Source organism: Cornus florida, unplaced genomic scaffold (genome assembly GCF_030987335.1).
Source record: "Cornus florida cultivar Cherokee Brave unplaced genomic scaffold, ASM3098733v1 CherokeeBrave_3.0.0_Hap2_Chr10, whole genome shotgun sequence".
NCBI lineage: Eukaryota > Viridiplantae > Streptophyta > Magnoliopsida > Cornales > Cornaceae > Cornus > Cornus florida.
This window is the reverse complement of record NW_026775580.1, coordinates 106437523-106581701: the sequence shown is the minus strand read 5'-3', so window position 1 is coordinate 106581701 and position 144179 is coordinate 106437523. Positions and strand designations below refer to the sequence as shown.

General features: G+C 36.5%; 6 protein-coding genes and 1 pseudogene across 7 annotated transcripts; all 7 read left to right on the top strand.

The window, feature by feature from the left end:
• Window positions 1–29796: 29796 nt before the first annotated feature.
• On the top strand, window positions 29797–52044 carry LOC132278339 (wax ester synthase/diacylglycerol acyltransferase 11-like; annotated as a pseudogene).
• A 29055-nt stretch (window positions 52045–81099) lies between these two features.
• Window positions 81100–85278, top strand: LOC132276782 (wax ester synthase/diacylglycerol acyltransferase 11-like). The gene is made up of 7 exons (XM_059778388.1): window positions 81100–81632; window positions 81795–82334; window positions 82424–82490; window positions 82616–82716; window positions 82820–83029; window positions 83500–83637; window positions 84459–85278. The coding sequence occupies exons 1-7, from the start codon at window positions 81390–81392 to the stop codon at window positions 84618–84620; spliced, it is 1461 nt and encodes a 486-aa protein (XP_059634371.1). The 5' UTR covers window positions 81100–81389; the 3' UTR covers window positions 84621–85278.
• Window positions 85279–99219: 13941 nt separating this feature from the next.
• On the top strand, window positions 99220–103849 carry LOC132276781 (wax ester synthase/diacylglycerol acyltransferase 11-like). The gene is made up of 7 exons (XM_059778387.1): window positions 99220–99500; window positions 99651–100205; window positions 100636–100702; window positions 102229–102329; window positions 102436–102642; window positions 103240–103377; window positions 103555–103849. The coding sequence occupies exons 1-7, from the start codon at window positions 99258–99260 to the stop codon at window positions 103714–103716; spliced, it is 1473 nt and encodes a 490-aa protein (XP_059634370.1). The 5' UTR covers window positions 99220–99257; the 3' UTR covers window positions 103717–103849.
• A 3470-nt stretch (window positions 103850–107319) lies between these two features.
• Window positions 107320–108323, top strand: LOC132279711 (pathogenesis-related protein 1C-like). The gene is made up of 2 exons (XM_059781741.1): window positions 107320–107526; window positions 107634–108323. Exons 1-2 carry the CDS (start codon window positions 107401–107403, stop codon window positions 108024–108026), a joined length of 519 nt encoding a protein of 172 aa, XP_059637724.1. The 5' UTR covers window positions 107320–107400; the 3' UTR covers window positions 108027–108323.
• A 2468-nt stretch (window positions 108324–110791) lies between these two features.
• LOC132276780 (uncharacterized) lies at window positions 110792–113932 on the top strand. The gene is made up of 2 exons (XM_059778386.1): window positions 110792–111043; window positions 112362–113932. The coding sequence occupies exons 1-2, from the start codon at window positions 110984–110986 to the stop codon at window positions 113028–113030; spliced, it is 729 nt and encodes a 242-aa protein (XP_059634369.1). The 5' UTR covers window positions 110792–110983; the 3' UTR covers window positions 113031–113932.
• Window positions 113933–115711: 1779 nt separating this feature from the next.
• LOC132276779 (cytochrome b561 and DOMON domain-containing protein At3g61750) lies at window positions 115712–120522 on the top strand. The gene is made up of 5 exons (XM_059778385.1): window positions 115712–116118; window positions 116615–117014; window positions 118057–118352; window positions 119673–119965; window positions 120081–120522. The coding sequence occupies exons 1-4, from the start codon at window positions 115897–115899 to the stop codon at window positions 119946–119948; spliced, it is 1194 nt and encodes a 397-aa protein (XP_059634368.1). The 5' UTR covers window positions 115712–115896; the 3' UTR covers window positions 119949–119965; window positions 120081–120522.
• Window positions 120523–122771: 2249 nt separating this feature from the next.
• LOC132276778 (histone-lysine N-methyltransferase ATX4-like) lies at window positions 122772–141626 on the top strand. Of its 2 annotated transcripts, none has more exons than XM_059778384.1 (24): window positions 122772–123256; window positions 123335–124306; window positions 124655–124710; window positions 124859–125054; window positions 127225–127350; window positions 127462–127530; window positions 127631–127699; window positions 127803–127879; window positions 128016–128108; window positions 130546–130681; window positions 133870–133942; window positions 134082–134181; window positions 134326–134450; window positions 134540–134685; window positions 135039–135143; window positions 136122–136186; window positions 137962–138181; window positions 138421–138507; window positions 138624–138680; window positions 138763–138852; window positions 139185–139271; window positions 140193–140267; window positions 140986–141083; window positions 141286–141626. In XM_059778384.1, exons 2-24 carry the CDS (start codon window positions 123383–123385, stop codon window positions 141374–141376), a joined length of 3165 nt encoding a protein of 1054 aa, XP_059634367.1. In that variant the 5' UTR covers window positions 122772–123256; window positions 123335–123382; the 3' UTR covers window positions 141377–141626. The 2 variants fall into 2 exon arrangements, with proteins under 2 accessions (XP_059634367.1, XP_059634366.1); XM_059778383.1 differs by having other exon boundaries at window positions 128013–128108.
• Window positions 141627–144179: the final 2553 nt, after the last annotated feature.

Below are 144179 nucleotides of genomic sequence, written 5' to 3'. Positions count from 1 at the left end.
CCTACCAACCACTTTTGTCCTTTTTCCAAAAATATCTTCAAAATATCTCATATTTGTCTTTATCCAAAAAGCGCTACCATTGAAGATCGATGCAGCCTAAGTTCGATAGATCTCAGCCAAGTTCGATCGATCCAAGTCTAAGGTTCGATCGATCGAACTTCCTCTAGTGCGAAAAGTTAAATTTCCATCTCATTGAAAGTTGTCTTTTATCCAATCATTGGGGACTATTGTGTGCACAACCCCAGCTTATTTTGGGTGTCATTTGACCTACCTATATAAGGATAAGGATTATTTTTTACAAGGGAGAGCCAATATCATATTATATCATCTCTTGGAGAGCAAGCTTAGAGGAGGAGAAGGGTAGAGACATTATTGGAGACTCTTCATCATCCAAAGAGCAAATCTCTACCATGAAGTTAGCCCTTGAGGGTTGGAGAAGCACTACCATAAGTGGCTAGACATCCTCTTGGGGCTAGAGTTAGCCCCAAGCATGCTTTCTACATCTTGATTTTGTGTATTATTGAGGGATTAGTGTTGTAATACATGTTTTGGTACTTATATATATATAGATCTTGTTTATTTAATGATTCATGTGGTTTAATGCTTCCAATTGATCATTTCATTCTATTCATATGTCTATGTATGCTAGAATAGATGTTCATGTGTTTGTCTCTATTTCTTGTGTTATTGATGCATGTCTATGTGTATTAATGCTATAGATCTAGAGATTGTTAAAACATTGTTCTTAAAGGAATGCTCTTGCGATTTTCAATATGGTCCATACTCATTTCTTGATGGATTGTGCCTCTCCCTTAGCTTAATTAGTTTAATTTCATGTCATTAGCTTAATTGTAGTGTAGCGGTAGCATAGTTGTTAGATGAGAGGACAATTCATGTTTGTTGTTTGATGTTCCATACTTTTGAATGCAAGTAGCATATGTCTCTAACCTTATGGTGTATTTAGCTTGTGAGCTTAATGAAAGGATTAATGACTTGCTAGATATGTTGTGCTTTTCACATGCTATTTAGACAATATATACTTAATTACTAGATATATTGTGCTTTTCACATGTTGATTAGACAATGTATGCTTAATTGGTCACTCTTGCTAATTGAATCAACCAAACACACACACACATCAATATTGCAACACACATTACCCTCATTAGTCACTTGTTAAGGGTGTAGAAAAGCATTGCTTAGTGGTGACCTCTAAACCCTAAGATCTCTCTCTCTCTTACTTACTCTTTTATCACATTCAATTATTTAGTTTAATTTGCTCTCTAGTTTAATCAACCAACCAACCATTTGTTTGATCACTCGACCTACTAACCATAATAGCGATTACACAACCAAGTACGACTCCAATCCCTTAGGACGATCCCTACTTACCCTAACTATATTCTTAGTGAAGGTAGTAGTGACTTCTATAAATATAAAACTTGGCCCTCGCCTTAATGCACACTCTTTAAGCTAGTGGTGTAGTAGCGACGCACCACTGGGCTAGCCTCGATTCCTTTATGATTAAACATATGTCCTAGGAATTGACTAGAACTTACACCGAATGAGCATTTGGTTGGATTAAGTTTCATTCCATATCTTTTTAATACCTCAAACACATCTTGCAAATGCTTCAAAATGTCAACTTTTCTCTTCCTTTTCTTGTGTTATTGTAACAATAGGTCTCTCGTTCGGTTACAAAAGAAGTTTTTTCCTCATCAGCCAGGTTCATGGGGATTTGATTGTATCCTGAATAAGCATCCAAGAAAGTTAAACGTTCGTATCAAGTAATGGCGTCCACCATATGATCAATCCTTGGCAGCGGGAAACTATCTTTCGGACAAGCTTTGTTTAAATTAGTGAAATCAATGCATACTCACCACTTCCCATTCTTTTTTCGCACAAGTACAACATTCGAAATCCAGTCTGGGTAATATACTTCTCTAATGAATCCCGCATCAAGCAACCTATCAACCTCCTCGGCTATGATCCGATTACGCTCTGGAGCGAATCTTCTCTGCCTCTGCCTTTTAGGCTTCTCATTCGGATTGACGTTGAGGGAGTGGCAGGATGCCGAAGGGTTTATTCCGGGCATGTCCGAGTGGTTCCAAGCGAACACATCAGTATTCTGAGACAAGAAATCAATTAACTCCCGTTTCTCTTCCTCGGCAAGTTTTATTCCCACTCTGGTTATTCGTTCCGGTTTGTTATGATCGATCTGCACATCAACAAGGGGTTCTTCGGTCAAGTTCCCCAACTCCTCCTCCCCACTTTAGCTGGGTGGAGGCTCTTGTAATTGCTATCTGGGGCTTGTAGGACGGATGGGAGCTTTTCCCTTTGCAATAGATTTCAGCATCACAAAATAACATTTTTTAGCTGCAACCTGGTCCCCATGAATGTCAATCACCTTATTTTCGTCAGGCCCCAGGCATCTCGTCACTTGGTGCAGAGTTGAGGGAATACCCTGAACTCTGTGAATCTACCCTCTACCCATCAAAAGGTTGTAAGATGGATGAATCTCAACAACCACAAAGCTTTCTATCAGAACCCTTTCTGCAGCCTGCATTGCGACTTCCACCATACCGACGGGTTCCACCCATTTTCCATCGAACCCTAGCAAGTGATTTGCAGTGGGCTTGAGCCTCTCGGGTTTTATTTCGAGCCGTTCGAATGTGTCCCTCGGCATAACATTCGCGCTACTTCCAGGATCAATCAGGACTTGTCATACCAGGCACTCTGCTACTGTCAGACTGACGACTAACGGATCCTCATGAGGAATTTAAACACGTAGCAGGTCGGTTCTGTCAAACTTTATCTGTGTTGATGCGCTCTGCTGGTGCAGAGTGCTTACACTGCCTATCCTCCTCTTCATTTGTGCCTGGCGGAGGCGTGTTCGAAGCAGTTCATCTGACTCCTCAGTGGTTCTGGCCGACCTTGAATTGCATTGATTATTCGAACTGGTTGTGAGTTGTAGGAGCTCGGCTTTTAATTCCTCTTCACGGGCTCCATCGGTCCGTTCTGTTCTACCGCTGGGCCTTGAATAGAACTTGCGAACTCCCCTCTGGCTATCAGCATATCTGCCTGTCTCCTTAAGTTTCTGTATTCATTAATCTGATGACCAAAGTCAGAATGGAATACACAATGCTTAGACTGGTCCCTCTTTTCGAGGGACTGTCTAATTGGTAAAAGAGATCGAAACTTATCTTTATTTTCTTGGTACAGCCTTGCTAAATTGACTTTTAATGGAGTAACCAGCTCTTCTTCTCTGGGCCTCTTCTCAGATTTCCAGGAGGTCTAACGTTGTGGCTGAACCTGCTTTTACCTGATCATTGCTTTGGTTTTCTCTTCTGTTGATATGATGGATGTCTTCTGAGCGTTAGCTGCCTCTTTTTCTTTTAAGCGCACAAAACCATCAGCTCTTTCATTGAGTTCATCCATAGTCTTTGGCGTATTCACTACCAAGTTTGTTTGGAATGGAGTGCCACGAGTCATGGCTAATTTAAACGCTTGAACTGCCATAGAAGGATGACATTCAATCACCATGCTCTTAGTTAGGTTAAACCTGGTAAGAAAAGCTTGGAGACGCTCGTCCTCATGTTGCTTCATTGTGAATAGGCTCGAAATGTCTTTTGCTGGACGTTTATTCCCACAGTACTGGCTTATGAACCGATCGCATAAGCTTCGAAAACTATCCACTGAGCCCCTCGGCAGGTTCTTGAACCAATTGAGCGCTGGTCCAGCTAGACTTGTAGGAAAGCATTTGCACATCAAGGAATCGTTCTCAGTGTTCAAGGCCATTTTCAACTGAATGTGATACATATGATCAATCGGATCGGTCGTCCCGTCAAACAGAATGAAAATGGGCATGAAAAATTTCCTCGAACTCAGAGCATTCAGAATTTCATCAATAAATGGCGAGGCAACCGTTCGAGCCGCTGAGCAGAGGGCTTCATTCTCCCTCTGGAACCCTACGGTAGCTCTCTGATCTATAGATCTCTTTTCTGAGCTTTGATAATATAACGTTGCCATGGAAGGCCGATAACATGGATCGAATGATCTTTCCTCCGTAAACTCCTTGTGCCACGGCTGTATAGCTTTGTGGCGATCAAACTCCATTGCTTCTTCTCGGCCGAGCATTTCTTGATATGGATCGAAAGTCATGGCTTCGTTTCGCCTGATCTGTTCATGCTGTGGATCCACATGAGTTGATCCTTCACGATCATCAACACGATGAGGATTTGGTGGCAAATCATTTAGCCAGACCTCCTCGTGGTGAAGATCTGTCTGGTTGTTCCCTACCTCCTCACCGTGATGTGCAGCACCGGGACGTTGAACTTCTTCTCCTACTGGGAGCGGTCGCGGAATCACCGGAGCTTCTTGACGCTGCATTTCAGTCCTTAGCTCTGCATTCTCTCTCCAGAGAGCTTCGATCATGCTCATCAACTCATCAAGTTTCATCTGCTGGACATTCTCTACCGGATTGGAGTTCTCACCCCCAATCATCATTCCGGAACGGAATAAAGACATGAATTATGAATTCTAAATTAGATCTGAGTTTCACTAACGCGAATCACGTCAGATCTGGACTCAAATTTTATGAATTACGTTCACCATTTGCTAGATCTGAGCTTTCCTGGCTTTGAACTTGTCAGATCGAGCCATGATAGAATGAATCACCACTTCATAAATCTGAAGCCAATTTCTCAAAATCAATCAGGAATCAAGAACTTCTCAAGAGCAAACCGCAATTTCTCAGATCTGAATTCAACTTCCAGAAATCAAGCTTCGTCTTCACGAATCAGTCTGAATCAACATGATGTTAATCAAACAAGAATCAATCTTCAATGTTCCCATAGATGGCGCCAATTGTGAATGCAAGAAAATATTTCTCCAAATTTCTTTAGAGTTTCATTACATTTTTACTATCCTCCCCTTTCTCTTCTATGCCTATTTATAGGCAATTACAAGTGTTATAACTAATTTCTTATGTTGGGCTCTCAGTCTTCGGGCCTTCTTCCTTTTGGGCTTGACCCAATCTGGTGGATCTCCGGTGTTGGGCCTGTTATATTATTCTTTAAGCTTGGGTTAGAACCTGCTGCCCAACCCGATGCTCTCCTCTCGGGTCAGATCCGGCCCACTCTATCTTCAGTATCCTCAATGCGGTTAGAAGTGGGTGATGGAAAAAAAAAATGATGTAGACAGATGCTGTTGTTTGGTTGTGATATATTTTATTTTATTTTATTTTATAACATATCTCTAAATTTATTGATAGTGAAGAGTATTGAATGATGCAGATAAGCAATTGTGTTGTTTGGCTTTGATTCTGTGTTTGGGGGTGGGTAGTTAAAAAAAAAAAATTTTAATTTTGGTCAACTATATTTGAAACTCAAATCGAAGAGTTCAAATCTTTTTTATTTTTCTGGGGCCGAATGTTTTTAGGGTTTGATGAGATCCTTTAAATGTAAGAATGGACTGTTAAGATTAAGTTATAATTTTTTTTTTAAGGATCAATTATGGTGAATATGTGTAATAGGGGGACGTAAGGTAAGTAATACACTGCCTTTTCAATACTAAAAAAATATCAGCAATATATACATATTTGGCCTTTCCAATGATAAAAGAATTTAAAGTTAAATTCAAATAGGGCAAAAGAGGAAAGTTGGTTTGAAAAAGGAAAAAAAAAAAAAAAAAGTCGACCCGTATAACTTGCCCTACCTGTGAATTTTAGGATTGAGTTTCACGAATTGAAGCCCAGGTTGGGATTACATCGGGTTGGCCCAACTCAACCCAAAGTCGGGTTGATATTGGGTTTGGGTTGGTCCAGGCTGGGCAAGCCCAAGTTGCACTCCTATGAAAGAGGTTAGTAAAACATAGAATGGCAAAATTGTTGATTATTTGTCTTGCATTTTCATTCCTAGATTTTCGAACACGAAATTTGTGTGTACAAATTTCTGGCGCGCTCAGTAAAATAAATTTATACTAATGATGCATTTGATATGAAAGAATGAAATATAATTTTGTAAATAAAAATTGAATGGAATGACAATAATCACATGAAATATAATTTTGCGAATAAAAATTGAATGGAATGATAATAATCACTTTATTGTTTAATTCGATCAATTTAAAACCTAAATGAAGTGAATTTCAAATTGATTTTTTCAAAATATCAATTATCCCCATAGCCATTACCAAAAGGTTAACAGGTTCCATTATGTTTGGGAGCATTGAATTCGTGTTTTGGATTTGAAATTGAAAGAAATTTTACAAAATTTTATTCAATCCTAAATCCAAAGTACCGATTTAATGCCCCCAAACAAAACATTAGTTTTAATTTTTTTGTTTTTGACAATTTTAGTTCATTTATCCATCCATGGTGTCCGAAGGACTCTTAACTCTATACTATATCTATGCACATAATTAAGGGTGGCAATTTGTGTTCGTGGGTTGTGTTCGTGTTGTGTCGATGTAAAGATATTATACTAAGTAGGTAAACCCAAACCCAACCCATTTAATAATCATGTCAAGAATTCTCAACACTAACCCAACCCGTTTATTAAACAGTTAACGTGTTAACCCGTTTAAAGACCTTTGTATCAAAACGAGACATTTAATATTTAATCAAATACTAAATAATAGAAAAAAAATTTGTCATAATTAACCCAAATATTGAAAATAAAAAGAAAAATTATAAGGTATAGACAAGGTTTATGTTGAAATGACTTAATTGTCCATAGTAATTGGGTTTAAACAGGCAACATATTACATAGGTCATATTCACGTGTAACGACCCTAAGCTGATACCATTTATAAAAAAAAATTGGCATGACCTCCGCTAAGAATCGTCCTACAACAATCTGTTTAAATGCATTTTTAACATGTCCTAACACAATAAACATTTAATACATTCCATGGTGGTACAACCACATACTATATCATCCAAGTATCATAATTACAGTCCCAAAATATAAGATTAATATCAAATGTCCATATGTTACAACATTTAGACAGCTTATATAAAAGTTACAGCCCATAGGTATAGTTATAATATTAAAAGTTCATAAGTCGTCGTACAAAATACATTATGTTTAGTCTTACAAAAATAGTAAGACCCAAGTACAAAAACAACAAAATAAGCTCCTAATCCATACTAAGTCTGTGGTAGAATGTCATCCGCCACTTCTTTCCCGTTCCCTGAAAAAAAAATGTTAAATAATAGGGTGAGCAATTTGCTCAGTAGGTAGTGCCTAAGACACACCTCTTATGTCCCCGTAAATCCAAACAAAGAATAAAACAATAGGGGGCGGGGTCATGCCATGTCGGGAAAGCACAACACAATAACCAATCTCAACATAAACAATATGACGCTATGGAATGCAATGCATGCCGATGTCACTCCCCATTTTCAACATTCAAAATCATCACTTTCAAACTGTTAATATAACCTGCCTTTTAGTGACCCAGCAGCAACACAAGAGAAGGATTGGCTACTGTCCCTAACCTTTGGTACCTCCGCAGCGTCATTTGGGGCCAGATAGCTCAACCACACTATGGCAATCTCCCTAGTTCCCTCTAGGCTATATTAACACACCGGCCCTTTGGTGACTCCGCGGCGACCGGGTTTTTCTCAAAAACCGTTTCATTAAATTCTCCCCAAAATCCCCTTTTAATTTCATTTCAAAACACTTTCCCTTTTCTTTCATGCCCAATGCTTATGTGCATATATGGAAATAGAGAGAATTTTTAACACACAATTAACATGCTTTCATAAAAAATTTATAACAAATTCTTAAGCATTATTGGCATGGAAAACTAACACATTAAGCATGTTTTAATTTAATTTAATTATTATTATTATTATATATATATTTTTTCCATACAATTCACTTAACTACACATTATAATTCATTTAAATACACCTTATCACATATTTCATATATACAATCAAGGCACTTTAAGGAAAAATTATCACAATTGTAGCATGCTACAATACTAATAGGATACTAATCAAGAAAAATTAATTCACAAAGGAACAATCATCACAATTTAGCATGCTAGGACACTAATCAAGAACAATTAATTCACAAAGGAACAAGATTGTAGGAATTAGAGACCCCTACCTCTATTTTATGCAAAACCCCCAATTTTCACCTCAAACCCTCAAAATGGGTCACAATTTTCAGACTCCCTAGAGTAGCCAAAAGCTGAAATTGTTGGTATGGATTTGAAGATCTCGTCGTGGACTTCAATTTGCTGCAAACGACATCTAAAATTTCTGACCAATGAGAGAGCAATCAAAGAGTGAAATTCATGAAACAAGAAAAAGAAAAATAAGAGAAGTGAGACCAGAAGGCTTCTGTCTAGGAGAGAAAGACTAATGAGGCTTAATGGCCTCTTGGCCATTAAATTATAAAGCAAGTGGTGGTGGGTCCCACCATTAACTTATATATATATATATAAATATATATATATATGTATGAACAAACTATAACATTACATTCTCCCTAACTTTAAAAAGATTTCGTTCCTGAAATCAAGACATACCTGAGGAAGAAAACAACGCTGGGTACTTGGAGCGAACCTCCTGTTCGAGCTCCTAAGTAACCTCCTCGACTCCGTAGTGTCTCCAAAGAACTTTCACCAATGGTATCGTCTTATTCCTCAACACCTTCTACTGTGTGTTAAGGATCTGAACTGGTCCTTCCTCATAGGAAACATCTTCATCAATGTCCACATCAACCCAACTCAAAATGTGAGATGGATCTAGCTCGTACTTTCGTAACATCGATACATGAAAGACATTGTGGACCTGTCTAACTGTGGTGGCAAAGCAAGTCTATAGGTAACCTCTCCTACTCGGTCTAAAATCTCAAACGGTCCAATGAATCGTGGCGACAACTTGCCACTTTTCCCAAATCTCATCAATCCTTTCCGTGGAGAAATCCGTAGAAAAATATGGTCTCCCACCTCAAAAGATAATGGTCGTCTCCGCTTATCTGCATAGCTCTTCTGTCGGCTTTGAGCTGTAAGTAACCTCTGTCTAATCACCTTAATCTTCTCAGTAGTCTCGAGTACTATGTCGAGTCCTAAGGCGGCGGTCTTACCCACCTCAGTCCAACAAACAGGAGACCTACAAGGTCTACCATACAATGCCTCAAATGGAGCCATCTGGATACTCGCTTGATAACTGTTGTTGTAGGCAAACTCAATAAGCGATAGATGATCTTCCCAATTACCACCCAAGTCAAACACACATGCCCGAAGGATATCCTCCAAGATCTGGATAGTACGCTCCGACTGGCCATCTGTCTGTGGATGTAATGCCATACTAAGATGCAACGCTGAACCAAACGCTGCTTGAAGTCCTTCCCAGAACTTCGAAGTGAACTTGGCATCCTTATCTGAGACAATGGTTACTGGAACTCTATGTAACCTTACAATCTCCTTCACATAAAGTACACCAAGCTTCTCTACATCGTCTGTTGCATTAATAGGCAAAAAGTGAGCCGTCTTGGTCAATCTGTCAATGATGACCCATACGGCTTCATTGCCCTTCTGTGACCTTGGAAGACCTATCATAAAATTCATAGCAATATGTTCCCATTTCCACTACGCTACAGGTAATGGTTGCAACAAACCGGCTGGTATCTGATGCTCGGCCTTCACTTGTTGACAGGTAAGGCACTTAGCCACAAACTGTGCAACATCTTTCTTTATTCCGTTCCACCAATAGTGACGTCTCAAATTGTGATACATTTTAGTACCACCAAGATGAACTGCAAAGCGGGAAGTGTGAAACTCCCGTAAGATGTCCTCACGGCAAACTGTGGGAACCACAAACAAACCCCTGAACTGTAGACCCCCATCTACATGCAAAGCCCAATCTTTCACTGTCTCACCGATCAAAGCTTGAATGACATCTAAATCTAGGTCCTGTCTCTGTGACTCAATCACTTGTACAACAAGAGTAGGTTGAGCCACAAGACTAAACAAGAATACTGGTTCACTGTCAACATCGTCATCAAAATAATACAATCCCATTTCTGCCAGATCTTCAAGCATCTTCCATTTTTGGATGGCCAAACTAGCCAAAGTTCCACGAGATTTCCGGCTTCAGGCATCTGCTACCACATTTGCCTTGCCCGGATGATACTGCACGTCAAAATTATAATCTTCCAAGAACTCAACCCATCGCCTCTGTCTGTTGTTTAAGTCCTTTTGGGAGAAAAGGTACTTGAGACTTTTTTGATCCGATTACACCTCGAATCTCTCACTATACAAGTAATGTCTCTAACACTTCAAGTCAAATACAACTGCTGCTAACTCCAAATCATGAGTAGGGTAGTTAAGCTCGTGAGTCTTCAACTGTTGAGACCCATAAGTCACTACTCTACCATCCTGCATCAACACACATCCCAAACCATCACGTGAAGTGTCACAATAAATCACATAACCCAAGCCACGCTCAGGTATCACCAACACTGGAGCTGTTGTCAATCTTGTCTTCAACTCCTGAAAAGATGTCTCACAGGCTTCATTCTAGACAAACTTGATCCATTTCAAGGTCAAACGGGTCATAGGGGCTGCCAAACGGAAGAAATCCTTCACAAATCTCCGATAGTAACCCGCTAGGCCAAGGAAACTCTGAATCTTAAAAACATTCTTGGGTTACTCCTAATTCAAAACTGCTTCAACCTTTGATGGATCCATTGACACTCTACCTTCTGAAACAACATACCCCAAAAATTTCATCTCCTGTAGCCAAAATTCACATTTCTCATATTTGGTATACAATCGGTGCTCCCGCAAAATCTGTAAAACAATACTTAAATGGACCTCGTGCTCCTCTCGAGATCGTGAATACACAAGAATATTATCCACGAAAACTACCACAAACTAGTCCAAGTAATCGTGAAAGACGTGATTCATCAAGTCCATGAATGCCGCTGGCGCATTAGTCAAGCCAAAAGGCATAACAAGGAACTCATAGTGTCCATACCGTGTACAGAACGCTGTATTTAGGATATCCTCATCCCTAACCCATAACTGATAGCAGCCTGATCTCAAGTTAATATTTGAAAAACAACTGACTCCTCTCAACTGATCAAACAAATCATCTATCCTTGGCAAATGACACTTATTCTTGATGGTGGCATGATCCAACTTCCGGTAATCAATGCACAACCTCAAAGAACCATTTTTCTTCTTAGTAAATAAGACCGGTGCGTCCCACGGTGACACACTTGGTCGGATGAAACTTTTCATCCTCAAATCATCAAGCTGCCTCTTTAATTCTTCTAATTCAACTGGTGCCATACGATACGGTACCATAGAAATCGGTGCGGTACCTAGCATTAACTTAATAGTGAACTCCACTTCTCGGTGTGGAGGTAATTCTGTCAAATCTTCTATAAACACATCCAGAAAATCACGAACAACTACATGATAATCTTCTTTCACAACATCATCTTCTTCGGCTATAAGGCTAGCCAAGAAGTAATCACCACGACTCCGTCCACGAACTCCATAAAATGATGAAATGTGGGAATGACTCCGATCTCCCACAAAAAAAAAAAAACTGTCTCCCTCGGGAGTGTAAACTGTAACCCTTCCTCTGTAACAGTCGATCGTGGCATAAAAGGAAGCTAAGCGATCCATCCCGAGAATGACATCAAAGCTAGTCATCTCCAGGAGGATAAGGTAAAACACAAAGGTCCGCCTGACTATCACAATAGAGCAATCCAGCATAACTCAGCTCAAGGATACTGAAACCTCAACTAGCATATCAACACACAATGCCTGATCTATGAAACGGACCTCTAACCCCGATGCGAGTGCAAATGATGATGAAATGAAAGAATGAGATGCACCAGAGTCAAACAAAACACGAGCCCAAGAACCAAACACTGGAAATATACCTTGGAGAACTGAAGATCTAGGAGATGCATCAGTCAGTGCAAGTGCAAAGACACGTCCCTGCGGTGCCTGAGAACTACCAATCTGAACACCAGACTGCTGTGCAGATACAATAGAAGTATCCCTCCTAGCTTGTCGTGAACCCTGAGAAGACATGGCAGGCTATGGTAGTGGCGGTGGTCTGAAACCTGACTGAACTGTAGCCGACTGTGACGGCCTCTAGCGTGACCCTCTGCCACTAGTAGTGCCTGCTCCCTGACTCGGATAGTCTCGAATCAAATGGCCCTGCTGGCCACACCCATAACAAGCCCTCGGAGCTGAAGAAACTGAAGTCAATCTTATGGGATGTGATACCTCTAGATATTCGAATGCGGGTTAGCCAGGCCCACGCTCGATTACCCAAGGATATCAAACCAATTAGCAATAAATGAACACAGAATACAATTAAGGAAACAGGAATAAATAAAATTGGTGAAAAGAAACTAGAATGATAACCCAAATACTGAAACCTTAGAAAAAAATTAAACTAATAAAGAATTATTCTGATACATCCAAATTCTCCATTTCTAATACAACTCGGGAATCCATCTGGTGGGCCCCTAAAAACACCAACACTGAAATCATCAACTGAAGAACTCTACTGCTAAATCATGAAGAAGCTCCTACGTCGTCGGAAGAATGAGAAGTTGTCTCTGCTCAGCACGAACAAGATCTAAGACCTGGAACTGTCCGTTACCTGAAAAATAATAGTGGGTTAGGCCCACGAACAAGTTATAATCTAACTGCAATCCATACAGAGACCCGATACGCAGATACACCCTAGATACCTCACAATATCTATTTAGTCCATAAGTATATATATATCCACACTAAGGACATTCACTGGACTATAATAAGGGTCTCAACACGAATAGAAGGCATCATGCGAAAACACACCCAAAGGTGGGCATGAGTACCTAGACCTAACAGGGTACACCTACCTACTATATCCAGCTACGCATCCACTGCATATACACACCCTAACCAACGATTTTGAGACTTAAGCTCATCTCGTGGTACCATAATCATATACCTAAAGTCTGTCCAAAAAGCAGAGTATGTCATTTAATTATTCATTGAAGTGACATACAAAACACAATCCAGGTAGTCACTCAACTTTTCAGCGGATATGACTTAACTACAACCAACTAATCCAGGAAGTCACTCAACATAGTCCGTTGATCTTACTTAACCACAATTTAGGATTCAATATTTTACAATCCTTTCTTTTAATCCGATAGGTTAGGTCTTAGCATTTTGAAGACAAGCCGTCCCTAGTATGCCACCGTCCCATACCGGTGCATACAATCCTCCATATCCATGTAAATAACAATATATAAATCATAATTCAGTAATTTACAGTCCAAACCATTATCTAAATAATTGCAGAAAACATTTCATTATTCTAGCAATTACAATCCAACAGTAATCTAAATAATTACAGAAAAAAGTTTAATATTTCGACAATTAGCATCCCAAAGCATGTATAGATCAAAACAAATACATAGATGACCCTATCATGCATTTAAAAATAAGTTTTATAAACATCCTAAATCCCATTAAATTGCTACAATTTAGTTAAGCAATTAATCCTCCTTTCATCCGTTAACAGTATAGAAAATTTACTATTTTAATACTGTTTGTCCCACTGACTCAGAGGCCAACTTTGATCAATTTAAGGTTTTAATAACACCCAAAATAAACCATTAAATCCCTCTGTGAAGTCTTAAAATTTCAGAACAGTTCAATTCCTTCCACCCCTTACCAGTATGTTAAATTGTATAGTTTTATACTGTCCATCCTTTAATGTGGAGACATAAACTATGCAACAAGAGGCTTTAACCACACTTAAAATTAGTATTAAGAACCCCAGTATGCTCACCACAGAGTCCAGACCAACTTAAAAACATCCAAACATCACTTAAAACTTCAGAAAATCAATCCTCATGAGAGACTGCTCTAAAACCAAAAAGAGAAGGTTCCAAAAACAAAAGGAGAAGGCTATAAGAAAATAGAGCAAGCTTTAAAATAGAAGGAGAAGGCTCTAACTAAAAAAAGGAGAAGGCTCCAAAAAAAAGGAGAAGGCTCTAAAAAAGAGAGAAGGCTTTAGAAAATAAAAGAGAAGGCTCCAAGAATTCCTGGAGCCGTCTCCAAGAGGGTAGAGTCGGCTCTACCTCTCCTAGAGCCAGCTCTACAATTGGGGGGAGTCGGCTCCCTCCTTCTGGAGCCGGCTCTCTCCCTCTCTGAGAGCCGTCCGTGATTCTGTGAATTCTACGACCTTCGTCCCCGACTCCGGCTGCTTCTAACCCTCTTTATTTATTCTAAACCCGAACCTAGATGTCCCAAGTATGTCCAGTATCATCCAGATTCATTAGTCATACCAAATAGCATTACTAAAATCCTTTAACACCTACCGATTATAGTATGCTTATAAAAACAAGTACTGTAACAAAACTTTCAAAAAATCATCACAGAACTAATTCAAGGCAAAAATATGATTAATTTGACATATAAAAACATGCACGATTCAGTTATTGATCCATTAAAACCCTAGAACATACTTACGTGCACAGAACACAAGCCAAAGGGAAGGAGGAAGAAAAGAACTTGTCTATGATTTCAGTTGAAATCTCGGCGTTGTGTCCACTGTTCCAGCAACACCGAGTTACTGTCTAGCCTCCTTCTACTTCTGCTCTTCCCTTCTCCTAGGTCTGACTTTGAAGCCTCAGTCAGAAACCTCACAGACTTGCTCTGTTTCTCTCAAACCCTCACTCTGTATCTCTCTGTGTTTTGATACGTAAATAGGGTTTCCCAACCCTTCCTTCAGACTATAACCATATATATATAGGCACAGATAAAACCTAATTCCAATGCTAATCCGCATCAGAGGCCCTAATCTAAATTAAACCCTAGTCGGCCCATAGGATAAAACCCTCGTTAGAAACTTTATTGCTTCCACCTACAGAACTTCTAACAGTTTCAGTTATGAAATCCCTAAAGACTTTATTAACGTAATTAAATAATTAAATCTCTATATTAATAAATCAAGGACAAACAAATAATAAAAACAATTCAGATAATTTAATTAAATCCAGTAATACAAATAAAGCAAATAATGCCACTAAATAATTAATTTCAATTAAATAGAATAATTAATCACGTAAGGCAAATTCAAATACACAATTAACAATTAAATCAAATAGAAATAAAATAATTAAACACATAAGCAAATAGACACATAAATCAATTAAAAATGCACAAAAATAAACGTTAAATTCCAATTTTATCCTTTTGGAAAATAGGGGTATTACATGGGACAATTGGACTTGTAATGTTCAGGCTGCTGACACTGAAAACAAATGACTCCACTCCTATCAGACCCAGCTGGCAATGCAGTGGTAGGAGCACCTGTTCCTTTTCCCTGAAGGTCCCTCTGGAAATGACCCTGCATTCCTCTTTTGTTTCCACTGTTCCTTTCTTGCATCTTTATCTTTGGCTTCCGCCTCTAACATCAATGCTCTTTCCACTACCTCAGAATAAACCTTGATGCCCTGTGCTGTTAACAAAGGCCTCATCTTGTAGTCAAGTCCGAAGATAAACTTCCGAACCTTATCAACTTCATTACTCACCATTTCTGGAGCAAAGCGGGAAAGAGAAGTGAACTTGTTCTCGTACTCTGTCACTGACAAATTGCCTTGGATAAGGTCAATAAACTAATCCTTTAACTCCCACCTCTTGGGAGTAGGAAAATACTTCTCATAGAACAGCTCCTTGAACCTATCCCAACTCATCTCTTCAATCTTATACTGATTTGTGACCGATTTCCACCAAAACTTGGCATCCTTTGTGAACTTGTAAGTGGCTAGAATGATTTTCAAGTGATCCTCCGTCACATCCATAGAAGTCAATTGAGTTTCAACTTGCTCCATATAGTCATCCGCTACCATAGGATCTGCACCACCTTCACACATTACCGGCATCAACTGAGAAAACCTTTTAATAATCTTTAGACGCTTCTGTGCTGGAGTCTTCTCCACTTGCACTACCGGTTGTGGTATCGGCTGCGGCTGAGTAGCAATGGTGGCCCTCAAGACCCTCTGCAACAAGCGATTCAATACTAGTTTCGCCGGACTTTCACCCTCTTCAACGGGTGCTTCCACATTATCTTTCCTTGTAGGAACACTTCTAGGGCAATCAAATCTCTAAGAAGTGTGTCCTTATCAATTGCCTCCGCTGGATTGGAGCTCGAACTCTCGCCAACATCACCCCTTGTTGGCCTAGGGCCAACTTCCCTTGGTTCCTCAAGCTGTGACATCGTTCTATAAAACAAAGAAGACAGTTCAATAACGATAATACTAAGGTCCAACCGTGAACAACTCAACAGAAAAGGATGCTATACTAACACTTAGTATGTAATACTATGCAATGAACACATTAATATAAGTATATAAGCACATAAGCACGTAAACAAGTAAACAGTTAAACATGCCTTTTCACGTAGCAACACTTTTGCAATTAAGGAATTAACAATGCAAATGACTTCCTAGACAACCCTAGGTAGGCCTCTACCCGTCGTCCTATTGGTTTTCGAGCCAAGGCTCTGATACCAAATTTGTAACGACCCTAAACTGATACCATTTATAAAAAATATTTTGGCATGACCTCCGCTAAAAATCGTCCTACACCAATCTATTTAAATGCATTTTTAACATGTCCCAACACAATAAACATCTAATACATTCCATGGCGGTACAACCATATACTATATCATCCAGGTATCATAATTACAGTCCCAAAATACAAGATTAATATCAAATGTCCATACTTTATAGCATTTAGACAGCTTATATAAAAGTTACAGCCCATAGGTATAATTATAATATTAAAAGTCCATAAGTCGTCGTACAAAATACATTATACTTAGTCTTATAAAAATAGTGAGACCCAAGTACAAAAATAACAAAATAAGCTTCAAATCCATACTAAGTCTGTGGTAGAATGTCATCCGCCACTTCTTTTCCGTTCCCTAAAAAAAAAAAGTTAAATAATAGGGTGAGCAATTTGCTCAGTAGGCAGTGCCTAAGATACACCTCTTGTGTCCCCTTGAATCCAAACAAAGAATAGAACAATAGGGGGCGGGGTCATGCCATGTCGGGAAAGCACAACACAATAACCAATTTCAACATAACAATATGACGCTATGGAATGCAGTGCATGCCAATGTCACTCCCCATTTTCAACATTCAAAATCATCACTTTCAAACTGTTAATATAACCCGCCCTTTGGTGACCCCGCAGCGACACGAGAGAAGGATTGGCTACTGTCCCTGACCTTTGATACCTCCGCAGTGTCATTTGGGGCCCAGATAACTCAACCACGCTAGGGCAATCTCCCTAATTCCCTCTAGGCTATATTAACATACCGGCCTTTTGGTGACTTCGCGGCGACCGGGTTTTTCTTAAAAACCATTTCATCAAATTTTCCCCAAAATCCCCTTTTAATTTCATTTCAAAACACTTTCCCTTTTCTTTCATGCCCAATGTTTGTGTGCATATATGGAAATGAAGAGAATTTTTAACACACAATTAACATGCTTTCACATAAAATTTCTAACAAATTCTTAAGCATTATTGGCATGGAAAACTAACACATGAAGCATGTTTTTATTTTATTTTATTTTATTATTATTATTATTATTATTATTATTATTTTCATACAATTCACTTAACTACACATTATAATTCAATTAAATACACCTTCTTACATATTTCATATATACAATTAAGGCACTTTAAGGAACAATAATCACAATTTAGCATGCTAGAATACTAATAGGATACTAATCAAGAAAAAATAATTCACAAAGGAACAATTATCACAATTTAGCATGCTAGGACACTCGAAATGGGTCACAAATTTCGGACTCCCTAGAGTAGCCAAAAGCTTAAATTGTTGGTATGGATTTGAAGATCTCGTCGTGGACTTCAATTTGCCGCAAACGGCATCCAAAATTTCCAACCAATGAGAAAGCAATCAAAGTGTGAAATTCATGAAGCAAGAAAAATAAAAATAAGTAAGTGAGACCAGAAGGCTTCGTCGAGGAAAGAAAGACTAATGAGGCTTAATGGCCTGTTGGCCACTAAATTAAAAAGCAAGTGGTGGTGGGTCCAACCATTAACTTATATATATATTAACAAACTATAACATTACATCACGATTATAACATATTGAGTTTAATGGATCATAAACGGGTTATACGAGTTGAACCCCTCAATCCTAACCCGACACGATTAAGTAAACGGATTAATCATGTCGATCCTTTTATGACTCAAATCGGTTTATACCAAATTCAAATTCTTTTAACTCGTGTCGTGTTGTCATGTGGTGTTGTAATTTGCCACCCCTACACATAATGCACCCATCAATTATATAAATAACTTGGGCCATAAATACTTCTGAAAGAGATTATAGGAAAGTAAGAAAAATACCATAACTTTAATATTCTTGGATCATCGTTTGATCCCACTTGGAGTCAAATCTCTCTCCTTCGTCAACCCACAAAATGTATATTTTTTCTATTTTGTTCCTTAGCCGCATTTATTACCATAAAATACTCTCTTACCTTCTTTAATTATGTGATTGAATTATATTAGTATATTTAATATTAGTTTGATTAACTTGAAAAAATAGTTTTATTAATATTGTAAAAAATAGGTGGTCTAATAATATTATAGACGAAAATTGAGTCACAATTTTAAAAATAAACTTTTAATATGGAACATAGAGATAATAATAATAATAATAATAATAACAACAACTCTATGGTCATCCTTCATTTATTACATACAAATCCTTTACTTTATGGTTATATAATTTAGGAATAATTTCACTCATACTCCCTCAGGTTTGGCCAAATATCAATCTAAAACATCTTTCAAAAATAACTATCACTCACATTACAAACGTTTGCTCTGTTTTTTACTCAGATCCTAAAAGTTAGTTGACATGTGTGTTAGACCACTTTTTACATGTAAAAAGACATTCTTACCCTTTGACTTTGGTTTGACCCATTTAATTATTTCTTTAATGATTGAAATAACATATTTACCCTTATTCGATGACATATTTACCCTTCTTTTCCATTGAAATCAACTAACCTCTTCAGCCAAGTCTTATTTGCCACTTGAATCAAATATAAAGCAGTTAGGGTTTCATGGTTTTAACTTCTTTTTCGTTTAGTTAATTACCGAAAAAAAAAACCCATGATTTAGTGGATGAGATATACAATTGGATTAGAGAAGCAAGCAGCCAGACAGACCAACCCGATTAAAGACAAAAAATCTAGAGAGAGTTGTCAAGAGAGAAATTCAGTCACTCCAAACCAATGATTTTCGTACTTTTTACCAATATTCTCCACGACAAAAGGACCAACATTCTTACTAGAATGCTCATTAATGATAAAATACTAAAAGGTACTACAAGAAGAGTTCACAATTCAGATATTCCTTCACAAAGATCCAATACATAATGGAGCACTTTTATTTGAATTTCTTAGTTTCAGACAACATTTCAATTTCTGTTTCAACAACTATAGTATCATTCACTATGGAGCCATTTGACTTGTCATAGAGATCGTTTTGAGACACGAAGCTTGGAAACCGCAGCCCCTATCCATTGTAGAGAACAAGCCAAAATCTGCAAATATAAATTTTGTTAGAATGTTTTATAATAACAAAAATAAAAATAAAAAATTACAAAAATAAGAAATAAAAAAACCAAAAGAAGAAGAAAATATTGGATGACACAAGAAATAAAAAATAAAAAATAACGCTCCAGCAGTAAGCAAGTTAATCAAAAAGAGCTGATAGTATAAAATACAGTTCTTACCTTCCCCTTCTTCGTTTTCACCATTGACTTGGTCCATTATCCTCGACGTGTATTTTGCATACAGTTTGGATTTAAGAGAGAGTTTTTCAGTATCAGCTGCTTCAAGATACAGAGATAGGCATTCGTCTTTCTCCTCTGGGTCTCCTTTGGGTTTCAAATCAATTAAATCGAATATACAACAACTAGGGTTTCATGGTTTTGTTAATCTGTGGGTCACATCTGTAGAGAAGAGAGAGAGTGGTTTTGAGAAACAGAAGAGAGATAGACAAACATAAGCGCCCTTAAGGAGATAGAACATACAGATAGAGATAGAGAAGAGAGAAATAATGTGTTTGTGTATTGGCGGGAGCGTGGGTATGTGAGAGTTTAATGAGGGGTATAAGAGTCATTATATTATTTGATATTTTGTATTAAATGTGATTAAAAAATAAGGGGCAAACATGTCTTTTCTTACTTTTTTAACGGAGACAATAAAAACGAAATTGAACCTAAGTGATAGTTATTTTCGAAAGATATTTGAGATTGATATTTGACCAAACCTTAGGGGGTATCAATGAAATTAACCCTAAAATTTATCCTTCCAGAGGAAATAACTCCTATGTACAAATCAGTTGATTGAGGGATAGCTTTTGTTGCTGAACATGTTAAATAATGTTATCTAACAACCATTATAAATCCAAAACACATCCCATTAGAACAAGAACATTTGATACCCATACAATATTAGTGGACTTCTATGTGAAATCTCTAAAATAGTTACTGTGGAGGGAAAAAATCCCCTCCAATGAGAATAATCCACGTCATCATAAATATAAACATATCATTGATAAGTTTATAAAGCCCACCTCGCTCAAATCCAAATTGAGTTTGATACTAGTCCAAGATCACTGTTCACAAGCCCAATACTATTGTTATTTGACCTTCAGCCCTGTTGAAGCCCGAATTAAGAGATTATCAGCCCAACATGTTAATATTAAACATTCAGCCCGTTATTCAAGCCCAGCTGGTTCAAGGTATATTCAGCCCAGTTTTCCAAGATTGAACAAGTTCTATCGTTAGAAGGATTTACCATAAAAGGAGAATTCTTTGATAGGAAGTTCTATACAAGGCAAGTTCTGCGTAGGAAATATTATACAATAGAAAAAACTCTATTCGTAAAGAAAGTCATGTATGGGAAGAATTGGAGGACAAGCAATGCGAGTCCTACCTTAATTCTACCAATTTTTGTATATAAATAGAGGCATAAACCTCCAATAAAGGGATCAAGCAATTCTACGCTTCTATATACACTGTTCTTATTTATTCTTATTGTTTCTTGAGTGAGTTATTTTATTTTTCTCAATCATTATTGGTTGAGCGAAATTTTGCACCTACACTTTGGCGCCGTCTGTGGGAAACGTATAGAAATATATCCCCACCAAAGTTAGAACACTTCAAATTAAAATCTCCAAATCCAGCAATATGACTTGAAATTAAAATCTTCAAGTCTAGGATTTGAACCCAAGTCCTCTACAACAACAACTTTCATGGCCGAAGGTCTCCACGTAGCAAGCTGACCAAAGTCCAACATCCGAACCTCCCACAAGGTTCTTTCCATCAACATTCGGCTTTCGGACAATAATTCGTAGCAAGACTGATGAATGGAAAACCCAAGAGGCATCACTCGTGTTTGCCCTGATCGTGCCAGGTCTATATCATTCAGATGGTGTTGAAGAAGTGCAAATAAAGTTTAACACCAAAATCGTAAAATCACAAAGTCGCAAATTAGGGATTACCAAAGGAGTAGTTCCATACAATTTTGCAGCAAATAATCAAAGGACTTAAAAAGGTATTCCAATGGTTTAATCTTTGATCAAGGTACGATCACCTCTTCAATCAATTCTTCCTGATTTCTATTATTGAATCAAAACCAGCGAGCCATGATTAGTTTTATGCAAAACCACTATCCTGTTGATCCACAAGGATATATATCAAAATCTTGGCTTACCTGAATTATTTTATTTGATTTTAATCATGATCTTTAAAGCAGTGGAGTACTCGTCAAATTGTAGCTTGCTGAATTTATTGATTGTACCATTGCCGCTCCAAAATCTGAAAGTTACGAATTGAAAACTTCATTTTTTAAGCAATTATATATATATATATATATATATATATATATATATATAGATATATATAACGAGATAGATATTTTCTTTCCTTAATAATACATTCCGTAATGAGGGCAAGATGAGCAACCCTACCTAAAGAGATATAAGAAAAGAAAACGAGACAGATATTTTCTTTCCTTAATGGAGGCAATACTTTTATCCTATTCGATATGGGGTACAATTTTGCTTCATATATTTCTTTCTTTTCATAAAAAAGGGGGCTATACTTGTACCCTACGATTTTACAATTTTTATGGATTTTTATGCAAAGAAAAACAAAGGCATGTTTCAATAATTGCTTGTGTTTAGAATCTCTTCTTGTATAAGTAACTTATGTGCGGCAACATTTACCGTTACTATTATCCTACATCGATTAGAAATAGAAAGAATATACAATTAATATATGCATGATTTCATACATCAAAACACCACGAAGAGAGTCTCCGTGGAGGAAAGTCTCCCAAGCCAATGAATGGGAGACATCCCAGTCACGGTGACTCTTTTTCGTGGCCTCCTATCATTTTTGAGTCCTCGGCCTTGCCTACTGATACTCTTCAAGTGCATGGAATTCTTCCTAGTCCACGCTTCGGACCCTAAGTGTCCAGCTCAGTACACATCCTCTCAGGCTCAGCGCCGAGGAATAAAATGCTCCGGACCCTAAGTGTCTGGCTCAGCATACTTCCTCTCAGGCTCAGCGCTGAGGAAGAAAATGCTTCGGACCCTAAGTGTCCGGCTCAGCATACTTCCTCTCAGGCTTAGCGCCGAGGAAGAAAATGCTTCGGACCCTAAGTGTCCGGCTCAGCATACTTCCTCTCAGGCTCAGCGCCGAGGAAGAAAACGCTTCGGACCCTAAGTGTCCGGCTCAGCATACTTCCTCTCAGGCTTAGCGCCGAGGAAGAAAATGCTCCCGACCCAAAGTGTCCGGTTCAGCATACTTCCTCTCAGGCTCAGTGCCGAGGAAGAAAATGCTTCGGACCCTAAGTGTCCGGCTCAGCACATTCCCACACAGGCTCAACGCCGGGGACTAATTCACTTCGGACCCTAGGTGTCCAGTTCAAAAAGCTTCGGACCCTAAGTATCAGGTTCAGAGTATCTCCTCTCTTATAATCAACGCTGAGGAAACTACTTCATGGGTATTTCCTCCATATTTCATGGTTTAGTCCAAGGATTTCAAATTTCCTCTAAGGCACAACGAGCTGCCGAGGAAGAAAACTCATTTTCGGACCTCAAGAGTCCGAGGACTTCAAATTTCCTCTAAGGCACAATGTTTTCGGACCTCAAGAGTCCGAGGACTTCAAATTTCCTCTAAGGCACAACGAGTTGCCAAGGAAGAAAATTCATCTTCGGACCTCAAGAGTCCGAGGACTTCAAATTTTCTCTAAGGCACAACGAGTTGCCAAGGAAGAAAATTCATCTTCGGACCTCCAGAGTCCGAGGACTTCAAATTTCCTCTAAAGGCACAACGAGCTGCTGAGGAAGAAAATTCATCTCTTCGGACCTCAAGAGTCCGAAGACTTCAAAATTCCTTTAACGCATAATGAGCTGCAACAGGAATAAAAGTTCATGAAAATTACCTCAAATACATCAAAGGTTAAATTTTCATGAAAAAAGTCTCTAAGGTACAAAACAGTGCCGATGAATAAAATTACATGAAAATCACCTCGAACTCAAATACATCGAAGGTTTAATTTTCATGTAAACTCCTCCAAAGCACAAAGAGTGCCGATGCGTATAATTACATGAAAATTATCTACATCGCCGCCATCAAACGAGACATATTTTTCTTTCCTTCATGGGGGCAATACCTTCCATAACGGGGGCAGTATAAGCAGCCCTAAAGAGATATTAAGAAAAGAAAACATATTCTCTCTTTTTTAAGCCCAGACTATCTGGCCTAAATACAGTTCCTCAGGCTCATAGCCGAGGAACTTACTACCTCGGACCTCAAGAGTCCGATACATTACAGTTCTTCTCAGGCTCATCGCTGAGGAACTACATACCTCGGACCTTAAGAGTTCGATACATTACAGTTTCTTTCAAGTTCATGGCCGAGGAACTTACTACCTCGGACCTCAAGAGTCTAATACATTACAGTTCCTCTCAGGCTCATCGCTGAGGAACTACATACCTCGGACCTCAAGAGTCCGATACATTACAGTTCCTCTCAGGCTCATCGCTGAGGAACTACATAGCTCGGACCTCAAGAGTCTGATACCTTATAGTTCCTCTCAGGCTCATGGCCGAGGAACTTACTACCTCAGACCTCAAGAGTCCGGTACATTACAGTTCCTCTCAGGCTCATAGTCGAGGAACTACATACCTCAGACCTCAAGAGTCCGGTACTTTACAGTTCCTCTCAGGCTCATAGCCGAAGAACTTACTACCTCGGACCTCAAGAGTCTGGTACATTATAGTTCCTCTCAAGCTCATAGCCGAGGAACTACATACCTTAGACTTCAAGAGTCTGGTACATTACAGTTCCTCTCAGGCTCATAGCCGAGGAACTACATACCTCAGACTTCAAGAGTCCGGTACATTACAATTCCTCTCAGGCTCATTGCTGAGGAATTAGATACCTCGGACCTCCAGAGTCCGGTACAATACAGTTTCCCTCAAGCTCATCGTCGAAGAATTACATGCCTCGGCTCTCCAGAGTCCGTTACATTACAGTTCTTCTAAGGCTCAGTGCCGAGGAATAATTCGCTTCGGACCGTAAGTGTCCGGTTTAACACGTTTCCTTTAAGGCTTAGCACCGAAGAATACTTCACTTCAGACCCTAAGTGTCCAGTTCAGCACGTTTCCTCTAAGGCTCAATGCCGAGGACCGATTCACTTCTGATCCTAAGTGTCCGATTCAGCAGATTTCCTCTAAGGCTCAGCGCCGAGGAATACTTTGCTTAGGACTCTAAGTGTCCGGTTCAGTACATTTCCTCTCAGGCTCAGTGCCGAGGAACTGTACACTTCGGACCACAAAAAATATGAGGTCCTCAAACAAGTGTATTTTCTTGAGAAACAGGAGGACATTACTATACAACAAAGCGTATGCAATGTAAGGGCAGTCACAAATTCCCATAACAGAGCAGAGTCAAAAGCGTCCACCACAGTTGGACTTGGAGTTGGAGGAATCGAAGGGTTGAGAGCTGCAGGAACTGATGAAGTTAGAGCTAGATGATCATCCTGATGAGACTTCACCATTTTAGCATAAAACACTTCAGCTTCTTGGGCTTGTGGACCCTCAGGATAAGGGAAGGACACTTCCATGTCAGCATTAAAAGCCTCCGGATCATTCAACTTGTCTCCCGAGCCTTGTACAAAGCCAAATCAAAAGGCCTTAGCCCTGGACAAGCGTACCAAGGTAGAGTAACGACCTTACATCTATTTCCCAGCAGTACCACGGGTGCCAATTGCATTTTTCAAACGCTGGACCTCAGCTTCCAGTGTCTCCACCTTAGCTTCAGACACGGCCAAACACTTCTTATCTTATAAACATCCCTTGTTTCAGATGCAATCTTTGCATTTATGGCTGCATACGAGACCTTCTTTTTAGAATTGCCAAGATCTTTCTCCAACTTCTTGATGGAGAGAAGACAACAAGAAAGGGAGAATGACGAACCTCAATGGCTCGAACAGGGGCAGATGGAGGCAGCTATTCTAACTCCATATTACATTCCCCGAGCAACTGCTAGTGCTACAGAGGGGTTGGTAATCATAGAATCACCAGAGTGAAGAACTGATTTATCAGCTCTAGATATAAATGACTTCCAAGGTGCTCCAGTCTCTGCCATGACAAATGCTCTAACCTAGTGATGTGACAAAGTGAAGAACGTAAGGAATGAAATGAACGCAGTAAAAGCGGAAGTAACTCTTATGGAAACCCTTTGGTCAGAATATCAGTAATCACGCCTCAAATCCACTTCTTACGAAATTGGTAATCGTACAGCTTTAATTCCCTTCTTATTAGGAGTAGTACTCCAATTAAAAAAGGAATTGGGGGCTAAGTGTGGAGGGAAAAAATCCCCTCCAATGAGAATAATCCACGTCATCATAAATATAAACATATCCTTGATAAGTTTATAAAGCCCACCTCGCTCAAACCCAAATTGAGTTTGATACTAGTCCAAGATCACTGTTCACAAGCCCAATACTATTGTTATTTGACCTTCAGCCCTGTTGAAGCCCGAATTAAGAGATTATAAGCCCAACATGTTAATATTAAACATCCAGCCCGTTATTCAAGCCCAGCTGGTTCAAGGTATATTCAGCCCAGTTTTCCAAGATTGAACAAGTCCTATCGTTAGAAGGATTTACCATAAAAGGAGAATTCTTTGATAGGAAGTTCTATACAAGGCAAGTTCTACGTAGGAAATATTATACAATAGAAAAAACTCTATTCGTAAAGAAAGTCATGTATGGGAAGAATTGGAGGACAAGCAACGCGAGTCCTACTTTAATTCTACCAATTTTTGTATATAAATAGAGGCATAGACCTCCAATAAAGGGATCAAGCAATTCTACGCTTCTATATACACTGTTCTTATTTATTCTTATTGTTTTTTGAGTGAGTTGTTTTATTTTTCTCAATCATTATTGGTTGACTGAAATTTTGCACCTACAGTTACCTAAAACAATTTGATGCAACACATGTGCCCTTGGATTATCTTTATTGTTCGTATCGTCAAAATCCAGTCGAAAACTATAAGAATGCATAAATTTTGAAAGGCCATAACTTTTAATCTGAGAGCATTGACATGGCACTGTGGCAGTTATCATTAACAGGATTAGAGATTGATTTGTATATGAAATTAGGCAGTTTTGATGGAGTTTTCATTTTGTAGTCGTCTACCTAGGATTTAATTGGAGTTCTCAAAGCCACCACTGTTCCTAAATCCATTGAGATGAAAAAAATAAAAAAATAATTAATTTCACTAACACCCCCTCAAGTTTAGCCAAATATCACCTTAAAATAACTTTTAAAAATTACTAACACTCATGCTACAAGTTTGTTCCGTTTTTCACTCACACCCTAACTGTTATCTTTAGACATCTGACATCATATAAAATGACTTAAATACCCTTTGACTTTGTCAAAAAAAACTTTAACTTGAAGAAATATACAAAAAGACTAAACTATCCCTAATTGTTTTGCAAATTTACAATTATATATATATATATGAGTATTATATATATATTCAAGGTAATATCGTTACACCACCATCGTCGCAACTGGTATCGCCGCAACACCACCACAGCGATGGCAATACCATCCTCATCCCATAACCGCCACCACTACCTCACCCCAAACTCACTTGCAATAACCGCCACCACCATCACATGTTAATGGAAAACAAAAAATAGTTCATAATTTTGATTTATTACAAATTTTTTTTTTGAACAAATTTTTTTAAAAAATTGAAATTGAAATTAAAAAAAAAAAAGAAGAAAAGAAATACAAGTTTTGCATTTGGTTTTTTGTTTTGAAATTATGTTAAAATTATTAAAACTAAAATAAAAAATTTATTTCTTTTAAGTTTTTTATTCTACATAATGGTGAGTCAATCAATTTCTTCTAAGCTTCTCTCTACATGGGACACAAAAGACTGACAACTCCTTTGGTTTGATAAAAGATTTAACTAGCTTCATTCATATATAGACTTTAATTCTTCTTTTGTTTTGCTTTTGTTCATAATTATATTTATTCTATAATTAAATTTTTGTTCATATGTTGATGTATATTTAGGAATGGCAATGGGGCGGTTTGGGGCGGGTTTTCCATTCCCCATCCCCACCCCCGTTTAATTTTGGTACCCCCAAAACTGTCCCATAACCGTTTAAATTTTTGCTTCTAATCCCCATAACCACCCCCGCCCCATAACCGGTTAAATTTAAAATTTTCAAATTTTTTGATTTTTTGATTCTACACGAGTGATGTAGAACCACATAAATCTGAGAAAAAAAATGGAAATAGATTTATATCATCGTCGTATCAATCTGCAGCACCACATAAATCTGCAGAACCACATCATCGTCGTATCAATCCCACAATAAAATCAGCCATAAAATAAATAAATAAAAGAAACCCCTAAGTTGTCATAGATTGAGAAAGAAAATGGAAATAGATTCATAAAATGGAAACAATATTCAGAAACCCCAACTTATCAGGAAAAAAAGGAATGTTATTTTAGATAGAGATATCAAGAAGAAGAAGCAAACATATTTAAAAAAAAAAAAAAAAAAAAAATAGAACATTAAGCCTATTGGATCTCTGTGTATAGAGAGAGAAAGATATATAGCTAGATGAAGACAATATCTAACCCTAACCCAAGTATCTCTTTAAATTCTCCAGACAAAGGTGGAAAAAACTGAATCAAACCCATCAAATCCATGTAGGTGAGTTCAATCTTTATTACAGAAACAGACCAAAAAAGGAGAGAGACAGAAAATCTATGTATAAAAATTACCAATCTATGAAGTCAAGACCTAAAAAGAGTAGCAAATCTGAGGGGATCTTAGAGGAATACCTTTTGGGATAACCTTCGACCACTAAAGAAACCACAGATACTGGGATTTTGTAAAAATCAATGGTCAGATCTATCAGTGCCGACAGCCACTATCAGAATATAGGGTTTGAAAGTGAAGTCTGAAACTGAAAGTGAAATCTAGGGTTTCAATATATATATATAGTGAAGGTTAATTTTGTAAATATATTAACATGTAAGGGTATACTAGTAATTTAATATATTAATCATGGCCGGTTTCGGGGCGGATGCGGGGCGGGGATCTGAGTCTCCCGCAATTGCCCTAAAACCGGCTGGTTGTTTTTTTTAACTCCCATTCCCACCCCATTTAAGTAAACGGTTCTCCAAACTCGCTTTAAATGGGGCGGTCCCCACCGGGTTGGGAATTTTTGCCACCCCTGTGTATATGGGTAGGTTTGGTGATTGTTTCGGGAGATTAATGTTCTCATAATTGCTTTCTGAATTTTGTTTTGCGAGGGTCCTGTGGTTGTTTTGATGGGTATTGCGATCTAGACCTTTTGACTTTTGAGGTGCATAAATTCTTAAATTTATCAAATCTCTACCATTATTTGTCTTGTTATTGTATTGAATTATTTTATTGATTTGGAGGCTGTAACAGAATATATAAATTAAAATTTGTTTTCTTTAGGCTTTAAAATTCATTGATTAATCGGTACGAGGCCGAGGCTGAGGCCTAGGAGGAGGAGGCGATTTGTTATTATTCAAGGCTTGAACCAAGGACCAAAGAACAATCTCCCTGTTTTTGCAACTGCTTCATTAAACCTTTCAGATTTTGCTTCCACATCTGAAAGAAAGGAACTTGAAATCAGCATTCCCCTAAATTAAATTTTGTTTTCCTTGGGCATTAAAAAATGAGGGTAAAAATGTCATTCCACACCCATTTTACCAGCGTTGGTCATGGAAAAGTGATTTGAAGTGTAAGTGATAATATTTTTCAAAAAATGTTCTACAGTGACATTTGACCAAACTTAATGAAGTGTAAGTAAAATTAATCCTAAAAATAAAAAATCAAATTTCAATTAATTTTCAATACTCTTCCAATTGAATTACAATTTTAGGTACAAAAGTGCACCTTTTTCGAAAAAGTTATAGGTTGGTGAAGCAATAAATTAGTGTGCGAGGAAAACGTGCAATCTAAAGTTAGAGAATTGAGAATTTCTATATAAAGGAACGAGCTTTGCAACTAGAGGCACCAACTTTTTTTTATTTTGATTTAGCTTTTATATATAGAAACTATGGTGGGAGAGTCAAAGTAGTGACTAATTATTATGGATAAAATATCAGGTCTCACAGTTCTTAAGCCAATTCAAAAGGCCAAAGCAGATGGCGAAGAAACTATGGTTATGGGTGAACCATTGAGTCCTATGGGTCGTGTGTTTCATGAACCAGGGTCCAATGTTTACATCATAACCATCATTGGCTGGAAATCACAAGTCCACCCTGACGTCTTGAGAGCTAATTTGATCCATACTCTACTTAAGCACCCTCGTTTCTCTGGTTAGCAGGTATAAGTGATATTATTATTATTATTATTATTATTTTTTTCTCAAAAGTTTAGATGAACACACACACACATTCACAATATTGCTCTAAATACGATTTGAATGTTAAACTTTTACTTAAAAAGAAATATCATACCATTTTTTAGTTACCATATTAGTATTTGGGGGTAAGTGCAAGAATTATCTCCGAAATATACATTTCATAGCATTTTTATCCCCTATCTAAACAGGTATGCAAAAAACACCTTTATTCTTTTCAATTTGTGCGATAACACCTCTCAAATAATATAATTACCCATTTTACTGTTTTACTCTTTCAAAAATGTCCCTACCAAACGGATGTTGATTTTTTTTTTTTGGGATCAAAAAATGCCCTACAAACCGATCTTCTCTGATCAAATCCCGAATCCAAGGATTTTTTTTTCTTTCGATCATCCGCAACCTCCACCTCTCCCTCTGTGACCTCCGGTAGCCTCTTCCCATAGCAGCTCCGGTGACGACGTGCACAAAATAGGATCTATTTTGAATCTCTTAAAAATTAACATATTTTTGTACATAATATGGCCTTTTACCGATTGGGTTGAAAGCGAGAGGCATTTCCAGAATTGCATCAACCAAAGGAAGGGTAAATCATTGATGCATCCGTCCATGGAGAACAAAGCGGACATTAGTATTTCTGTTTTTGATCTCCTCGGGAAAAGCTAGGTCAAACATCAGTCGCTGTTCTTTAATGTTCTTTTTGAAGGCAAAATCCATCCATTAACTGAGGAAGAAGAGCATCTAGCTACCATTTCGCTGAAAAAGAAGTCAATTTGAATGCAGAAAATTCCTTGCCAACTCTCAAACTCATCAGCTTGTAAATGATTGGGTGTAATACTTTTGAATTGGCTTTCCTGTCAATGTATTACACCCAATCATTTACAAGCTACTGAGTTTGATTGGGTGTAATACTTTTGAAGAGCATCAGTTGCTTGTTTCTCTCTCTCGTACATTGACAGAAAAGCCAATTCAAAAGTATTGCCGTTTTCCTTTTTTAAAACCCATGCTTTCAGCCTGCCTCACCAGGTGTGTGTGGAGAAATGTTCGAAGCGTCCGAAAGAAAGTGTTGTACCTTTCGCTTTTAACCTGTTTCTATCCCTGTAAGGGTTGAACCCAAAGAGTAATCAATCTGTTCTTTTTCAATAATCAAAACATCCAACGAATCTCAATCAAGAGATAGAAGTTCAATATATTGTTAACACCTAAAATATAATTCGAGGCAATCATGCCACGTGGTCAGAAATTACAAGGTCCGATCATCAGGGCGAAAGATTAATTTCTAATCATGGTGATCCGATTTAAGGCTGAGAATGAAGAAGAGTGGAATTTTTAGGCCATTAAGATTGATATGAGGTTTTGAGCTCATAACAGGCTATGATTGAGAGTCTCAGTCACTATGGTTATGACTCTCAGTTACTATGGTCATGATCATGAGTCTTAGGCCAAAGCATTCTCAGTCATCTTGGTTATGAGAGTCTCAGTCTCATGGTCATAAGTTTTAGGTCAAAACCCTTCTCAGTCACTATGGTTATGACTCTCAGTTACTATGGTCATGATCATGAGTCTTAGGCCAAACCTTCTCAGTCATTATGGTCATGAGAGTCTCAGTCTCATGATCATGAGTCTTAGGCCAAACCTTCTCAGTCACTATGGTTATGAGAGTCTCAGTCATCTTGATCATGAGAGTCTCAGTCATCATGATCATGAGAGTCTTAGGCCAAAGCCTTCTCAGTCATCTTGGTCATGAGAGTCTCAGTCTCATGGTCATAAGTTTTAGGTCAAAACCCTTCTCGGTCGCTATGGTTATGAGAGTCTCAGTCATCATGATCATGAGTCTTAGGCCAAAATACTCTCAGTCACGACTTTCTCAATCACAATGGTCATGGTTAGGAGACCCTCAGTTATAATGGTCACAATCCAAAGTCTCTCCAAAGACTCATAACCAGCCATGATCAAGAGTCTCGATCGTTATTTCTCTCGGTCACAATGATCATAACACTCTCGGTTATAATGGTCATGATCATGAATCTTAACCAAGATTTCTAGTCACTATGGCCATGATCAAGACTTATGACCAAATATAGTCATGATCAGGGGTCTCGGGTCATTATCACTTGAGGAATCTTTGGGGTAATTCAAATGAAGACCGGTTGTGAATCCCAATGTTTCAAGAACCCAACAAGTCAGGTCTAGAAGTTTGAAGAAAGCTTGAAATAGAAAAAGACAACTTGACAATGTCAGAAGTTCAGAACTACAGATGGAAGGTTCTCACCAACATCTGATGAGGGAAGTCAGGATTGTCAGTAATCAGATGACTCCAGGCTAATGTACAAATCAAGCCAGACATGACAGGTGCAGAGAGCTGAAAATGGCTTGAAGACCAAAATCATCAAGCATGAAAGAATAGGCACCATTTAGTCAAAAATACCATGTCAGACATACTTGTATCTGCCTATAGAGGGATGTGCAAGTTAGTCAACCTTTCTAGCTGGTGGTTAGGAAAAGTCACTTTCAGCTTACAACCAATCAATTTCTAGAGAAACGGTTGAAAGGGACAACACCAGGTGGAAGCCTCTATAAATACCCACTCAAGCATCACAAGGAAGAGGTCCAAGACCATTTCTAAAGTTCAACCTTTAGCATTCATATCACTTAGCACTTAGCTTTTATTTCATCAAGTTCAGTTTAGTATTATCAGTTTAGTACTTAGTTCATCTTTCAGTATTCAATACTTTAGTTTCCATTTCAATCAAGAGTTTGTAATTCATTCATCATTGTAATCAGTCAAGTTCAATGAAGAAAGGTTTGCAGATTCAGGTATATTTATTATCCAGTTAAGTTGCTTCTAATTCATGTTTATCTTGAGTGTTTAAAGTCCTTTCTTAAAGGCAATAGCAACCTTAAGGAGAGGGTCATTCCTACTCTCCAACTTTCGCCTGAATCACCTTAGGTCGGTGACCCGACCCGGTAGGAATAGTTTGGCAAGAAATATTCGAGTCCATCAGGACTCTGGCACGCCCGCGTTCTAGGTCAGCCGTTCATTGGCTAGAGACCTCAGACCACTTTGTGAGCCAAACAACTTTGGCACGCCCGGTGGGACCTGTGTTTTATTTGTGAATGGTCGTCGAGACTAGGTCACAGACTCAGACTTCAGCTGGACAAGCTAACCCTCAAAGGGAAGATCAGGAAGAAGATCAGCCTGCTCCCATCATGCAAGATTCTGGGTCTGAGCATGAAGAGGGACATCAGGCCAGCCACCAAATGGCGGCCGAAAGTGTCAGCAATATGGTGACACGATTTGAAAGTAGAGTGGAGGCTTCCCAACGCCAAGTCGCTTGGGAAATCAACAAAAATATGGAGCCATTTGTGGCTTCATCCTACATGACTAATACTCAGCTCCAACAGCTGAATGAGGTGATTAATGCCTTAGTGACTCGTATTGATAGGCAGGTTATTGCTCAGCCGCCTAGGTTAGAAAACCAGAATGATAGACCCGTGGACCAGTTTCCTCCTCAACAAGTTGGTCAACCAGAAAGAGGTGCCCAGCCACCTCCCATGGTTAATGGTCCTCGACCAGTAGCTCCAATTCCACCACAAGTCCATCAAGTAGAGCCAGGAGTGAATGGTCACCAACAACCAAGATGGAGGAATCATGACCAACCTAATTGTCGACCTCCTCATTTTCAACCTCAAGTCTTGCCACCTCAGGCAGGGAACCTAAGGGGGCAAGAAGGACATAACCCTTGGCCCAATGTTCCATTTCAGAACCAAGCCCCGCCTATGGTCATGACTAGGGAGCAATTGGCTGAGGTCATACAAGAACAGTATGGACCAGCTTTAAAAAGGGCTACTCGACCTACTTTTAGGCACCCATTTCCTGACTGGATAGATCGGATGGATCTTCCCCAAAATTTTCGGGTGCCAAACTTTGCAACTTTCTCAGGAGAAGGCAACCAATCGACTCTTGAGCACATTGGCCGTTTCACATTAAAATGTGGGCCACTCAGCAACAACGATTGGTATAAAATGAAGCTATTCTCTAACACCCTCACTGAGACTGCCTTCAAGTGGTATCTAAACTTGCCACCAAATTCCATCCACACTTGGCAACAGATGCAGGATGTGTTCCATGATCAGTTCTATAGGACAGAACCAGAAGTCTCTATGTCCGACCTATCTAGGATCCATCAATTGCCAACTGAGGATGTTGAGACATTTTTGGCTAGGTTTAAGAAGGCACGAAATAGGTGCCAACTTACTTTGCCTGAAGAAGAGTTTGTCAACTTGGCCCTTAGCGGTTCAGACTTTGAATTACGAAAGAAGTTTGAGGGTACTCATTTTGGAGATCTGTTCCAATTAGCCGATAGGGTTACCAAATATGAAAAAATCTTACGAGAGGAAAACGAGAGGAAAAACTCCTCTCGGGGGACCTATTATAAGGACCCTAATTATGAAATACACATGGTTGATACAGTGTATGATGACCTAGAGGTCGATGCTGTTGAAATTGTTTCAAAAAAACCATATGTATGTAAAGCTTTAGCTAAGCCCTTAGAGACTGTTAGCGGTGTTCAACCCTCATCATCTTCAGCCAAAAGGAATATATTTGAGGCTGGCAAACAATATGCTTTCGATATAAGTCAAGCAGAGCAAATCTTTGACCACCTGTTGTCTGATAAAATTATCAAAGTCACTGGGGTACATAAAATACCTTCAGCTGATGAAATCAAGGGTCGAGAGTATTGCAAATATCATAACTCCTGGAATCATGCAACTAATAATTGTGTTGTCTTTCGTAATGTGATTCAGGCACAGATCGAGAAGGGGGCATGGAAGTTCCAGGAGAAGAAGAAAGAGGTGATGAGCGTTGACAGTGATCCATTCCCAGCCTTGGTCAGCAGTAACATGGTCGAAATCTCAATGGCCAGCAGGCCACGGAGAAGAATTGATTTTGAGGATACTTCAGCTAACAGAGAAAGCAAGGCTGAAGGAAAGAAGCCGATGGTTAAGGAAACTCCAAGGTCTAAGGATGACTTAGAAAAGGAGTTGCGGGAGGCTCAACTGGCGCTGATCAAGCAAGGATTATGCCCTAAATGCAAGACAGACATTGGAAGGGACCGAGAGAGGTTCCACAGTGACACTCGGGGACGTCCTGGAAGTTCACGTCATGAAGACAGACCTAGGTCACCCTCGTCTAGGGTGCCTGTGACAAGTCGATTAACATGGCCTGATAGAAGGTCTAATACCAATGAGCATCACAAGCGAAGGCGAGAAGTGAACTCCAACAGTCGGTCAAGGAATCTTACTCATGCTGTCTGGAAGCCGAGGGAGCATGACTCAAATGTGGCTCGCCAGGCTGAGACATCAGTTAACCACCCAAACCATAGGCAAAGGATGGTCAAGCCACCAGTCACTGACGACGGTCGATGGTCAAGGGTGAGTCACCCAAAGTTCTCTAGGGTCAGGGATATCCCGCCAGCATTCATGACTCGCACTCAAGTAAGACGGTGGCAGCGGATGAAAACTGAGTTAAAGAGAATGGAAGAAAAATATTCAGCTCCACAGCCAGGGAAGATGACTTTGCTTAGGAGAGAACCTATCAAGCAAGATTCAAAAAGTGATCCGAAAGGAAAATCCAAGGAAGATAGTGCAGACGGAAATGGATGCACTGAAGAGAAATGTGCGTCTTCCTCCATGAAAGAAGCTGAAGATGAAGCAGGATTTGGTGATGACGAACTCGACCTGGATAACCAGGATGATGGTTCAAAAGGTATCAAATTTGGTTCATTTGAAGGAATTGTGAATTGCAATATGGTTCTTACCTTGCCTCATATTTTTGAGGCTAAGCCTGATCAACCCTCCGCCATGGAGGGAGACGTCGAGGTGATAGATGATGAAGGCCAGGAAGTTCCGGAGATTATAGAGAACCCATCTGAGTCGATCACCGAAGACAAGAAACAGAAAGTCGTTGTGATAAGAGCTAAACCACGAGATGATGAGTCAGTGCCTATTAGGAGAGATCAGGCGGCTAGGGTGATTTTTGAGAAGCCTTCTGCGGCAATGTCTCAACACTTGAAACCACTCTATATCAGAGTGTTCCTAGAAGGGATGCCAGTGTCTCTGGCACTGATAGATAATGGATCTGCGGTTAATATCCTTCCGATGAACACTATGAGGTTGCTGCAAAAAACGGAAGATGGCTTGATTCCCACTGACTTGACAGTCAGTAATTTCACGGGGGGCAGAGCCAGGACCAGAGGGGTAGTCACCTTGGAAATGACAGTTGGAAGATGTAAGACCATGACTGCTTTCTTCGTGGTCGACGCAGGGGCGGCTTACAACGCTTTGATTGGGCGTGATTGGTTACACCCACATTTCTGCATCCCTTCTACCCTCCACCAGTTTATGATTTTCTGGGATGGGGATGAAATCCAAGTCATATGGGGAGATAATAAGCCTTTTGAAGCTCGAGTCCATGTGGCTGATGCAGTTTTATATGAGGAGGAAATGGGTCCTGTGAGGCTTATTGGTTGTGACAAGTATGGCAAGCCTGAGAAGGCGACGATGAGGAAAAATCTGACAGACGGGGACTTATCCGATTTATTCAAGGAACTATCGAGGCCAAGTGTTATCTGCGAGCCAAGGCCGATAGTTGAAGTTGATGAACAACAGGTTGTTAATGGACCAAGCCCAAAAGGAGAAGGAGAAAATGCTAGCATTTAAAGCTAGCATGGCACGGCTGAGAGCATATCTCGCCGAAAGACGGGCAATGTTGTGGAGTGATATTTCAGCCAATATGGCCGAAATCATAGAAGAATGTGAGTCAGGGGATTGTCGAGATGTTATTCAACTAGAAGAGCTAGATACAGCTCCAGCTAAGCTAGAGGATCTGAAAGCCGATGTTCAGGATCCCTTGTTAGAAATCAATTTGAGAACAGAGGAAGAGCCTCGGCCAACCTACATAAGTGATCTTCTAGAACCTGACTTTAAAGCTGAACTGATCTTGTTGCTTAGAGAATATAAGGATTGTTTTTCTTAGAATTACACTGAGATGCCGGGATTACCAAGGCAGCTAGTCGAGCATCGATTACCTATAAAAGAAGGTTTTAGACCGTTTAAGCAAGCGCCTAGACGTATGTCAACAGAAGTGACTATGAAAGTGAAGGAGGAAATTGAGAGGTTGCTCAAAGCAGGATTCATCCGGACCACAAGGTATTATGATTGGCTATCCAATATCGTTCCCGTGGTTAAGAAGAATGAAAAGATTAGGGTGTGCGTAGATTTCAGGAATTTAAATTTAGCTACTCCAAAAGATGAGTATCCGATGCCCATGGCCGATCAATTGATTGATGCGGCCGCCAAGAATGAGATTCTGTCATTCATGGACGGTCACTCAGGATACAACCAGATATTCATAGCAGAGGATGATGTTAACAAAACGGCATTTAGATGTCCGGGAGCCATAGGCACTTTCGAATGGGTGGTGATGCCCTTTGGTTTGAAGAATGCCAGAGCCACTTATCAACGAGCTATGAATGCAATCTTCCATGACATGATTGGGAAATTTATGGAAGTATACATTGACGACGTCGTGGTGAAATCAGCGACAAAGGCGAAACATCTGGCCGACTTGAGGAGATCATTTGAGAGAATGAGAACCCATGGTTTGAAGATGAACCCACTTAAATGCGCCTTTGGAGTGACAGCAGGGAACTTTCTAGGGTTCTTGGTGCATCAGAGGGGTATCGAGATCGACAAGAATAAGGCTAGGGCGATCATCGACGCTCAACCACCTCGCAACAAGAAGGAGTTACAAAGACAGATTGGTCAAATCACATACTTGGGAAGGTTTATTTCAAACCGTGCTGGAAAGATCCATACCTTTTCTCCGCTCTTAAAGCTCAAATCAGAGGAAGACTTTCAATGGGAAAAGCATCACCAATATGTGTTTGAATCAATCAAGGAATATCTTGCTAACCCTCCTGTCCTTATGCCACCTAGGAAGAAACAGCCGCTGAAGTTATATATTTCAGCCGCGGATGAGTCAATCGGAAGTTTGTTAGCCCAGGATAATGAAGTAGGGAAAGAACAGGCGGTGTATTACCTTAGTCGTATTTTGACACCGGTTGAGCGTCGATATACGCCAATCGAAAAAATGTGTCTTGCTTTGTATTTTGCTGCTCACAAATTGAGAATATATATGCTACCTGTTTTAGTTTATGTGATTTGTGCCACTGACTTAATTAAGTATATGCTTTCTCGTCCAATAATTTCTGGACGAATAGGCAAGTGGTCCTTGGCCCTTATGGAATTCAGTTTCCAATATGTGCATCAAAGGGCCGTGAAGGGCCAAGCACTTGCTGATTTCCTAGCTGACCATCCATGCTTTGATGTTGATCCGGGAGTCTATGATGCAATGGAGTTATGTGCTATTCAACTAACTCCTTGGACTCTAATTTTTGACGGATCCAGCGCAAATGATGTCGGGCGAGCTGGAGTTATAATAATTGCACCAAATGGCAGGAAAACAACATATTCTTTCTTTCTAGATTTTAAATGTTCTAACAATCAAGCAGAATATGAAGCTCTGATTATTGGTCTTGAAATACTCTTAGAGATGGGGGCACAGACCGTTGAAATCATAGGTGATTCAAGTCTGATGATCGGTCAGTTGTCCAGCAATTTCAGGTGCCAAAGTTGGCACCTCAAACCATTCCACTCTATAGCCATGCAATTACTACAAGAATTTGCAGAGGTTAAGGTCAAGCATGTTTATAGATTGCATAATAAAGAGGCCAATGATTTGGCTCAAATAGCATCTGGCGTTAGGGTGCCAGAAGGAATAATGGAGAATTTGATCAGAATAAAGAGAAGGTCATTACCCTCAGTTAAGGCGAGGGAAGAATTGTTGGCGGAGGTCTCTACAATCGAGGTGGAAGACGATATGGAAGAGAATGATTGGAAAACACCGATCGTCGATTTTCTCAAAAATCCAGACCCTAAGGCTGACAAGAAGCTAAAAATCAAAGCTCTTAAGTTTGTGATGATTGATGGAGACCTATTCAGGAAAAGCATCAAAGATGACCTACTCCTAAGGTGTGTCAGTAAGAAAGAAGCCATGAAAGTAATAGGAGAGACCCATGAAGGGATATGTGGTGCTCACCAAGTTGGAATAAAGATGAAGTGGCTGATTAGAAGGTACGCTTATTACTGGCCCGGGATGCTTAAAGATTGTATCACTTACGCCAAAGGATGTCAAGCATGTCAAAGGCATGGGCCAATCCATAGAGCCCCGGCGATTGAATTACAACCAATCATAAAACCATGGCCTTTTAGAGGATGGGCTATGGATTTGATAGGGAAAGTTTATCCACCTTCTTCTAAACAACATTGTTTTATCATTGTGGCAACTGACTACTTTACCAAGTGGGTCGAAGCGGTGCCCATGAAGTCAGTGCACCAAGAAGATGTGATTCGGTTTATCAAACAACATGTTATTCATAGATTTGGGATCCCAGAATCAATCACAACTGATCGAGGTTCAGCCCTTGTTGCCAAAGAAGTGCAGGCATTTGCAGCAGAGTACGGGATCAAGCTCTTAAACTCAACCCCTCACTTTGCACAAGGAAATGGTCAAGCCGAGTCGTCTAATAAGACGCTAAAAGGCATCATTGAAAAAATGGTGGAAGATAACCCTAGGGTGTGGCATGAACTGTTATCAGAAGCACTTTGGGCATATAGGACTTCTCAACGGTCAAGCACAGGTGTGACTCCATTCATGCTCACCTATAGTCATGATGCAGTTTTGCCTATGGAAGTGACTGTGCGGTCAATGAGATTCGCATTGCAAAACAATTTGACCCCTGCTGAATATAATGAGTCTATGTTGGTCGAATTGGAGGACCTAAACGAAGTAAGGTTAAGGGCTCTTGACCACATACAAGTTCAGAAGAGACGAGTAGCAAGGGCTAACAAGCGTGTTAGGGCCAAAATCTTCAGTGAAGGTGACTTGGTTTGGAAGACTGTCCTCCCAATGGGTGTGAATGATCGAAAATATGGAAAATGGTCACCAAATTGGGAAGGTCCATTTGTGGTTTACAAAGTCTTAAAAGGAGGCGCATATCATTTGCAAGATCTTGATGGGGAAATACACCCTCGACCGATTAATGGCCGATACTTAAAAACTTATTATCCTACAATGTGGGAGACAATGGAGAATAAAACCAAAGATGGTTAAATAACTAGAAGCCATAGAGACATGCATTTCATTCGTTGTTTTCATTGAGTACAAAAGTTTATAAGAGTCATTACCTATCATTTTCTTTGCAGATAAACAAAATGACTCATGAGCTCATCCCACTCTTTCTTAGACATGGCCATTTTTTCATCCTCTTTGGCCTTCTCAGCCCTCAGTTGAGGAATTTCTTTTGAGACCGATTCTCTCTGCTGATCAATTTCCACATTCTTTTGATAAATCTCCTTCATCTGAATAGCGAGTCCTTCTCTTGACCGGGCAGTTCCAGTCAACTCCATCTTGAGACGTTCTATCTCTCGTTCGATCTCTGCTGCTCTTTGGCTTTCCCTAACATGAGTTAATTTTAAGGTCCGAAAATGGGAAACATTGTCTTTCTCTTGTTGAATCAAAGATTCTTGCTCCTGCAGCTTTTCATGGATCGTAGACGACAGCTCACTAGCCTTCTGAGAGGAGAGCTGAAAATCAGAGACGAGAGTAAGGAATCGACTCTGGACAGATTGAAGATGGTTTATCTGTTCTTGATTTAAGTCATGATGATCTATCAAGACGGACATGGCATCAGTCACATCAACAGCCAAACTTGGCATCTCAGAGAGGTCTCGGGACACGACGGCGACTAGTAATCTTTTTGCCCCCTCAATATCTGGCGGATGACTGGAAGACGTAGGCACAACAACTGGCTCACTCATCAAGGGATCTAGATCAAACCCAGCCACTATCTCGGAAAAGTAGGCATCAAAGTCATCGATCGTGCTATAAGTTTGAAGGGGCGGTTAGGATTGAGAATTTGAGCCAGCCTGCGAATGAAAGGAATTTGGTAAAACAAGTCAAGGCTTGAATGAGAGAATAAGTCATCAATACTCACACCAACTGGTGAAGGCCGAGTCACGTGGCCAAAGGTGCATCTGGTAGCAAACGCTGGTGCAGAGTAAGGGCTTGGAACTCTTGGTTGTGTGCCCGGGGCAACCTGCAAGAGAAGAATGTTTCTGAATGCCTAACTTTGATAAAGATATATGGGAGATGTACTGAAAGATCATCTTGAAAATCACCTCAGCCCCATCAAACTGATGAAAGACAGTATTTGGTTGAGTAGTGGCTTGTTGACACTCGACTCCACTAGTGCGAGGGTGATCAGCATTCGCAATGTCATCACAAATGTTGATCCTATCTCTTGACAACGACCTAGCTGAGTGTGAGGAGACCTGTCCACAAAGATGCCATTAGAATCGGCAAGGTACATTGATACTGGAAGTAAAAACAAAGCCTAGTTACCTAACGGCTGGTAGAGATATTTGTCTCAACTGAGAAAGTCGATGGCATCAAGGGGTCAGGATTTTCTTCTTCATCTTCATCGATCAGAGGTAAAGGGTTGGTGGTCCTAACTGAGGTAACCTGTTTTTTTCCTTTCCTTGCCCTGGTCACCTAGAATACCATTGAGGTTAAAAAAGAGGTATTAGGTGGTACATATAAGTAAGCTAAAGTTCTAAGAGATTATGCTTTGAAGAATTCATAAGGAAAACCTTAGGCCTCTTGGGGAGCACCACGTTTTCCTCATCAGCCTCAGGCATTTCAGCCTCATGATCAGAAACTCCCAATGGGTCATAGAAGTCAACAGCTGTATAAAGGAAAAGATATTCTTATGATCCAAGGCATAGAACTTGGTATTTATATATATGTAAGTGTGAGTGTGTACCTTCTTTGGATGACTTTGATTTTTTCATCCTGCTGGGAGAACCAGGATTAGCAACACTGATCCCTTTTGATGGCTTGGTCGAGGCTCCTTGGGGTTTAATAAAAATGGAGGCAATCCTATTTGTTATAGTGCGAGAATCCTTCACCATAACCTCCGCAATATGGTTTCCCCACCAGTAGTCAAATGATGGAGAAGTATCAGGATTTTCCAAAAATGGCTGCAAAGAGAACTTGTTACAGAGACGGTTAAACCGGGAGGATACTCTATCCACCGTTTCTTTTGAGGTGAAGACTACTCGTTCCAAGAAAGAAGTATTGAAAGATCGAAAAGGCGGAAGTGGAACGAGTTGGGTGAGGCTAAATTGTCTAGCAAATTGTGGGGGATTGTAATACTCCACCCCACACTTACTATTTGGAGAGCCCATTCTTGAATATCCATAAGAGATGTCCCTAGCAATCAAGAAACTGGCCCAGGTTTGTGTATGTTCGTCTTGGCAACTCGGTGGAGCCTGGGCAGGGGGATAGGAAAGTCACAAAGGTCGCCTCGGTCTTGGAGAGAATGGCAAGAAAAGATGACTGGCCCGGTATGCAGGGAGTTTGTAAAAGAAGGAAAACATGCTTTTGAACGATCTTTTTCCTGGTTGAATATGTGCATAATGATAGCCGGGAACAGGAACAGCGGTCGACAAGTCGAGATCGGGGTAAAGCTCAAGGAAATATGCGTATTCCCAAAGTTGTAATAGCCAGAATGGCCCAAAACAGGTTTTGAAGTTGGAAGCAACATATTCCCCAATGCCACGGTAAAGATAAGAAAGCAAAAAAGGAGCGAGAGCAAGTTTCTCGCCCGAGTGAAGAGCAAGGGCCAATTGAGTAAATTCCTTAGTGACTGTGAGCGAAGAAACGCAAAATAAGAACCTGTTCAGCCAGTACACCAAGAAAGAAATATGCTCGGCGATGGAAACCGAAGTTCCTTTACCTTTGCTGGCTTTAATAAAAGGGCCATGGGTAGTAATGCGCTTAGAAGCGTCAGGTTTCTTTGGATATTCATAAGCTACTTCAGGAACGGTGAGAAGTGAATTTATTTCTGTACCATGAGGCCTAAGCCCGGTAAGAAAACAGATATCTTGCACCGTCGGGCCAATCATACCACACCGAAGATGGAAGGCATTGGTGGAACTTGACCAGAAAAAGAGTAATGAGACGAGAGCCTCCTTATCAATAGAGATTCGATTTTTTGAAAGAATGATGGCATCGTAAATGCCGACCTCCTTCCATAATGCTCCGTAGTGAGGTTCGACCCGATCGACCCAATCAATCCAGTCACTTTGAGGGATCGGGCAATTTTTGAAAAGGTTGGAAGAATCCACAAGATTAGAGAACTCGCGCTGAAATGGGAGTTGCTCCTCAGCTAAGGGACAGTTGGGAAGAAGTGAGGTTGGTGGACTATCTCTGAAGGCTGGAGCAAGGCCGATTCTAGGTGAGGAGTCAGCACCTAGGACATTGGCTAACACTTCACTAGTGCTGAAAATATCTGTAGCAATGATCTCGTTGACGAGTTTTTGAACAATCCCAGCCTGACTGGGAGGTTTGTTACTGGCCGGAATTGACGTGTTTTCAGCAACGGTCGTTACGTTTTTATTACCACCCATTGGCTGAGATCCTGAGGAAAAGAAAATAAAGTTAAGTTAGAGAGGAACCAGTGAGAAGGATAATGGAAGCCAAAATTTTGGTGTTACTGACAGAAAGGAAATTTCACTCCAAAAATACTCACTGGTCGACTGACCAGAGCAGATGTATTTACAGCGGAAACTGTTGAGTTCTTTTAACACCCTTTATCTAAAATTTGGAGAAGGGATAGTGCACGGTGAAAGAAGAGCTGGCAAGAAGAAACAGTCACTTGGATTTATTTAGAATCATGTACAAGTCAAGTTAAGGTCACTTAATTTAGCCATTCAAGAGAAAACATCAAGACTGATTTTTATACTTGAGTTACTGGTGCATATATATATATATAATAAAAAATAAAAATAAAAAAACTCACCGGAAGTACCTTGAGGAGTTCGATTATCGCCGGAGAGGTATGTCACACCAAAACTTGGTGACAGAACAGCCACTGGAATTTGGATTTTTTTGTGGATTACTTGATTGCTACTGCTGAGGATAGTAGGCCACATTTCAAGACTTGCTCCGGCCACTCTTTTCTGTGGACAAATGCATCTACAATTCTCCACCTAAAATTCCAAATTCTTTCTGCAAATTGTACAGCAAAACAATGGATTTTGTGGAAGATGGTGTTGACCAGTCTGGCAAATTCAAATGCTATATATAAAGTTTGAGCGTCTAAGATTACATGGGAAACAGAAGCAAATATTGGAGATCAGCATGTCAGCAACAAAGATTTAACGTCCGTCTTTGGACCATTGGGTAACATGTCTTCATATAACATTCATTGGGCATGTGATTTTTTGTTTGGTGTGTTTCCCTCTTGTCTTGTCAAATTAACTTGCAGTATAGCAGGCATTGAGCTCCTAAACAGCCGTCTAGAATTCGTGCTCTGTACATAGTTAATATATATGTATATTCATATTACATATTGCTGATATATATATTTTCAAAAGAACACAGCTTGCCAAAGACATACCCAGTTTCCATTGAATCCGGCGAAAGCCGAACTACAACCAATAGCCGTCCTCACCTTGCAATCACCTGTATACCTCGGCAATATTCTTTGAACTCTGTAATTCTGGGCTTTGGTGAGTTTCAATCAATGACGACCAACCCACGCCGAACCATGCCATGCAGCTCTTCCGGCGACGGCGTCCCATTTAAATAAACCTATGGAGCTCAGAGCTTTGATCACGGAGTTTTGCCGGCGTCACCACATGGGTCAGTTTTGAACATCACTTAAAACCCAAAACCGTTGGGTATAGGTCATGAACGATGGTGTGAGCACCATGTTCGGCGTCGAGGCAATCGGAGAAGATGACGGCTGTGTTACAATCAAGCTCATCGCCGTTGTTTTGCCCATATATGTAGTGCACAGAGCTCACCGGCGTCACCACATGGGTCAGTTTTGAAGTTCACTCGAAATCAAAAACTGTCAAGTATTGATGATGACCGATGTTGTGGGCACCATCACCGGCGGCGAATCTATCTGCAGCAGTGGGTTCAGCGGCAACGACATCATGAAGAAACCCACTAGTGTGATGCACTTCACGGCCAACACCGGTCTGGGGATGAATGGTCGAAGTCTTTTGGAGCATGAGGACACCGGCAGCCCGTTTGCAATACAGACCCGTCGCCGGAGGAGTCGCTTATGCAGTTCCAGGAGGTTCGCCCACTTTCGGCTGGAATGAACTGCGTTTCTCGCCAGATTTAATGGCGTCAAAACTTACTGTTCTTTACCAACGTGTGGGACGATTAAAGTTCACCCAAAACCCAAAACCATTGGTTATGATGATGGACGACGGCGTAAGTACCATCTCCGGCGGTGACGTCGCCAAAGAGAATGACGGCGTTGTATTTGAAATGGAGCTCACATGTTTTCCAGCACTGAGTCTATCCACGGTGATAGGTTCAGCAGCGATAACTTCACGAAGAAGATAGCCGACGCGACAATCTCTTCTTGGCCGGCGACGGTCCATGGCAAACACGTTGCGATGCTTGGCAGTATGAACCATGAATCATGTTCGTTCCTTGGTTGGTCAGTGCCCATTAAAAAATGGGTTTGCATGTTGATGGTTGGGTGGATGCTACAGCATCATGCATAGATCGGCTCACGCAGTTCCTAGAAGCTCGCCAACTTTTGGTCTTTCTTCACCAACGTTCTCAAAAGGATCAATTTTGAAACTTACCCAAAATGGCAAAGCCCAAAACTGTTAGGTACACGTACGGGTAATGGAAAATGGTAGGAGCATCGTCTCCGGTGACGTCGTCGCCGGTGGGGGTGACAATGTTGATGCTTGCAATGAAAACTTGCATGTTTCTTGGGGCGCTAGTATGATCCACACTTCGTCATTTTTCCTATGGGACTTGCTTTTATTTTGAGACAGACGTAAAACTGCTGCATAGTTCATTTCTCTCTCTCTTTTGGATTAAATGGGTTTCTATATTTCTCTCTCCAAAAAGTGGTCCGTAGCTGTTGCTGTGTTCTGATCTGGTATATTTTTTAAGCTTGAGTGGGTTGGACGCTTCAATATGGCCTAGGTACGAATGGCCATTGTAAATAAGAAATTAAATTGTACACTTCTCTTTTCTTGTTAACATTTGGGTTTAATTATCTATACATTATAAGGCAAAATTAGCTTTGATTGGTCCCGGGCCGAACACAAAAAACTGGCCTAAATAAATACAACTCTACAAAAATTCGGTATGAACCCATTTTCATAGAGTTGGGGGGCAGTTGTTAACACCGAAAATATAATTCGAGGCAATCATGCCACGTGGTCAGAAATTACAAGGTCCGATCATCAGGGCGAAAGATTAATTTCTAATCATAAGAATGAAGAAGAGTGGAATTTTTAGCCCATTAAGACTGATATGAGGTTTTGAGCTCATAACAGGCTATGATTGAGAGTCTCAGTCACTATGGTTATGACTCTCAGTTACTATGGTCATGATCATGAGTCTTAGGCCAAAGCCTTCTCAGTCATCTTGGTCATGAGAGTCTCAGTCTCATGGTCATAAGTTTTAGGTCAAAACCCTTCTCAGTCACTATGGTTATGACTCTCAGTTACTATGGTCATGATCATGAGTCTTAGGCCAAACCTTCTCAGTCATTATGGTCATGAGAGTCTCAGTCTCATGATCATGAGTCTTAGGCCAAACCTTCTCAGTCACTATGGTTATGAGAGTCTCAGTCATCTTGATCATGAGAGTCTCAGTCATCATGATCATGAGAGTCTTAGGCCAAAGCCTTCTCAGTCATCTTGGTCATGAGAGTCTCAGTCTCATGGTCATAAGTTTTAGGTCAAAACCCTTCTCGGTCGCTATGGTTATGAGAGTCTCAGTCATCATGATCATGAGTCTTAGGCCAAAATACTCTCAGTCACGACTTTCTCAATCACAATGGTCATGGTCAGGAGACCCTCAGTTATAATGGTCACAATCCAAAGTCTCTCCAAAGACTCATAACCAGCCATGATGAAGAGTCTCGATCGTTATTTCTCTCGGTCACAATGATCATAAGACTCTCGGTCATAATGGTCATGATCATGAATCTTAACCAAGATTTCTAGTCACTATGGCCATGATCAAGACTTATGACCAAATATGGTCATGATCAGGGGTCTCGGGTCATTATCACTTGAGGAATCTTTGGGGTAATTCAAATGAAGACCGGTTGTGAATCCCAATGTTTCAAGAACCCAACAAGTCAGGTCTAGAAGTTTGAAGAAAGCTTGAAATAGAAAAGGACAACTTGACAATGTCAGAAGTTCAGAACTACAGATGGAAGGTTCTCACCAACATCTGATGAGGGAAGTCAGGATTGTCAGTAATCAGATGACTCCAGGCTAATGTACAAATCAAGCCAGACATAACAAGTGCAGAGAGCTGAAAATGGCTTGAAGACCAAAATCATCAAGCATGAAAGAATAGGCACCATTTAGTCAAAAATACCATGTCAGACATAATTGTATCTGCCTATAGAGGGATGTGCAAGTTAGTCAACCTTTCCAGCTGGTGGTTAGGAAAAGTCACTTTCAGCTTACAACCAATCAATTTCTAGAGAAACGGTTGAAAGGGACAACACCAGGTGGAAGCCTCTATAAATACCCACTCAAGCATCACAAGGAAGAGGTCCAAGACCATTTCTAAAGTTCAACCTTTAGCATTCATATCACTTAGCACTTAGCTTTTATTTCATCAAGTTCAGTTTAGTATTATCAGTTTAGTACTTAGTTCATCTTTCAGTATTCAATACTTTAGTTTCCATTTCAATCAAGAGTTTGTAATTCATTCATCATTGTAATCAGTCAAGTTCAATGAAGAAAGGTTTGCAGATTCAGGTATATTTATTGTCCAGTTAAGTTGCTTCTAATTCATGTTTATCTTGAGTGTTTAAAGTCCTTTCTTAAAGGCAATAGCAACCTTAAGGAGAGGGTCATTCCTACTCTCCAACTTTCGCCTGAATCACCTTAGGTCGGTGACCCGACCCGGTAGGAATAGTTTGGCAAGAAATATTCGAGTCCATCAGGACTCTGGCACGCCCGCGTTCTAGGTCAGCCGTTCATTGGCTAGCGACCTCAGACCACTTTGTGAGCCAAACATATATATATATATATATATATATATATATATATATATATATGTCTGTGTATTTATGTGTATATATATGTACAGTAATGTTCAATTACTCACTGAGAGTACGAAATTCTACTGTAATTACTTAATTGACTTTTATTTTCTTTATTTTAAGAAACTTGCATTTTCTTTCCATATTCTTTCTATATCATTAAATATTGTTAAAGAAAAATGACAAAATTAAACAATTTAATAAAGGAAACAGAAATAAAATAATCCAGTAAAAAAACACTTTCCCATGACTATCAATTGTTTATTCAACAAATTTGCAAACAACAACATAAACCAAAAAAAAGTTAATCAAAAAGATAAATAAAATGTCATTAAATAAAGATTGTTTAAGAAGTATTAATTATAATCAAAACTTAAATTTCAAGATTGATCCATATTTTATACTAAGCTTAATAAAATATTTTGAATTTGTTCAGCAACTAATTTAGAATTAGGAGACTACTATTAGCTTCATAAATTTTTTAGAAAAATCATGCAAATTAAACAACTCTTAATATATTATTATATATCTATCAAAATGTTTTCAGTATTTTTTCATTTTTTATATTTTTTTGGTAAATTAAATGTTCAAAGTATTGATCGGTAAAAGCAGGCCAAAATATGTATAATACCATTGCAAATCCTAAGTTTTTTCATAATTTATCAATAGAATTGATAAAGTATGGAAAAAAATTTAAAATGATGACTTTTAATTTTAGATTAATTTTATTCCGTATTAGTGACTGCTTGCGAATTTGACAAAAAGTAGCCAAATTATTTTATTCTTGTTTATTTTAATAAATTGTCTAATTCTGTCATTTTTTATTTATTTATTTTTTTTATGATATTTAATGGTATGAAAAAAAAAAATGTAAGTTTCTTAAAATAAAGATAATAAAAGTAAATTAACTAACTGTCGTAAGATTAGATCCTAAGGCTACAGTTAAAAGTGAGTATATAATTTCTTGCTCCCAAGGGAGCAATTGAACACTACTGTATATATGTATTTGTATATATATATATAACTTGTAAATTTACAATAAATTGAGGGATATTTGTCATTTCACAAATATATATTTTTATATATATTATAAAATGTGTTGCTAAGGACATTTTAGTCCAATTTCTATAAATAGGACCTATTTCCACAAATATCATAATTTAAGGGTGTTTTTTTGCACAGGTGTAATATGCACTGTAAAGATATTATACGGGTGTTTTTTGTACTTCAAAGTTCAATTTTAATTGTCTGACCAATTTAACTTGCCGTTTGCGGTCCTACTTTTAACCACATGCATCAATTTGTAACTTAAATACAGAACCGGCATGTAAATTCTGTTTGAATATTACACGTTCTTTTTAAGGACATAATATAATTTAGGGAAGTGCATCTATAATAACAAACACAACGTACATCTTGATTTGATTTCCTCAGGCTGATGAATTTGACTGGATTTCTGATTCATTTATTTTTTTTATACTAATTTTAAAAGGCATTACAGGTTGGCAACAAAGAAAATGGCGGAGAAATTAGATGGGTTCATACAGATGTGGATGTGGACAATCATTTCATAGTCCCAGGCCTAGACCAAAACATGAAATCACCAGATAAGTTCGTTGAGGATTACGTTTCTAACTTGAGTACGACCAACATTGACATGTCCAAACCTATGTGGGACTTTCACCACCTCAACGTCAAAACCTCGGATGCTGAGGCCGTTAGCGTCCTCCGAGCTCACCATTCTATTGGTGACGGCACGTCACTCATGTCTCTGTTACTTGCTTGTACTCGTAAAGCCTCTGATCCTAAGGCTTTGCCAGACATTTCAGTAACTAAAAAATCGAACGCCAAACAATTCGCTCTCGTGGATTTTTCTCGATTTTTCAAATGGCCTGGAACAGTGTAACTGATGTTCTCATGTTTATGATGACAGCATTGTTTTTGAAAGACACCGAAACACCTCTGAATGGTTCACCAGGTGTCGAGTTGTGTCCTCGACGTTTCATTCATCGGACAGTTAGCCTTGATGATATCAATGTTGAGCAAATATGTATCATATACTATAGTATAATTTATTTAAATATTATTTGTAAATATAATATTTATTATAATAATCTATATATATTTATATAGTTTAATATCAAGAAAATAAAATTATAAAATAAAAGAACCTGTTAAAGTCGATACTAGAATTTAATTCTATAGCCTTAAGACAGATACGCCCCGCTACGGTGCTAACGGACTCTTCGGCGTCTATCTCTCAGGATACAACGACTTTTCTTCCTTCGGTAGTAGTACTTCAAACCAATGGAATAGGCGAATCGGCTCGGTGAAGTACTCTCAGACTCGGATTCGGACTCGAAGTGAGTGACTAAGGTTCGAACCCAATTAGTTAGGGTTGAACCCAAACAGAATCCCTAAGGTTTGAACCCAATTGGTTAGGGTCGAACCCAAACAGATTATAAAAGAAAAAGAGGGAGAAGTAAATTCAGAAGAGAGAAGATTTTGTTCTGAATTTGGTATATTGAAATGAATCCAAAGAAGGCTATTTATAGGCTTAATGGTGCCTATTCCAAATGGGTGCACCCATATTTCGAATGGATGCAACCATTGTGGACCAATGAGACATTAGAAAGCCAAAACTGATTTAGGTTCAAAAGGTGCAACCCTTGGTTCAAACAAAAACTGTTTTATGGTTTTTAATTTGAATTTAAACCCAAAACAGATTAATCCGATCCAGCCCAGCAAGCATACTTCGGCCATTAATTCAGCCTAGCCCAGCGTGCTCCACCCACAAGCCCAGTAGACAAATAAAATAAATTTCAACCACACAGGCCCAGTCCAACTTTGTGTAACATTTTACAATTAAGCCCCGCCCCGCCCAAGCCCGGACCGGGCGGGCGGCACGCGCGTGTGTGGTAGTTAGTTCAGATCCAGGCTAGCCTAGGTCCTCCCCCTCTTAAAAACTTGGGTGCCCTTGGGCCCAAACCCAAATCCCATACTAGACATATATATACTCAAAGTTGCTTTGCTACTTTTTCGATGTGGGACAAGCATTTTCCACTTTATTCACACCCATTTAGGCTTTATAAATCACTTACTTTGGAGCCAATTTCTCATTCACCCGGAAATGGATTTGAGAAAATAAATATACCACGTTCATCTCCTCGCAGAGAGGAACGCGCTCGTCAATAGATTCGCAAAAAATTCTTAGCGGAATCTTTTAAAAATCCTTCCAAAGTTTGCGTTTTCTAATGCCGTTTCCAACAATCCCCCACATGAATGAAAATTTGCGCAGATTACAAAAGGAGAAGATACAGACACTATAGAGAGTACTATTGGAAAGTTACTGTATCGGGATAGGTAGCTTTTGGCCTTGAACCTTCCCTAGTGTATTACTATCGGATTTACTGGCTAACCAGTGAATATGATGTCTTGAATTATTTAGCCGTTTATGTAAACCAAGACAATAGTAAACACATAGTTCCTTCCCGCACAGAGTCGGTTCTTATGGTTGTGTTCATATGGCCTTAAACAACGCCTGGTATTTCATGAGAGCTTTAGAAAACTTAGCCTTAGAAGTTTTCATAGAAGCGGCCCCACTTCACACTCATATAGGTGACTTCTTATTAAGAGTATCCTACCATACCCCACTTGAATTTTCAAGGTATAAGAGTCATTAAAAGCATAACATATCCTTCTCATCGCTGTAGGTAACACTGTCTCATCATAGAAATGGGTAGAAGATTAAATCTTCCCAGTGTTTCTGGTGAGCCATTTAGAATTTCTGTTGTCCCTTTGAACCTAGATCTTGGGATCTCCAGTCAACTAGGTTGGGTTTCCATTAAGATGACTCGTTAGCTTTCGGCTTTAATCCCATTCCCCTCAATGAACTATACACTTGCTCTCTTGTCAAACCTTTTGTAAATGGATTCGCTAAATTATCTTTTGACCTGATATAATCTATTGAGATTATCCCACTTGAGAGCAATTGTCTAACGGTATTATGTCGTCGACGTATATGTCGAGACTTACCGTTGTACATATTACTTTGTGCCCTTCCAATTGCTGATTGACTATTACAATGTATACATATAGCGGGCACCGGTTTAGGCCAATTTGGAATATCTTCTAAGAAATTACGAAGCCACTCAGCTTCTTCACCAGCTTTATCCAAAGCAATAAATTCAGAGTCCATAGTGGATCTGGCAATACAAGTTTGTTTTGAAGATTTTCAAGATATGGCACCTCCTCCAACAGTAAAGACATAGCCACTTGTGGATTTAGAATCCTTTGTATCTGATATCCAATTAGCATCACTGTATCCTTCAAGTACTGCTGGATATCTAGAATAATGTAATCCATAACTTATAGTATATTTTAAATACCTTAGAACCCTGATTATTGCAGTCCAATGGTTCTTTCCTGGATTACTAGTATATCTACTCAATTTATTAACTGAGTATGCTATGTCTGGTCGTGTGCAATTCGTCAAATACATTAAGCTTCCTATAATGCGAGAATACTCAAGTTGTGATATGCTAGGACCAGTATTTTTCGATAAATGAAGATTTACATCAACAGGAGTCTTTACAAGACTACTATCCTCTTTATTACACTTTTCTAATATTTTCTCAATATAGTGAGATTGAGATAATACTAGACCATCTGATGTTCTAGAAATCTTAATTCCTAGTATGACATCAGCTATGCCTAAATCTTTCATATCAAAATTTTTGGTCAACATCTTTTTAGTAGTTTTGATTATAACATCATTACTACCCATTATTAGCATATCATCCACATATAGGCACACAATGACATATCCATTTTGAGTGTTTTTCACATACACACATTTATCACACTCATTAATTTTAAAACCATTTGACAACATCACTTTGTCAAATTTTTCATGCCATTGTTTAGGTATTTGTTTTAATCCATATAAGGATTTTACAAGTTTGCATACCTTCTTTTCTTTTCCTGGAACTATAAACCCTTCAGGTTGTTCCATATAGATTTCCTCCTCTAATTCACCATTTAAGAAGGCAGTCTTAACATCCATTTGATGTATTTCTAAGTTTTGCAGTGCTGCAGTAGCTAGTAACAATCTAATGGATGTTATTCTTGTGACTGGTGAATATGTATCAAAATAATCCAAGCCTTCTTTTTGCCTGTATCCCTTAGCAACAAGTCGGGCTTTATATTTTTCAATTGAACCATCAGGCTTCATCTTCCTCTTGAAAATCCACTTATACCCTAAAGGTTTAGTACCAGGAGGAAGATCCACCAGCTCCCAAGTATGATTTTGCATAATGGATTCAATTTCACTATTTATGGCTTCTTTCCATAAATTAGCTTCAGGAGAAGACATAGCTTCCTTGTAGCTTTGTGGCTCATTCTCCAATATATATGTCAGAAAGTCAGGACCGAATGACTTAGACATTCTAGCTCTTTTGCTACGTCTAGGTTCTTCCTCATTTTCATCATCTATAGACTCTTGGTCTATATTCTCTTGTATATTGCTATTAGCAGTATCATAATTTCTTTTAAGAGGATTTTTGCATGGAAATATATCCTCAAAGAAATAAGTATTTCTTGACTCAATAATTGTATTGACATGGATATCAGGAATGTCTGATTTATGCACAAGAAAACGATATGCACTACTATTCTGTGCATAGCCTATGAAAATACCATCAAATGTTTTTGGTCCTATCTTAATTTTCTTAGGAGTAGGAACCGCAACCTTAGCTAAACACCCCCACACTTTTAAGAATTTATAGGAAGGTTTTTGACCTTTCCATAATTCATAAGGTGTCACATTTGATTTCTTTTGAGGTACCTTGTTGAGAACATAATTAGCAGAGAGCAAAGCTTCCCCCCACAAATTCTGGGTTAAACCATCTTTTATCAACATAGCATTCATCATTTCTTTTAAGGTACGGTTTTTGCGTTCAACAACACCGTTCTGTTGAGGTGAATAAGGAGCGGTAGTTTGGTGAATAATACCATGTTCTGAGCAAATGTCAGCGAATAGTACTTCGTATTCACCACTTCTATCAATTCTAAACATCTTTATCTTTTTTCCAAGTTGATTCTCAACCTCATTCTTGTAATGTTGAAACATTTCCAAGGCTTCATCTTTACTTCTTAACAAGTATACATAACAATATCTTGTGCAGTCATCAATAAAAGTAACGAAATACTTTTTCCCACCTCTAGTTGGCACAGATTTAAAGTCACAGATATCACTTTGAATTAATGCTAGAGGTTCAGTACTTCGCTCTATGGAGTGAAATGAGGTTCTAGTCAATTTTGCTTCTACACATGTTTTGCATTTTTGATTTAAATCAATATTAAATTTAGGTATAGATTCCATGTTAATTAATCTACGAATAGTATCATAATTAACATATCCTAACCTACCATGCCATACATCAGATGAGTCAATAATATAAGCAGAAGAAGTACTAGCTTTATTATTATCATTAATAGCTTTGGGTACAACAGTCATTACATTGAACTTAAATAGTCCATTATTTAGATACCCTTTGCCCACATACACCCCATTCTTAGTCAGCACAAACTTATCAGATACAAAGACTAGCTTGAACCCATTCTTGCTTAGTAGTGAACCAGAGACCAAGTTCTTCCTGATGTCTGGTACATGCAGCATATTATTAAGAGTGAGCTCTTTCCCTGAGGTCATTAGTAGCTTGATCTTTCCTTGTCCTTCAACCTTTGCAGTAGAAGAATTCCCCATGTAGAGTTGTTCTTCATTATCTATAGTTTCATAGGTAGTGAACATCTTCTTTTCAGAGCAAACATGACGAGTAGCTCATGTGTCCACCCACCATTCTCTGTTGTTGCTTACCAGGTTGATTTCAGAAACCACAGCTGAAAGATTTAACTCTGATACATCAGCTGTTAACTTATCTTCTTCAGTTATGTGCACCTCAGTGGTCTTCTTCTTGGGGTTATGATGTGTCTTGCGGCTACGACAATCTTTAGCTCGGTGTCCTAGCTTGCCGTATATAAAACACTTCCCAGTGAACTTCTTATAGTTTCCTTGGCTAGGACCTTCTCCAGAGTGCCTCCTCTTCTTATTTTTCTGTTCAGCTTCCACTACATTTGCCTTTGACACCATTGAAGAATTTCCGGCTCTCTTTTCAAATGTACGGTTATCTTCTTCAATTCTCAGCCTGACAATTAAGTCTTCGAGCCCCATTTCCTTACGCTTATGCTTCAAGTAATTTTTGAAATCTTTCCAAGTAGGTGGCAGCTTTTCAATGATTGAAGCTACTTGAAAGGATTCACTTAATGTCATCTTCTCAGCATGTATCTCATGTAGGATCAGCTGAAGCTCCTGCACTTGGCTCACGACTGTCTTGGAGTCTATCATTTTGAAGTCCAGAAATCGTCCAACCACGAATTTCTTCAAGCCAGCATCCTTTGTTTTATACTTTTTGTCTAACGACTCCCAAAGCTCTTTAGCAGTATTTATTGGACTGTACACATTATATAAGGTGTTGTCCAATCCATTGAGGATGTAGTTCTTGCATAGGAAGTCTCCATGCTTCCATGTATCAACAGCTCCAAGCTTGGTAATGTCTGTATCACCCTCATCTAACACTGAAGTAGTCTCAGTCAGATACTTGCTTAGATTCAGAATTGCAAGGTAGAACATCATTTTCTGTTGCCACATTTTAAACTCCGTCCCGTTAAATTTTTCAGGCTTCTCCCCATGACTGACGGGAACATTAGGCACGGTAATACTCGTACTTGCCATTTGTCTGTTATATATTGATATACAGACCACGAGTCAAATTATAATAATTATAACAACAATAATAATTAAATAATTATTACTATAGTATAAAGTTATCTGTCTTAAGATTGTTGAGCAAATATGTATCATATACTATAGTATAATTTATTTAAATATTATTTGTAAATATAATATTTATTATAATAATCTATATATATTTATATAGTTTAATATCAAGAAAATAAAACTATAAAATAAAAGAACCTGTTAAAGTCGAGGCTAGAATTTAATTCTATAGCCTTAAGACAGATACGCCTCGCTACGGTGCTAACGGACTCTTCGGCGTCTATCTCCCAGGATACAACAACTTTTCTTCCTTTGGTAGTAGCACTTCAAACCAATGGAATAGGCGAACCGGCTTGGTGAAGTACTCTCAGACTCGGATTCGGACTCGAAGTGAGTAACTAAGGTTCGAACCCAATTAGTTAGGGTTGAACCCAAACAGAATCCCTAAGGTTTGAACCCAATTGGTTAGGGTCGAACCCAAACAGATTATAAAAGAAAAAGAGGGAGAAGTAAATTCAGAAGAGAGAAGATTTTGTTCTGAATTTGGTATATTGAAATGAATCCAAGGAGGGCTATTTATAGGCTTAATGGTGCCTATTCCAAATGGGTGCACCCATATTCCGAATGGGTGCAACCATTGTAGACCAATGAGACATTAGAAAGCCAAAACTGATTTAGGTTCAAACGGTGCAACCCTTGGTTCAAACAAAAACTGTTTTATGGTTTTTAATTTGAATTTAAACCCAAAATAGATTAAGCCCCGCCCAAGCCCGGACCGGGCGGGTGGTAGTTGGTTCGGATCCAGGCTAGCCTAGGTCTTCCCCCTCTTAAAAACTTGGGTGCCCTTGGGCCCAAACCCAAATCCCATACTAGACATATATATACTCAAGGTTGTTTTGCTACTTTTTCGATGTGGGACAAGCATTTCCCACTTTATTCACACCCATTTAGGCTTTATAAATCACTTACTTTGAAGCCAATTTCTCATCCACCCGAAAACGGATTTGAGAAAATAAATATACCACGTTCATCTCCTCGCAGAGAGGAACGCGCTCGTCAATAGATTTGCAAAAAATTCTTAGCGGAAACTTTTAAAAATCCTTCCAAAGTTTGCGCTTTCTAATGCCGTTTCCAACAATCAAATTGGTGAAAAATAGCACGAACACGGTAATTAAGTGCAGAGTTAGCCAAAAAATAAAACCATTTAATTGTTGATTGCTAGACTCTTTTTTTAAAAAATAAAAAATAAAAAATAAAAATTTAACTATACTAAAATACATGTTTATCATGACATCGCCCATTTTTTGTTTTCCTTTTTTATTTTGCAGACAATTAATGATGAAGTGGTTAGAGTCACGCAGGCTGTTTTGTCCCGGTATCTAAATAGGAGATATGGTGAGATAAGTTTCATATTCAAGAGAAAAAAAAAAAAAAAAAAAATCCTACAGAAAGTCAACGGCTCTCTTTTACTACAACATGATAGTTTTTATTTTGTTTATATATTTATTTTTATAGTTATACTCACACACAGGTTTCATAAATTGCTTACCACTAGGCTGAAATTCCAATGTTATACCACTATGCTAATGGCCCATATGCCTTGTAACATGGTTTAATAAATACAATATTTCGTATTTTTTACCCTTTTATTCCTATGAGCCTCTTTACAAATATATACTTGCTTAAAAAGGGTATTTCAAATTGTTGATTTATATAGGTTTAATTTTATTATATGGCTTTGCAGGTGAGGGTAAGAACGACCTCGAAAAGAAAAATTATCTTTCGACAAACATTCGTCTTAGAGTTATTATTCTTTTCTTCAACTTAAGACCGCTAGTAGGGATCCATGTGAGTATCTCTTTGTATTTTAGAGCATATATATATATATATATATAGTTTAAGTAGCTTGTCTTAAAGAAATCGGATATGATTAGTAATTAATCACCTACAATTAGACCTTTTGTGAGCCCTCATTATTATCATAATTAATTCTCATAATTCAAAATAAATACAGGATTTGGTTGATATGATGGAGAAGGGTAAAGAAGGCAGGTGGGGAAACAAGATTGATTATGTCATCCTCCCCTTCAATATTGCATTTCAAGATGCCCAATTAGACTACGTTCGTGAAGCTAAGTCTGTTATGGATCGTAAAAAGGCTTCTCTTGAACCTAATTTCGCATATTTTATTGACAAGTTTGTTAGCAAGTTCGTTGGCATTAAGGTAATTAATTATACATCATCATAAAACCTTACATACTCTACTTGCGATATTAAGGTAGCTTCCATACATAAATGATAAATTGGTAATATTGGAAGAGTAAATATATGTCTGCAGAGTAAATATATGTCGGCAAAATGATCCTCCTTTGGTCTAAAAATAGTTAATCAAATGAATTTGTTTTCAATATATATGTGTGTGTATATATATATTAATGTCCAAAAAAAAATATTTATATATATATATATATTAATGATTATGAAGTGCTTATATGAACTTTTTTTTTTTTTTTTTTTTCTTTGATAATTATGTGCTTTTGAACTTAATTGCTTCCTTCTACGATAATCAGGCTGCAGGCGTTATCTCACACAAAGTTTTCTCTGGAACGACTATGTGATTTTCAAATGAGGCTAGTCCCAAGGAGGAAATTGCTTTTTGTGGGCATCCAATAGCATACATTGCCCCTAGTTGTTATGGTCAACCCAGTGTAATTATTCTTAATCAATTACAAACTGCATGCTTTATATATACAGACACACTCGCACAATTCACAACACTTGGATGTAGAATATATTTTTATGATATACATCACAATAGAATTTGGATGCCTCTATAAAAATTTCATATTCTCTAATGAACTAACTAGACTGAATTAAAAAAAAGTCTTATAAAGTTGAGGTTCCACCAACCTTTGTTATGATTTTATCAGTAGTATTTTACCATTTGACCTATGCATTTAAATTTCAATAAAAATATTAGAAGTTAGAAAAATGAAGTCCATTGATAAAAGCTAGGATGTGACCCTGTCATGACATATGAGATGGTCGCATAATATATTTTATGATGAGCACAATGAAGAAATTTAATTTAATTTGATGATAATCTAGATGCATGTTTTCCTTAATTAGGATCATTATTTACATAAACATAGATTTGCAATGTATCAACGTTTAGGATTATCACCTCTCCGTCGAGCTGACAGTATTATATATATGTTGCAGGCACTACTGATATACGAGGTGAGTTATGTTAACAAAATGACTTTTGTATTATCAGCTGATGAAGCAACCATACCTGACCCACACTGTAATACCCCATATTTAATTAAAAAGCTTAGTTTATTTTTATTTATGTGTATATTTCTCTACCTATTATTGTGCATGCTACATTATTATATTAAATTCATTTAATTGTGCATGTGAATTAATTGTGTATGTTAAAGTAGTCAATTGTGCATGTATTGATATTTTATATTTTTTTTATTGGTAAGGTTTATATTAAGCAATATTAGTTAATTAAAGTATTATATTTATATGGTAAAGTATGATTATGATTGTAATGTATTCTTATGTAATAATAATAATAATTATTATAATAGTTTATTAATAATAATAATATAATATTAATAATAATAAATGTTTATTAATAATAATATAATAATAATTATAATTATAATAATAATAATAAATCAATGTAATGATGAAAAATTAAATATTAGGATAGAATTTCATTTACTATGGTATAATGGTAGATCAAATAACTTGACTATGTTTTGCATTGCCTTAAAGCCATATAGGTGGGAATGTTGAAAGTTAATGAAAATTTAGATATTTGTATTATATATATTATATAAGTTGTATATATATATTAGTTAGCCAACTTACCCTTAAGGCAACTCACTTAAGTTAGAAAGCTTAAAGATTTCAGAGAGCTATTTTATAAGAGTGAAAGGAAAAGAGAGAGAGTAAGAAGCTTGGACCGGTGTAGGCGATTTTACCCGACTACGCACAACCGGCGGATTTATTTTAAATCCATAAGGCAAGTTATTATCTATTTTTCCCCTTTGAATTAATAAATTAATTGTTTAGTTTATTTATATTATTTTAGAGCATAGAGACCATGTAAGGAGTTTAATAAATTAGGAATTTTAGTTTATTAAATTTGTGAAATTTTAATTATATAGGATGGTATATATTTATTTAATGTCCTATGAAATTAATAATGGCTGAAAATAATTAAATAAGGCTTTAGGGATTTTTCTAGAATTTTCTAGAATTTTTCGGGATTTTTCTGTAATTTCCAGCGAGGCTCCGGCGAGATTTCCGGCCACCGGCAATGAGGAAGGTGACCGGAGTGATCCCATGTGGTGCGGCGCACAAGGCTTACTATGCGCGCGCATCAGTAGCGGTTAGATGGGATTTTAAATCACAGATTGATTCGGTATAGCGTAGCACACAATAGCATGGTGCACGCAAGTCAGGAGCCGTTGGATTAAAGGGTGAGCCTTGGATCAATTCCATACAGCGCACCCACAACAAAGTCCATGCAACCAATGAATCAGGGTCCGCCACGTCTGCAGTAGCCTTCAACGCGCGCGTGGGAGCGCGTGCGCGCGTGTGGCTGATGCCAGACGCGCGTGGAGGCGCGTGTAAGCGCGTGCGCGTGTGAGGAAAGTGGCGGCGCGTGTAGGAAGCTCTGGGAGGCGCGTGAGGGCGCGTGTGGGGTCTCTGCAGCTGCTGGAAAAGTCCAGAATACCCCTAAGGACTGATTTGTAATTTCCAGAGTCTTCGACTTGCATTTTTGGGCCTCGGGTTGGTATTTTCGGGATTAGCGGGACATTAAATGATTATTGTACTACCCGTTAATTATTATTATGTCCGATTACTATTTCTAAATATTAATTGTATCATTTTCAGTACGGGTCGCTATTAAACAGATGTAATTAATTTAATGACATTGTTAAATATTAATTGTGTCATTATTTTATTAAATGGTATTAATGGTTAATGTTCAATTAAATGATTACCTGGTTTTATAAATTGTCCATTATACATTACGGGATTATTTATGTTGTTAATGATATACAAATCATTATTACTATGCTGTGTGCATTTCAGGAGGTAAATGGACTGCTAAATAAATTATGTCGCATTTATATTATATGGATGTGTTGCCATATAGAACCATGTGAGCTGACTAATAAGTTGAGACTCATTTATACCTTATGCATTCGTTGCTATAGACAGATGTGTGGCTGTCGGGGTATGTGGTTTAATATTATTGGCATGTGTTGCCTAATTGACATGCTCAGTATATTTAGTAATATTATTGGCATGTGTTGCCTAATTTGTATGCTCGGTATATTCATCAGTACTTTGAGAGGTGTTATCACTGTGTAGTTCGTTATAGTCTGTGTTGTCAGTACCGTGCACCATGTATAATAGCTGATTTCCCGGGTAGGGAAAGGCGACACTTAACCACCTAGTGTGAGTCTAAGTGATCACCGTCTATTCTGGTTGAGGTCATGTTATACATTGGATAGTTCCCTTAGGATGTATACAGATATAGTACTCATACGATTCATAATGATTAATTTATTTGATTCTCTGATTTGGGTCATAGTAGAGAGGACTTGCTCGTGGGGTTGACCCACCATTGTTGTTATTTCAGGATACGGTCAGTACCCCGTTCCAAGGTTGAGGTTAGCAGTGAGGGACCACCATCCGAACTCATCTACTCTTACGATCCAGTTCAGGGTAGAAGTTTTATGTATTACTTCAGTTTCAGTTTTTATTTACTTTTGACGTTGAACTCTCAGGGTTATATTTAGGGATCCTTGACATAGGATTTCCAAGTTGTAATGGAGTACTGTATTAAATAAAGGATGGATGATTGTTGTATTATTTAGTGTTCCTTTCCTATCTAAATTCTTTTATTTTTATCATTTTGTATTCCATGCTTGTATATTGCCAATTGTTTTTGATATCCCTCGTTTTTCGTGTATAAGCCTGATCAACTTATGCGTGGTAAATGTGGGGGTGTTACACACACCGATTATGTGGTGATCTAGAAGACTCACTTAAGCTCATCAAGAATGTTGTCCTTGAAGGTTGTGTCATTAATGACCAGAGTATATACTATATTGTGTATCAGGGTGTTCAAATAATTCGCTAATCCATTACATTGATTCGAACCAATTCGATTCGTGTGGTTCGGTTCGGTGATGATTTTAAAAATTAGCAATCCGCAATGAACAGTTCGGTTAAAGGATTAAACCCTGAAAAAACCGAACCGATCCGTTAACCGATTCGATCCGATCCGATCCGTGAATTATAATATATATATATATATATATATATATATATATATATATATGTATAGTGTAATATATTATTTCTATTTATTTTTTTTGTTCCTTATTTGTTTTTAAATTAAATGTGTTACAACATACTGTTTTGAAAGATTTATTGTTTGGGCTGAGCCATAACTAAAATAGTAAAATATAATCATATATTGGGTTGGGCCATAACTACAATATTGGGCTATTTGAAAAAGCTCAATTCGTAGGAATCAAACCAAACCAATCTATTATTTCACTGTTCGGTTTGGTTTGGACTGATAGTCCCCACGGATCAGTTCGGTTTCAGATTTAGCCAATCCGTGAGGACCGAATTGGTTTGAATTTTACTCAAAATCGAACCGATCCGATCCGTGATCAGCCCTATTATGTATATATATGGATTATATGTGGGTATGTATGTATGTGTGACTGTGTATAACAAGGAGGGTTGAGTGTGCTTAGGGTAGGAGCATGACTTAGGTTGCATGAACCCTTCCTTCGGCCCCATCCGACGTAATCCTGTAATTGTAATTCCGGTGTTATGTTTTTATCTTTTTATGTAAGTTGATTGTTTATTTTACAAAATCAAACGGGTGCAACCCGACCCGAGAGAATTGTAGATCTCTCACAATCCGAAAAGCTTATGCATCATAATTTTTATATGGATAAATAATGAACAGAGAATGGATATATATCAGGCTGCCAAACATGCCCTTAAGGGCATACATTTAGGCCCAATATAACCAAACTGAATCGATTTTACAAAAACCAAAATATTGGGTTAGACCATGGGTCATGGAAAAAGTCAGAGAAGGGGACAGACACTCGTGAAGAAAAATGTTTCAGAGTAAAGTGACAGGGCTCACCCCTAATTCAATGACCATAGGACTAGAATTTTGAGGTCCAGTTTAAGTCACGTTATCATTAAGTGAAAGTTTATATTAAAAATTCTATAATAATTAAATTTGTAAGTGGTAAACTTTCACTTGATATTGGTTGAATCTAAATTGCAGAATTAAAATTTACACAGTCCCAAAGAGAGATTTGACCGGAGAAAATTTAAATTCTCAAAATCAAAGACGGATTCAAAAATTGTCAATGGAGTAGGTTAATATTAAATATAAATTTAGCTGACATGAGCGTGTTTGGATGGGTTAATGCTATTAATAAATTTATTTTTTGTTGGGATAAAATTACTTATATTAATAGATTTATTTATTATTTTATTTATTTATTTCATTTTTGGGATGGGCTTGAGCCCACAAAATGGACCCCTAGATCAGCCCTTGTTCAAAACACAATATTCATGAAAGATTTGACCAGAAAGAATCCAAATTCTCAAAACACAATATTTTTTTAGGCCTGTTTGGCATGTATTTTGTTTCTGCTGTTTTTATTTTTGGACTGTTACAGTGTCGATTTTAGCAACAAAAGCATGTTTAGTGCAACCTTATTTTATTTTACACAATGTTAAAATACTTCGTGAACAGTTGTCCAAAACCAAAATACCAAAAAAATATTTTTCTTCTTATTTTAACAACTGTTCATGGCCCAAAACCAGAACTGTGCATGTTTCTGTTTCCGAAATTTTCACAACAAAACATTATTTCCAAAAGTATTTTCGATTTTTTTTCCAAAACACTCCTATAGCAAAAATACTATTTTTGTTTTAGCCAAAAACAAATTGCCTAAAACAAAGCGCATGCCAAACAGACCCTTAGCTTTGTTGTGCTAGTGGGCTTGCCTTCTTCGGTTCCTGGCCTGTTTGGTTTTGGTCCTCCCTATGTTGTTTTTTCCTTTGTTCTTACCAAAAAAAAATTCGTCTCATTCTTATTTTTAAGTCGTCAATTAGAAGAAAAAGAAATGGAGGAATAGTAATTTTCATTTAAACTTTGTTAACTAGAATAAAAAAAGAAGGGGTTTGGATCTCTCCAGATATTTTCTTTGCTATCCTTTCAAAAGTGGGAAGTTCTTGAGATAAAAGGATAACAATTTAAAAGGCATTGTCACAATAACCTTTCAAAAGTGAGAAAATTTGTTATGTTTGGTATAACGGAAGAGAAAAGAAAAAATAACATTAGTTAGGAGAGAAATTTTTTTAAAAAAAAGAGAGGAGAGGATATTGTTAACTACTTATTGTGTTTGGTTAATTAAGAAAGGAAAAGAAAATAAATGATATTAATCATGTGTGGAAAAAGAAAAGAAATGCAACTATTTTAATAAATTTAATATCATACCCATTTTTATAGATTTTGTCTTCTATAAAAATAAGGGCAAAATTGATATTAATAAAGTTTCATTAAAAGTTATTGTATTTTCTTCTTTTTCATTCCATTTCCTCCCACTTTTGAAAGGATAACAAAATCAATCCAAGATGCCTAAATTGTATCCTTCCAAATCGTTCAATTTCCCTCTTTTTTTTTTTTTGTATGGTCAAACATGATATTTCATTTTCATCTATTACCTTTCCTTTATTTTCTTTCCATTACCCTCCACCAACCAAACTGACCCTTGAAGAGAAAGGATATTGAGAAGATTTAAGAGAAAAGATAGCAACTTAACTAATACTTTTATAATACAAAAAATAACCTTAACATTTAGTTAAAATATTTAAAATATATTTGAGTCCTACCTTAACATTAGGGTATGAAAGTAAATTGGTTATTGAGGACTTATTGGGTACATATGCTATATATACCAAGCTATCGAGTGGTTGAGGAAGCTAGCCACATTGTCAACTTGGGGTTTAATGGCTTTAACGTATATTATGAGACAGGGTCACTGGGCTTGGTGGTTGGTCATAATAGCATTATATACAACTTACTGTATCATGTGACACATTTTATCGAGTGGGCTATAATAGCAATAACTATATAATTTATTTTAATTAACAGAGTTTGTTGAGTGGGCTATAATAGGAACAACTATATATTGTTTTGTACTTTTTTGTTTTAAAATTTTTGTTCACCTATCTATTTTGAAATGTCCAATTTTTAATAGATGTATTATTTTTTATAATATTTCTAAAGTACTATTTTTTTTTAATGTTGACTTGATTATACCAGTGTATATATACAATATTCCTAATTCTAGAGTAGTTTTCAAGAATTTTAAGAACATATAAAAAAAAAATAATAAAAAATAAAAAAAATAAAAAAAAAAAAAATTAATATATGCAAAACATGTGACTTTTTGATCCAACCAGTCGTGGAAAACTCAATCAGAACTTTCAAAGGTGATAACTTTTTATTTAAGAAAAGTTACGCCACTCATTGCATAAGCATGAAAAACTTGTAACGAGCTCAATAACGCGGCCATTATCATCCACCAGATTAGAGTTGTTTTGGATGTGAAATTAGGTCGTTTTAATAGGGTTTTCGTGAATTTAGTTGTTCTCAGAAAGGTAAAGTGCAAAACAAAAACCAAAAAACAAAAAAAAAATCTTTATTATATACAAAATGTGCAAACACCCCTAAAGCGTTCAAAAAAATCTTACATTTTTCTAATTAAGTAGATAAGGACATTTTGTTAATTTGAAAACTGAAAAACATAAAATTCCCTTATGATAAAAATAAATATAAAAAATAATGCTTTCAGTTTTTAAGTTTTTTAAAGGTATTTTGGGGTTTTTATAAAAAGTTTTGTCAAAATTAACTGTTAATACATATTAATTAGGGCACAAATTTTAAAATATTTTAAAATTATGGGAATTTATATGTACGTACTAAATAATATGAATGTCCTTTGCATATTTTTTATATAAGGGGGAAATTTTTTGCACTTTATCCTTTTTAGAATTTTCCTAATTTCTCATTATTTTTGTTTAGGCTAGAGTTGGAGTAGCTTTGCTTTGAATTTTGTGGTGGTCGATCTAATTTTGTGATTAGGGGCTTTTTTGCTAATTTCAATAATTTTTAGAGGTAGTTGGCTGCTACCTACATATTTTAATATTTTTTATATATAGTTATTATAAGTTAAGTCACACAATTCTTCTTAATAGGTCAATCTCACACTCCGAGCACGATTCTGCTCTCACGCTCCACACATACTTTCACTTCCGTTTCTACTATTTGTGACTTAATTTTACTGCTTTCATGCTCCCGCTTTCGAATTTAAGCAATACTTAGACTGTTGACCTACCTTTTCATTATAAAGAACTCTTGAGTACTCATTTTTTGGTCATCAACTGTTCATCCAATTCTCTAAAAACTACAAATATATATATATATATATATCAATTTTTTTTTTAAATGTACAAAATAATTATAAAAGCAAGGCCAAAAGGCATATAGCACCTTGGTTAGTGCATCTCCAATGTAAAATACTATTTCTGCATTGCAAAATTATATTTTAAGAGGAGCTATACTGTTATATTTTAGCAATTCTGTTCCAATGGTGCATTTCATCAAAAATATTATATTTTAATAATTCTGTTCCAATTGTGCTAACACTTTAATAATTACTTTCTTTATTTTAATCAATGCATTATTCTTACATTTCCATGTGACTTTTCACCCATGTCTTGCACAAAAATTCAAAAAAAGGTTTGAGAAAAGTTATAAACATCTTATACATTTTTTATACACAAAAAAATATTTTTTTAATCAATTTTTTGTGATATTATGAGTCTAAACGCAATCATTAATGTAATAAAAAATTCGTTTCATGACACATAAAATAAGTAGTTATCACTTAATAAATTTTAAACTTTTGTTAACTATAATACTATATTATTATTGTTGAAAAAATTACATTTTAATGTTCAAAATTATTTACAATGCATGTGTTACTATTAATTATCTAATAAGTATTGAATACGTGTTAGAAATTAAAAAGTATATTTTTTAATTATGTATTATTTAAAAAGTAATGAACACATAACTATGAGTAACTTAAAAATATCGATATCTAACACGTATCTGATACAAGTACAACACTGTTGTAACAATATTCATAAGATAGTAAATGAGGTGAATCCCATTGTCATAACAAAGAATCAATTTTTATTTAATTCTCAGTAAAAAATCACAACCAAGTCTATCTTCCAACAAAGTTTCATATTTATCATAAAGTACACATTTTTGGAAACAGCCATTGGTTGGTGAAGAAAAAAATTAGAGTAGGGGAAAAACAATAAATTAGAGTAAGTGGCATCAACTTTTTATTTTGGGTTACCTTTCATATATAAATAAATTAGAGTAAGTGGCACTAAGGTAATTCTACATCGTCATAATACTTTAAGGCTATGTTAGTGTGTATGGAATTGGAGTTTACGAAATTGAAAAAAATATAACTAACATAATTAAATCAAAATTTTCTCCAATTCTACAATTTTTTTATATTTTACTCTCATGTTTATACAAGTTGCTTGAATTTCCTAAAAATCAAAATTATAATTAATTAAGGTGCCCAATTCATTACTTCTCTTAACCATGTTCTCCCCCTCCTGTTTTTTTATTTTTTATTTTTATTTTTTCGATCTCGTAAATAAATACACACCTTTACAACCCAATTGCGGGGTTCAAGTGCTCACTACCTTTTCAGATGAGAGATTCTATCACCAAAGTCAATCCTAAAATAAATGTATCTGTTTTCAATTTATATATATATATATATATATATATATATATATATATCAACAACTATGAAGTGCTTATGATTTTATTTTTTGGTAATTAAGTGCTTATGAACTTAATTAATGCTTCCTTGTATGATAATCAGGTGGCCGGCGTTCTCTCTCATAAACTTTACTCTCGTGCAACGATTTTCTCAAATTTGGCTGATCCTAGAGAGAAAATTGCTTTTTGTGGATATTCAATAGCATATATTGCCCCTAGTACTTATGGCCAACCGAGTGTAATTATTCTTACCTTTCTTTGGGAGCACCAAATTGTCCACTTAAATTTAAAATTAAAAGAAATTTTGTTCAATAGCATATATTGCCCCTAGTACTTATGGCCAACCGAGTGTAATTATTCTTACCTTTCTTTGGGAGCACCAAATTGTCCACTTTAATTTAAAATTAAAAGAAATTTTGTTCAAAATTTAAACTAAATTTTCCCCCTTCGAAAGCGTCAAGTTGGTTATAATTTTTTATTGGATAAAAGTATGCAGATAATCACAACCTATTAACAAAGGAAGTTTTGAATATTTATTGGTAAAAGTACACTGCTCTGTTAGTACTTTCAAAGTACCCAACAATTTTTTTAAAAAATGGTAAAACGAACATGCACCCAATAAAATTTACCTTATCCTTTCAGTAATGTTGGCTCGTTTAGTTATAACTATCCAAGGCAATTTTTTTTTTAATTAATTGATTTGAATACAATTTTTCATATAAAAATTAAGTTCATATGTAATGGTCCCTGGTAAATTTAATTAACTTATGTAGTATAGTTTCAATTTATAAAATTAATGTACCAGTATTTTTTTTTATATGGTTTGATAAAATGAGATGGTCCCAAGTAAATTTAATTTATTTTGATGATATGTAGATGCATTTTCTCAATCATATATTAGTATCATAATCTATATAAATTGTATATAGATATCAATTGGTAATTGGGATATATCAGTCCTTGTTAAGCTGACGGTATTATATATGTTTATATGTGTTGTAGGCACTGTTGATTCACGTGATGAGTTCTGCTAGCAAAATGACCATTGTATTATCCGTTGATAAAACAATTATTCCGGATCCACATCAGTTATGCGACGATTTAGAAGAGTCACTTAAACTTATCAAAAATGCTGTCCATTGAAGGTCTTGCCATGGATGGCTAGAGTATACTACTAAATTGTGTATCTTCGAATTTATACGCATAGCTTTATATGCGTGTGACTGTGCGTATATTTAAGTAAGAGGGTTGGGGTTGAGTTTGCTCAGAATTTATTTGCATGGCTAAATGTGTCGTGTGTGTGTGTGTGTGACTGCGCATAATAAAGAGGGTTGAGTGTGTGAATATGTTTTTACAGCATCTCGAAAAGTTCCTTTGGCATGCTCTACAGTTAGCTTTTTAATAGTTATAAGATGATAACTTTTGATATTCTTACTTTACAATTTAGCGACGAAAAAAAAAAAAAAAAAAGCCTTAGAAGCATATATGGTGTTGTAGTTTGTCAAAAGATTTTGATCAGTGAATTTTTTTTTGCAAAGAAAAAGAAAATTAATATTTATTGCTAACTTGTCATTCCCCCAATTTTTGGTTTTTCAAATTACTTACGTTGCCACAACACGTAAATAGGGATGTCAACGGAATAGGTTTGGGATAGGATACCCCTTTCACAAACCTATCCCACCAATGGAATTTTTTTCGAGCACTCGCCTCTACCTTGTTTGTTGATTTTTTTAGCTTTGTTGTGCCAGTGGGCTTGACTCCTTTGGCTTTCCTAACTAGATTTGGCTTGTTCTCCCTATGTTGTTTTTCACCTTTGTTCACATCAAGATTAGCCATCGCGTTATTAGTGGTGATTGTGGTGTAACATAATCAGTTATGGCAGTAGTATTTTTTTTTAAAACTTGCAAATAGTGACCAAATTAGACGAATATGCTACTTTTTACAACATCATTCAATAAAGATGATTTTTAAATGATTTTTAGTTATTTTTATTGAATTTTTGAATACTATTTAACACAAGTAATAACCTGTAGGTGTAAAATTTCCCCCAACCAATTACGATCGAGAGAAAATAATAAAACACACTCAATAAACAATCGGAATAAACAAGAACAGTGTCTATTGAAGAATTGAATTGCTTGTCCCTTTATTGGAGGTCTCAACCTCTATTTATACACAAAAGTTGGTAGAATTATGGTAGGACTCGCGTTACTTGTCCTCCAATTCTTTCCATATATGACTTTCTTTACAAATAGAGTTCTTTCCATTGTATGATATTTCCTATGTAGAATTTGCTTTGTATAAAAACTTTCCATCCGAGTTGACTCCTTTGTTAAATAGGACTGAGCCATATTTAGCTATACTTGGGCCAGATGCGATTTGGTGCAAGTGACTTAACTGATGGATCAAAACTCCAACAGCAGTGATGTTGGGCTGATCGGTACTTTTGTCTGCCTTCGAAGGCCCAACATAAATGATAATGGGTTAAAGCACAACGTAACTTGGGCTTGATCTGGATGGACTTTAGAGATCTCAAGAATGCAGATTTGTATAATGGTGACGTGTCTCATTCTTATTGGAGGGAAATTTTTCCCTCTACACTTTGCCCCCAATTCCACTTTAATTAGGTTATGGCTCCTAATTAAAGGGGAATTGAAGTTGTGTAGTTGCCATTCTCGCATTAGGCGTTTCCATTCGCATCTATTGTTATTCTGACTCAAGGGCTTCTTCAAGACTCACTTTTGTTCTCAGTGTGCTCATTCTATCTACTGCGTTCTTCATACTCTTCATATCTCCAGGTTAGTTCTTCTTTCCATTCTTCCAATCTTACATTATAAGTACTTCGACTACTCCTGAGCTTATAAAGATCATAGATTCTGAGTCCACACCCTCGTCTTCTCCTAATCTCATTAAGGTTCCTCCATATAGGGTTTCGAACTTCCCTAAACCTGTAAATGACTCGGTTAATCAGCCGAATGCTTCCTCGATCCAAGCTAAAACATCCACCTCTGGGTCAGACAATATCCTCACTAAGGAAGAAATGAATGCAATTTTATCTATTCGTCGCATCCCGTTCTCCATTGAATCCGTAATGGAAGAATTCGAGATTCACGAGGGGGTAGAAATTGCAGAATACCCCAAAGGCGCTGATTTTTGCGCCGGCGAGAGAGTCGGAGAAGACGAGTTGCTCCTCTCTGTTGGGCATCTCAACTTTCTTCGGTTCCCCTTTCATCCTTTCTATCACTTAGTCTTCAACAAATTGGGGATTGCACCCCTGCAAGTAAACCCTAACTTCCTTCGAGTAATCTCGGCACTCCTCATTCACCGATGGCAAGAGAGTCATGACCTGACTCTGGCTGACTTGCTGATTACTTATTCTATTTCTAAGCATGGGACCAAACCTTGTCGTTTCTTTTTCACTTCCCCCTTGCACCAAAGGATATGTACAGACATCCCTACTTCTGAGAAGAAGTGGAAAGAGATGATGATAATCATTAAAGGGAGATGGGTCGTGCCCCAATCGAGCAAACTCTCAATCCCTCGCAAGTTTGGGAAGTTAGTTATAGAACATCCCCCATTTCTTCATGAAGATTGTTCTGGCTGTTTCCCATGTCGAGTCTTATTCTTTCGATATATTTACGAGTTTCTTGGTGTTTTTTCAGCGACATTTCCTTCTTCGGCTGCCAAGAAGAGGCTTTCCTTCCTGGAAAGGTAGGTTTGGAGCGACCCTCCTTCGATCGAGAACTTGCTTACTTCTGCAAGTCTTAAAGCAGTTACTTCCAAAGCTGTAACTGCTGATCTCATGGACCTCTCACTTCCATCATTCGACAGTTTCCCCATGACTGAGGAAGAAAAACAGAGGGCTGAAGCCTTGAAGAAGAAAGCTGCAGAGAGTGCCCCGTTGACTATATTACGCACAAACGAGCAGGAGAAGAAGATTGACGAAGTCCCTTTGAACAAGAAGGCAATGCTGAACCCATCTTCAACCATGAAACCCAAGGGTGCTTCCAACCCAAAAAGCAAGAGGAAGAAAGCCGAGGAGATTAACCCTGAGGATGAGGTCAGTGCTTACGTCCTTGCCGAGGCTGGGGCACCTTGGACTCCTTCCTTCTCGAGGGCTGACAAGTCCATCCTCTATGTTGGTGATTCTATGATCACTGACCCATCTGCAGCACTGGCCGTTGCTCGGGGAATGTGGCTCCCCAAGGATGAGGAAATTATTGGCAGAATGGGGTTGGAACAGCTACTCCCATCTGCCCCTGTTAGAGCTATAGAGGTTTGTTCCTTCCTTTATTTCTATTGTCATAATTGTCTGACAAATTTTCTTACATTCTTATTGTCTCATGATGCAAGGCTTGTATCATACTATGGCCCTTTGTGCTACTGCTAAGGCTCAGTCTCTCTCTCTTAAGAAGATGGAAAAAGATTTCAGCAATTCTGAGAAGAAGGCATCCCATGCCATTGCCAATGCACAAATTGCATATGAGGCTCGGGATGTTTACAAGAAGCGTTTGGCTACTTCTGATGCAAAAGTTGAGTCATTGGAGGCTAAAGTCCAGCGCTTGAACGATGCCCTTAGCACCTGCATCATTGCCGGGAGGCAGATGCAAGGTCGTTACTCGAGTCTCGCACGCTTGTCAAGTGCAAAAGCTTACCGGTCCGGCTTCAATCAAGGCTCAGGCCCCAAACGATGGATCCTGATGCCTTTGATGTGAACATAGGGGTATCCTTCCCTTACAATGAGGGTCCAAAGGCTCAGGAGGCTGAGGTGTTTTTTGTTGAAATGGTGAAGGCTTACCCGGAAGATCCTTCAAGCTCATCAACTCTTGTAACTCCTGGTCTTTCAATTCCTCCACCTGCAAGTCCAGCTGTGGTAGAAGCTTTCGAATCTGCCCCGTTTGATCCGAAGAGGAAGTAGGATCGAGTAACTTTTTTTTTTCTCTTGTAATGAAACAATATTAAGAATGATAAATTTGAATGGTATAACCTTGTTTCTTAAGCTGTGTTTCTTTTATTCTGCTTTGACTGAGTATGCCAGTATGCTTCTGATATTGTACACACTTTGTTGAGAGATTTTTTTTTTTAAAGGAAAGTACCCTGCTTGAAGGTTCCTTATTTGTTTTAGTCCGAAGCAAAATAAATAAGAGGTTTTCTGAGCCGGACACTTAGTGTCCAAGGCGAATGAATTACTCCCTAGCGCTGAGCCTGAGGGACTCCCTGGCGCTGAGCCTGAGGGAGTTTTCTGAGCCGGACACTTAGTGTACGAGGCGAGGTTTTTGCCGAGCTGAACACTTAGGGTCTGAGGCGAATGAATTACTCCCCGGCGCTGAGCCTGAGGAAGGTTGTGCCGAGCCGGACACTTAGGGTCCGAGGCGAATAAATTACTGAGGCGAATAAATTACTCCCCGGCGTTGAGCCTGAGGGAAGTTTTGCCGAGTCGGACACTTAGGGTCCGAGGCGAATAAATTACTCCCCGGCGCTGAGCCTGAGGGAGGTTTTGCCAAGCCGGACACTTAGGGTTTGAGGCGAGGTTTTGCCGAGCCGGACGCTTAGGGTCCGAGCCGAATAAATTACTTCCCGGCGCTGAGCCGGAGGGAGGTTTTGCCGAGCCGGACACTTAGGATTCGAGGCAAATAAATTACTCTCCGGCACTGAGCCTGAGGGAGGTTTTCATATATATATTCTTCTCTTCGCCGTTTTTTTTTTTTTTTTTTTTTTTCAAACAACTTGCCGAGGACTCAAAAATGATAGGAGGCCAAAAAAGCAAGTAACAATGGCTGGGAAGTTTCCTATTTGTTTACTTTAGAGACTTTCCTCCATTGATACTCCCTTCTTGGCAACCATATGTAATGGACTACGCATATATTAACCACATTTCATTTCTATTTTTATCCGATGTGGGATAAAGAGTTTTAACCATAGGTCAAAATGCATCCTTTTTAATAACTTGCTTCCAACATTGCTTTGCATAAAAGCATAAAATTGCATAATCATAGTATAGTATGAAAATTTCTTTGCATAAAATTTGAAATTTTCTTTCTTTGCATAAAAATTGCTAATGCATAATGCGACGCAACGCAAAATTGCATAATCATAGAATGGTGGTATGGCCCCCATTTTTATGGAAAGAAACAAATAGAAGCAAAATAAAGAAAAGCATGGCTGACTATAGGCTTACGCAGCCTTATTTGTGAAGAATTCTTAATAAAATTGACAAACTTATCTCATGGAAGTACCGTTTAAGGTGTATTGCATTCCAAGGACGCGTAATGGGACATCCGTCAGTTTCGGCCAAACGATATGCTCCCTTCCCCATTACTTCGGTAACCTTGTAGGGTCCGGTCCAATTAGGTTCCAGTTTCTTTACATGAGCTGTCTTTTGCTTCAGAACCCAATCGCCTACCGCAAAGCTCCGGAATTTGGCACATTTGTTATAATTGTTGCGCAGCTGCTGCTGATATGAAGCAAGCCTAATTGCTGCAGCATCCCTTTTTTCATCGAGGAGGTCGAGGCTATGTTCGAACTGCTGACTATTGTTTCCTTCAAGCAACAAGGATATCAGAAGGGTTAGAACCGCCGCTTCGGTTGGAATCACTGTTTTGAATCCATAAGCCATGGCAAAGGGACTCTCCCCCATGGGCCGCCATAGTGTGGTTCGGTACGCCCAAAGCACCTGAGGGAGATTCTCATACCATTTCGTTTTGAGTTTCTCTAGTTGCTTCTTTAAACAACTGAAAATGGTTCGATTAGTTATTTCAGCCTGTCCATTCCCTTGTGAATGACTGACTGCAACTAATTTTTGTATAATTCCATACTCAGCGAAGAATTTTCTTGTACTTCTATTGTCGAGGTTCTTACCATTGTCCATCATAATGACTTTTGGGACCCCAAACCGGCAAATGATGTTGTTCCAAAGGAAACTTTTTACCTGCTCATGGGTCACACTTAAGTAGGCCTCGGCTTCTACCCATTTAGTGAAATAATCTGTGGCCAGTAGCACGTACTCTTTTTGTTCCACAATCTTAGGTAAAGGGCCTACCATATCAATCCCCCATTGTGCGAATGGCCATAGATTTGCCATTGCATGCAAATCTTTGGCAGGTTGATGCTTTATGGGACCGTGACGTTGAGATTTGTCACACCTCCGAATATACTTTCTGCATTCAGGGCCAAGTACGGCCAGAAGTAACCTTGAGTTAGAACTTTATGTGTAAGGGATCTACCCCCAGAATGGTTGCCACAATCTCCGTCATGGATTTGTTTCAACACCACAAGAGCCTCAGTAGGGCTTAAACATTTCAAGTAAGGACCTGAAAATGACTTTCGGTATAACTGATTGTTAATGATGGCATATTTAGCTGCGGTGAGATGGAGCTTCCGTGCTTCGGACTTCTGGTTTGGAAGAACTCCATGCTTGAGGTAGGCTTCCAATGGATCAATCCAGCATGGTTCTCGAGGAACAACTGGAATCACCATTACTTCCTGCGAAGGATTAATGCTGAGCTCGTCCAGGACGTCAATCGGCACAATCCGAGTCAGATCTTCATTTAAGGATGACACTGATATGGCCAATTGATCTGCTTCCGCATTCTTAACACGAGGTACCTGACAGAATTTGATTTGATCGAATCCCCGTGCAGCGTTCTCTACAGCTTCTTTATATACTTTCATTCTTTCCTCTTTGGGATGGTACTGACCTGTCACTTGATTTATAACAAGCTGTGAGTCACTAAAAACCTTTAAACAACGTACCTGGAGGCTGCTGGCCAATCGAAGACCAGCAAGTAACGCCTCGTACTCGGCCTCATTGTTCATAACCGGGAACTTCAAACAAATAGATTGCTGCAACTTGGTGCCTTCGGGTGTTGACATTACAACTCCTACCCCTGCACTTGCTTGATTCGAGGAGCCATCGACTTGAAGCTCCCACTATGGTTCAGGGTGTACCGGCTCTTCGAGAGTGTCTTCATATTCGAGAAGAAAGTCTACTACGGCCTGTCCCTTGTGCGACACCTTTGGCTCATAAGTTATGTCGAATGAACTAAGCTCGATAGCCCATTTGGTAATTCTCCTAGATAGATCGGGCTTAGAGAGCATACCCCGTATAAGATAGTTGGTGAGTACCACAATGCTATAAGATTCAAAATAATCCCGAAGCTTCCTCTTGGCATAGACCAAGGCTAAGATGACTTTTTTTGCTTTACTATATCGTGTCTCCGCATCTGTCATGGTCTTACTTGTGTAGAAGACTGGATATTGCCTCTTCCCTTCCTTTCTAATCAATGTTGCACTTGTCGCTATATTAGAAATTGACAAATACATAATAAGAACCTCCCCGGGTTTTGGAGCGGATAGAATTGGTGGTTCGGCCATGTAACCTTTCAACTGACTAAGGGCCTCCTACTGCTGAGGTCCACATATATCTTTATTCTTAGATCGTATAGCATCGAAGAATGGTTTGCACTTATCTGACAATTGGGATATAAATCGGCTGAGGCTGCGATCCGACCGGTAAGAACCTGCACCTCCCTGCAATTTTTTGGTTCCTGATTCTGGATGAGGGCCTTAGCCTGAGCCGGACTTACCTCTATCCCTCTTTTATTTACTATGTGGCCGAGGAATTGACCTGATGATACCGCGGAGGAGCACTTAGATGGATTCAGCTTCATGTTGTACTTCTTCAAGGTATTGAAAACTTCCTGTAGATGCTTCGGATGATTTTCTTTCTTCACACTTTTAACCACCATGTCATCTATATATGCTTCAACTGTCTTTCCCAACAGATTATCAAAGATCTTGTTGACAAGACGTTGATAAGTAACTCCAGCATTCTTCAGTCTGAAGGGCATGACCCTGTAATAATAAGTCCCCTTTTCTGTAATGAAAGCCGTTTTTTCTTCATCTTCGGGGTTCATAGGAATTTGATTGTATCCCGAGTATGCATCAAGGAATGTCAGCCTCTCGTAGCCAGTGGTAGCATCAACCATCTGATCTATCTTGGGCAGAGGGAAGCTATCTTTAGGGCAGGCTTTGTTAAGGTTGGTATAGTCTACACAAATCCTCCACTTTCCATTCTTCTTCTGTACGACTACCACGTTTGACAGCCACTGTGGATATTGCACTTCTCGAATGAAACCTGCTTGTAACAATTTGCTCACTTCTTCAGCTATAATGTGATTGCGTTCGGGGGCAAACCTTTGGTGTTTCTGCTTAACCGGTTTGAATTCCGGATCCACCTTCAGACTATGGCAGGAAACTAAGGGATCGATCCTTACCATGTCCAAGTGATCCCACGCAAAAGCATCTGCATTGCTCCGGATAACATCAATTAACGCCTCCTTTTCTTCGGACTTGGAGGAAGAGCCTAAATAAGTAACCTTCTGAGGGTCGCCGAGGATAACTTCCACAGCTTCAAGGGTCTCCTCGGTGGGCTTCGCAATTTCCTCTTCCTCCTCTACCTGAAGATACTTGGGCAGAGGGCTCTGTAATTGCTATTTGGGTCCAGTTTTGGAGGCTATACCTGGTTGCTGTTGAGTCGACACCCTCTTTGCTTCAACCTGTATCAACATATAGCATTCTTTCGCTGTGACTTGATCGCCCATAAATTAATCACTTCTTTCCCATCCGGAGATAAACACCGCATCACCTGGTGAAGGGTGGACGGAACTCCTCTTATCCGATGTATCCAGCCTCTTCTCATGATGAGATTATAAGAAGGATGGATCTCTATTAAAACAAAGTTCTCCTTCAGAGTCCTCTTCGCCGTGGTTACGGACAAGTCTATTACTCCAAGGGGATCTACTCTTGTGCCATCGAATCCCATTAACGGGCTGGAGGTAGGTCAAATAGATGATGACGGGATCTCTAGCTACTTAAAGACCGTCTTTGTGATTATGTTGGCGCTACTTCCTGGATCTACCAAAACCCTCCTGATCATATAATTGGCCATTAAAAGACTGATGACCAATGGATCCTCGTGGGGGAGTTGAACTTGGGATAGGTCGACATCTCCAAATCCAATACTGATGCTACCCGAAGCGATAGCATTGACCGATGATATCTTCCTAAACTTGTGGGTTGCCCTCAGTCTGGATCTGCATACCCCCTCAGAGTCTTGATCATCTTCAGACTTGACATGTATTGCATGGATGACTTTAACTTGCGTACCTTCCACCTTGCGGGGATAGACCTCGCGGAGCTTTGCATACTCCTTTGTCATGAGGTAATCCATCAACTCACCTCTGGCGATCATATTCTCCACCTGTCGCCTGAGGGATCTGCAATCATTGGTTGAATGCCCATAATCTCGATGATAAGCGCAATGCTTGCTTTTGTCCCTTTACTCCAGGGGTTGCTTTATTGGCTGCGGAGTTGTGAACTTCGTCTTATTCTTTTGGAAGAGCCGAGCCAAGGTAGTTCGGAGAGGTGTAAATCCTTCCTCTACCATTTGCCTCTTTTCAGGTGCCTGGGTGATCGGCGTTGAGGAACGTTGGCTTTTTTGAATCTTTGGAGTTGGAATTCTTTCTCGAGGCTTGTTTTTAACCGTCACGAGGGTGGCGTGCTGCACTCGGTGGGCTATATTTTCCTCAAGCCGAATGTAGATCTAGGCCATGGCATTGAGAGTCTGCATGTCGGGAGGAGAATACTTGACTAAGGAAGTGTGGAACTTCGTCCCCTGAATTATCGCGAGTTTAAATGTCTCTATAGCAGTTGCAGGATGACAATCCGCTATTTCTGAGGCTTCCATGTTGAATCTTAACAAGAAATCCTGCAATGTTTCCCCCTATTTTTGCCTTACGGTGAAGAGGCTAGCAATGCTCTTCTTTTGCTTCTTATTTCTGCAATACTGTGCCAGGAACATGGTGCATAGAGTTACGTAATCCGGGATGGACTTATGCGGTCTATTCCTGAACCACTCTAGTGCTGCTCATGTCAAACTGGTAGGAAAAACTCTGCACATCCAAGGGTCATTACGATCATCCAAAGCCATCTTTTGAGCGTAATGATCTAGGTGCCAAGAAGGATCCCCCATTCCATCAAACTGGGTGAAAGAAGGCATGGTGAATTTCTTGGGCCTCTCAACTAGATTTATATTGTCAGTGAAATGAGTTTTGACCAAGGAATTTTTATGTTCTCTAGCCATCTCGGCAGGTGTCTGAATCTTCAGGAGTCTTTTCTTATCAAAGGCATCCTGAACACCTGCACCATCTGGGATTCCATTGGACCACACCGTACGTTTATGGCTGGATTCAACTCGCTCATCCTATGTGCGATGAGGGACGTTATCTGAAGCCGCAGCCTCGGATCTTGCCCTCCGTTGTTGCTGAACCTCATTCTGTTGAGCCTCATTGGGTCGTGCCCCCTTAGGTGGAGCCCTATCAGGCGGAAGTCCGGTAATCGGAGGAATATTCTGATTAGGGGGTGCTGCTGTGTCACCCACTGGTGGCGGTGGTGCCAACTGAGCCAGCGCCATGTGCAAAGTGTTATTCTGCTGTTGAAGCAAGGCGATCTGAGCCACGCTTGCTTCGTTTGCCTGACGAAGTACGTCAAACTGGTGTAGAAACTCTTCACGCATCTTCTGCATCAACTCCGTCTGTTGATCTGTTGAAGATCCTTCGTTTGACATTCTGAATGGTAGTTGCAGGATTCACCTGTGAAACAAAAACAAAAGTGGGAATATATTTGCACGCGTTTCCCACAAACGGCGCCAAAGTATAGGTGCAAAATTTCGCCCAACCAATTACGATCGAGAGAAAATAATACAACACACTCAATAAACAATCGGAATAAACAAGAACAGTGTCTATTGAAGAATTGAATTGCTTGTCCCTTTATTGGAGGTCTCAACCTCTATTTATACACAAAAGTTGGCAGAATTATGGTAGGACTCGCGTTGTTTGTCCTCCAATTCTTTCTATATATGACCTTCTTTACAAATAGAGTTCTTTCCATTGTATGATATTTCCTATGTAGAATTTGCTTTGTATAAAAACTTTCCATTCGAGTTGACTCATTTGTTAAATAGGACTGAGCCATATTTAGCTATACTTGAGCCGGATGCGATTTGGTGCAAGTGACTTGACTGATGGATCAAAACTCCAACAGCGGTGATGTTGGGCTGATCGGTACTTTTGTCTGGTTTCGGAGGCCCAACATAAATGAGAATGGGTTAAAACACAACGTAATTTGGGCTTGATCTAGATAGGCTTCTGAGATCTCAAGAATGCAAATTTGTATAATGGTGACGTGTCTCATTCTTATTGGAGGGAAATTTTTCCCTCCACATAACCTACTTATAATTTTTAGGTCGTTGTCTTAATTATATATTTTTTACTAAACTAATAAAAAAATATAATTAAAACATTATAAATGTTGGATGTTCTAATTTCTAATAGTTGGTATAAAGTATTGAAGGGTGTGACTAAGGTAATAAAAAATAAATTAAGTGAAATGAGTACTCTAATTACAGAAAGCATATTTGAAAAGACTGTACACATTACATAAAGAAAGCCCACGACAAAGGATTTTTAAATCTCTTTGGCCATCAAATAGAAAAAACCAAATTTATGGTGGTTCAATTTCACGATTCATAAATGGCAAGCCAAATTCAGATGAGAATACATGTTAGGTGCATCTGCTATTTATATCTAGCTGACAAGTAGTTGAAGAATGCAAGCATGTGGTTGAGTTAATGGCTAACTTATTATACGGTTTTTTATGAGACACAGTTTTGATGGGTGGGCCATATAATACCATTAACTAACAATATGCTGTTCTGTCATTTGAAAATCACTTGCTAAGTTCGGGACCCCAACCCACCTTTTCATTTGTACGGTTTGAAGTTATGTTTTTATTTTTTATTTTTTATTTTTTGTTACGAATGTGTTCGTATTTAAAATTTTCTAGTTAATTAATTATAAAAAGCCTATAATATATACTAATAAGGTATTCCTTACTCTACTCACTCACAGATAGATGGAATAGACCCGACGAGGTTTACAAGCTAGCACTCCCGAGAGGCCCAAGGTTTCCGGACTAGACCATTGAACTGCTACCATGTCCTAGCCTAATACAAATGAATCACAAATTTCAGTAAAATATTCACCACAAATCATTCAATACAATACAATAATTTCTGAAAAAGTACTGAATGGCCGATGAAGCAATAAAGGAGAGCACCAGGAAAACAATAATGTTATTGTGAGTTGAGCTTATATATATATATATATATATATACACACAGTAGTAGGAGAGTGAAGTAGCTAGGTAGTAACTAGCAAGTATGAGTAGAAGAAAATCAGGTGTCTCCAGAGTTCTTAAGCCAATTCAAACAGCAAAAGTAGATGGCGAAGAAAATGTGGTTGTGGGTGAGCCATTGAGTCCTATAAGTCGTGTGTTACATGAACCAGGGTCCAATCTTCACCTCGTAATTACCCTCGGCTGGAAATCAAAAGTCCACCATGACGTCTTGAAATCCAATCTCATGCCTGATCTCCTTAAGCACCGTCGTTTATCTAGTTTGCAGGTATTAATTAGTAGGGCATATATACATAATTAATGACTACTTAAATAAATATACAGATTTACTAATTTTCATAAATTACTCAAGTTCATGAATTAATTAATTACATTGGATGTTCAATTTTTTTTTTTTCATACTAATCTAGAAAGCATATATGCAATGCAGGTTGGGAACAAAGAAAATGGTGAAGAAATTAGATGGGTTCAAACAGATGTGGATGTGGACGACCATTTCATAGTCCCAGACTTGGACCACAAAATGGAATCGCCAAATAAGTTCGTTGAGGACTACATCTCCAACCTCAGTAACACCAGGTTTGACATGTCGAAACCTATGTGGGACTTCCACCACCTCAACGTCAAGACCTCTGATGCCGAGGCGGTTAGCATCCTTCGAGTCCACCACTCCATCGGTGACGGCATGTCAATGATGTCTCTGCTACTTGCTTGTAGTCGAAAAGCCTCTGATCCCAATGCTTTGCCAACCATTCCAGTAACTAAGAGATCCAACGTCACTCACTCTCGTGGATTGTTGTCTGTTTTCAACATGATTTGGAGCAATTTAATAGCTATAATTGCATACTTTTTGAAGGATACAGAAACACCTCTGAAAGGTCCACTGGGCGTCGGGTCGAATCCTCGACGTTTCGTTCACCGGATACTTAGCTTAGATGATATCAAGTTGGTGAAAAATAGCATTAACACTGTAAGTGTAATGATTTATATTATATATATTACAAATTGTTGTCATACGTGTAATGAGATCATTTTTTTTTTGGCTTTTTGGTTTCACAGACAATTAATGATGTCGTGGTTGGAGTCACACAGGCTGCTTTGTCCCGATATCTAAATAGGAGATACGGTGAGCCAAGTTTCATTTTTGAGAGGAAAGTTTCCGACCATGGGGTTAATGACCCATAGGCCCTATGAGATAATTTTTATTTATTTATTTATAAGGTGGTTTAATTTTATTATATGACATTACAGGTGAAGGTAAGAGCGACCCAAAAAAGAAAAATTATCTTCCAAAGGACATTCGTTTTAGAGCTTTAGTTTTCTTCAACATAAGACGGTCCGCAAAGATCCATGTGAGTACTTCTTTATATTTAATATTTACCTTTAACATTAAGTGAGTTGTGAGCCCACAATATTATTATCATAATTAATTCTCACAATTCAAATTAAATACAGGATTTGGTTGATATGATGGAGAAGGGTAAAGATGGCAGATGGGGAAACAAGACTGGTTATGTCCTCCTCCCTTTAAGTATTGCATTTCAAGATGACCCATTAGATTATGTTCGTGAAGCTAAGGTTGTTATGGATAGTAAGAAAGCTTCGGTTGAACCAAATTATGCATATTTTGTGGCCAAGTTTGTTAGCAAGTTCTTTGGCAGTAAGGTAATTATACATCATCATATATACCATAAACACACTTACATACTGTTAATTTACTCGTATGATATTAAGCATTACTCTCCTGTATAAAACCATTAAGCCCACTCTTGTACATTTTACTCTCCTGTATATATACAACTTGCTTGAATTTATGAGAAAAGAAAAAAAAAAAATTGATTTAGGTGCCCAATTCATTACTTCTCTTATATATATATATATATATATATATTAATTGTCTGGTAAATAACACTCCCTTAATTACATCCCATTGTTGGGTTCAAACTCTCACCTCCTTTTGAGAAGAGAGGTTATGTTACCATAGTCGATAGGAAATAAATATATCTGTTTTTTCAAATATATATATATATATATATATCAACAATTATGAAATGCTTATGATTTTTTATTTTGATTTTTTTATATATAATTAAGTGCTTATCAACTTAATTAATACTTCCTTCCATGATAATCAGGCGGCCGGCGCTCTCTCTCGCAGAGTTTTCTCTATTGCGACGATGTGGTTCTCAAATGTGGCTGGTCCTCGAGAAGAAATCACTTTGTGCGGGCATCCACTAGCATACATTGCCCCTAGTTGTTATGGCCAATCAAGTGTAATTATTTTTACCTTACATATGGGAGCAAGGAATCAACCACTCGAATTTGAAATTAGATTTTCTCCTATTTGAAATCCAAGAGACACATTTGCTGCTTCTAAGCATGACATTAATGAATTACAAACTACATGATTTCTATATACAAACACATGCCCACAATTCATTCATATAATTTTTTATTCTCTTCATCCCAAAATAGTTGTCTCCTTTGGTGAGTTAAAGTTTTCAAAACAGACGATTATTTTAGAATAGAGAGAGTACTAAATAGAAATGTGTCGCAACCTGTTAACAAATAAAATATTAAATATTTATTGGTCTGAGTCCTATGTTGTTAGAACTTTCAAAGTACCCAACAATTTCTCTTACATAGTTCTTCTTATAACACTCACCTTATCCTTTCAGTTAGGCAGTTTTGTATAGTTATACAACTATTCAAAAATATTTTTCTTCTTATTAATTGATTTGAATACAAAATTTGGTAAAAAAATTAAGTTCATAAATAAAATGAAGTTTATTTTGAAAATGTTTTTAGAGTAATGCTTTTTCATCACAATAGTTTTGAACTCTCCACATATAATCAATGAATTAAAAGATATATTAAAAATTTTATTTTACTTTTTACCTACTTTAAAAAATTGGTGATTAAATGCGAACAACTTATATTTCTTTTTATGAGAAAGCTTTCTTAAGGGCATTATCACATACATCGCAAAAGAGAATTTTGATGCCGCCATTAAAATTTCAATAGATTTGCAGTGTATGAATTAGTTGTGATGTATCACTCCTTGTCAAGCTGACGGTATTAAATTATCTCGCAGGCACTGCTGATTCACGCCATGAGTTATGCTGACAAACTGACTTTTATACTATCCGTTGATGAAGAAACCATTCCTGATCCACACCAGTTATGTGATGATCTAGAAGAATCACTCAATCTCATGAAGAATGCTGTCTTTGAAGATCGTGTCAAGAATGCCTAGAGTATATATACTGAATGGGAGCTGTTATTCACGCTCCACTTTTATCCTCGGACGCTCAATGGATTTTTATGACTTTGTCCCCTTTTTTTCAACTCTTTCAATCTCCTTAGCTTGTTCTGATTCCTCTTTTCGTCCCTTGAGTTTATGATTTTTTATTTCTATCCTCACAAATTTTCTCCAATGTGAAGAACAATAAGAACAAAAGAATCGAACGACACAGAGAGAAGCTAACCGATGGTATAGAACTGAACAAAAGAATCGAATAACAGACACGGATAGTTTGGTATCTGTGTAAATGAACACACCCCCATTATGATGTTGAATAATAAACTTGATTTTAGTATTTAGTATTTTTAAGTATTTTTATATCCATGATGCATATGTGAATTTATCATATATGTTAGTGGGTAGCAAATTCTCTTAGTGGGAGTTAAGGTTATGTAAAATCAAGAGTCATGAGAGTTGAACCAAATAAATACTATGTTAGTGGGAGTTATGCCTATTGAAGATTATGTTAGTGGGAGAAATGAGAGTTATAGACATTTAAATGTAATTCATAGATATGTGATTTCAAGGCCTATATAATCATGTACTGTAGCAATTTTATTAAGAAATAAGTGAAATAATATATTTCTTCCTCCATTTCTCTTTCAAATTATATAGAGTTGCATTTGTTTGTATAGCCCACTATTTTAAACAAAGTGGTATCAGAGCAAAGTCAGAAAGTGGTATTAGAGAAATAGCCAACAAAGTGGTATCAGAGCCAGGTTTCATGTTCAGAGCCTAGATGATTCTGAAGGGACGAAGTTAATTCTAGAAGGTTCTACATTTTGAGAAAAACATATTTCTCCTTGATGATAATGAAGGGGAGAAAATGTATTTTCTTAGTGAGAAGATGATGTTCTTTAATTACAAGAGAATGAAAATTATCATGACTTCATACCTCAAAGCATGTGATTTGTGGGATGTTGTTGGAGAAGAGTCAAAGAATGGCATGCCCAACACGATTCGTGTGAAGAAAGAAAGAAGACATTGGTACTGTTGCAAAAGGCAATACATCAAGAAATTTGGGAGTATTTTGGAGAGTCCAAAACTCCAAGTTGTGTTTAGAAGATACTCGAGATCGACCATCGTTTCCAATCATAATGGTGAATCACTACCTATAGAGTATTGGGTACAATGCTTTGAGGATGATGAGTTTACAAAAGATGATTATAAAAGTCTTGATGACAAGTTATGGAGAATGAAGAGGTGTATCATGCAAATGAAGTTGAAGATTTTGGAGATTCAAAAGTTGAAGGAGAATTTGAAATTGTGAATGAGGAAGAGGTAAGAAAAGGTGTTAAAGAAGAAATTGAAAAAGTGGAGGAGAATGAAGTGAAAATAGAAGATTTAGAAGAAGTGCTAAAAAAGAGGCAAAAGTTCAAGTTGGTGAGTTAAAATTTTCAGGTATGGTTACAAATTCCATCTTGAAAGAAGTCATATTTGGCTTATTTGATGAAATTATTATTTCTTCATATTCATCAAATAATGTTTATTTTGTGGAGAATGATCTACTTCTCTTAAAGAAAATTGTTCCAATTAATTATGAGATTGAAACTAAAGGCAAGAAGAATTTTTTGAATTATTTTTTACAAGATAGTTCGGAGAATTTGGTAACTGACACAGGTTGGGTGAATATGGAGTTATTATTTTATTCCAAAGAAGAAATACAGAAAAAGTTTAAGAAGTTTCAAGAATTCAAGAAGAGAGAAAACGAATGGTGTGCCCATGTGAAGAAGATAAATGTTGATCATAAGAGAGCATTATTCGAGCATTTGAAGAAGTTTCACAAGCCCTACACATCAATAGAAATAACCAAGAAGATTGAAGCTATTGAAAGAGGTGGAATTGAAGATCAACCATCGAACCTTTGATCAATCCCCCAAGATTAATAAGATTCTCAAGTCACAAAAATCAAGTTTAAAGGGGGGTGTTGAATAATAAACTTGATTTTAGTATTTTCAAGTATTTTTATATCCATAACGCATGTGTGAATTTATCATATATGTTAGTGGGTAGTAAATTGTCTTAGTGGAAGTTAAGGTTATGTAAAATCAAGAATCATGAGAGTTGAACCTAGTAAATACTATGTTAGTGGGAGTTATGCCTATTGAAGATTATGTTGGTAGGAGAAATGAGAGTTATGGGTATTTATATGTAATTCATAGATATGTGATTTTAAGGCCTATATAATCATGTACTCTAGCAATTTATTAAGAGATAAGTGAAATAATATATTTCTTCCTCCAATTCTCTTTCAAATTAAATGGAGTTGCATTTGTTTGTATAGTCCATTATTTTCAACAAAGTGGTATCAGAGCAAAGCCAGAAAGTGGTATTAGAGAAATAGCTAACATATGATTTATGAACTCAAAATAAAAAATAATAAAATAACTTTTAATATATATAAAGATAGAGATTTGGGATAAGAGTTGTGATTCGGCATATGTACCTTTTGTGAAGAGAATGAAGGAGTACTCATTTGCGAGTACTCTTTGTTGTTTTAAGGATTTGGGAGTTTCATTGTAGTTTACAAGTCCGTTTTGATATTGTTTCATTGGTTTAAAAGTAAATATTATGTAATCTAAGGAAGTAAAAATTTGACAATGAAGTGGATGATTTTGATGTTGTATCAGTCCTTCAATCTGAACCTGTAATTCTAATTTGCGTGGGCTAAATGAAATATTGTGGACGAGAGGTATAGGATTGAGATTTGACAGAAAAAGAGATATCTATAGATGATAGAAATCATTCGGCTCTATAAATAAGTTTAAAAATCATTTTCCATGCTGATATATATATATTTTAATTTATAATTATGGATTGTATGCATGGCTATCTGTGTGTGTATAATAAAGAGGATTGATTGGTACAAGTACAACTTAGGTTGCATTAACCGCTTCTTCCCCCCTCATTCACAATAATTTTGTACTTGTGATTTTATTCATTAGGTAATTGAATTTTATTTTCTAAAAGGATAAAGTGTAAAAAAAAAATAAACACCCATATTGTTTTAAATTTGGACAAATAACACCCTTAACATTTGTTTTGGGTATATAACTCCATTAAGTTTTAAAAAAAGAACAAATAAAGACATAATTTATAAAATCTGTCAGAAAACCTCATTTAAGTAGTCATGTGCGTTGCACATTCCTATATTTAGTACAAAAATCCCTAAAGTGCCCTTTTTGTCTCCCAAAAATGTACTTGCCCCATTTTTCAATATAAACACCATTTCCCTCATAATGTCGTTTTTTGTTCGGGTACTTTTGCCATTTTAAATTTATTTTGTTTTTCACCTTTTTTTTTTCAAACACAAAAGGGTACTTTAGTCATTTAGACGCTCTACCAACAAAAGGTCTTTAGTCGCCCCAAAATTAAATACTATGGACTTTTATGAACCTATGAGGGTTATACACTCTATTTGCATACCATAGGAGTGTTTATTGCTCACAACCCTTTCTAAAATAAAACAGATGCAATTGGACCCGAGAGAAAAAAACATCTAACCTATGAATTGTGTAGTGGTTTTGCTAATTAATTTTTTTACATCATCTCTTGTGGCAGAAGAGCTAGCGAGTTTTTTGGCATGCTCTACTTGCTTTTTAAATGTATATGCGTACACAAAATAGACATTGGGCTTGAATTAGGAAGGGTTTTCAATGGTATATGCGTGCACAAAAGTGGTATCTAAAAGGGTAGTTTGAGCACGAATAAACTGAACATGTTGTTTAATGTCGCACTCCACATCATAATTTTAAGAATATATATATATATATATATATATATATATATATATATATATATTTTTGAATATTCGTGACTTAGACTCCATGATTTTGTAAGTTGTGCTCCAAAAATTCATGTAGTTGTAATTTTCTCTTATGCTCCGTTTGATAGAAAGGAAGTAAGATGGTTCAAGGGAAAATAGGAAGGAATAAACAAACTTCTTTCGTTTGGTAGCAAGAGAGGACGCAATGAGAGAAGAGAAGAAATGGTGAATGAATCATCCTTCCTCCTTCATAAATTTTAATCCATCCAAATATGGACAGAAGACACGAAGGAAAAAAGGCAAGGTTATTATAAAGGTTTTTAAATTACAAAATTTTTCTTATAATTAGCACTCTCTCTTCTCTTCTCTCATAACAGACAAAAATAATGTATTATCACATTCTCCTCTCTTCAATCCAATCAAACAAACAAAAAAAAAAAAAAAAAAATGGAAGGACACAATTTATTCTCCAAGAATATCTCATTCATCTCTTCTTCTTTCACTTTTATCCAATTTTCTTCCACCCTACCAAACGGGGCATTAATAAAATGATGTCCAGTTTTCTCATCCCAAAAATGTATGCACATCAACCTCTGCTCAATAACTCAACAAGTGGCCTGATTGATTTGGCTTATTTTTAATTGTTGCGGAGTAATACTCGTAAAAGGTCTTCCTCATGAGAAGAGCCATAAGCTCTTATATATATATATATATATATATATATATATATTTAACTTAGATGTATTAAATAATTGAATTAGTTTTTCACATATGTCAAAAAAAACTGTTTCATCCAATGGTTAAATAGGGATAACTCATAACTCTTCTCATGAGAGGGACTTATTCGGAACATTACTCATTGTTGCGGGTCTGGACCCTATTTGTTTTTTTTTTTTTTTTTTACTTAAAGTGTAAGCTTGTATATATGAGAAGAAAGAATGTACATGGAGTCCCAATTAAGGGAGAAGAAACATCAAAAGAGATACCACAAACATGGTACACCAAAACAAATAACCTAACATGCACTAGTAGCATGGTACAGCCAAAACAATTTACTAACATGCACCAATAGTACTTAAGACAGTCCATGTGTCGAAGGAGCTGCAGTGTGTACTGCAGAGTAAACAACAACTTCCTCATTCTAAAAGGATCAGCAAGGTTTAACCATGTAATACCCCTAATTTTAGAAGGATAGCCCTGGTATTTTAATTTATTGTTTTAATTGAATTTTTAATTATTTAATTTGTTTAGTTGCTTGTGTGTTGGACTTAATTGATTATTTGATTGTTAATCGATTACATGCTTGTTTATCTTGTGTTGTTTAAATTACTTGTGGATTAGTTTATTTAAATAGTGTTTTATTTTCTTTTATTATTATGGTTTTAATGGAATTATTTTAATTGGTTATTTAAATTGTATTTTATTTTTTTAACTTAATTATATTCTAGCGTTTTAATTATTTATGTGGCTTTGTGATTTAAATGTAATTTATCTGCTTCATTATTAGGGTTTTATGTTATACATTGTAGTTGGGTTAGAGCCAACTTCTTGTTGGTTTAGGATTTAATGTAGTATTTAGATTAAAACCTATAAATACATAAGCATACGTCTGCCAAGGGTTACAAAACAAACCCTATTCAGCCTATTCACGAATACTGTGAAACGGAGAGTTACAGAGAGGAATACAGAGAGCAACAAAGAGGGAACTTTGAGGGTTTAATAGAGAGGCTCAAGGAGGAAGGAGTGGATTGCTTCTGGGTTAGCCAAGAGTAACAGAGGCGTGGAACAAAGTTGGAAGTTCAGAGACGTGGATTAGAGTTTCAAATCTTAAACTCAAAGGCAAGTTTCTGTTCTTGCTCTTTCCCTTTAATTCGTGTTCTGTGCATGCCTAGCTAGACTCCAAGGGTTTAAATACATGTTAAAACTGATTTAATCTTGCATGTTTAACTGGATTAAAACAGAGGGTATATGTTTTTAGTTTCAGTTTCTTATGAAGAATGGTTGTGGAAGTTTTGATGTATAATTGTTGTTTAAGATAAATCTTTGCATGTTAAAATACTTATAATAATTTAGTATGGATATATGGGACGTAGGTTGAAGCTTAGAGGCCTTAACAATGGAGTTCTGGGGCTTACAGAGGCTGAACGGACGAAAAAGACGGCTTCAGCATCAACTTAGCCGACTCAGTTGGGAACTGAGCCGACTAAGTTGGCAACTTAGCCGACTCAGTTGGCAACTTAGTCTGCTCAGTTGGAAACTGAGCCGACTAAGTTGGGCCGCGACTTGGATTTTAGTTTTAATTGCCTAGAATTGTGTTAGAACCTATTTTGATTAATCTAAATGGGTTAAATGGACTTTTGAGGGTTCTAGGAAGCATAATACACTTCTTATATTAAAGGAATTGGGCAATATGGATTTATAAATAATTTTTTAAAATTATTTAAGGGATAGTTTGTTGTTTAATTATTTAACAGTTGTGTTGAATTGTTCTAAATGATGTATATTATTGTTTTAGACTATTAAGATTATAGGTAAACAATGATTCATAAATGGATTAAGTTATGGACAGTTTACAGTTAGGGGAGGATCCTACATGTTGAGCTTTGCAAATGCTAATCAGTTTACACTTTAGAACTTGGAGGATTATTTTATATGAATTAATTTTAATTAATCATATTTGGATAGGGTTATAAGTAACATGGATTACCTGAATTTAACCATGCTTGTGTTGGATCAAATTAATATTCACTTTGCTATTCAACTCCATCAGTTTATGGATATTTTGGAGGATGTGAACGCTTATACTTGTTTAGCTGTTTACATTATTGGAATTGGATTTTTAGGCTCTCTAATGACTGCCTAGAATTGATATACGTGTGTTAATTCATATTGATGCATGTTTTGAAGGATGGTTGTTGGATGTATATAATTGTGTCGTTTATTTAACTATGTTATCTGGAGGATTGTATGTACCGGTATGTGACTGTGATATACTAGGTATGGACTAGTTCAAACACTGTGTTCTACCGAACTTGGATTGAGTTATGGACTAACCATAAAGGTTAAGTACATCTCATATTTGAGTTATATCAATTGTGAATTGAATGACCTACTATGGTTTCAGGATGGATTTGTTATACATATATCAGACCACTACACAGATGGATGGTATTTTGTATTAGGAGGAGTACGGACTTTATATATATATTATATATGTGTCATGGTATGAGTCTGAGTCTCAGGACCATGGTTAGGGCGCGTATATCGCCTAGGATGGATAACTGGACATAAGTGTTGTTCCCTGGTAGGTCTAGGTACTTATGCCCACCTTAGGGTGCGTATTCGTATGTTGCCTTCTATTCAGGCTGAGACAGACCTATTGGACTAACGAACGTCCTATAGTGTGTACTGTATATACATATATGGACTACTATATATATTGTTGAGTCTATTTAGGTTGTATCTGCGTATCGGATTCCTGTTTGGATTGTAGTAGAATAGGACTTGCGTGTGGACCTGACCCACTCTTTTATTTTTCAGGTGTTCGTCAGTTCCAGGGTTAAAGCTTAGACGTGCAGAGCAGATACAGACACTCATTCCACCGACTACGTAGGAATACTCTCTATGTTTAGCTTTAGATTTTACTTCAGTTGTTTTAGTTTCAGTTTGGGATTTTAATAAGGGGTCCACTGGATGGATTCCCGAGTTGTATGGATTGGAGGTTTTGGGAAGTTGGATTTTATTATTATGATTTAAGGATTTTATTATTTAGTATTCATTCAGCGTTATTATTTATTTCTTTAATTCATTATTTTGTATTCCGTGTTCGTTTTAACATATTAATTGTTTGGTATTCCCTCGGGTTCGGACTTAGGCCTGATCAACCCGTGTTTCGGATCCGAGGGGTATCACAGACCACAACCCTAATGAAAAAGAAAGTGGAGTTGAGAGGAAGATGTGATCCTCTTCAAGTCATAACTGTTTCTAAGCTTAAGTGATGTTAGTCTTGCTCAAACACATCCCTTAACTTGAGCAATGATGCTGGAAGAAGAAGATTATCGGTTCTTAAAAGCTCTTGCATTCCTCTCCATCCAAATAAAGTAAACAGTTGCAGCCCAAAGTAACTTATCGAAGAGTAAAGCACTTAAGGACCAGTGAGATGAACACCATTTGAGAAGATCATTCCAACTATTTGGGAAAATGTAGAAACCTGCAGTATCATGGACAAACCTCTAAATGTGTGAGGTAAACTCACATTTGAAGAAAAGGTGGTCAATTGATTCCTATTCTTTGTTACACAGGTAGTAAGAGTTTGTGTAGTGCTTATAGAAAATAGGTTTGGCATCAAGGGTGTACAATCTCCTCCTCACAGCCAGCCAGAGAATTAGGCTGTGTTTAAGAATATGGTGTTTAAACCACACGACTTTGTGCCAAGGGAAGACTAGTGAGGGAAGGCTGAAGTATCTCATTGTGTGTGCCATTGAGAAAGTTCTTGAGGGGCTAAGCATCTATTCAACACAATCAGGTTCAGTAGAGGGTTGGGGTAATTTGTGTAGCTGAGAAATGAAATCTCTAGACTAAAAGAATTGATGTAGCTGGATGGTGGCTGGTTGAACCCACTAGTGGTTGGAAATTAGTCTATTAACTAGAATATTGTTGTCTAGTTGAAGAATTTCCATACCAGAGAGGCCCAATTACTACACCAATGGTCCATTTAGAAGCCAGTAGTCTAACCATAAGCTTGTGTCCTTCCCAGTCCCCGCCCTATGCTTCAGAATTCCTCTTGCCATATCCCTTAGCCCTAGCAACTTCCTCCAAAAACCTGAACTAATGCTAGTAGCTTTAAGTGTCCAAAAACTTTTAGTTTTAATGAGGTAAGTGTAAGATCAAGCCACCTAAAGGCTCTCTTTTTTTGAGGAAATCTTCCAAATGTGTTTCAAATTTGCAACTCTATTTGCCAGCTCAAGATCAGTAAAACCAAGCCACTTATTTACCTTAGGTCTGCAAATTGCCTGCCATGCCACTTTAGCTCCATTGTTCTTTAGATTGACTCCAGTCCAGAAGAATTTTCTAAGAATTTGATTAATCTGCCCAAGAACCTGCTTTGGAAGAATAAATGTTTGGACCAAGAAGCTTAGATGGAGCTAAGTACTGATTTCACAAGGGCAGCTCTAACTGCATAAAAGAGGAACTTTCAGGTCCAGCTTCCAACTCTAGCAGTGATCTTTTCTATAAAGGTTTGATAATCCCTTGCCTTTATTGAAGTAAAAGAGAGTGGTAAACCCAAGTACATCATTGGAAGAGTGGCTGATTCAAATTGAAGGAAGGAAATAATAGCAGCTTTCAATGTGTTGTTAACCCCTGATAAGAATACCTTGGACTTTGATCTATTGAGCTAGATACCTGAATAACTGCAAAACTTATTCAATGCATCCATCAAAACATGTAGTGAGGACAAGCTGGCATGTGAGAACATCAGTATGTCATCTGGAAATGTGAGGTGAGTGATGGATAACTTTTTACATCTCTAGTGGAACTTAAACATTGGGTTATTCTGAATGTGAGCATACTCATAAAATTAAAACCTCTATTGCAAGGACAAACAGCATAGGGGACAAAGGGTCCCTTTGTCTAATACTTCTACAACCTTTGAAAAAACCAAAGAGTTCCCCATTGAGAGAGATTAAGAATGATGGTGTAGTGATGCACTGAGAAATTCAATTGATGAAGACTACAGGGAAGCCAAATAATTGGAGTGTGTCCGATATGAACTGCTAGTGAATAGAATCAAATGCTTTTCTTAGGTCGATCTTCAAAGTACAATTTAGAGGATGATTTGCTTTATGGTACCCATTCAATAATTCATGTGCAAGTAGTATGTTGTCAGAGATGTGTCTCCCTCTGATGAAAGCATTCTACGTAGGGCTAATGAGTATAGGGAGAATAGGACTGAGTTTATTTGATATGAGCTTGGAGATAGTCTTGTAGATTAGGTTGCAGCAGGATATAGGTCTAAAATCATTAGTTGATTAGGGGTTTGGGGTTTTGGGCACCAAGGCAATATAGGAGCAGTTGATCTCAATTAGGATTTTCCCTGAAATGAAGTAGTCTCTAACAGCTGCAATTACATCATTCCCCACTATTGACCAAGAGTGCTTAAAGAAACTTGAATTGTAACCATCTGGCCCAAGGCTTTTATATGGGTGAAAGGAGAGTATGCAGGTTTGTATTTCTAAATCTGTAGGTATGGATGTGAAAGATGGGAGAAGGTGAGCTGGTATAGATTTATTGATGATGGAGGAGAAGGAATTGATACCTAGGTAGTTGTTGCTGGATTAACCAAGTATTGATTGGAAATGATTAAGCAATTCTCTCTGCAAGTCTTGACCATCAAGTTGATTTCCATTTGGATCAGTAATAGAGTGAACCTTCCTTTTATTTGTCTTGGAGCTGAAACTTTTCATGAAGAAATAAGTTTTTTGATCCCTTTCTCTTAGCCAGTGCACTTGTGACTTTTGTTTGTAGAACATTTCTTCAGCTAATACAAGGTCATTAAACTTTCTTGATAGTACTTACCTTCTCATTAACTCTGATCTTGTCATTGGCTGAGTTGGAATCAAGGTTTCTTTGACAAAGGAAAAGCTCTTCTCTACATGATGCCACCCTCTCAGAGACTACACTGAATTCCTTTCTATTTAGCATTTTGAGAGACTGCTTAAGAGCTGTAAGCTTTTGAACCAGTGAAAACATCCTTGAACCATGAATTTTCATTTGCCAAACATTGGCAACAATGGCTAAAAAATTAGGATAAAATGCCCAGAAGTTAAAGAACTTGAAGGGCAAGTTCTAATGAACAAGGGCCATATTTGTTGATTTTTTATATTTGTTGTGTTAGTGGGGTTGCCTCCCCCCTAGCCTGTTTGGTGGGCTTGGTCCTTTGTCTTTTATTTTTTCCTTTGTTCATATATAAATTTCATTTACATAAAATAAATAAATAAATTGTCCTCTCATTCTTATTTTTAAGTCGTCATTTGTGCATGCTAAGTAAAAATTGTGTTGGGTTTTGTGGCTCGAGTTTGGTGTGCAAGTACTTTTCTGATAAAAGTGAACATATTCGAGTTATTTGGAATCAGTTCAATCGGGGTGAATGAAAATGGAACCAATTCAAGTTTTTTTTAACCAGTTCAATTGGGGTTTCTAATTGGTTTGGAAGCCAAAAACTTGCGGAAAAAAGCTGAAAATTTGAGAAAGAAGTTAGTGACATATTAGCTTGCTATTTTAGAGTTAGAAGACTATAAGATAACTCCTTGTAAGGAAGTCGGTGAATACTTGTCCAATAAGAAACTTGGTTTTATAGATGGATTGAGAGAGGTAAAGATAGATATGAAAGATGTAAGAGGTTGGTGAGTGTTGTGAGGAGAAGGAAGAGTATATATAATTTTTGAGTTTAAAGAATGAGTGAGTGGGGTTTTGACATTTGATTGTATATTCTCTTTTTTAATTTATAATAATAAAATATTTCTCTCCATATATATGTAGTTTTAGAGTTGGATGAACTAGTAAAATATTATGTTATGCATGACTTGTGTAATTGGTATGATTGGAATGTTTTCATTGTGTGTAAGAAGAAAAAATTTAATTCACAGCAACAACAAACTTCTCAACAACAAATTTAATTCTCGGCAACAACAAACAATGGACTGGATGGAAGGGAGTTAATATTCCTAACACGTTGTAGGGTTAAAAATCTGTTAAGTCCAATGAAAGTGACTCTGACTCACAGTCACGATCTTAGGGACAAAATTTTAATGCCTCATTCAACCATGACCTACAGTTAGCTGAACCAAAGACAACAATGGTACAATATATTATAGCCACTTCTTTCATGAAGGCTCAACTCGACTCGACTCAATTTTTTTTATTTTTCTATTTTTATGTAAGATTTTACCTCTTTATTTATAGTATGTATTGTATTTTGATTATGTATGGTTTAATCTGTATTAGTTGAAGATATATTACATTCATGTTTGGTATGCCTCCACTACTTATATACAAAACAGAAATGAGTACTCCAATTACACAAAGGGTGAGAGAAATTGTAAACTTGCCGACACTTATTCTGAAAGACATTCAAATAATTAAATTCAAACCGTGCAGATTGGGTGGCCCATCAAATTTACTACTTAGTACTTACAGGTATATTTATGGTTGCTTTCGTGATTGATAAAATGGTAAGGTAAATTGAGATGAGAACATTGAGAAGTGGCTGAAAGAAGCCACACTCATTACGAAACACTAACACGGGGTAGACTTAATGGGCTAGCTTATATTATGTGACAGATAACAGCAATTAAGTCGATAACTATATATAAATGTTCTGTCAATCATATTGGGTTGTTGATTGTTACACTTACATTCCATTCCTATCCCAAATGGTATAAAGTCACGTTATATATATTTGTGTTCCATTATATAGAATTAGAGTTTTAAAATTAAAATTTGTAGAATTGAAAAAATAAATAAATTCTCTAATTCCATCCATTTCAATTCCAAGAAACCCAACACAACCTTATGTTATTTTTTATTTGAATTTGAAATTGAAAAAAATTTAGTTTGTATTCGGCAATATAGAATTGATGGAATTAGAAAAAAGTTTAGTTCAAAGTTTTATCAATTTTTTTTCAATTTCATCAATTTTAATTTCAAAACTCCAATTTTATATAACCGAATATGTTCATTGTTGAGAATTTGAACTAAATTTCTCAAATTCCAAATTGAATATGCTGATTCAATGCTCCCAAATGCTATATTACATAATTCCTAACTCTACTATAGTGAAATTCGATTTGACTTAGATTTATTACGTAATTTTCATCATTTTTAGAGGTCATTTGCTACCAGCTAAATTCTATACTATTTTAGACCGTTACAAACTTACAAGCAGTGGCGATGCTTAGTCTTTTGACCCTGCCTTTTCATCATAAACACGAAACTGAGTGTTTATTTTGTGGTCTAGTGGACGCCTCACTTCATCCAATACTCTGAAAACTAAAAAAAAAAAAAAAAAGAAAAAAAAAATCGAAACAGGAAAAAACAAGAGGTTTACAATTAGGCTGATGATTTAGTGCTTGCATAGATTTGTTTGCTACAACAACTTATTTTATGGACATTACTTACGTGATTATGCGCTCTATTCTCTAATTCCATCCATTTCAATTCCAAGAAACCCAACACAACCTTATGTTATTTTTTATTTGAATTTGAAATTGAAAAAAATTTAGTTTGTATTCGGCAATATAGAATTGATGGAATTAGAAAAAAGTTTAGTTCAAAGTTTTATCAATTTTTTTTCAATTTCATCAATTTTAATTTCAAAACTCCAATTTTATATAACCGAATATGTTCATTGTTGAGAATTTGAACTAAATTTCTCAAATTCCAAATTGAATATGCTGATTCAATGCTCCCAAATGCTATATTACATAATTCCTAACTCTACTATAGTGAAATTCGATTTGAAATAGATTTATTACGTAATTTTCATCATTTTTAGAGGTCATTTGCTACCAGCTAAATTCTATACTATTTTAGACCGTTACAAACTTACAAGCAGTGGCGATGCTTAGTCTTTTGACCCTGCCTTTTCATCATAAACACGAAACTGAGTGTTTATTTTGTGGTCTAGTGGACGCCTCACTTCATCCAATACTCTGAAAACTAAAAAAAAAAAAGAAAAAAAGAAAAAAAAAAATCGAAACAGGAAAAAACAAGAGGTTTACAATTAGGCTGATGATTTAGTGCTTGCATAGATTTGTTTGCTACAACAACTTATTTTATGGACATTACTTACGTGATTATGTGCTCTATTCTACTTGTTGATGTACGTAGACCAATCACAAATATATATATTATATTTAATTACAAAATCAGTAAAATAAGTTATTTTCCATAAATCACATTTTGAAAATTAACTTTTTTCTGATAAATCACATTTTTGTATTAAGTGTTTTACTTATTTATTACTTTTCTGATTTTGTAATTAAAGACAAAGTGTGCATTCATTTTGAATTAACCATACCAAGGGTCAAGAGAGAACCTACTCACCCTCACCCATCCGTGAGTATTGTCCATAAAATAAACTGTTAGTTACAACAAAACAAATTCATGCAAACACTAGATCATTAACCTATTTGGTGTAACTGCGACGAGCTATACTTTCATAATAGTGAACCCTCAAGTTGGTGAAGAGTTAGAGTTCCATCATACTGAACATATTTGGTATATGATACTGAACATATTTGGTACTGTATTTAATTAGCCAAAAAATTCCAAATATGTTTGGTATCATATTTGGTACTATCACTGTCTCTTATTACTTGTCCATCTTTGATTTTATAACTTTTTAAGGGGACATACAATTAATGCATTGTCTCTTTTTAAAATTACCAAATTGTCTTTTTTAATTTAAATATACATAGTCACAAAATTTGAATTTTTTAAAAAAGATAAAAGATAATGATGGAAATATATAGAAAAGAGTAAAAAGAGAAAAATTGACTACTAATAGGGACCAAAAAAAAAAAAAAAAAAAAAAAAAAAAAGGGGGACAAAAGAATCCATTTTCTATTAATTCTTATAAAAAATTGACAAACAAATCTATCTCTTCCAAACAGAAATCGGTCGGTTGGTGAAACAATAAATGATAACAGGTGGACAGCAATAATTTAGAGTACGAGACACCAACTTTATATTATGAGTAAGCTTATGTATAAATTAGAAACTCTAGTGGGGGAGTGGAAGTATCTATCTTACTAGTAACCAGTATGGATAAAATATCATCAGGTCTCGGAGTTCTTAAGCCAATTCAAACCGGGAAAGTGGATGGCGAAGAAACGGCCATGGTTATGGGTGAGCCATTGAGTCCTATAGCTCGTGTGTTTCATGAACCAGGGTCCAATATTCACATCATAACTATCATTGGCTGGAAATCAAAAGTCAACCTTGAGGTCTTGAAAGCCAATATGATTCAGATTATTGTTAAGCACCCTCGTTTCTCTAGTATGCAGGTGAGTGCATATATATATATAGATAATGTACTAGTGTAACACGTTTTATATTTCGTACATTGCATGGTTTTTAATACAGATATATCGCAATGAATTCTATAAATTGGATATATTCTATTCTTTTCTAAATACTAATCATAAAAAGTACAGGTAAGGAACAAGGAAAATGGTGGAGAAATTAAATGGATTCCAACAAATGTGGATTTGGACAACCATATCATAATCCCAGACCTAGACCAAAATATGGAATCATCAGATAAGTTCGTTGAGGACTACGTCTCCAACCTGAGTACCACCACCATTGACACGTCTAAACCTGTGTGGGAGTTCCACCACCTCGACGTCGAAACTTCCGATGCAAAGGCGGTTAGTGTTCTCCGAGCCCACCACTCTATCGGTGACGGCACGTCGCTCATATCTCTGCTACTCTCTTCTACTCACAAAGCCTCTGATCCTAAGGCTTTGCCAACCTCTTCAGTCACTAAGAGATCCAAAGGGACTCACTATTGTCCATTTTTTTCCATTTTCAACATGGTTTGGAACACTGTAATTGGTGTTGTCACGTTTATGTTGGCTCCATTGTTTTTGAAAGATACAGATACACCTTTGAAAGCTCCACCGGGCGCCGAATTGAATGCTCGGCGTTTCGTTCACCGGTCAGTTAGCTTGGACGATATCAAGTTGGTGAAAAATAGTATGAACACCGTAAGTGTAAAAAAAATACGTATCAATTTGTGAAAGGTTAAGCTAGTTTATGTTTAATGGTGGTCATAACAAGAATATATATATATATATATATATATCAATGTGTAACACCATTGGCAGTTTTTTTTTTTTTTTTTTCCGTCCTAAATTAATTTTTCTCTTTGAAAAGTCAAAGTATCTTTTCTTTATATTTCCATCATTGTCCTTTATCTTTTTTAAAAATTTCAAACTTTATAACTTTATATATTTAAATTAAAAAGGATAATTTAATAATTTTAAAAAGAGACAATGCATTAATTGCATGTCCACTTAAAAAGTTATAAAACTAAAAATAGACAACTAATAAGGAACGGATGTTGTATAATCATATTATATCAACTAATATCATTATTTTTCTAATTTTTTTTATTTTTTATTTTTTTTTATACAGACTATTAATGATGTAGTGGTTGGAGTCACACAGGCTGCTCTGACTCGGTATCTAAACAGAAGATATGGTGAGCTACATTTCATACTTCAAAGATTAATATCATGCCATACCATATGAACTCCGCTTTTTACAAGCAAGTCCTTTTCCAAATTACTTTAATTCCTGACATGCGAAAATTCAAACTTTGAGGACAAAACTGGAGACAGAACGTAAGCTTTTAATTTCTTTTGGACAATCGTACTCAATATTTTTCAGTTTATGAGCTACTTTCGAACAGATAATGACCATACAGAGAATTTTATTTTATTTTAATTTTTTTTCAGTTTTTCAATTTAATTTTTTTTAATATGTTTTCGCACAGATAATATTTTTTTAACTATAGAGTACAGTGCAAAAAAAAAAATATCACTCACTAAATAAGAAATATACAAGAAAAATCCTTACTATTTATTATATGTTTATAAATTTTTGTATTTTTAAAATTTAGAGCAAATCGCCATTTGGTAGTCAATTTGACCAATTTTTTATTAAAAATTCCAAAATACCCTTAGAGATTTTTAGGTAGCTATTTTTTAATAAATAAAAAAATGAAGTATTTATAAAAAAAAAAAATTAAAATATACTTATTTTATTTGTTTATTTATTTATTTTTATTTCTTGTTTTTCGATTTTGTTTTTATTTTATTTTGTCTAAAGGGCATTTTAGGCATTCAGCCTTTAAATTGAATAATTATCTTTATTTGTTCAATTTGAAAAATATAGAGGTTTTTTTAACAGCTCTGTTTATGTATATAGCGGGGGAACTTTTTGCACTTTACTCTTAATTTATAACCACAGGGCATCTAACTCGAGCCAGATTGGAATTCAACTCTAACCCAGCCTGAATTTTTATGAACTTAGACAATTATTTTTATAATTAGAATTGAACTTGAGTTCATATTTTTTATTTTAAATACATTATATATAATATTCAATTTATGGTCACCTTGTTTTCATTTTAACTTTCTTTTTCTCAATCTTTCTTTATTGTATGTTAACACATTGGAGAAATAATTCTCTAAAAAAATGTTTGTAATTTATTAAAAAAAAAATTGCAATTATTTTTTAAAACATTTTGTGTTTTGGAGTAATTTAATTTGAAACTAACCCAAATCATATAATTTTCAGTGTAAAAATTGATCATATGGGTAATTTGACTTTCTAACCTGTAATCACTCCCCGAGTTGCAAATTCGAGTTTAAAAATAGAAGGATGCATGAATAAAGCTCGAGCTAAGTAGTTAGGGCTAAACATTTCATATGTTGAGTTGGACTCAAGTCAACTCAGCAAAGTTGCAACCCTAATGTAGGCCAATGATAATATCTTTCGTCTCCAAAGGGAGAGTTTGAGACTTCAAGTCTTACTAGGAACATATTAGAGATACTGGTGGTGTGTTTGCTTTAACCTTTTTTTTTCTGTTAAAAAAAGTATTTATCCGTATATATGTGCTTTTTTTTTTTTTGTAATAAAACATTACTTCTTACCCAAAAATAATTAAATAAATAGTTTATTAATTTATATAAGGTGGTTTAATCTTATTATATGGCATTGCAGGTGAGGGTAAGAACATCCCAGAAAAGAAAAATTATCTTCCAAAGGACATTCGCTTTAGAGCAATTTTTTTCTTCAATTTAAGACCGGCCGGAGGGATTCCTGTAAGTATTTATTTACATTTACAACAAATATTATATATATATATATATATATATATATATATATATATATATAGAATTGTATTCATTATCACATTTCAAAATACAGGCTTTTGTTGATATGATAAAGAGTAAAGAAGAGAGATGGGGAAACAAGATTGGTATTGTCCTCCTCCCTTTAAGAATTGGATTTCAAGAAGGCCCATTAGATTATGTTCGTGACGCTAAGCTTGTTATGGATCGCAAGAAAGCCTCGCTTGAAGCTAATTTTGCATATTTTAGTGCCAAGTTAGTTATCAAGTTCTTTGGCAGTAAGGTATACGTAATTACACATCATCATAATATCATAAACACACTTACACACCTTACTTAATTATGATATATATATATATATATATATATTACATGGTTAGAGAATTAGGAATATAATGGGGCACCTAACCATTATATTCTATTCTCTTAATTATATTCTATTCCCTTCATTTTTTATTTTATTTTTTTGGTCTTAGGAATATAATGGGGCACCTAACCATTATATTCTATTCTCTTAATTATATTCTATTCCCTCGATTTTTTATTTTATTTTTTTGGTCAGGCAAATAAACACTCATTCTTATCATCCTTCGTGGGGTTGAGAGTTAAAACCTTCATTTTGTTTTGAAATGAGAGATTATATCACTAAAGTTAATAATAAAATAAATATATTTATTTTCAATATATTACACACACCTGTACCTACGGATATCAACAATTATGAAGTGCTTATGAGTGTTTTTTTTTTTTTTTAATGATAATTAAGTACTTATGAATTTATTTTATATATATATATATATATATATATATATATATATATATTTGAATGGTAAAACAAACATACACACTTTTAATTAATGTTTCCCTCTATGACAATCAGGTGGCCGGCATTCTCAGTCGCAAACTTTTCTCTTGCGCGACGATGTGGTTCTCAAATTTGGCTGGTCCTAAAGAGGAAATTGCTTTTTGTGGGTATCCAATAGCATACATTGCTCCTAGTTGTTATGGCCAACCCAATGTAATTATTCTTAATGAATTACAAACTGCATGTTCTCCTTAATTAGGATCATTAATTACCTTTATAATTATATATACATTCATAGATTTGCAATGTATTACAGTTTTTGTTTGGGATGTATCATGCATCATCTCTTCGTGAAGCTGACGGTATTATATATGTGTGTGTGTGTTGCAGGCACTATTGATTCACGCAATGAGTTACGCTGACAAAATGACTTTTGTACTATCAGCTGACGAAGCAACCATTCCTGATCCACACCAGTTATGTGATGATCTAGAAGACTCGCTTAAGCTCATCAAGAATGCTACTCTCCAAGACGGTGTTATGAATTGCTAGTGTGTATACATGGCTATGTGTGTGTAATTGTGTGTATAATAAAGAGGGTTGAGCAAGTGCGTAGATTGTAGATTGCATTAGCCATTCATTCGCCCTCCTCCGCAATAATATTATAATTTTCATTCCTGTGTTATATTATTTTTTAAATACGTAGAAATTTTTTGTCCAAAATAAAACAGGTGCAACTCGACTGGAGCAAAAAAATATCTAACCAATCAATTGGGCAGGGGTCATGCTAATCTTTTTTTTGGCATGTTCCACAATTAGCTTGTTCATGGTCATACGAATATACGATGGTAGTTTTTGAAATGATTGCTTTACAATTTAGGGAGGAAGAAAAAATGCACGAGTACGTCAAAATGACCCAAAGCCCTCCCATAAGAGGACGGGTAGAGTCTGGGTATAGGGTTCGCCTTTGGCCCAGCTCATACATAAGCCCGCCCAGTAGTTTGGTCCCTTTTTTTTTTTCCCTAGTTCGGACTCCACACTAATATGTAAGTAGGGATGGCAATGAGGTGGGTATGGCACGGATTTGTTTAAATTCGTACCCGCCATATTTAATAAATGAGAATTCCATACTTGCTCCATACTCAGGACGGGTTAATTTTTCAAAACCATTGGAAGATAAGTGAACACGTGCCCATCCCGTTTATGCATTTTTTTATTGTCGGCCTAAGCCCAATAACTATCCTCATGTCATTAAGGGCGAGACAGGATAAATTACCATCCCTACTTGTAAGTTGTTTCTAATAAAATTTATATGTTATACTGTAATAATTTATTTAGTTATAAAGAGAGATGAACAATTAGGATTCCTTATTGTAATGATCATTAGCCATTAAGTTTAGTAAACTCATTTGGGCGGGCCATATCTTAAGTAGGGATGGCAACAGACGCAGTTGTGGCAGGTTTGGCTAATCCCTACTTTGCTCCGTTAGAAAATTTGTTATATCAATTTTGCCCTTACTTCGTAACGAGTTTGTAATTCGTATACTACCCTGCTCTTACTTTGACAGACAAAATACTGACTTCATTCTGCGTACTCCATTTAATTATGGGACAGGGCGGGTTTTGCCAGTTTTATTATTTAGTAACAAAAAAACCAACCCGATATGCTCAAATTGGGCTGATAAACAATTTGACCCAACTTTTAAATTACTAAATAGTGAATATCAATATATTAATTAACAATTCCAACAAAGTAAGAAGGTTCTTAACAATATTAAATATATATTTTATGTATACATAAAATTTTAAAAGGTATGCATATAATAGGGATGGGGCGGATTCATCACTAAATTAGTCCCCACCGCAAATTCATTTCGAATTTTCAATTATTTTATCATACCCACCCCAAACTCATTTAATAGGCTACCAAATCTGTCTTATTAGGGATGGGGCAGGGCAGAAACCCGCCAAGCTGGTAGAAATTGCCATCCTTAATCTTAAGGATCAAAGTGGTATAGAATCAAAACCCATTCTATAAATGATGTTATCAAAGTATTTATACACGTACAATACTGCTTCCATTATCGAAACTCAAGATAAATAGTAAATTACAATTTGAATGCATGACACTAAAATTAGCCTATTACAAAATACATATTTGAGAGCATAGAGGTAGTTCTTTGGTATGCTCTACAACTAGCTTTTTAATGGAGTTTTTTTTCTTTTTGGAAGGTTAAACAAGTTGTATAAATATGAACAAAGTACTTTTAGCTGAATGAAGTGGGCAAGCCCACCAAAACTTTAACCCATAGTGAATGGGCCGACAAAACAATAGAGGTTCCATGGCCCAGACAACATATCTCATTGGCCCAACAAATTTCATTGCAACGACCTGTAAGTTGTAACTGGTAATTGTTTCCCACAAAGGCTCAGGGGAAGCCCTAGAGCGAGGATCATCCGGGAGGCGAGAGGTGGCGGTATATACATAATATACATAATAGAGTTATATACATAATAACTTTTGAAATGATTGCTTTATAATCCAGGGGACAAAAATGGCTTTGCAAGCATAAAGGTCATATGTTCGACGTTGTACTTGTTCGTAGATTTTGGTCGATGATTTTTTTTTTTTTTTTTTGGATTTTACTAAGAAAAATAAATTAATAATTATTGCTCAGTACTTGTCATTTGGCCTAATTTTTGGTTTTGCAAAGTAATGATATTCCAAATCTAATTCGTGCTTCATCAAATTATGTAAGGACTAATTTAATTTAATAAATTTTTGTTTTACTCTCTTCGGATTACTTAATGATTAATTTAATATAAGAAAAAATAAAATCAGCAAAAAATAACCATTCAATCATTCCTGGGACGAAATTTCTTTTTGTGGGCATCCAAAAGCTTACATTGCCTCCTGTTGTTGGGTTGTAATTATTCTTATCTCGCATTTGGGCGCACAGAAAGGCTTGGATTTGAAATTGGATTAAATTTATTTAAAATTTTAAAATGAATTTTCTTCAATTTCAATTTGAAGGGGCCAAGTCAATCTAATATAGCATCAATAAATTATAAATGGTTATGTTTTGGGTTCAAACTTCAAACACATGGGCACAGTTTGTTTTTATTAAATAGAATCATGTGAATTTCGTGGTTTGATGAAATGGCCTCATAATAAATAAATAAAAATTATTTATTTTGATAATATCTAGATGCATGTTCTCCTTAATTAGAACTTTTATCTATATAAATTATACATACATTCATAAACTTGCACGGTATCAATTGGTTGGATGTATCACCCCCTTATCAAGTTGACATTATTATTATGTGTTGCGGGCACTAATGAAGCAACTCTCGACCCGAGAGAGAAATCATCTAACCAATACATCACGCACGGGTATGCTCTTCATTTTTACAGCATCTCTTGTTAGTTGTTATGACAGATGAGTTCTTCAATTACCTTTTTTAATAGAGTTTATAAGCTGATAACATTTGAAAGGATTGCTTTACATTTTAGGGGAAAGAGAATATATATATATATATATATTCTCTTTCCCCTAAAATGTAAAGCAATTAATATTTATATATATATATTCCTTACAAACATTTTGGTCCGTGAATTTTTTTTGGCCAAGGAAAGGAAAATTAATATTTATCGCTCAGTACTTGTCATTCAGTCTACTTTTTGGTTTTGCAAATTAATGATATTACAAATATAATTCGTGCTTAATTAAATTATATAAGAACTAATTTAATTTAACAATTTTCCGTACGGATACTTAATGATTAATTTAATATAAGAAGAAATAAAACCAACAGAAAATACCATTCAACATAATGCATATTCACTATTTTAGAGGGGGAGATTTTGTGGCCGTCCCACAACTTCGGTAGATGAAGAACACGTATATATAGAAAAAGTCTGTTTAACTACTATCTTTAGCAAGTTTACAGATTTGGAAATTAGTTAGTTAGTTAAATTCAACATGCTTAATTCACTAATTAAATAAATAAGTTAATAACGCAAGTATTTTCCATTTTCTATCTTTGGAGGGGAGAGAAGTCATCAAATTTTGTGGCAGTCCCATAAATTCGTGCCATAACAAACTCCCCTACATAACTCCCCCCCAACCCAATCCTCCTTCAACCCCATCCCCCACTCCCTTTCTCTCTGTCTTCCCTCTCCCTCTCTCTCTCACTCTCTGTGACAAACCCCATTTCCAATAAAGAGCAACAATGAAATCCCCCAAATCCCAAACCATATTCGCTTTCATTGTATTATCTCATCTATTTGTTATCGCCATTTCCGACCATGTCGACCCCGAGGCCGAGAAAAAAGAATTCCTAGATCTCCACAACCAGGTAACACAAACTTTTATTATTATTTATATTCTCTAACATGCATTCTCTTTTGTTATAATTAAGATGACAAAACTAGATGTAACTTTAATATTTATATTCTTCGACAGGTGAGACAACACGCGGGCGAAGACCCACTTACCTGGGACGAGCAATTAGAAACATACGCTCGTAATTACGCTGAAAAGCGCAAGGGAGACTGCAATATGGTGCACTCGAACGGTCCATTTGGCGAGAACCTCTTCTGGGGTGGAGGAAACCAATGGACAGCAGGTGATGCAGTGAAGATGTGGGTGAGGGAACACAGGTTCTATAACAAGGGCACCAACCAGTGCCAGCCCGGGAAAATGTGCGGTCACTACACGCAGATTGTGTGGAGAGACACCGAGCACTTGGGATGCGCCCGTGTCCAGTGTGACAACGGCGACACTTTCACTACCTGCAACTATGGTCCACCGGGAAATTACCCGGGCGAGATCCCATTTAATCACTACCAACATTGAATCGTTCATGAGGAAATATTAATTACGGGGGGTGATTAGGATATTTCATTCATGCTCATATCTACATATATAATATGTATATCTCTATTACTTAATGTAACCCTGACTGAGAGGGAGTGGGTTGTGTTTCTCAATAAGAGGAACCTTTTTATTGTTTCTTTCTTTTTAAGGATTTTGGGATGTATATATGTATCAGGAGATCAGGAATTGTTTTCCATAGATTTCCTTGATAGGTTATATATTCTGAAATGTATTATTGATGATTCATTGTGATTATACATCATTTCATCATATAAATCTCTACCTATATATATATATATCTCCAATGTGTTTTGTCTAATCAATTAATTTCCTGCATGGCATTGACACGATACTATTCCAACTTCCAAGATCTCTAATACGTTTGGAAGGTGGATCATGGTGCATTTTCAAGGAACTTATTACATGGTCTTTTGCCAATCACACAAGCAATTGCGGCTAACATGATTGTTGTTAGTAATTGATTGGGCTCAATATTCTCGAGACTATATAATAATTTATTATTATTATTATTATTATTATTAACATGATACAAGTTAAAATTTATGTGTCTAACCTAACACATGCATGATGGCACTAGTGAAAAAATAAAAGAATTTTAATGGATAATTTTATCCTGAAAGTTTATGTTTTAAATTTCTATAAAAATAGGAAAGATACGTTAATTATGTCTTTTATAATTGATATTTTAACTAATTAGATATGTCACTATAAATAGATAGTCGCTTGCGCAACTGTCCTAGTACTCCACTACGAAAAAAAATGTTTTTGTAGCTAATTTGCCAAGGGAAGTTAAAACCGACTTGAATCAACCTGAAATCCTTGCATAGGAATTGATAACTTTCTGGGTTTAGTTTTTGTTGGGCTTTAGGAATGAACCCCTAGTGGCCTAGTGAATGCTTTGACTAATTGGTCCACTCTGGGCTCAACAATTGCCCCGCGAAATCCATCACATCTCTTTCCGTGCTTATATTGTAAGGGTTTCGTAGGTTTTTCGAGTGATTCTAAATTTTAATATAAATAAATATTAACAAAAAAAAAAAAAAAAAAAAAGAAGTAAAAAAAATATGAAGTATATAGTCACATACACTACTACTCATATAATGGGACAAAAATAACAAGTTCCAAAATGTCTTTTTAAAATATAAAATTATCTCCTTATAACTTTAATTTACATAAAAATACCTATAAAACAAAAATTATATAAATTATATACTTTCTTGTATTTCGGGTTATTCAGAATTATAAAACCTTTGTTTAAATTTCGTCTGAAATAAATACGAGTTTTAAAAAATTTAAACTCAATCTCATAATCTCAAAACTCAAGTTGCTCGGATTAGGCCCGCCTCTAGAGGTAAGGGACGAGGAAACAATACAGAAATTTGGGAGTGAATTTTATACGCTAAAGAAACTTGAAAGTTAGGCATGGGAGTATATATGACTGATAACAGTCTAGCTAATAAAATATTTGACTTTAATTACATAAACTATTGGGCTACTGAAGTTGAATTCGAAGATCTAACGGATATTAAGTTTGATTTACACAAGACATTTTATTATGCAATTCAATTCTTATTCACATATATTTTTCAATAAGGGCTTTGCATCTAATTACTTGAAATATATAGTAAGAATGTTAAGGGTAGAGGTTAGAGGGGAAATGGATGGTGGAAGGCTCGAAAATGAGCTTCCAGACACAAAAACAAAATAATCTAACCATTGTTAAAACTTACATTTAAATTAATAAATCCAATTTTAAGATTATATAATATTATATATTTTTTGAATAGCAGAGATTTTATTGATAATATACAATAGGCTACAATTATGAGTCCTTGAAAAACTGAGGTGAAAATACCTCCACCCTCCTTTTTTTTTTTTTTCTTGGTAAGTAAGAATTTGGGATGTAAGAAGGGTATTATGCAAAAAAATAATAATAATAAATAAATAAAATAAAATAAAATAAAATTGGTTCAATTTAGTGAGTTATTTTTCTCCCATTCTACAAATTTTAATTTTAAAATTCCAATTATATTCAACCAAACACAACCTAAAAACCTTTCATTCAAATCCTTTCTCTTTCATCTTTAATTTTTTTTCTTTTCTTTTCTTTTCTTTTTTTCCTTGGTAAATCAAACTAGACTAAATGCCACTACGAATTAATAGTTTTAATTTTTTTAAAAAAAATCGAAATAATATATATATATATAATTTTTTATTAAAATTTTTATTTTCATTACAAGAAACACATATTCATTCACATACACTTTTTACCTACAATTGAGCTCGAATCTCTCCCTTTCTGTTTTAGAATGGAAATACTATACCATCAGACACGGTCAGGAAAGGAAACTGATCTCATCTGATAAGAATTAAAACATTAAAAAAAAATTTAACAATAATTTTTAATTTAAGAGATATATTTTGACAATTGCCAGAAAAGGGCAGACTCCAAGTGGCCGAAATTGGTCTCATCCGATAAAAATTACTCCGTAAGAGATTAGCGTGACTGTCCTTCAAATCTTCTAGAATTAAAAATTTTCACAATTTTTATTTTTCTTCATATTTTTATTGTTTTTATAATATAGTAGTAAAAAGCAATTCCAGTTATATTTTATTGTTTATTTCAACTAAATTAGCAGAGTAAAGAACTGTAATAGGTTAAAGAAAGTAGTATATTACCCTACAATTGCCTAAATAAAAGTAAATTTCCTCACTGGCAACTCTGTATCCGTTATAATCGGCCACGGTTTGAACTAGTCCTCACCACCTCCATTTATATAATAGAGATTGCGAAAAAACAATTAACCTAACAACACACACTCTCTCTCTCTCTCTCTCTGCTTTACCGAACCATATTTTTCAATTTCTATTTACAATTTTTCTGCACATCACTTAGTTACAATCTGGGCTTCAATATGAGCATGGAATGGTCTCAAAAATCTGCTACAATTGCTTATCTTGATACTCTCAAATTGGTATGTATCTGTTGGTTTCATATTTCATTCTGTTTATGTATATGTGTCTGTTTACGCGAACAAAACAAAAGATTATCAAGATTGATTGAAGGATTGAAGGATAGGGTTTTTTTTTTTTTTTTATTGAAGGTATTTCGATGATTTATTCAAGGGTTTTCAGGGGTTTTTTTGTTTTGGTTTTTATAATTGAAGGTATTTCGATGATTGATTGAAGGGTTGTCGGGTTTTTTTTTTTTTTTTTTTTTTTTTTTGCTTTATTATAAATGAGATATTACGAAGATTGATTGTAGGGTTTTCAAGATTTTTTGTTTTGCTTTATTATAATTGAAGGTATTATGATGATTGATTGATTTCAAGTTTTTTTGTTTCGCTTTATTACAATTGAAGGTTTCTGCCTTTTGTGGTGAATTGTTCTCTGATACTATACTTTGAGAAAAGAAATTAATTTGGACCGTATATAATATTTTTCACATATTCCAGGATACATGTTTGGCACATGTTGAACATTAAAATGCAGCATTTTTTGTATGGCATCGAAGTACAATTGTTATGGAAACCTTTCTTATAGAAGAAGAATTGAGATATAATGGGAATACATCGTATCTAATTTAACTCATCTTTTTAGTGTAATTTTTATATCCTAAGTATATAAAAAAAAGGTTAAATATCTTGTTTGGTATAATTTTTCTGTAATCGTTTTTTTTTTAAATAATAAATAAATAAAAAAAAAAAATCATTTGTTAAATCATATACAATATATGTGCATATAACGTGTCAAAGCAATTTTTGTTTTAATTATTGATAGATACATACATGTTTTAATTTTTTATACATGTACTGTCGCTTCCATATCCTTTTTTTTTTTTTTTTAAAGATTTTTTTATTTATATGCGTACTGTTTTGTATCTGTATCCTTGCTTCATAGGACTAACTCAATCATAAGCAGCTACATCTAAAATTTCACACATTTATATGTACATATATTAACACAATTCATAGTCTACATATATAATTGTGACATTGATTTTTCATCGCTCGAGTCTCTCGACTTTGTCCTGTGCTTCTCAATGAAATTTCCTTTTTGGAGGAATTTCCAACATTTAGATTTTTATATGTTAATTAACTAGAGATTTATCGGGTAAAATAAAAAAGATAAAAATGTTAATTAACTAGAGCTGATTGCTTGGTGCTATTACACTATTGCAAGCTTAAAATAATAGTATTCTTTCTATTGACTTGTTTTTGCCTCCAAACACAACCTCTGCAGGGAATGACTTCAATGGAGATTTGCTAACTTTATTCTGTACTATCCATGCAGTGTAATGAGCAGAAAGAGCAATGCAACTCATCCCCAACACCAGAGCCTGAGACCAATGAGTTCATATCAGCCTTGGCAGCGGGGATGCGCTCAAAACTCATTGTGGAAGTTACATCCGAGGTGTCCCCATCAACAATAGCCTTAGCAGCAGCAGCTCGACAAACTGGAGGCAAGCTTGTGTGTATTCTCCCAGAACCAACGGTAGACAAATCGCAGAAAGTAATTGAAGATTTGGGTCTAAATGACGTGGTAGAATTTATAACTGGAGATCCTGTTGAGCTATTGCCAAATTATGAAAACATTGATTTCTCGCTTGTTGATTGCAAAACTGACAACTACCCGAGATTGTTAAAGTTGCTGGATGTTAATCCTAGAAGATCAGTGGTTGTGGCAAACAATTTGATGAAAGGGAGAAAAGGGTTGGGAGGCCATTTGGAAGGAATGGAAAATAAGGTTGAAGTGAGGTCGATGAAGCATCCAATAGGGGAAGGCATGGAAGTGACTATGATTGGGAGGAGTGCCGACTTAGGGAAAAGAGATCGAGGCGGAAGTCTTCATAGAACAGAGAAAAAAGGTGGTTCAGTGAAGAGGAATAAAAGCAAATGGGTTGTCAAGGTCGATGAGAAGAGTGGCGAGGAACATATTTTCAGGTTGCCTAAATCTCATTAGGCTTGTTTCACAGCAGCAGAACTAATATCGTCTTTTGATATGCTAGTTGTTGAATGAAAGAAGTGGATTTTTTTTTCTAAAAATCTACATCTTGGAAAGCAGTCAATAATGCTCAGCATTGTCACTGGGAGATGTAATTAGTGTGTCCTGTGAAACCACAGAAGGATTAAATGTACCATCACCCCTCAATTAAAGGTTTTTACTTCATCAAGTGTCATTGCATTGTGTTTGCTACATGGAGGGTTCTAAAGTTGTGCTGGAAGAGAAGGTTTAATTTGTTGTTCGTGTTACTTTTCCTGGAGGACCAACCTCACGGTAAACTTGTACACTGTTATTGATCACCGGACAAAATTTGTCGTGCCCAAGATTATATCTGCTACCTCGGACCGGCTTTTAATAATCAGAATATGAGCTTTGTGACCAAACATTTATCAGATATTTGATAGAGATCAGTGTGGCATGGAGGTCGCTACTCCTTATAAATCAGAAGTTGGTTGGCAAGTTTGCTTGTACAATTGGTTCATGTTCAAGACAGCCATAGTGATAGAGATTTGTAGACCTCCCCCGTGGCGCAGTAATGGTCTTTGGAGGTGAATTTAGACACAGTTTCTCTGCTCAACGTGTTCGTGCTCTTGCCCGACTTTTAGACTCATCTGAGTTGGTAACTTCGTACTGCAACGAAGGAAAGAAAACTTTTTGCTACATCTGCAATTCAAAGGCATGGTTTTGCCCTCTGATCACAGAAAACTTGTTGGAGACCAATTACTACTATTATTTCTTCTAATCGATTGACATATGAAATATGATATGTTTATTCTAATTCCTTTGTTTTCTGTTTTTCTTTTTCACTTCAAATTGTATGTACTTGCTGCCAATTATTGAAACATACATTTTCATGCATACTCATGATGCTTGAAGTTATGTTTAAACCATTTTTGCTTCTTATTAGTTGGGCTGTCATAAATTCATCCCATCTATAATATGACCCACCGGTTGATAATTTATTTGTTTAAATCCCTTTGTTAGTGATGGCTTCTCGCTCATTGACGAGAGATGGCCCATCAGAAACTGCAGACTTTTTTAATTTACAGGGACTATCATCCTTAACTCTCAAGCCATGCCACTGTTTTATTTATTTATTTGTTTTTTTATTTTTAATCCTGGCAAACTAAGCTAATACTGGCACCACCTGAGCACTCTAGCAATTAGGTTCCTGTGTAATACCCTAATTTAATCCCAAGTTGAAATCTTTCAACTTGGCTTGTGTAATGAACAAAATTCAAACTTGGCTTGTGTAATGAACAAAATTCGAACTGTTAGCGAGCAGCTTGTTCCTTTTCAGCGAAGTTCACTCGCAGCTTTGCCAAAACAACTTCTTTAGGCTTTTGGAGAGAAAAGAAAGGGAAGGGTAGTGTATATTGTGTTTGAATGAGAGAAATTAAGTAGAAAAAACAAGGTTTGGGAAGGATTTGGAGGGATAACTATCCCTCCAAATCCCTTATATTGTATCTTTCCAAAATTGACAAGATTTGGAGGGAAAGGAAACTAAGCTAAATGGCACTTTTATTATGACAAAAGTAGCCTTTCCCATGTTGTTCGCCTTCTCCGTCTGCTTTCCCGTGCTCCACTTCTGTATATTCCACAAAACCATCATCACACCACGGCATCAATCACAATTCATTCACAATACATATATATTCTAGAGAGAGATGAGAGAGGGTGGGTGTTCTAGAGAGAGAAACTAACGCCACAAGAGAGGGGAGGAGACGCATACCATCGGATTGGATGAAAGAAAGAAACAGAGAGTGGCGGAGGATTGAACTGCTAGAGGCAGCAAATTAATTGTGCTTGAAAACAAGCCATTTTATTTAGGTTAGATACAAAAAGGTAAAATAGTAATTTTATTATTATTATTTTTTCTTTTCTACCATCTGTTTTATTCAAATAAGAATATTATCTATTCTTTTCTTTTCTCTCTCATCTATCATTTCATTTTCTTTATTTTCTGCCATTTGCTAAGAATTTGTAACTATTAAATCTCATTATTATTATTATTATTATTATTATTATTATTTCTTCTGGCAACAAAGGCAACCAATTATTCTAGTGAGTTTTATGTATCTTCATTTGGCTGCATATATGTATTTGCCAATTATTTATTTATTCGTTTTCTTCTTACATGACCAAAAAAAAAAAAAAAATTCTGATTTACAAAGTTTCAAGCCCAATGAGTAAACTTTTTACTTGCATCTTAAATTCCTTGAGAGGCTATTCCACAAACATGTGCTAATTATGAGATACTCTAGAGATCTCACACTACCATCCGTTATATAAAAATAATAATAATAAAAAATAAAAATAAATTCTTAATTAACACGGAATTTGACCTTAACATATTTTGTTAAACATTACAAAAATGTTTTTTTTATAGTACAGTATTGTTTTAAGAAAAAAAATAAAAATAATAATAAAATAATTTGACCAGGTGTAAGAAGGTGACCTGTCCAACTGATGAAATCAACTGGAAAAAGAACAATCCACGTTACTTCTTTTATATAGCTGTAATGTCTTTTTCAAAAACGACACTATCGTAAATAAATTCAATAAATTTAAAATAATCTATTAGTTAGGATATAGACAAACACGGTTATTAGTATTGCTGTTTGTTGAAGGAATTGGCGCGAACGATGATTACCCGCCAGCCTCAACCACCGCCATCACCAACACCACTACCTGTCAATCACTCAATCTTCAGACTGAAGAATTCTCACCCCTCACACCTCTCACCAACCCAAAAAGAACAAAATGCCCGTCGCGTTCTTTTTGATCTTGATTTTCAAACCCCAAATTCTTCTATTCTCTTCCAATGGAGTATTCGAGACCTAGGGTTTCGTCACTGAGCCGTGTGTTATCATTTCTCACCGTTCTGGTTTTTCTTCTGGGACCGAAGGTTTCAGCTGCGGTGGATGATGGTGATCTTGAAACTGTGTCCCGTTGCAATGTCGATCTCACTACATTTCTTCCGTTTCCGTACAGTAATTTGTCGAATGTGATCTGTAAACCTGTTTGGAATACCTTTGTTATACAGGTAGGTTTGATCTGGTTCTGCAATTTTCTTGATTATTCTTGGCTATCACTATATATGCGTATATATGTGTGTGAATTGTGTATATATGCAAAAATTAACACCTAAAGTGGCCCTCTAATTGAAACGGCACAAGAATGGATGAAACTTGTAAATTGATAAATTTAATATGGAAAAAGAAAATGAGTTTGGAATTTAGAGCTCAGAATGTATTTGTAATTGATAATTGTTTTTGCAATAGAGAGAGAAAAATTCCATATTTTTTGGAGTTAATAGACTTAACTCAGAAACATCTTATTGATGAATGGTGGATCATATGATTGATGGATCACATATTAATTTATAATCGAAATTGGCTCTGATATGATTTTGTCATTTGGGCCAAAGGAGAAAAAAAAAAAGGTGTAGAAATAAAAGGAAAATGACAATTCTGTTTTTCAGATCACTGTGTTACCCGAGTCACCTTTTTCCCTGAATATATTCTTATTTACTGTTGCAGTACTCCCAGACTGAAGATCATGTTGTGACTATTCTGTTATCTGCTGTATATACCATTGGATGGGTTGGAATGGGGTTTTCAAAAAATGGGATGATGATTAATTCCAGTGCTATAGTGGGATGGATTAATAAAGAAGGTGAAGCAAGAGTCAGAAGGTACTACCTCCAGGGGTTTGAACCCTCAGAAGTTATACCAGGAAGGGGCGAATTGCCGATCACTAATATTCCAGCAGTTGTGGTGCTTCGCGGAGCCATAATTTACTTGGGATTTCAGCTGCACTTTGCTGCTCGTCTTTCTCGCCAACCAATTTTATTGGCTTTTGGGAGTAGATATCCAACAAAGCACCACCACCTATACAAACATGATGACAAAACAAGCTTCATATTCGACTTCTCTGCAGGTACGTTCATCTCCATTGAGGCTACTTTATGCAGACACTCTTCATTTCATTTTATAGTCTCATGAGAGACTTCCGTTGTTCATTATAGAACAACAATATGAACAAATAGCCTCGATTGTGTTGGTTTTTCCACCCATTCCTTGTCAGATATCAGATTTCGGCAGAGATTTGGTGCAGCAAACTACTGCACATCCACTCTTTTCTCATTTTTTATTATTACTTCTATATCTTTCTCGAAATAAAAGATGTAATCAATGTGTCTAAAGTTTCAAGACCAATATATTGCATTCATTTGAGCCCATTCAGTCATTTCAGATTGTAACATAGCACCAAACTCTAAAGCCAGTATATACACTGGCACATTTTTTATTTTTTTGGTGGCATTCACTCTGGCCCAATTGAAGCAAAGATCCCCCTGCCATCACTACCTGCTTTCATATTACTTTCATTTTACAACAACTGCACTTGGTCCAAGTACCCTCTCCTGCTAGCCCCATCACCATCAGTGACTCAAGATGTTGGATAGGATGTAATAGTAAATGTTATACTACTAATCAACACATGAAAATCTAGGGAATGAAACCAAATTTTGAGATCATGACATGATACCACATTCTGCAATCAATGTAAACTATTGCCCATTCTTTAGGAGGTATACAACTCTTTTGGATCTTGTTCAGTAAATATATAATAAGTATTTTCTCTGCATTCTCCGTCTTGTCTTCCTCCTCCTCTGTTCTTCTTTCCCTCACCATAGATGGGTTCTGACTTTTGGCAATAAACCGAAAAGGCCAGTCAGATTTAAGAATGTTGTTTTCCTTGGTCAATATTAATCTGTTACATTTATTTATGTTTTTCCTTCGAGTCTTGAGTTGCTTTTCATGTTCATAATTAGTTATTTATGTAGTTGATTTCTTCAGTCAATACCTATTTCTTTTTTCAAATTTTCCCCTGAAAAATCCTTGATTAATATATAGTTCATTCTCTCCCAAATACTTGGGATTGGGGTTTTATTGAGTTGATATGTATTTTATCCTTTCAGGTTCTGTGTCTAATGCACGACTCGCACCTGATACCATTGGTCCCATGAAAAAGACCCATGGATTACTGGGCCTATTTGGATGGGGTCTGATTCTTCCTTCTGGAGCAATTGTTGCGAGATACCTTAAGCATAGGGATCCCCTTTGGTATTATCTTCATGTAATCATTCAATTTGTGGGATTTATATTGGGGCTTGCTGCCGTTGTAGTTGGTGTATCACTCTATGATAAGCTGCATGCCAATTATCTATCACACAGAGGCATTGGAATCTTTATTCTTGTGCTTAGTATTCTCCAGGTTTGTCCCTCATCTGATTTAATCTCATCATCTTATCCACTTATCTAATGTGAGGTTTGTGCCTTCATTTAGTTTTTATATTAACAGTATGTGTACTACCAGTCTAAATACATGAAGCTTATTGATCTCTGTGATTGGTTAAAGCACCAACTATAAGAAGGAAAAAGTTCAATACATCAGTAGCTGCAAGTTTATTGTGTCTGTTTTAGTAACTAGGTACTGAAAATAGTGTTGAATACATTTGCTTCTGTTTTGCTTGCAGAACAACAGTGTTGATACCTTCCCTGACATAGATACTTTGTTGATGACAAATTTGCACTAGTCTAAAATACTGAAAGTGGCTGTCTTTGTAAACTTTTTGTTAAGTCACTTTCCAATAAATAGGTCAAGAGAGCATCCTAGTTGATCCCGTGTCTGGTAATTCTTCGTGTAATATAGCCTTCTAGTATTACAGTGACATTGACATGCTCTCATTTTGGACATAATGGTTATTTATTATTTTTTTTTTCTCTCCTTTAGAGTTCGACATGAATTCCATCTCCAGCAAAATGAGTTAGACCTAAGTTCCAGAAAAGGCCATGTGAACACATGAAGTTCATTTAAACAAACACTTAAGATTTATTTAAGATTGAAAGGAAAGTTCTATAGAATAGCTATTTGATCATCTGTACGTTATGGGATAGAAAGTTGGACAGTTAGGAAACCACGTGGATAAAATGAGTGTGGCAAAAATGCGAATGTTGAGATGGATGTGCAGTAAGATTAAAAATGATCACATTCGTGAGATGGTTGGAGTAACACACAATTGGAGACAAAACGAGAGAAAATCAGTTAAGATGGTTTGGACATGTGCATAAAAAGACCTTTAAGTGCACCAGTTAGAAAAGGTGACATATTCCACGGTAGGGGTAATATTATGGGAAGCATAAGACCAAAGTGGGTAGAGTTAGAAAAAAAAGATATTATGATAAAATGTGGTTTGACTAAGGCCATGACTTTAGATAGAGCAGATTGGAAAAATAGGAATATGTAGCCGACTCCGAGTAGTTGGGAAAAGATTTTGGTTGTTGTAGGCCACAAGAACTTCTAAAGCCATTTCAAGTTACAATTAACTGGAACTATCATAATGTGGCCAGCTAACAGACCATTCAAACAATCTCGTATCAAGACTAAACTGTCAAAGGCAAGAACTTTCACTGCTGAGTATTGCGTCTCTTAAGACTACTTTTTTATTCATATACTTAAATTTTATTTCTTTGATGACATGATTTTCAATATGTTAAAATATGGAGGTAACTATTGATTAAAGTTGACATTCAGATCTTGGCATTCTTTGGACGACCCAACAAGGACAGCAAGATACGCAGGTATTGGAACTGGTATCACCACTGGTTTGGAAGGATTGCCCTTTTCTTCGGAGCTGTGAATATAGTATTAGGGATCCAAATTGGAGGTGCAGGAAATGCATGGAAGATAGGTTATGGATTTATTCTTGCTACAGTATTAGTCACGACTATCATTCTAGAAGCACTGTCAATGATGAGAAAGTCGGAGAAGACAGAGCTGCCAGCCTTCCAAATGAATCCTATTCAGTAAAATGATTGGTCTGACAGGTCTGCTCTCTCTGTGTGTACGCGCGTGCATATAAAATACAATTTTGTATATACATTTTGTTTATATTCGTAAAAGAGTATAATGAAAATTCTGAAAGTTGGACACTTTGTTCAGGGTAACCAAGATGTATGCTAGATTTTGCACTCTCAAGATAATATTTTCGTTGATGGAAAGAGATCCAGCACTGCACCGAATCCCTTTTTCTAGCTAGGCTGCACAATGTTGAAGTTCATTCTACTGCCAATGTTCTGTGAGTTTGAACAAAGCTTTACAAGCCTTTTAAATAGTGAGATCCCTCCATGTGGATGTTACAAAATGTAGAATAGCCAGATAAAATGCATGCCTATTTAGATTCTGGACATGCTGAGGCCTGTACAATCCTACACCCTGCTCTGCATGGTGATGAAGGTTTTTGATTGGATGTGGAAGCATTTTGTTGGCATGAGAGTACTTTTTTTTTTTTTTTTTTTTTCTTTTAAACCTCTATGTGTTTTTGTGGAAAACATTTTCTGGCTGAAAGTATGATGTGAAAGTGGTTGCTGAGTGTTTACAGCAATAGTGATGCAGATTCTTCTTTGCTTGACGTAGTTCTCTTCAATATAAAGAACAGAGAAAAAGACTTGTACCCATGTTTTAGGAAAAAAGGTTTTCTTTGTAAAAATCAGTTTTTCTTTTTCTTTTTTTCTTTTTCTTGAAGAACCTCTTGAAACCGACACATAGTTCAACCAGTACATGATTTCCAAGGGACATGGATTCTGAAATATATATATATATATGTGTGTGTGCGTGTGTGTGTGTGTGTGTATAGCTGTAGAATGCACATATGATATAGCATAATGCACTAATGCCATAAGAAATATGTTTTTTTCTCCAATTCATCAAGCTTTAAATTCTCTCCCACTTGTAGCATCAGCTGCATGGGTACTTTGCTGTAGCTGTATCTTCTTTATTATACCTACCATTGTAGGAACGTAGCAATCCATTTTGAAGCACTGGAGGAAAACTACAAATAATTTTATTTCTGTTAGTTGAAATTCTTATTGCAACTGCAAACACTGCAAATGTTTTGCATCAACAATGAATATATGATCGCCAGTTTTAACAGAGAAATCTACTGTAAGAGAGTTTACTTACTTTCTTCAAGTCTGCTATGAGAGATTTTATTTACTTTCTTAGCCATTTTTTTTTTTTTTGATCTGTATATGGTTAACAAATGACAAGCTTTTCACTCTCACTTGGGATGCTGCACAGCAACATAATTTATATAAGTTTCAGAGATTCTGTAGAATTTAAATATTATTTGTTTTAAGTGGTTCTCAAGTTGAAGACCGGTCAATATTTTGTTTTCTCAAGTTATAATTTAATTCTCTGAAAAAAATTGTAACAAATATTTTTTATAACTGAGTATTTACAAAATAATTTTGAAAAAATTAAATCAAACCCAGATTTTGGACAGTTTTTTTTGTTTTTTTTAGTTTGGATTGGTCTGAATTCTTGAACACCTTAATTCGAGCTTAATCAATATAAATTCAGATCAAAATTTTCAACTGAAACTTAATCACAATAAAATATACTAGTATGCGATAGAGCACCAATTTTACTCCTAATTTTGTCTATTACTATTCATCACTGAAATCTAAATCTAGATGAATAAATTTAGGGATTATTACATATAAATACTGTTAATAACCTATATTTATTATTTGAAAGAGTAAAAGTCTAATAGTTTTGAAAAAATGTGACGTGGACTTAAAAAAAACACTATTGACTTGCCAAAAAGCACCACTTTTGAGCACATAGGTAATCACTTTTTTGTGCACAAATGTACCACTTTTTGTACTGCACAAAAATATGGTACATGTGTGCACAAAAAGTGATTACCTGCGTGCAAAAAAAGTGATACTTGATGACAAAAAGTGATAAATGTGCACAAAAATGGTACCTATGTGTCTAAAAGTGATAACTTTTAACAAATAAATAATGTTTTTTCATGTCCACGTCAACATCAAAATTGTGAGTTCGACTCCATCAAATAATAAATATAGATCATTAACACCATCAAATCTATCTTTATCCAATATTACACCGCAATAATTACAAGATCTATGCACCATGGTTATATGTAATAAAGACTCAATTTGATTCGAAATTGTATCACTTCATTTGATTGTATGTTAATGTAACAAATTGTGATTAAAAACATATATATGTTTTTTTATAGAAATGCAGAAATAAAAATTTATATGACCCACCCTCGTTCAATATCACAATTGAATGCTCTCAAAAAAAAAAAAAAAAAGAAGAAGAAGAAGAAGTTACCACAGAGAGATGATACAATCACATAAACCTTTTAAGCATGAGGTTTTTGCTAGTTTTCTAGTAGTAAAAGCAACTAGAACTTAAGACACAGTTGGTCTAATTTCTCTGATTTATATAATTTTGAGAAGTGAAATATAGAAAATAATTCCAAAATTTATTTAAGTACCACCTGGACACCTTTACTAGTACAAAGTTAAGTTACATAAAGTGAGTATAGGAGCGTGAAAGTGAGAAAAATTTAAGTCAAGTGGGAAGGGGTGACAACGAAAGAGCGACTTGAGAGCAGTACCGGTTTAAAAAAATTATAGGACTTAGGTCCAAATTACACTGCCAACTGCGCAGATCTGATTCCTTTGGACGCAAGTCTTCTTTCTCAATCACTTCCAACTGTAATACAGAAACCTTCGTGCTACCTTCCTTTTTCTATTTCACCCTTCTATGTTTCTAATTTTTTTTGCTGTATACAGTTTTGGAGCAAAGATACACCCCCACCCAAAAATTCAAAAAATGAAAATTTTAAACAGTCGTAAATATAAATATATGTATTTATCTAATAAAAAATGATATATATATATATATATATATATATCTTTCTGTATTTAATTAATTTTTGTCATATTTGATCTCCGACGTGCAGATTTCCTAAGCACTCCGCAACTCGGAGTCTCCGCTCTGCGAATTCCATAGTTTTTTTTCTCGGAAAATCTACTGTTTTCCCGGAATGTTCTTTCTCATTCTCGTTGCAATCAAATTGGACAACGATTTTTTTAATTCTTTAATTTAATTTTTATTTCTGTGATTCGCGGTGGAATAAGATTCTGTCTATACCGGTTTAGTTTCATCTCTTAACTGTTCCATTGTTCGAATTAGGGTTTCTGACCAAATTGTTGTGAATTGAGGTGATATCGTGATTCAGGCCTGAGGGAGACAATGCCCTAGTCGAATTTGAAAAATAACTAACCGAAATTCAGGTGATTCTTTATTTTTAATTTTTTCTGGATTTGTTTCTTTGAAGTTCCATGTGAAATTAGGGTTTTGTCTTAATTCAGAACGCGAAGTTGTTGGTCCCAGTGACTTGAATTTTATTGATAGAGAAGATGATTTTCAAACGGACGCTGAAATTCAAAATGCCGAACCTCAAGCGGTGCGAGGCGGAAGATTTTGATTGCGAAGACGACGACGCATGCTCTGTGAATCCCAATAAACAGAAGTCAAGCGGTTTTTACGACGGCTTCGATCAGATTCATGGTGGCAACGTTGAAGATCATATCAGCACAGTGAATTCTTGGTGCACCGGAGTATCCTATGACGCCAGAGAAGTGGAGTCGAATTCCAAGAACCACAGAGGTCGGAGAGGTATGAATCAGAACTCAGAGGTGTATCGTCCTCCGCTTTTTAAATCTTCACGAGGACGTGTTCAGGTACTACCGTCAAGATTCAATGACTCCGTGATTGATTCATGGACGAAGGATACTTCAAAATTAGATGGTTGCCAATCATATTCTGATGAAGATGAAAATCTAATGCTCAGTAAGGAGAGAATTATGCAGAAGAACCCACATTACGGTGGGCAAGTATTCAAGAAACAACGCATAGAGGACAGAGTTTCCAAGCACAACATAGATCAAATTTCTGTAAACATTGATAGAGGTGAAATGGGTTTTATAGGGTTCAAGGATTTCGACACTAAAATGCATTCGAGTTCTCATAGTTCAGTAACATCGATTGACGAAGGCAAATTTTTGCCCTTGATAGATATTGATGATTATTCACCAAGGTTGTGTAATAATTTTACCGGCGAAGAAAAATTGGAAAAGGAGAAAGCGGGAAAGAGGAAGGATTTCTTCAGGCCAGGGGACTTTATTCTGGGTGATATAGTTTGGGCGAAATCAGGGAAGAAAAGCCCAGCTTGGCCAGCCATCGTGATTGATCCCCTATGGCAAGCTCCTGACACGGTTCTTAGGGCTTGTGTTCCTGGCGCTATATGTGTGATGTTTTTTGGTTATTCCAGAAACAGAAGGGTGATCTCTCTGACTCTGTCTTTGTCTGTTTGTGTCTGTATGTACATTTTTTTTATTGTCTTGGCAAGAAGAGGGAACTTTGGCGCGCTAGCGCTCTCCCAAAACTATGGGTAATGTCCAAAAGGATAGTCTTAAGCCAGGGATAGTGATTAGTATTTTTATTTTTATTCCGACTCTAACATGGGCACACCGCTGAGCGATATGCCCTATGATGCCTCTGTCTGCACATTCATTAATTATAATAAAGGAGTATGTATGTATGTATGCACACTACGCACACAACAGTAGTGTATTTTCTGGAAACAGTACCTTTATATATATATTTATTAAATCAATAATGATGGGCAGGACTATGCATGGGTGAAAGATGGAATGCTTTTTCCCTTCCAAGAGTACATGGACAGGTTTGTACATTTTATTTTTCTTTTTAATTTTATTTTTCAATTATTTAATTTATTATTATTGTTATTGTTATTGTTATTTTATTCTTTTACACTAACAGCACAATTCTCACTAGAGCTATTGAGGTTTGTAAACTTTTTCCTTGCTCAGATTTCAGGGGCAGACACAGTTGTATGGCAGTAAGAGAAGTGATTTTCAAATGGCAATAGAAGAGGCAATTTTAGCAGAACAGGGTCATATTGACACTGGTGATAGCGGCCAGGACATTTGTCCAGTAACTAACTATAGTGGGATCCAAGAGGTGACTGGTTCCAATCAGGATCAGGAATGCTACTCTTATAACCAGGCAAGTTTCCCAGGATAAATTTTGGACTAAATTAGTCATGTCAGTCCATTCTCCTCTTCTTTACATATATTGCATGGATAAATTTTGGACTAAACTAGTCATAGCATGGATAAAGTTATAGGAATGCTAGTTGTATATTGCATGGATTAAATTTTGACTAAATTAGACTAATTAGTCATGTTATATATCTCAATACTTTTATTCTGAAGAAGTTTTGAATTTTTCTGAGGAATGCTACTCATATATTGCATGGATAAATTTTGGACTGAATTAGTCATGTTATATATCTCAGTACTTCTTTCCTGGAGAAATTTTGAATTTTTTCTTGACAATTATATTATATTTTTCTTCATTTTAATGTTCAAAACTTGTTAAATATGTGTTATCTTACAAGTATTGGATATGTGTTAGAAATAAGAAAGAATTTATTTTAAAATTATGAAGAACTTTAGGAAGGATCGGACATTAATTCACGAGCATCCAAGGAGTGTTGGTATTTGAAATGGACACGATACGGGTAAGTCACACCCCATTAGTACTTTTAAGGTCGGGATCCCATTAGTACTCTTAAAGTTATAATGCTCCGTTTGGTTGGAGGGATGGAAAAATGGATGGAAGGGAAGGTGTCTCCCTCACTTTTTATTTGGTTGGATGGAATGGATGGTAGAAAGGATGGATGAGGTGACTCTTATTTTTTTTCTGATGGAAGATAAGGGAAAGAGAGTTTTTATATTCTTTTTACCAATATACCCTTATTATAAAAATTAATATTCATTTCAAAATTTTGGGAAGGTTAAAAATTGAAATTATATATTTGTGGTAATTATATATTCTTTATCTTTTCCCCCCAATTTTGGACAGAGAGAAAATTACGAAGCCCCCTCTCATCCATCCCTCCTCAATCCTTCCTCCAACCAAACATAGCATAAGTCTTAATAGGTAGCCCTATCTTATTCTCTTATTATTTGGGGGAATTGGCCTGCAGAGTAGGGGATTAAGACAGAGCTCCTAAAGAAACTTGAATCCAAGCTTGTGGTTTTGATAAGCCTTAGAATTTAAAAATGGGTATAATTGTTACTGTTTGGTATACTATTTTTAAGCTTTGCCTGTTTGTTTGTGGATTCAAGGACGACTTCATGCTTTCTATGACCCTCTAGTGGATTATGCAGTTTTCAAACTCGAAGCCAGTGATCTTCTTTTGTCTTTTATATCATATAAATATTCAATAACCTGGAAAGTTAGTTGCCTTTCCTATCCCGTTAAGCCAACACTTCTTTCTGACTGTTTTGCGTGCCTTTTCTAAGAAGTTGCAACTTGGCAATGTAAGAAAGAATTCTGATAGTCAAGAATGACTGAAAAGAGATGTGGGCGGTGACAGAAATAAGAAGATGACTTATGATGGGGAAACCTTCTGGTTGTGATTCCTCCACACCCCACCCCTCTTTCTTTTCCTTTAATTGTTTTCATGACTGTTAGAACTATCATTGATACACAAACACATTTTTGTAATTATAATAAATTTATGTGATTTTAGCTTCCGTTCAGATTACTGTAAGAAATTAGCCAGTCCGTTGATTGTTACTTCCTGGAGTCGTCAACCAACTGGACCACTTATCTGAGATAAATGAATCAACCAATTGTACTTGAAATGAAAAATAACATGAAGATGCACAAGATAATTATGGATTATCTTGAGAAATTAGCCCAGTCCGTTGATTGTTACTTCCTGGAGTCTTCAACCAACTGGACCACTTAACTGAGATAAATGAGTCAACAAATTGTAGTTGAAATGAAATATTACATGAAGATACACAAGATAATTATGGATTGTGTTGATTACAGTGAATGATTTTCAGTTAACATCAACAATGGAGAGGGCTGCTTTTTTTTTTTTTTTCCTAAATGAGGGGGCTGCTTGATATTATATAAAACTTTGGACATATCCAATTGATAATTATTTGCATGCAGCATTATATTTCAAGCTCATTATTCGAGAAAGTATCTCATCATGGTACTGCTATTTTGTCTTGTTGTTTGATACTTGTTCAGTTTATTTGTCGTGTTGTTTGATACTTGTTCAGTTTACACGTAAAAATATAAATAAATAATAGTTCAATTTGTGAATTGTGACTGACCTGGTGTGGTTTTGTTGGGATATGTTTCCTTGCAGGATGCATATGGTAAGAAGAACACCCGGCCCTGTCATAGCTGTGGTTTGTTTCTGCCATACAAAACAGCAAATAAAGTTAAGGGCTCTACTAGTGAAGCCCAGTTTCTATGCGAACATTGTGCTAAGGTTCTGAAGAAACATTTTAATAACATGATCTTCATTTTCTTAATCTTGTTTTTTGTGATTTTAAAATACGGATTCTACTGGTGAGTGATGTTTACTGGATTTTTGTTGCAGTTACGGAAATCAAAACAATATTGTGGTGTATGCAAGAAAATTTGGCATCATTCAGATGGTGGGGATTGGGTGAGATTATCTGCAGTTTTAGTTAGGTTTATAATTCTTTTCCCGGACAAATTAACTGAATGAGCTGTATGTTCTTGTTCGGTCATACTCTTTGGATTAGGTATGTTGTGATGGTTGCAATGTTTGGGTGCATGCTGAGTGTGCCAATATTTCTAACAAACTTTTAAAGGTTTGTTCATGTATCATTCTTAATCTTTAGTTTTCATTTCAGCATACTTCTGTTACTCGAGTTCATCGTGGGAAAGGTTCACTAACTGGATTATGTTTTGAAGGTTCTTGAGGACAGGGATTATTACTGCCCTGAATGCAGAGCAGAGTCTCATTCAAACAAATCAGAGTCAAAAATCTGGTATGTCGGCACTACATGCACTTCTTTCTGCAGTTTGTTTGCTGTCAACTACTTATGCGACTTCAAAAAAAAAGCTTGCTTTGGCATTGAACCATTTTCAGTTGTATACTTACTGTTTTGACAATCATTCTAGCAGGTGTACTGAAAAAGGTGGACAAACTGCATTGCCTGATAAGATTACTGTTGTCTGCACTGGCATGGAAGGGATTTATTTTCCAAGTCTTCATTTGTAAGCCCTGATTCTTCCATTTGTATAAGTTTTATGAAAAATATTGTCACGATGTTCTTTGCCTTTTATAGAAAGTTGGTTTTGATCTGGAACAAGTTATGCTTTGCAGATCAAAAGTGCCTTAACCACCATATATCCCACCTATGCATTGTAATGGAAGGGAAGATTTGTGATAGAACTAAACTTTGACATAATTTTGGACAAAGTGGTTGCTCTGAGACTCGAATTTACCTTTTTTATGCAGTTCGAGCTTTTGCCATTACATCAAACACCTACCCTAAGACCTGATCTTTATGTATAGCTCAGGACTTTTTTTTTTTTTTTTTGGGGGAGGGGGGGGGGGGGGGGGGGGGGGGGGGGCGGGGTTGGCGAAGTGAGTTAATGATTATTTTCTTGAATCTATATCATAAACATGTAGTAGTGGATGGTAACTATCCAACTATCAGAGTCCTATAAATATCAAACTTACTGTATATGGTAAATTTATTTATTTTTCTCATATAGTTGCACCAGGTGGGGGGTTTAATGGGTGAATGGAGGGACCCCCTTGTGAAACCCATTTTGTCTTTGGTTTAAGAAAGAATATCCTTTTCCTCTCATTTCTTTTCATAAACATCATAACGCAGACAATAAAAATCATTTTATTTATCCTTGTAAATCTCAAGCAAGGATACGTTTTGCAGCCTTGGTCGGACATTATTCTAATGCTGAAAATATTAGAGCAATGCCTAGACCTATAAGGCCAAGGCATCTAATGTGTGACCCTAAAGCTAGGCAGCTATGTGTGCCTATTTAAACTTTTGACGATATTGATCATAAGAAATTGATATGTTATTTACACTTATCAAAAATAAGAAATTGATATGTTATTTAGATGGGGTATATCATGTGAAAATTTTAAGTGAGCTATTAATTGCTTGTAAACCAAAGAACAGTCTAGAAAAAAACTGGCTGAGGCTTTTTCTTTATACTGGCTTCTTTGAGAAGCTGAGGTGGGCCACAAAATTATTGGGATAAGGTTTCGAGTTAGTTATTATGATCAAAGTAATTATTATCATTTTTTTCTTTTTCTTTCCCCTAAATGTTGGAAAAAATTTATAGATAAAACAATATGGTACAAATACAAAAGTGAGGCCTGCCCTCACCAAAATCAGGATCCTAACACAGAGATCCCAACGCAAAACCTTGCAACAAAAAGAAGGTGTAAAGCTATATGACGTCTTGGAGGCATACCCCCAAAACATCCCAAACAATACACCTAAGGACAGAAGGGCTTCTATGAGACGAGTCATGAGCTCTACGATTTCTTTCATTCCAAATGAAGTACAGTGTTGCTGTGAAAATTACTCTCTGCAGTTTGTGTCGGATACCTTTGCCAGCAGCTTGATGGACATACATATTAGCTAGCTCCAAAACAGATCCTGGGATCCTTAAGTTCCACTGAAACAGCTCCACAATATCAGACCACACCTCCCTTGTATAATTGCGATGAATAAATAAATGGTCCAGACCTTCTACCTGCTTGAGACACAAATAACAAACTGAAGCTAGTGATTCACCTCTCTTCTGCAAATTTGTTTTAGTTAGTATAGCATTTTGCAGAACCAAGACAGCGTGGACTTACCATCTAGGCCTGCCACCATTCCAGCACAATGTGGCCCATGAAACATTAGGCCTCACCTCCCTACAAGCCTCCCAAGCTTCCCTGAAAGACAACTTCTTAGTATGCCACAATAACTGATATACACCACCATGGATTTTAAACTGTTAAATGTACTGCAGCACCTCTTGAGCCTCTGAACAGAACTTTGAAATATCCCATTGCTTCTCAATGATAAAGCTACTACTCAATAATAAAGCTACTAAGGAGTGAGGATTTGTCTGAACATACCATCACGCCAAGGATCAATAAAAATTCTGATTGCATTCCCATCCCCAATTCTATATCTACAAATTTTCAACACAACGTCTCTAACTGATACCAAACTCTTCCAAATAGAAGAGAAGAGTATGAGTCTCTAAAGCAATTTTTTTATATTTTACATAGAAAGGATGAATTTTTTTAAATGTCGATTGATTGTTGAATAGGAAGATATGTCGAATTAAACTTCTCTGCTCTTGCAGTTTTTCTTCTGTTCCGTGTGACATGTCAGTCCATTTAATAAACTTCTAGTTTATGCTCGAGTCGGTTGTGCTTGGGTAAATGCCTAATATTCACTCATCAGCCATGACAAAATAATAAAAATGAATGTGTCTTGAAAGTTTAGACACTAGCTTGAGATAGGTAAATCAATCTGTATTGCTTGTTTGTTGTGTTAACAAAGGCTGATTATTTCCAGTTTGTTGGGAAAGAAATTTGTTGTGATCTGATTTTTTTTACTCTTCAATTTGGGAAGGAATTTTCTTTCTATTGACTTCTGTTTATCTCCTCTTTTAGAGTTCAATGTAAGTGCAATGCATGTGGGACAAAGAAACAAACGCTTGGTGAATGGGAAAGACATACAGGTTCTAGAGCAAAAAAGTGGAAGGTTAGCATTAAAGTGAAGGGTTCAATGCTAACGCTCGAAAAATGGGTTTGTACCAGATCTTGTCACTTTGAAAGCATTACAAAATTCTCTGCTTAAATTTGTATATAAACTTGTTTAGAAAGTTTATCTGTCATGAAGGTATTTTATTTCTTGTATTTGTGATAAATACTTGTTATATGTATTTGATTTATGGTTCACAGCATAGGTTTTGATCTTATATTTTGACTTCCTGACCCTTTAAGAGCATCATCTCATTGCCTATCATGGATCTAAACTAAAGCAATGATCCAATCTATTGCTGTAACTTGTACTGAACTTATGAATTTAATCTACTTCACTACTTGATTGTCTATATTCTTATGCTAGTAGTGCCGGTGAGAACTAAAAATCAAGTTGACATCATGAATTAATCATTTTTGTTATCTTATGATTGCATATTATGTTATCCTGCCTTTAGATACTACCTACCCAGGATTTCAAAACTATTTCTCCCTGGCCTTGTTAAAGGATTTTTATTTTTTATTTTCATTATTATTATACTGTTGGGCAACCAGTTTTCTAAGCGTTACCTATATATTTCACCATTTAAATTTGTTTCGGGTGCTTTATTGATTAAATGGCTGAGGGCGAGCCGTGGTGCAACTACAAGGTTGCTCTATTTTGACTTGGAGGTCACAGGTTTGAAACAAGGAAACAACCTCTCCGCATACGGAGGTAAGGCTGCGTACATCCAACCTTGCAATGGGGGGAGCCTCGTGCATTGGGTTTGTCTATTGATTTAATGATGGTTTTTCTATTCTGTTTACTGAAGCACATGAAATTTTACCCAACCCCATATATTTAGTGAAATGTATGAAATACGTATGAACCCAGTCTATAGATTTTCTTTTATTAGTTTTTAAATTACCTTTGTATGATGTTATTTTCCTTTGCCACATTAAGAAGTTTGTGCTTGGGATGGATGAAGCCATTCTTTTTGGTGTTATCTTGTTTTCTCCACATTGGCCAGAGCTTCTTTCTCATTTTGTAATAGCTTTCTTTTTTTTTCTTGGTATGAAATGCGAATGTGGAGATGGATGTGCGGTAAGACTAGAAAGAATAGAATTAGAAATGATCTCATTTGAGAGATGGTTGGCATGGAAACATATGATTCATGTAGCCGACCCCAAGTCGATGCGAAAAAGGTTTGATTGTTGTTGGAAAAATACTAAAAAGTCCATATCAAAAGTTATTAATCCAAAAATGCAAGGATTTTTTTTGTTGAATTCGGGAAATCCATAACAGAGTAATTTGTCCAAAAAGTCCTGTGTAAATGGTTGTTTGTGTAGCCATTTCTTGACATAAAATTCCCTCTTTGTCTAAAGTTTCGTAAATGAAGAGGATGGCAAGCATGATTGGAGGATCCAAACGTATTTGCCGTGTTTTCTGATTCCAAACATCTCTTTAAATTTATTTTTCATATGGTGATACTCTCTGGGCTAATAAATGAATGGGCACAGATGTTTTATCCTTAAGTAGAACATGGATACTGACTTGGTAGATCCTAAAATGTAGGACAAGAACACGGTGAAGACCCAGCAGTGTATAAATGTTACTTTTTTTTAATATATACACCCATTATGTCCGGAAAATATATAACTATGATCAATGCTTTTAACTTTTGTACTTAGAATTTCATAATGTGGAATATGAAACTCAACATATATTGTAAATATATTATTTAAGGTATATACTACTAGTACTGGTATTTTACTCTCTTACTATATGAAAGGTGTCCATTGTATGCTCGACTTATGGTTTTCACATGTACAATGTCAAATTTCATATTAATGTGTGCACACTGCATAAGTCATGTACTGGGAGTGATTGGGATGTGTTGTCTAGGTGCCCAAAATAATAATATTTAATTTTAGTTGTGGACGTGGTAATTGTGTATTTTATCTGGCAGGAGAGTTAAGATAGACTGTTTGAAAAAAGTTGGTCTCTCCTCTGATTCAGATTCAAAAAAAGATTGAGCATGCAGTTTCTTGTCGTCTGATGGGTATGAAAAATCTGAAGATATCTGGTTTGAACAAAGAGTTCCTAGCCCAATGGGGTGTTAAAAATGACAGCTGAATGCTCTGCTGTGGTTGTTGAACCTCTGCTGATGTTTGAAGCTGTGTTGCTGATCCATTTAATATCCTCTGGTTTGCTGATGTACATTTAGATGCTGTTGTCAGTCGTATTGTTATTGTTAACCTGTTATTGCTGTCACTTGTTATCTGGTGGGATTGTATTAGTTCTGTTTTGTTTTTTTGTAGCTGCTAGGTAGGTATGTGGTTTTCTGATGTGGGTGATAGCTTGACTTTCTGTTAGTAGTTTTTTTTTTTTTTTTTGTTGATTTTGGAGTTGTGTTGGTTGGGTGGCTTTGACCGTTTTTTCTACTTTTATTTTTTTCTTCATATCAATATAATTATCTTAGCCAAAAAAAAAAAATTTGTCAGACGTTTATAGGATTGACTATGCTGACACAAGCCTGACAGGGACATGACACCTAAATAGAACTGTCTGTGTTTAGTACTACATTAAGAATTTAAATGACAAGATTGAAACCATTCTGTTGCCGTCATACCCTCATCAGACCCCAGAAACCACCACATGAGAGCAGCCACATCATCCTCTTTTTACTTCCTCTGCCAAGCTTTCACAGCACATTCTCTTACTCTTTACCCTTCACCATTACAAACCCCATTTCGTCTCTACTTCATCTTTTTAACTGAACATCCTGAACCACCATCATCTTTATACTCTCTTTAGTCTTCTCTCGCTCTCTCTCTCGGGAACCATCCGTCATCCACAGCTCCTTCAAGCTCATAATCACCATCAATCACCACCTCCCATCGTTGTCAACAACAATCACCACCGCCCTTTTATTAATTGTCAATTTCCTTACAAACTAAGCTGTTAGAGAGAGAATAGTTAGGTTTTTATATCATCAAGATGACCCCTCAGAGTTTCACTCCTTCATGATTGTGTCAATCACATTGAAATTCGAGTCTAGGACCTTATTTATTCAATACCATTTAATGCTCAACTCATATAAAAGTTTAAGCTATTACAGAGGTTTATTTAGGTATTTATTTCATCAACTCTGTAATTTTTTGCAATCTTTTAATTAGAAGGTTTTTCCTTTTGTTGATCTGAATTAATAAATAGACCCTTTGATATTTCCCACTAACTCGAAGATGCTACAGATTGCAGAACATAATGCACTTGGGTTTAATTCTCTGAAGTTGCAGAAACAACAGTTATTTGATTTTTTGCAAGGTATGTCACGTACATCGTCGCTCAACTTTTACATTTTGAAGTTACTATGTTTTCCTTGCTGCATCGGCAGCAAGGTATTTTGGTGGGTATGTTTGAAACAAACAAGAAATTGATTCTATTACTAGTTTCACTATGACAGAGAAGTATGAACCTGTTCATGCAAAATGGACAACAGAACGATGTGCTGTTTGTAGATGGGTTGAAGATTGGGACTATAACAAAATTATTATCTGCAACAGGTACTTCCATCATCTGTGTATCATTATGGTTGGGCTTGAACTCTATATGCTGGTAGGAGATTGGATCTGTTATTTATTTATTTATTTATTTATTTTTTGCATTCAAGTCAAGTCATTCGACTGATTTTTATTTTTCCGTTACAGATGTCAGATAGCTGTTCATGAAGAATGCTATGGAGTAAGAAACATTCAGGACTTCACATCATGGGTTTGCAGAGCATGTGAGACTCCTGATATTGAGAGGGAGTGTTGTCTCTGCCCCATAAAAGGCATGTGATCCGATGTACTTGTTTATTGTTAAAACTTCTGGTTTTTCTGAGATTTAGATTGTCACTATATTTAAATACTGCTTCTGTAGGGGGTGCTTTGAAGCCAACTGATGTCGACACCCTGTGGGTTCATGTCACATGTGCATGGTTTCGGCCTGAAGTTGCTTTTTTGAGTGATGAGAAAATGGAGCCTGCCACCGGACTCCTTAGAATTCCATCAAATTCTTTTGTGAAGGTACAAGTCCTGTTCTAAACTGATTGTCCCGGGGTATATCTTTACTGATGCTTCAACCATTAGAATCACATCACATTTATCTGTCAATCTGCGTATCTTCTTTCTTATTCTAAGTTTCACATAGTTGAAGGAGATTGTTTGCAGCATATAATAATTTCTTTTGCGATTTTATATTACATTTAGTGAAAAAATAGATCTATATAAATTAGATGTGGCTTTGTTGAGTTTATTGATTTAACTGTTAATATATACTCCTGATATTTTTGTCTGCTGATAAATGTAGAAATACCATTTAGTAGTACGAATTTCCAAGTTTTGTAATCTAAATGTGCCTTTATTTGCATGAAGTGCAGATGTGTATAATTTGCAAGCAGATTCATGGTTCCTGCACCCAATGTTGCAAGTGTGCCACTTATTTTCATGCAATGTGTGCATCAAGAGCAGGATATTGCATGGAAGTAAGTTTCTTTACTTGAATTTCTTGTTACTGGGGTTTGTTCACTTGATGTTTAATTATTACTGACAGTGGCTACATTTTTTTTCCTTATGGGTTTATCTTCTTGTACTCATTTTGTTTATATGCTCATTATCTACGCCACTTGTCATCTTAGCACCGTGAGAGATTTGATTTGATATGACTTTTGATGTGGATGTGTAGATCTTCCATCTTTAGAAGTATGCTTGTTGAGCATAACCTAGCTTAGAGACCTCAGTCAGTTCGTATTTGTATATGAAGGGCAAGTTACACTTTAAATGAGCAATAATCGTCATTGATTCAAATATACATAGCGGGAGAGAGTTTGGCGGATACTCACTAGAGACTCCTTAAAGTCAAAGCCTTACCCAATCTCAAGGTTCTTTGATACTCCCTCTGTCTCCTAATAAGTTTCGCTTTTGGGAAAGTGAAAAATTCTAAAGCATTTCATGTACTGGACCGGGTGATGACCTCAAGCAGGAAAAAACGTTTCTTGAACTGACTTTTTTTTTTCATAAGTAAATTTCATTAAAAAAGCGCTCAAAAGGGGAGCAAATCCCAAGGACAAACACAAGGTCAAAAGAACCTCAAACCTTCAAAGAGGCCAAAAAAACAACAATCTCCTCAACAGATCTAAAATCTCTCCCTGAAACCCAATCACTGGTTTTATTGGAACAAAGCACATTTAAAAGACTTAGAATGACTTGTACTGTAGCCAAAGTGCCCATTTTATGGAAATTATAAATGCTACTTCCACAAGACTAAATAATAAGATGCTTGATCATTGGGCATATTCTCATGCCAATTTATTCAATGTTGATTGACTCAGCTGTTGTGATTTAGTTTTAGATGCAATTATCCACATCTCATTCAATTTGTGTATATTCTATGTTCTCTTTTTATTTGTTTTCTCACTTTTGGCGTTAGTTGATTTCACTATTCTGATATTTTTAACTTCCAGTTGCATTGCCCAGAGAAGAATGGGAGACAGATAACCAAATGGGTATCATACTGTGCTGTACACAGGTAAGAGCTATGCCTGTGTTCATGTTTTCGTTCATCTTCTTCTTTGCACTTTACTTCCATATTATGATGGGCTCTTCATGAAACGCAAATTCTGCTCTTTATCTTTTTAACCAGCCCTGGAACCTATGAAGTTTGATATTACAAGCATGCTAGTGTTATTTAAGAAAATATACCAGGTAGATCCATCCTTCCCGGAAAGGAGGCCCCAGTGATGTATGTGTTTTAACTTATACACCTCCCAAAAAGATAAGAGGAGGGGGCAAAGATAAAAATGAACAAATGATGCGTTCTAGCACACATAAATCAACTATTATTATTTAGTTAATTCAACAACAACCAAGCCTTTTCCCAATTACTTGGGGTTGGTTACATGAATTGTTTCCTCCGCTCTATTTAAGGCCATAGCTTCTGTCAATCCACATACTATCATATCTTTCTGTTATTTAGTAAGTTCACTGAAACAAATTGATAAATATATATTTTTTAATAATGGTCAATTAGTAAATGCAATTACAACAGTAACAGTGTGACATTATGGTTACTTTCAGCCAAAATACTAGGTTGATAGTCCCCACCCACGACGTGTGCGCGCATGCTTCTGGGTGCATGCATTTGGAGTTCTTCACAATTTTTTCTTGCACATGTTTTTTTTATGCAGTAAATTCAACTGTATTGAATGTTTAGTTATTCATTTTATATTTTGTGAACTTGGTACCATTTACAATCCGTTTGGATAATGCAAACATTATTGATTGAAGGGTGCTGGTTCAGAAAAAAAAAATGAAGAAGAATACAATATAGCTTGGAGTAGATGTATATAAATGGACTCACTTGTGAGTTGTCGCAATATTTTCAATGTCGCATGATTGACTACAGTAAATGCAGTTATTAAATTTATTAATAGACATGTAAATGCTTCAAAGCAATCCTCCGAGTCCATTGCTCATTCACACCAGTCATGGAATGAATGTTGTTGCATTTTATTAAGTTTCTTGTTGAATCACTTGCATTTTCTTGCAATGTTTCCTGCAGTACAAGAACAAAGGGCACAAGAATTGCATGAAAATTTTGGTTCATGTCTGCTCCAATTGACATGATTTTTACAAAATTGTGTCAAATTTGACGAGAAAGTGCAATTGAATCCTGACCTTGGAAGATAGTGCAAAAAATATAGTTTCTTTTCTAGTTTTGGTTTTCCTTCATTTTTTTGTCCAATGATTGATACATATATCTTTGAATAAAAAAGAAGTTTGATTTTTATATCCTTGCTACTCATTTGGCTTTCTTACAAAATAGTGGAGTTCAACAGTTGATGCGTTCTAACGAAGTCTTTGCCACCATTGCTTTGTGTTGTGGATTAAGCACAATAGTCCTCTTGGAATGCATCTATTAAATGAGCACCTGACAAAGTTGGATGATTTCTTTTGGAACTTAAATACATTTGATAAAGTAGTTTAATATTTTTGAGGTTCAAAACTACCATTAGATTTTATATTTTCTAATAGCTGTGTTAATTCATATGCAATAAGCAACTCTTTGGCTAAGTTTAAAGCTTAGCAGACTGTGTCTTTTTTTTTTTTTTTTTTTTGGATAAGTATTCTGGGTCTTCTCTAATTTTCTGGAGTTCAAAATCTCTAAATTTTGATTCTTTAGTGTAAGTAGCTAGTCACCCACTCTGGGGAAAGATTGAAAATAATGGTTAGTAAAAAAAGTTCTAGTTCTCTTGCTGTATGCGCCATCTATCAGCTCAGATTTTGTGCCTTGTTTCTTTGCAGGACCCCAAACCCAGATAATGTACTTGTTATCCAGACTCCTTTAGGGGTTTTCTCTACCAGAAGCTTGCTCCAGAACCAGAATCAAGAACGGTGCTTTAGGGGTTCGAGATTAGTTTCATCTAAGGGAACAGAACTTCCTGACTCCTCAACTCAACAGACTGATGACTGCGAGCCACTCTCTGCTGCAAGGTGTCGCATCTTTAAAAGATCAAATAATAAGGTACTCTGCTAATGCACCTTGTTTGTGTCCAAAATTTTTATCCTGTTTCTTTTTTCTTTCTTTTGGAGGGTACTTCTGTCTCTCGTCTATGCGTTTTTTTCTATCTACCCTGCGAAGCTTGCTGTTCTTTCTTTATGAAGGCAAAGTCTTTTTATTTTTCTTTTCCAGATAAGCTTGTATTAACAGTAATTTTATATTGTTGGCCTTTTTTCCTTTGTGTTTCTTTTCATGTTTTGTAGATGGCTGGGGGAGAGCCAATATTCCATCGATTGATGGGGCCACGTTATCATTCCTTAGATGCGATAGATTGCTTAAGCTCATACAGCGTACATCCCTCTTTGTTGTTTTAGATGCATATATTTTTTAATTTGGTATACTTCTAAACTGTTTTGCGTATGATAAATAAATTTTGGAACCATGTTTGTATGTTCTTTTTCCACAGGAAATTGACGACCCAAAGAGCTTTTCTACTTTCAAGGAACGACTGAATCATTTACAGGCAAATAATATCCCTCTCTCTATCATTACCACTTTTCTAATATAAATTTTCTTATGTCGTCAGTGTTTTCTCTTTGCTTCAGAGAACAGAAAATCATCAGGTTTGTTTTGGTAAATCTGGTATACATGGATGGGGTCTCTTTGCACGTCGGAACATTCAAGAAGGAGAAATGGTACTCTTTTAATATACTAAATAGTTTGTATTGGACTTCAAAAAAAAAAAAAAAAACTCCTAAATATGTCTATTTCTCAAATTTAGATTTTAAATCTTTCGAATTGTAGCCACCTTCCATGTATTAATCAATTTAGTTGGTAGACATAAACATAATGTTTCATTATTTTTCCATCTATATGATCTACAATCAGTAGACTCAACATAATTATTTATTGTTTGGACATCTATTTGATATGTCCCTATCCCCCACCCCCCTCCTCTTCTTTCCCTTTTTGAGTTGAATTACTTGATTATTGTGCAGTCTTTAATTCTGGGCACATTTGTCTCCAGGTTCTTGAGTACCGCGGTGAGCAGGTGAGGCGCAGTATTGCAGATTTGAGGGAAGCACGCTACCAGTTCGAGGGCAAAGATTGCTATGTGAGTCCATCCTATATTTTTGCATATGTGTTTGTTGTACGTGTTCCCTCCTGATCCAATTGCTGGGGAATTGATTGATTTTATTGAGAGCTTGAGACTTGGATCTTGTTGATCTGTGATGGGGTCAAGTTGTTAATAGTAACTCGTAGATCAAGATTACAAAACTTGGCAATTCTCTCTTGCATTTTTTCAAGTCATTAAAAAATTTCATAATTTGTCATTACAAGACTTGGCAATTCCCTCTCTATGACTGGAAATTGTTTCAGGTAGGTTTCTTTTGCCTCCCAAGATCCTGCCGCTTGCCTCTCTCTCTCTGTCACACATGCCCGCGTGCGCGCACACACATAAGAAGAAAGTAGTCGAAGAAGTATTTTTAAGCTCAGGCAATTTAAATATTCATGAATCATGACGCCATAAGTTGGACCTACTAAATAGTTGAACTTGTTATACATTGGGCTCAACTGGTAATGTTTTGCCCGTGATCATATTTGTGTTATACGATAGTTGAAGTTACCCTGTTATACATTGGGCTCAACTAGTAGTGTTGTGCCCGTGATCATATTTGTGTTAGACGATACTTGAAGTTACCCTGTTACCCTAAAAAGGGCTAATCCAGTGCATGAGACTCCCGCCATTGCGGGGTCTGGGGAGGCTCACATGTATGCAGTCTTACTTCCGCGTGGAGATGTTTCCGGTTTCGAACCCGTGACCTCTAGGTCACAATGGAGCAACTTTACCATTGCGCCCCGTGACTAGATTTATTTATTTTTTGCTTCTACGATTAGAAATTGCTGGGCTTATTTTAAAGTGACCTTCGTTCTAAAGAACTCTTACTGCTAGTTTGATTTGTATGTGATGATTATAATGTGATTTCCATTGTCTCCTTGTGATTCTAAAAGTTGGATGAAATGTTTTCTGCAGCTTTTTAAGATCAGCGAGGAAGTAGTGATTGATGCCACAAACAAGGGAAATATAGCACGCTTAATCAATCATTCTGTAAGTTCTTATTTTGAAATGAAACAAAAAATGAACCATCTTCTTTTTTTAAATCTAAATTTACAAGGGCTGCGATTTGGGCAGATTGGGTTGGTTTGGTACAGAATGTAGGTACTAGGTACGCAGTTCTTGCCTGTGATTCAACTTGACCCGGTTGGTCATGTTACCCAACTATAGTTGTCCTTTATACCGACAACACTTGTATGGCAAGAACCACATTGAATTTTACATTGGGCAGGTACTGTACTCATTCTTTACAAAATCAAGAGTCCAAGACCACAAGTGTGAATACTAGAATAATAGGATATTAATAATTTTTGGTTGAGCTTCATTGCTTTTGACTGTTACACCTCATCAACACCCAATTGTTGAATTGTGTGTGTGTGTGTGTCTATATATTTAAGCCAAGCCCAATATTGTCTTTGGGAGCATCAATCAATACCTGCCCCTTTGATAGGTTTGACTCCCCTAAGTACTATCCGTTCTATTTACTGGTAAATCTTTTGGCGGGCATCGATGGCTGGCCATTGACCAGCATAACTTGCCCTTTCCGTTTATGGGTTATGATGGTGTCATAAAGGCTGTGGATGTAGACTTTTTACTTTTCTTTAATCATTACTTAAATTAACTGTGTGTTCATTGGTGTTATTGTCTTTTGTGTGTGTGGTACTCTTATGTTCACTTGTCTGCCATATGAAACGTTTTTACTCTGCTACAGTGCATGCCAAACTGCTATGCAAGGATCATGAGTGTGGGTGATGAAAGCCGGATAGTTCTTATAGCCAAGACTAATGTTTCTGCTGGTTCTGAGTTAATGTATATATCTCTCTCTCTATGTTCATTAAGTTTAACTGCAGTGTATCAACTAGGAAAAGAAAAAAGAAAAGAAAAGAAAAGAAAAAGGTTTAGCTGCAGTTGTTCCTACAGTTCCATTTATGTTTAGTTCATAAATTGGCTATTATGACTTTGGCATTGACGAATATTTCTGATGATGGCATATGTTGAATCTGTCTGACAGGTATGATTACTTGTTTGATCCTGATGAACGTGATGAATCTAAAGTCCCCTGCTTATGTAGAGCTCCTAACTGCCGGAAATTCATGAATTAGATAGATTACAAATATATAATATGTGTATATATATAGATGGAGACAGACAGCAATTTTTTCTCTACAAGGAGCACCAAATAATGAGGATCTCACATTTTCATCATAACAAGCTTAGGATTTCTTTTATAGCATTATTTGTAATTTTTTCAATTACTAAAAAAATGTAAATGTACAGTCGATTTGTCGAGAATTTTGTAAATATTTGCATATCTTCCTTTCAATATTATATTCTTATAATTTTTTTTGTTCATTCCCTGAATATTCTTGTAAAATATGTATTGCGAGAATTGCTTTCCCCTAATGATCATTCAAGCAGGTATTGCTCCGGAGGAGTGAGTCAATTGCAGAGAGTTGTAGTCTGTTGCTCTACCTCTTGAAGAATGTAGTTGGTGATAAACCTAAACCGCCGCTGAAAACCTTATTTGTTGTAGTGAAAAGAGGGTCAGTTTTTCAAAGGTTGGTAGGACACCTAAGACAGAGAAATTAGAGTTTGTTCATACAGACGTGTGGGGGCCTTCTTTAGTTTTATCTCTTGGTGGCTCATTGTATTATGTTACATTTATCAATGATTCTACGAGAAATGTATGGATTTATTTTTAAAAAAATAAATCTGAAGTATATGATACTTTTAAGAAGTAGAAGGCCATAGTGGAGAATGAGACAGGCTTAAAGGTGAACTGTTTGAGGTCTGATAATGGTGGTGAGTATGAAGACAGGCTTCAAAGAGTTCTGTGATGTTAATGGGATCAGAATGGGGAAGACTGTTCCTAAAACCCCGTAACAAAATGGGGTTGCAGAACGCATGAACTGAACCTTGAATGAGCGTGCTCGGAGTATGAGGATACATGCTGGATTGCCTAAAATGTTTTGGGCTGATGCAATTAACACTGCAGCATACTTGATCAATCAGGGACCTTCTGTTCCTTTGGATGGAGGCTTACCAGAGGAGGCTTGGAACAAAAAAGAGGTAAATCTTTCACATCTGAAAGTGTTTGGCTGTGTTTCATATGTACATATAAGTTCTGATGCTAGAAGCAAGCTTGATCCAAAGTAAAAAAAAAAAAAAAAAAAAAAAAAAAAAAAAAAAAAAAAAAAAAAATTGTACTTTTATTGGGTATGGCACTGATGAGTTTGATTATCGATTTTGGGATGATCAAAACCGAAAAATAATTAGAAGCAGAGATATCGTGTTCAATGAGAAAGTAATGTGTCAGGATAGGTTAACATCAGATTCTACTAATGCACGTGCTCATGCTGAAAATGATGAGTTTATTGAATTGGAGGAAATCTCTGAGGAAGATTTGTAGAGGAGAGTTCAAAACAATCCAGAAAATATAGTTCCACGGGTGGAACAAAGCACACCTATTACTGCATTGAGATGGTCCTCCAGAGTCTCCAAACCTACATAGCGTTTCTCGCCTTCTTTACACTATTTGTTGTTGTCTGGTGGTAGTAAACCAAAGAGTTATGATGAAGCAGTGTAGGTTGGTGATTCAACCAAGTGGGAGTCAGCTATGTAGGATGAGATTGACTCACTCATGTCAAATCAGACATGGGAGCTAACTGAACTACCAAAGGGCAAAAAAGATTTACATAACAAATGAGTTTACAGAATCAAGGAAGAACATGATGGCAACAAGTGTTACAAAGCCAGATTGGTTGTCAAGGGATTTCAGAAAAAACATGGTGTTGACTACACTGAGATTTTCTCCCCAGTTGTGAAGTTGACTATAATCAGATTGGTACTTGGAATTGTGGTTGCAGAAAATTTGCATTTAAAGTAGTTAAATGTGAAGACTGCCTTTCTCCATGGTGATTTGGAGGAGGATATCTATATAAGATAGCCACAGGGATTCACAGTGCCAGAAAAATAGGGTTTAGTATGCAAGCTGAAAAAGAGCTTGTATGGTTTGAAGCAGGCCCCCAGACAGTGGTATAAGAATTTTGATGGATTCATGTGCAGTAATGGTTTTGCGAGGTGCTATACAGATCATTGTTATTATGTTAAGAGGTTTGAGAACAGCTACATTATCTTACTATTGTATGTTGATGATATGTTGGTTATTGGGTCAAGTTTCGAGAAGATTAAAAATCTAAAGAAATAATTGTCTGTGCATTTTGCGTTGAAAGATTTGGGTGAAGCAAAATAGATTCTTGGCATGAGGATTTGCAGAGACAGGGTGGGTAGTACTTTGAAGCTGTCACAAACAGAGTATGTTAAAAAGGTTCTCAGCAGGTTCAGCATGCAAGATACAAAACCAGTGAGCACCCCATTAGCTAGTCATTTCAGACTAACTAAGGAACAATCACCCAAGACAGAGGAAGAACGAGCATACATGGAAAGAGTTCCATATGCCTAAGTTATTGGCAGCATAATGTATGCCATGGTTTGTACCAGACCGGACATAGCACATGCAGTGGGAGTTGTGAGCAGGTACATGAGTAATCCCAGGCAGCATCATTGGGAGGAGGTAAAATGGATCCTTAGGTATTTGAAGAGTACCATAGAAACATCACTATGTTTTACTGGGAAAGGAGTTGTATTGCATGGTTATGTTGATTCAAACTTGGCTGGTGATATGGATAATAGGAATAGTACTACAAGGTATGTGTATACTTTGGGTGGTACAGTAGTGAGTTGGGTCTCTCAGTTGCAGAAGATTGTGGCTCTATCGACCACAGAAGCTGAATATATTGCAATTACAGAAGCTAGCAAGGAGATGATTTGGTTGCAGGGTTTTTTTTTGGAAGAATTGGGTAAGAAGCAAAAGAATAGTATTTTGTACAGTGATAGTTAGAGTGT

Excerpts from the sequence above, each read along its gene's own strand:
- LOC132276782 (XM_059778388.1), top strand. The coding sequence starts at position 81,390 with ATGAGTAGAAGAAAATCAGGTGTCTCCAGAGTTCTTAAGCCAATTCAA. Across the intron at positions 82,491-82,615 it reads ATATCTAAATAGGAGATACG|GTGAAGGTAAGAGCGACCCA; the intron begins GTGAGCCAAGTT and ends ATGACATTACAG. Across the intron at positions 82,717-82,819 it reads GACGGTCCGCAAAGATCCAT|GATTTGGTTGATATGATGGA; the intron begins GTGAGTACTTCT and ends AATTAAATACAG.
- LOC132276781 (XM_059778387.1), top strand. The coding sequence starts at position 99,258 with ATGGATAAAATATCATCAGGTCTCGGAGTTCTTAAGCCAATTCAAACC. Across the intron at positions 100,703-102,228 it reads GTATCTAAACAGAAGATATG|GTGAGGGTAAGAACATCCCA; the intron begins GTGAGCTACATT and ends ATGGCATTGCAG. Across the intron at positions 103,378-103,554 it reads GTTGTTATGGCCAACCCAAT|GCACTATTGATTCACGCAAT; the intron begins GTAATTATTCTT and ends TGTGTGTTGCAG.
- LOC132276779 (XM_059778385.1), top strand. The coding sequence starts at position 115,897 with ATGGAGTATTCGAGACCTAGGGTTTCGTCACTGAGCCGTGTGTTATCA. Across the intron at positions 116,119-116,614 it reads GGAATACCTTTGTTATACAG|TACTCCCAGACTGAAGATCA; the intron begins GTAGGTTTGATC and ends TTACTGTTGCAG. Across the intron at positions 117,015-118,056 it reads CATATTCGACTTCTCTGCAG|GTTCTGTGTCTAATGCACGA; the intron begins GTACGTTCATCT and ends TTATCCTTTCAG.
- LOC132279711 (XM_059781741.1), top strand. The coding sequence starts at position 107,401 with ATGAAATCCCCCAAATCCCAAACCATATTCGCTTTCATTGTATTATCT. Across the intron at positions 107,527-107,633 it reads TCCTAGATCTCCACAACCAG|GTGAGACAACACGCGGGCGA; the intron begins GTAACACAAACT and ends ATTCTTCGACAG.
- LOC132276780 (XM_059778386.1), top strand. The coding sequence starts at position 110,984 with ATGAGCATGGAATGGTCTCAAAAATCTGCTACAATTGCTTATCTTGAT. Across the intron at positions 111,044-112,361 it reads ATCTTGATACTCTCAAATTG|TGTAATGAGCAGAAAGAGCA; the intron begins GTATGTATCTGT and ends CTATCCATGCAG.
- LOC132276778 (XM_059778383.1), top strand. The coding sequence starts at position 123,383 with ATGATTTTCAAACGGACGCTGAAATTCAAAATGCCGAACCTCAAGCGG. Across the intron at positions 127,880-128,012 it reads AAATCAGAGTCAAAAATCTG|CAGGTGTACTGAAAAAGGTG; the intron begins GTATGTCGGCAC and ends CAATCATTCTAG. Across the intron at positions 130,682-133,869 it reads TGCTAACGCTCGAAAAATGG|ATTGCAGAACATAATGCACT; the intron begins GTTTGTACCAGA and ends AAGATGCTACAG.